Source organism: Acanthochromis polyacanthus, chromosome 3 (assembly GCF_021347895.1).
Source record: "Acanthochromis polyacanthus isolate Apoly-LR-REF ecotype Palm Island chromosome 3, KAUST_Apoly_ChrSc, whole genome shotgun sequence".
Lineage (NCBI taxonomy): Eukaryota > Metazoa > Chordata > Actinopteri > Pomacentridae > Acanthochromis > Acanthochromis polyacanthus.
This window is the reverse complement of record NC_067115.1, coordinates 424,317-552,659: the sequence shown is the minus strand read 5'-3', so window position 1 is coordinate 552,659 and position 128,343 is coordinate 424,317. Positions and strand designations below refer to the sequence as shown.

Below are 128,343 nucleotides of genomic sequence, written 5' to 3'. Positions count from 1 at the left end.
CTCTTTAACCACATCCATAAACCTCCTCTTTGGTCTTCCTCTAGGCCTCCTGCCTGGCAGTGGGAAACTCAGCATCCTTCTACCAATATATTCACTCTCTCTCCTCTGGACATGTCTGAACCATCTCAGTCTGGCCTCTCTGACTTTATCTCCAAAGCCTCTAACATGTGCTGTCCCTCTGATGTCCTCATTCCTGATCCTATCCATCCTGGTCACTCCCAAAGAGAACCTCAGCATCTTCAGTTCTGCTACCTCCAGCTCTGCCTCCTGTCTTTTCCTCAGGGACACTGTCTCCAGACCAAACAACATGGCTGGTCTCACCACAGTTTTGTAAACCTTTCCTTTCATTTTAGCTGAAACTCTTCTATAACACATCACACCTGACACTTTTCTCCAGCCGTTCCAGCCTGCCTGTACACGCTTCTTCACCTCTTTTCCACACTCTCCATTGCTCTGGACTGTTGACCCTAAGTACTTAAAATCCTCCACCTTCTTGATCTCTTCTCCCTGTAACCTCACTCTTCCACTTGGGTCCCTCTCATTCACACACAGATACTCCGTCTTGCTGCGGCTAACCTTCATTCCTCTCCTTTCCAGGACAAACCTCCACGCCTCTAGCTTCTCCTCCACCTGTTCCCTGCTCTCACTACAGATCACAATGTCATCTGCAAACATCATAGTCCATGGAGACTCCTGTCTAACCTCGTCTGTCATCCTGTCCATCACCATAGCAAACAAGAAGGGGCTCAGAGCTGATCCCTGATGTACTCCCACCTCCACCTTGAACTCCTCTGTTACTCCTACAGCACACCTCACCACTGTCTTACAGTCCTCATACATGTCCTGCACCACTCTAACATACTTCTCTGCCACTCCAGACTTCCTCATACAAAACCACAGTTCCTCTCTGGGCACCCTGTCAGAAGCTTTCTCCAGATCTACAAAGACACAATGCAGCTCCTTCTGACCTTCTCTGTACTTCTCTATCAACGTCCTCAAAGCAAATATTGCATCTGTTGTACTCTTTCTTGGCATGAAACCATACTGCTGCTCACAGATGTTCACCTCTGCCCTTAGTCTAGCTTCAACTACTCTTTCCCATAGCTTCATCGTGTGGCTCATCAGCTTTATTCCTCTGTAGTTGCCACAACTCTGCACATCTCCCTTGTTCTTAATTTGTTTCGCATGTTTGATTTGGCCAAAGTTTTACTTCTGATGCCCTTCCTGACACAACCCTCTGTATTTATCCGGGCTTGGGACCGGCACAATAAGACACTGGCTTGTGTCCCCTTGCGGCTACATTTCAAATGAATTCTAGATCATAGTTTAAAATCATTTTGAAACTTTTTAATTCACTTTGGAGTAGTTTGGAGTTATTTTGGACTATGTTTGAAAGGTTTTTAACATATTTAATGTTTCTGGGAGAGATTTTGTGTAATTTTGGGCAAATTCAACTAATTTTGGACAGCTTTTGAGATATTTTACACAATGCCAAATAATCATTAACTCATGTTAGACCAGTTCTCAGTGTTTTTTGGAAACATTTTGAGTCTTATTTGAGCTATTTTAAGTCATTTGGAACAGATTTAATGTCATTTTGGACAAATTCTGATGAATTTTGGACAACTTTTCAGTGATTTAACACAATTTCTAACTCATTCCGGATCAAGTTCATACAGTTCAAAGTCATTTTTGACAAATATCAACAAACACAATTGAAGCCATTTTGGGCAATTTTTGAATGGATTTTGGACAAATTTTGAGTAGCTTTGGGCACATTTCAAGTGACTGTGTACAAATTTGAAGTCATTATGAACAACTTTGAGACATACGTTTGACATATTTTATCTCATTTTACAGGTTCTTCTGGACAGCCTTGTAGGACCTTCAGCCATGATCTAAAGTCTGGTGGAACACTAGACTCCTGTGTTCCACCAAAGCTCCTGTGATGTCTTTGCTGGTTTAAAATGTGGATCAGGAAGAGAATATTTCTTGCTGTAGAAACTCTTGGACGTCAAGATCTTGGTTTGTCTCCAAGCTGTTGGTTGGTCTGTTTTTCTGCAGAGTGAAGGACTGCATCTGCACTTCCTGGATATCTGGAGGCAGCTAGACCCTTCCTGGATGAGAATCTGGATCTCCAGGTGTGTTTCCTGTCTTAGGTTCCTTGGTATTTTTGTCTCTGCAGAACTTTCAGGTGTGCTGGTTTTATTTAGACACGAAGCACGACCTTCATTAGTGGATCACTGGAACCAAAATGACCCAATACTCAAAGTTTCTGATGCATTTTTATGGAACCAATCAGTTTAAAGTTTTTAAATGAGGTTCTCAGTCATCCAGGTCCAAGTGATGGGAGGATCTTCAGGAGAAACTAACTGGAGGTTCTGGAAGACGTTTCTAGAAATGTCTTCCAGAACCTCCAGTTGGTTCCTCCTGAAGCTCTACCATCTCCTCATCCTGTAGATGTTTTTCTTTCGGGTGTTTAGTATGAAGATCTTAATACAGTATCTCAGTAATACGTGGATCTTCCCAAACCTTTTTTCTACCTCTGGACATTTTCTGGCTGCTATTATGTCCTTAGGGACGTTTGTAAAGACGACATGTGGTTTTGGCTTTTAGAGGTTTAATTTAATCATGGGATTGACAAAACACCTCAGTAAAACGTCTTCACATTTAACCCTGAGGCGACCAAGCTATTTCAGTGACTAAAATGACCGACTGGGCTCATTTATGACCCCACTATATTTTACACAGGAATACGTCTACTTTAGTGCCTCTTTTTGTGCTTTCTTACCTATTCCACTCCACTGTATTTTAAGATGGATATTCTAAAGTAACCTTCTGTAATTATTCATGGATTTTAATCATTTTTGACTCAGAGCTAAAGTAAAACCATATGAACAATATGATGCATTGTAAGAACACAATAACATTTATTTAGACACGCTTTGTCTGCCACTTCTTTTAAAACTTTATTCCTTTTGTTTCCTCAATAGTAAATCAAAAGTACATAAAAACAAAATCTACACAAACATCTTGTCTGTATGTGTGCGATGTAACATGCAGAGAAGTATTTAGATTAGGGGCGGCTGTGGCTCAGGGGGCAGAGCCGTTCGTCCAACGATTGAAGGGTTGGCGGTTCGATTTCCACTCTGTCCTAGTCATGTGCTGTTGTGTCCTTGGGCAAGACACTTTACCCACCTTACCTCCAATGCTGCCACTTACACTGGTGTATGAATGTGTATGCTGTGTAACATTGGTGCGTCAGTCTGCCCCAAGGCAGCTATAGTGCACTGCAAAACACTGAAATATAGCGATTAGAGGTAGAAATAAATAAAACCAAAGCCTACAAAAGTGAAAAACCTATACATCTTTCTGACAAGTTTCCATTATCCTTGTCACACCAGTTGGCCGATCTCTCCAAAAAACTATGAGCAGCTGTACAAGTAGATTGACAAATTCATGGCAGGAAACATTTTTTGGATAAAGGATATAAAAATGGCAAATATAATTATATGGCTGGGGTCGTAAATGACTACACTCGGTCCCTTGAGGGTTAAGAACTCAGATTCAGCTTCACAGAACTAAAACCACCGATGAGTTCATGGAATGAATCTAAAGTTAAATCAGTAACGTCAGTCTGGACTACACACAGTCATTAAAATGTAAAATAGAAACGTCTCATTTATCCAAAAAAAAGAGATTAAAGTCAGTGTTTATGTCCATAATAGATTAGAAAAACATATCAATCTGTTTGTTCCTGTGTTTTCCAGCTTCCATCCACCTGCTGTTCTTCATCAGAAGGTCCAGAAACACATCAGGGCTTCATCTCATTTTTATTTAATTTACTGAGACAAAAACAGAGAATCTGAGGAGATATTTGAAGGTTGTTGATCCAAGAAGTCATCTGGACCAAACAGCTGAACTCTGAACAGGTTCTGGTCCATTTTAAAGTCCTGCAGCTTTGTGGAACCAGAGCAGCATGAAGAAGGAGTGAGAACCCAGGAACCATCATGTCCACCATGCTTCTTCTCAGATGTTAAACTCTGGACTAATGTTGTCTCCTCAACTTCTGTGGAGGTTCTCAGATGCAGGTGATAGTAGGAGCTTCAGAAGAAACCAACTGGCGGGTCTGGAAGATGAAAGGTCTTCCTGGTTTTACTGGACCTGGTTAACCTGGATTGAGCAGATACTTTTGGAGTTTATTTTGTGATTTTGATAAAATATTTAAAGTCACATTTGGTTCTTCTTGGAACCACAGATAAATGGTGGAACTCTGGCGTCTTCTAAACCAGGCAGCAGATTTTGGGGTTCAGTGATGGATGTTTCAGCCAATCATATTCATCCATCAGAGTCTTTCACATTCGAAGTTGGCGTCGGAGGGGCGGGGCATGTCTATGTAGAACAATTCCTTGCTGACGGGTGGCGGCGTGCAGGGCTGGTCCAGGGGCGGAGACTGGTTCCCAGCAGAATACTTCTTCTCTGGCCGGTTGAGGGGCAGCTTGAGTTTGGCTCCGGCCCCCATTGCGGGGCGGCCGTCGGCTTGGGGCTTGAAGCGCTTCAGCTTGACAGCGTCTTTGGCGTCACCGGCACACGGCAGCAGGATCGCCACATCTTTACGGAACTTGGAGCTGAGGCCGAAGTAGATCAGAGGGTTGTAGAAACTGGCAGACTTGGCGAAGAGACGTGTGAAGATGCTGGTGAGATTTGGAACATGGAAGCCGAAGGCCGACCACATGGAGACCACCGCATAGGGGGACCAGGCCAGGATGAAGGCCGTGCAGATCACTATGGACACCTGGTGGAGACACAAGGACACATTCAACGTCCTGAAGGTAGCTGCTGAACTCTGGACCTGAGGAACCTGATGGATCTGATGAACCTGATGGAACCTGATGGACCTGATGGAACCTGATGGACCTGATGGAACCTGATGGAACCTGATGGACCTGATAGAACCTGATGGAACCTGATGGAACCTGATGGAACCTGATGGAACCTGATGGAACCTGATGCGACCTGATGCGACCTGATGCGACCTGATGGAACCTGATGAACCTGATGGAACCTGATGGAACCTGATGAACCTGATGGAACCTGATGGACCTGATGGAACCTGATGGACCTGATGGAACCTGATGGACCTGATGGACCTGATGAAACCTGATGGAACCTGATGGACCTGATGGAACCTGATGGACCTGATAGAACCTGATAGAACCTGATGGAACCTGATGAACCTGATGAACCTAATGGACCTGATGGAACCTGATGGAACCTGATGGACCTGATAGAACCTGATAGAACCTGATAGAACCTGATGGACCTGATGCGACCTGATAGAACCTGATGCGACCTGATGAACCTGATAGAACCTGATGAACCTGATGAAACCTGATGGAACCTGATTGAACCTGATGGAACCTGATGAACCTGATGGAACCTGATGGAACCTGATGGACCTGATGGACCTGATGGAACCTTATGGAACCTGATGTACCTGATGGACCTCATGGAACCTGATGGAACCTGATGCGACCTGATGCGATCTGATGGACCTGATGGACCTGATGAACCTGATGAACCTGATGGAACCTGATGGAACCTGATGAACCTGATGGAACCTGATGAACCTAATGGACCTGATGCGACCTGATGGACCTGATGAACCTGATGGAACTTGATGAACCTGATGGAACCTGATGAACCTAATGGACCTGATGCGACCTGATGGACCTGATGAACCTGATGGAACTTGATGAACCTGATGGAACCTGATGAACCTAATGGACCTGATGGAACTTGATGAACCTGATGAAACCTGATGGAACCTGATGAACCTAATGGACCTGATGCGACCTGATGGACCTGATGCGACCTGATGAACCTGATGGAACTTGATGAACCTGATGAAGCCTGATGGAACCTGATGAACCGAATGGACCTGATGCGACCTGATGGACCTGATGGAACTTGATGGAACTTGATGAACCTAATGGACCTGATGAACCTAATGGACCTGATACGACCTGATGGACCTGATGCGACCTGATGGAACCTGATGGAACCTGATGGAACCTGATGAACCTAATGGACCTGATGCGACCTGATGGACCTGATTAACCTGATGGAACCTGATGAACCTGATGGAACCTGATGGAACCTGATGGAACCTGATGGACCTAATAGACCTGATAAACCTAATGGACCTGATACGACCTGATGGACCTGATGAGACCAAATGGGACCTGATGGGACCTGATGGACCAGATAGAACCAGATAGGACCTGATTAGACACTCACGATGGTGACGTCCCTCTCGATCTTCCTCTGGCGGTCGGTCAGGTCGCCCTCTGCTGACAGAGCGTTGCCGCGTTTTACCGTGTTGATGATGGACACGTAGCAGAAGAGCATGATGAGAACCGGGACCAGGAAGCAGCAGACCAGGATGGACACGATGTAGGACCGGTAGACACCAGAGTAGCTGGCTTTGGCCCAGTCGATCTCACAGGTACCGTACCCTCGATCTGTGGTGGTCAGAGGCATTAAGAAGCCGACCCACAAGAATCTAAAATCTGCAGGAGCATGATGAGGTTCCGGTTCCAGAAACCTCATAGACTACAACACCAGACAGCTTTCTACAGCTCAGGACTGTGATTGAAAATAAAGTTTCACCTGTGTTTCACCTGTTTCTAAATAGAGTTTTACCTGTGTTGTAAATAAAGTTTTACCTGTATAGCCGCCCCAGCCCAGGAGCGGAGCTCCAGACCAGAACCCAGATGTGGTCCAGATGAGCAGCAGACACAGGAAGACGCTGCTGCTGCTGATGTGACGCGCTGCAGGGACATGAACACCTGGTGAGCAGGTGAGTTTACAGCAGGTCACCTGGTTACCTGTGGTTGCCACAGTTACTGACCTCTGCTGGGGTGGCAGCCTTTGATGTAGCGCGTGATGCTGATCACTGTCAGCGTGTGGATGCTGCTCAGACCGAACACCAACGTGAAGAAGCCGTCCACCTGACAGGTCCAGATGGAGGAGATGAGGAAGCCTCCATCCTGGAACACGTTGAAGATCTCGATGATCCCTCTGGAGTATCCGAACACGGAGATGCTGGCGTCAGACACGGCCAGGTTCAGGGTCAGGAAGTCTGTCGGCTGCAGAGACGTCCTCTGTCTGTAGAGGACGAACAACACAACGCTGTTCCCGAACCACGACAACCAGCCTGGAGACACACAACAGGATGACACAACTTTATCAGAGACACACAACATGACCACAGACACACACAACATGACCACAGACACACAACATGACTACAGACGCACACAACATGACTACAGACGCACACAACATGACTACAGACGCACACAACATGACTACAGACGCACACAACATGACCACAGACGCACACAACATGACCACAGACGCACACAACATGACCACAGACGCACACAACATGACCACAGACGCACACAACATGACCACAGACGCACACAACATGACCACAGACGCACACAACATGACCACAGACACACAACATGACTACAGACGCACACAACATGACTACAGATGCACAACATGACTACAGACACACACAACATGACTACAGACACACACAACATGACCACAGACGCACACAACATGACCACAGACGCACACAACATGACCACAGACGCACAACATGACCACAGACGCACACAACATGACCACAGACGCACACAACATGACCACAGACGCACACAACATGACCACAGACGCACACAACATGACCACAGACGCACACAACATGACTACAGACGCACACAACATGACCACAGACGCACACAACATGACCACAGACACACAACATGACCACAGACACACACAACATGACTACAGACACACACAACATGACCACAGACACACACAACATGACCACAGACACACACAACATGACTACAGACACACAACATGACCACAGACACACACAACATGACTACAGACGCACAACATGACTACAGACACACACAACATGACTACAGACACACACAACATGACCACAGACACACACAACATGACTACAGACGCACAACATGACTACAGACACACACAACATGACTACAGATGCACAATATGGCCAAAGACACACACAACATCCACTCAGTCGACTTGTTAATGTGATCATGATCTCGTCAGGACGTTGCTGTTTTGTGTTGTGTTGTCAGACGAGAGACCAACAACCATCCTGACATCACTCAGGTGTGTTCCTGCTCACCCAGCAGCAGCAGGTAGACCCCTATGATGGTCTCTCCCTGGTCGGACAGAGGAGGGTCTCCGCCTCCTCCCAGGGTGAAGCTGTGGTTCCTCCAGGGGGGGCCGCCGGCCGACATGTTGCGTGTCCGTTGCGTGTCTGTTGTGTAGTGGCCGTGTGATGCAACTCTGCTGCTAATCTGAGGTAAATATAGCAGCTGATCCTGGTGCAGCTTCAGGTAACACCTCTGATTGGCCGATCTCCCCATGATGTCATCAGTTCAGATTTCTGAGGGGGTTCATCCAGGTCCTGGAGAAGGTGGAGCTCCAGGAGGAGCTAGCTGGAGGTAAACGTCTTCCAAAACCTCCAGCTAGTTCCTCCTGGAGCTCCATCCTCGCGTTGTCCAGTAGATGGTTCTTTTACTGAGGACTTCCTGTTGAGATGACCTTAGATCACCTTTATGGAGGCTCAGTTAACGAGCTAACGGACTCCTCAGAGCTCCGGTGTCCTGCTGGCAGATGATCTCCATCTGATCAGCTGATGTTGTGGCATCAGGATTCAGAACCATGATCCTGGCTCAGACTGATTATCTTCTGACCAGCAGATTGGCGAGAACGTCAGCGTTCTACTCGGGTTCTACAGGTTTCAAACAAAAAGGTGTTTGAACAAACTAGATCCTATACAGCCAGAACCTCCTCCTGGTTCTGGTTCTCCAGCTGAGACCAGAACATCCAGAGAGGTCCAGGCTGAACTGCAGGCAGTGTTTCTGGGAGGAGAACCGATCTACTGGATGATGGATCCTGAAGGAGCCTCCAGGTTCTCCTTTAGGTTCCTAAAGTTCTGCAGAAGTTCTAGAGGAGGCTGTTCTGAGTTCTCTGCTCTGATTGGGTGCTGGACGAACACGAACCTGAGGCGCCGCCCAGTGGCCAGAAGGTAGACTGCAGTCAGCTGCTGATGATCAATAATCAATCCATGATCAATAATCAGTTCTTGTCAGCAGGTAGTGAGGGTATATACAGAACATTTGAATTCTTCCTCACCTGTCCTCCTCCTAAATGTCTGCACGTGCTGGCAGTGCTAGGGGCGTGCTCGTGCCGTTGACCATATAAGGAGCGGCTGTGCCATAAAAGGAAACGTGTGTCTTTATATGGAGGAAAGTAGATCCTCCGCTCGGCCCACAAACACGTATCAATGCGCACAACTTCCGTTACCGGACCCCATTTCCTTCACCGGGTGGTGAAAAACCTGTTAATATTCTGTTTCCGGTATAAATCCGCCGTTTCCGACTCCGGCTGTGGCCGCAGTGAGGTCATAAAGACGGACTATCTGTGCGGGCGGAGGGGTTTGTCGGGGCGCTGCTCGCCGTATCCTTATGTGGAGCGGAGTGATCTGGGGGGGCCGGGCCTCGCTGCTCAAACTTTCCAACTTTATTTTCTGATTTCTGATCGATTCTTTGGAAATAATGTTCCCAGGCTCCTGCACCCGTGTTCCCCGGCGGCTCCGCCTGAAGTCCCGCTGACTCCCGAAACCTCCCGGCGGTACCGTAGCTCTGCTTGTTGCCGTTAGCCGTTAGCTCCGCAGCTAGCGGGGCCGTTAGCTCGCTCTGTCCGTGCTGCGAGCTCCGAGCCCCGGCGGAGGGTCGTTGTTCTCGCCGCCGGAGTTTTGACACGCCGGGAGGAGGGAGCCTCCAGGCCGGGCCGGTGAGGGGGACGCTGCGGGGAATGCTGGCGGAGACCGGAATGGGCACCAGAAGTGGACCCGGGCCGGCGGGCAACAGAACCGGGCTCAGCAGCCTTCCCGTGAACACAACCGCCCCCGGTACCGACGGAGGCCAGTTCGAGGACCGGGAGTTCAGCTCCGAGGTGGTCTACAGCGGCTCCGACCAGGACTCCGACTCCGGGGAGGACGAGGACACGGCGGGTTCAGGCGGGGACCGGAGGGGCGTGAAGCGGGAGCGGAGCGACCCGGAGGTCGGGCGGCAGGCGGCGCAGAGCTCCGGAGGCCTGAGCGGGGGGTTCGGCGGGGTCGGTGCAGGGGTACCGGGGGTCAAACCCGGCAAGAAGACCAGAGGGAGGGTCAAGATCAAGATGGAGTTCATCGACAACAAGCTGAGGAGATACACGACGTTCAGCAAGAGGAAGACCGGCATCATGAAGAAGGTGAGGAGCCGATAATCAATCAGTTATTGATCAGCTGATCATCGATTAATCAGAGGTATGGAACCCAGAGGTTCTGTCAGTTGGGCAAGCCATTTGAGGAAACTTTTTCTTTTTTATTAGATTTTAGGATCAAACAGCTGATGGATTCATCCAGAAAATAACCAACAGTGGAAATATTGAATTCTGAATATTTTATGCAGCTGTGAACCTTCATCAAACCAGAAAGGTCCAGTTTAGACCCAGACGGTTCTGGTTCTGGATGAGTCCTGATGATTCTGGATCAGATCTGGTTCATGTCTCTGCAGGTCAACAGATGAAAACATGATCAGCTGATCGCAGCATTGATCAATAAGTTTATACCAGCAGCTAAATGAACTCTGGCATTAGATCTGCAGCTGGTATTGATCAGTGATCAGCTATTGATTCGTCTCCAACTGATTATCAGTCTGAGCAGCAGCTAATAAGATCTCTCTAAACGCTCTGATTAACGCAAACGTGAAGTTAAAATAAAAATCCTTTTATTTACAGTCTGCTGGAGAACCTCACTGTGGTTCCACCTTCAGTCCACAGGAACCGTACCTGATCCTGTGTGAGGGAAGAACTCACCTTTCCTCCCGTCCCCCTGTCCCCCTGCAGGCCTATGAGCTGTCCACGCTGACGGGGACGCAGGTCCTGCTGCTGGTGGCCAGTGAGACGGGTCACGTTTACACATTTGCAACCAGGAAGCTGCAGCCGATGATCACGTCTGAGACGGGGAAGGCTCTGATCCAGACCTGCCTCAACTCACCCGACTCACCGCCACGCTCCGACCCGTCGTCCGACCAGAGGATGAGCGCCACGGGCTTCGAGGAGACGGACCTCACCTACCAGGTCCCTGAGACAGACAGTTGCTTGGACGGTGGAAAGGTAGCAATGAACACCAACATCTAAACCTCTGTGAACACCTAGACCTCTGTGAACATATTTCTGACTCACCTGAGCTCCACCTGTCTGTCTGCAGGATGTGATCAAACCCACTTTCAGCCTTCCTGCCTCCACACCTTCATCCTCCTCCTCCTCCTCCAATGGGACAGTGCTGAAGACGTCGGCAGGTGTTGTGCTTCCTGGAGGCTTTACCTTGATGTCAGGTAGGTGGGCGGGGCTTTGTGTCACCTGTCAGTCACCTGCTTAGCATCTGTCCAATCATCTTCCTGCTGCTGCTTCATCAACACTCAGACTGAGTCTGCAGTTGATTAATACGATCAGTTCATCTACCGATCGATCGGTGGATCAATACGATCAGTTCATCTACCGATCGATCGGTGGATCAATACGATCAGTTCATCTACCGATCGATCGGTGGATCAATACGATCAGTTCATCTACCGATCGATCGGTGGATCAATACGATCAGTTCATCTACCGATCGATCGGTGGATCAATACGATCAGTTCATCTACCGATCGATCGGTGGATCAATACGATCAATTCATCTACCGATCGATCGGTGGATCAATACGATCAGTTCATCTACCGATCGATCAGGTTAAGCTGTCGTGGACCAATAGAACCACAGAAGTGTCAGCAGGTAATTAAATGCCACCATTTCATTCTGCAGCTCACCTTTCTCTGGCCCCGCCCCTCCCTCCACCTGTCCACAGGTGCGTCGTTCCCCCCTGGCACACACACCATCCCACTCAGCCAGCTGCAGGGCCCCACGGCCCCAGGCCCCACCCCCACACTGCAAGCTCCACCCACACAGCCGACCACACTGCTCCGCCTCCCTGCAACCGTGTCACTGTCAGGTCAGCAGCCGTAGCGTAGCCCTGACAACACCTGAGACTGTGTGTGTGTATAGTGTGTGTTATTTACAGCAGGTTGTGTGTTTTCAGGTCCTACAGTTTCTCAGCAGCTTCAGACCATCCAGGTTCAACCCAGCAGTCAGCAGACCTCCACCAATCAGAGCAGCCCTGACATCCACAGCCCCACCTCCTCCACAGGTAACAACACAGCCCCACCTCCTCCACAGGTGAGGTGTAGCTCCGCCTCCTCCAGCTGACGTCTCTCCTTTGTCTGCAGCCGTGTCCGTCGTCTCCTCGTCCTCCTCCTCGGTAACGGGTCACATGATGTACCCCGGTGGTCACACGGTGATGTACGCCACCCCCACGCCCTCATTGGGCGATGGCAGCCTGACCGTCCTCAACACCTTCCCCCCGACAGGCCACGCCCAGTCACATGATCCCGGTAAGTGGACAGGAGTTAACAAGTCAGCTGGTATATTAAAGACTAGTCATTAACTACTGTGTAAAGTGACCTGTTTATTTTCCAGCCGTCCCGCAGGTCTTCCTCACTTCGCTTCCTCCAGTCGCTGCTCAGATTCCAGTTTCTGCAGTGCAACTTCACCCGGTAAGACACACTACTACTAACTAGTACTAACTAATACACCACACTGAATACTAAGTAGGGCTGGCCCCAAATAGCAGTTTCTGGGCTCCAGATATTTGGCCCCTATTAATAACAAATATTCGGTCCAGTCCGGTCCGCAACGTCTGACAGAGGGGGGTGGGATATTCAGGTCCAGCCCTAATACTAAGTTCCACTAATCAGAGCTCCTAAAATGACTCCACAGACAGTGAACTACTTTCTCCATCCAACTGTAAAAACAGACATCAGCTTCTTCAGACTTGGTTCAGGGGTTCTCCATGGAAACTAGAGTTAGTGTGAAGCTCAAACAGTGTGAAGGAACCTTCAGAACATCAACCTCTATGGACGGAGGACCAGAACTAAACCTGGCTGCTGTTCAGAACTCAACTTTCAGATGAAAGTTTGCTGAAGAACATGAGAAGAAGCCTGATGGATGCTGGATAGGGCTGGACGATATGACCAACATTTTATATCCTGATACGATATACATCACGATATAGCATATTTTTGGTAAATTCAATGAATGAATGGGACCGGGCAGCGGCATACCTTACAAAGTACGGTAGTCTGATCCTTGTCGGTCTTTTTAAATCCAAACCACCGCCATATGACAGAAGTTCCCCCTCTTTTAGGTACAAGCTCGTTGGTTTGAGCTGGTTGTTAGTCGTCTTGTTTAGATTGTTCTTCCGAGTTGAGTCCACCGTTGAGAACCTGACCAGGACTACCACAGTGGATGCATGGTCCTGACAGTGAAGCACGGAGGTCCGAAATTAATCTGTGGAGCTTGAATTTAGACTGTGGAAGTAATAGATTAGTTTGGGTACTGTACTAACAGGTACTAACTGTGTATTACTGTGGTTCTCAGATGGTGATCAGTCAGCAGAGCAGCAGTAACCTGACGGAGCTGCAGGTGGTCAGTCTGGACGTCCACCAATCAAAAGAGGACTGAGAGTCACATGACCGTCTCACCTGGATTTGATGTGTTTTAGTTTTGATCAGACCAGGAGAACCAAACCTGACAGACTGATACCCAGGAGAATGTAGTGGTGTGTGTGTGTGTGTGTGTGTGTGTGTGTGTGTGTGTGTGTGTGTGTGTGTGTGTGTGTGTGTGTGTGTGTGTGTGTGTGTGTGTGTGTGTGTGTGTGTGTGTGTGTGTGTGTGTGTCTTTTGTATAAGATGAAAACTAAAAGTGCCAAAGTATGGTTCAAGCATTCCTGCTGCAGGTTTCTCTTAGTTTCTGAGGATCACTTTCAGGTTCCAGCAGGTCAGATGTTCTGCAGACTCCATGTTTGTAGTTCTATCTCCACTGGATCATCTTCTGGAGGAACCATCAGCTGTTTGAACAATGATAATGTGGGCCAGAGGTTCCTCTAATGTCCTGTCTGGGCTAGAGATCTTCAGTTTGTGTTTGTGTTGGAGCGTGGCTGTGATTGTTTCCTTTGAAATGATCAATAATCGATCAATAAAACACTTTTGGACCAAAGTTGTTTCTGGTTTGACTCCACAACTCAATCAATTTTTAAAAATCTGTACCTGGAGGTTCTGGACCCTGATCATCAGGATTTCTTAGTTAATTTTTAGGTTTTTAATTAATAAGTTGTCTTTTCTGGAGGTTTATTCTGTATTCTGCCTAGCAACCGGTAGAGGTCGCTGACGCACCTCTCAGCCGGATTTCCAACAGCCAATCACAGCAGAGGAAGCTGCGTCACATGCGCGACACGCGTGGCGCTCTTTCTGTGTTAGCATTTAGCCGAACAGCTACCGACGGTTCTACCGGATCTCCGAGAGTCTCACCGAACTAAAAGCTCTGAGGACGATGGCTGCCGCAGGGGCGCAGGGCAGGAAGAGGATCCTGAAGGAGGAGGACATGACCAAGGTGGAGTTCGAGACCAGCGAGGAGGTGGACGTGACCCCCACGTTCGACACTATGGGGCTACGAGAGGACTTGCTCCGCGGCATTTACGCCTACGGTAGGCCGGGGATCCGCGCGGCCTCCGGTGGGAGAGTTAGCTCGGGATGCTAAAGCTAACTGGCATTTCAAATGAGTCAAAATAAACGAACAGAGCAGAAACGGAGTTCTACCAGAGTGTTAGACCGTGTAAATAGCAGTGTTTTTGTTTACGCTTTAAAACGAGTAAATCCTATATTTAGTAGTGTTTTAATGTGTTAGCATTAGCCGCTAACGCTGCGCAGCTTCAGTTTAGGACGTAAATCCGACGGTGTGTTACCGGACTCTGTTGATCCGTTAATTCAGACGGTGTGTTACCGGACTGTTGATCCGTTAACCTGTAAATCGGACGGTGTGTTCATGGAAAGTGTTGAACCTGCTGAGCTCCAGCTGTCTGTTATTTTCTCTGAACCATCTCCTGGATCAGTCCATCAGCTGTGTGTCTCTTAAACTGGAAAATGTAGATCAGAGTTTCCTCAGACGTCCTGTTTAGTCCAGAGGTCTTCAGTCTACTGTCCCAGAGGAAAGAAACCAGAAAATATTGACTGAAGGAGCTGAAGTCCCAGAATTTAGTTAAAATAATTGTACAAAGTAATCAGTCAGCTCTCAGCTGGCTGTTGACTAGTTCAGTAGTTTTCTGATTATTTCATGTAGTTTTAGAGTCATTTAAAGATGCAGTAAACAGAAATGTTAACCTGGTTAATTCAAATTTATTAACTTCAACACAGAAGAATCAGTCTGAATAATCAGATCTGATCATCCATTATCCGCTGCTTATTGATCACGGATGGAAACAGTTCTTCTGAGTCTGGCTTCAGATTATCGGAAAAGATTAAACTGTAGCATTTCAACCTGGAACAGGAAACAATAATATTAGAGTGAATTCGGCAGCTGCTGCTGAGCTACTACATTAAACATTAAAGATCCTTCAGATGATCATCAGATATTCCACTGACAGGAACCTGGAGATCTTTGATCCACGTTCCAGAACCAATCAGTTGATCGATAGTGATGATGATGACGACGAAGGTGTTCTTGTGTTGCAGGGTTTGAGAAGCCGTCAGCCATCCAGCAGAGAGCTATCAAACAGATCATAAAAGGCAGAGACGTGATTGCTCAGTAAGACCCCACACACGTTCTCTGACGTTCTAGTGCTGTCCTGTGATGTTCTGATGTTCTGCTGCAGTTCTCCCATGTTCTATTGATGTTCTGCGAGTTCTCTAACAGCTGGTCTGTGGTGTGTTCAGGTCTCAGTCTGGAACAGGAAAAACAGCCACGTTCTGCGTGTCGGTTCTGCAGTGTTTGGACATCCAGGTGAGTGAAGCTTAATTCCCACAATGCTCTCTGCTGTACCAAACAGGATGACATCATGCTGTGATGCGTTTCCTGTCTGCAGGTGAGGGAGACCCAGGCCCTTATCCTCGCTCCAACCAGAGAGCTGGCAGGACAGATCCAGAAGGTAGCCCCGCCCCCTGACATAACGCTGGCCCGTTCCAGTCTCTGATTAGCTGTGACCCGTCCCGGTCTCTGATTGGCTCTGTCCTACTTGTGCAGGTGTTGCTGGCTCTGGGAGACTACATGAACGTCCAGTGTCATGCCTGCATCGGAGGAACCAACGTGGGAGAAGACATCCGGAAGCTGGACTATGGTCAGCACGTGGTCGCCGGGACACCGGGCCGCGTTTTCGGTGAGGCTGTGATTGGTCACCTTTAATTCATCCTGTCAGCTGGTTAGTTGTTGTCATGATGATGTCGGTGTGTTCGGGTCCCCACATTTGTTTGTTGCTACAGGTTTATAAACGGTCAAGAACATACATGTAGATTTTACCGTGATGTGAGACCACAGCAGTAGGGCCTTAACCTGTTAGCTCCTGTTAGCATCTGGAGGGACTAAATCTGTTACCTTCTGTTAGCTTCATTTGTTAGCTCTTGTTAGCATCTGTAGGAACTTAGTTTGTTAGCATCTGGAGGCACTTAATCTGTTAGCTTCATCTATTAACGCCTGTTAGCATCTGGAGGGACCTAATCTGTTAGTAGGGATAGGAATTTCGACTAATTTCCGAACCGACTAGTCGCTAATTTTATTAGTGACTAGTCAGTTTGGAAAACTTGCAATTTAACCCTTTAAGCGCCAAAGTCGCAATATTGCGACAAGCAACATTGCTGAACATAACAAGCCACAGCTTCAGATATACTGCCTCGTGTGCCTCATGTACTGTACACCAGGAGATGGCGGACATCTGGAACTTCAATCTGAGCATCAGTTGTGGGCGTGTTTTCATTCAAAGTTTTGGAGTTTACAGAGTTTGAAAACTGAGAAGAGGAGACTCGTCGTCGGAGCGTATCAGAGCACAAGACGGCACATTTTAGAGTGAGAAAACTCACCGTACCGAGAGGTCTGCTCAACGCTGACAAAGTACTTTGTAAAATAATGGCTTACTCATATTCTGAAGAGGAATATTCACCCTCTGATGAAGATGTTCAGTCGTCCACTGAGACAGAAAGTGCCGCTGCGTCTGTGCGTAACGGCAGCGGGTCGGTGCGCCATGACAGTCCACGAGCAGCACATAGTGGAGGCGATGCTTCGCTTCGGGGGGGCAGGAAGGGACGTGGTGGGTGTAGCTGGAGTGGTCAGAACACCGCTAATGGTGAGGGGGATAGCGGGGGTTGAATAAAAACGCGGAAATGGCAGCAGACACGGGAGGCTGCAGTGACGTTCACGGCCCCGTCGTAAATGACGATGATGATGATGGCTGGGTTTGATTGACAGATGAGGAAGAGTTTCACAAGTGGATCAGACATTTTGATAAGCCTGTTGGGTATCATTGAGAGAGCGATCAAAGGAACCGTAACTGATTTAATGAGCCATTCAGTTTCACTGTACCGGCCGTGTATGCTTAGACTTGCATGGCTTAATCTTTTGGACAAGCATATGCTACTGGCTGGATCAACCAGGTAGCCCAGACAGGGCGAGCGTGCGGCGCACGCCCGAGCGTAGAGCTGCATGGCAGCGCCCAGTCGGGACCGGGGGCCGCGAAGCGTGGCTGTGCCGGGGGGGCGCGAACGGACAGGTGCTGTAGGTTTGGAGAAATAAACATGTCATCCAGAGGTCGACCGCCCCCTGCTACGTGTGTGTGAGGGGAGGGAAGGAGGAGCAATTCTCTCCCTGTCTGCTCAGCCTGTTTACAAAGAAGCTGATGCAGAGGCGCGAAGAACAAGGAGCATGATGCTTAATGCAGCATTTAACCGACTAGTAAAATACTAAACGTTTAATAAATGAGTAGGCGGTTAAACACTTAAATGACTAGTCGCGCACATCCCTATCTGTTAGCATCTGTTAACTTCTGTTAGCATTCGTTAACTTCTCTTACCATGTATTAGCTTCTGTTAACTTTTGTTAGCATCTGTTAGCTTCTCTCCTGCTCTCTGTGCTCATTGAACTACAGCTATTCTCATGTCCAGATGTTTCTGATGTCAGGCAGCAGAACAACGATGCAACTGAAAATTTCATCCATGCTAACATGCTATCCAACGTTGGCTTGGTTTCCAGACTGATGTTAAAACTGCTAACATGCTAACCAATGTCAGCTCAATTTCCAGATTGATTTAGAACTGTTTAAAGCTGATTAAAGTCCACAGATCAGCAGGTCAGTTATCCTGAGTAGGAAGCTGTCATCTGATTGGCTGCTGACTCCAGGTGAACCATGTGACCTGCTGAGTGCTGATTGGTCGGCCTCTGACTCTGGTCTCTTCCTGCAGATATGATTCGCCGCCGGAGCCTGAGGACCAGAGCCATCAAGATGCTGGTTCTGGACGAAGCCGACGAGATGCTCAACAAGGGTGAGACTGAGCGTGTGCAAGTGTGATGTCACAGCGGAGGCGTGGCCAGAATAACATGAACAGGTGGACTGTTTCAGGTTTCAAGGAGCAGATCTATGACGTGTACCGCTACCTGCCCCCGGCCACCCAGGTGGTTCTGATCAGCGCCACGCTGCCCCACGAGATCCTGGAGATGACCAACAAGTTCATGACTGACCCCATCCGTATCCTGGTCAAACGGTCAGTGCTCAGAACGTTAGGAGAACATTAGGAGAACATGAGGAGACGCTGACAGATGTTTGTGTGTTCCTCAGTGATGAGCTGACTCTGGAGGGCATCAAACAGTTCTTTGTGGCCGTAGAGAGAGAGGAGTGGAAGTTCGACACTCTGTGTGATCTGTACGACACTCTGACCATCACCCAGGCTGTGATCTTCTGCAACACCAAGAGGAAGGTCAGACTCAGGAAGTAACAACACCCAGACAACCTTCTGAACACACACAAACATTAGGAAGCTGTAAGGAGCTTCATCCAGAAGCAGCCTGACTTAGTCTGAGTGTGTTTTTGTTTCAGGTGGACTGGCTGACGGAGAAGATGAGGGAGGCCAACTTCACCGTGTCCTCCATGCATGGAGACATGCCTCAGAAGGAGAGGGAGTCCATCATGAAGGAGTTCAGATCAGGAGCCAGGTGAGATGGAGGGACAGGTCGACGGACAAAATCACAATAAGCAGAATCTTGTTCTATGAACTGTTTATTTTGGAGTTAAAGTAGCTGTAAGATCAGGGTTGTTCATGGTTCTGATGTCATTGTTCTGATGTCACCATCCACCAGTGTCAGAGTTTGATCAGAACCTCTTGGTGTTTGTTTCAGTCGGGTTTTGATCTCCACGGATGTTTGGGCTCGAGGTTTAGACGTTCCTCAGGTTTCCCTCATCATCAACTACGACCTGCCCAACAACAGAGAGCTGTACATCCACAGGTATCTACACCCGTTACTACACTTTTTACTACACCGTGTCTCCAAACATTTGTCAGTGTCTGACCTCTGACCTCTCCTAGGATTGGTCGATCCGGTCGCTACGGCCGTAAAGGCGTGGCCATCAACTTCGTGAAGAACGACGACATCCGAATCCTGCGGGACATCGAGCAGTACTACTCCACCCAGATTGATGAGATGCCCATGAATGGTATGGCCAATCACAGAGCCGTTACCGCGGAAACCACAGGCCGCTGCACGTTAGCATAGCTTCTGTTAGCCTGATTCCACACTGACACGTCTGTTCTCTTTCCTCAGTGGCCGATCTGATCTAACCTGATGGCATCACAGCAGAGCCCTGCCCCTTTACCTCCTGGTGTTTGTTTTTTAATGCTTTGAACTTTTTGTTTTTAATTTGACTGTTGGTGATGACGTCTGTTTTTGTAAATAAACTTTTGGTTCCACGTCCGTTTGATCAGTTTTCATCTTAAAGTTTCCACAGAAACAAGTGAAGCTGGTTTTATTCAGGTTTTATTAAAGTTTAATCCAGGTTTATTCAACACCCAACCAATAAAATTATAAAGTGAGATTTAAACCGTAAATAAAGAGAAACACTGGAACAACTAGAAATATAAAAAAAACAAACTGTCTGAGCACAGAACATTCACAGGAAGTTAGAATGTGTAGATCAGATGTATTGTTTTTACAGAGGAGAACACAGTAGAACGATTAGAAGCTGTTTGGTCGATTTCACACCAAAACCATCAGGAAGTTCAGAAAGCGTATCTGTTTATTCCTCACAGCGCCCCTTGCTGGCCATCAGATGATCCTTCAGATTGAGTAATACCTGATTAATAATCATGTTGCCTAGCAACAGCGTTGACAGCAACACATTATTAATCAGTTAAAGGAAGCGGGTTCAGACTGCATCCACCAGTAGAGTCTGGTTCTGTTTTAATTTCAGACAAACATTCTGGAGCCGAATATTTTAAAAACTATTTCAGGAACGAGGAGGCTTCCTATTGGCTGAGGAGGAAAGACAAGACTCCAGTCTGCACATGCTCAGTGCTGCACAAACAGGCTCTAAACTTTCTGATTCAAAAACATGCTGATAATAAAACACTCATTTAAAGGAGCACTCAGCGTTTATTCACAGAGAGCACCTGGGCGGAGCCTCCATTCAGAACGCCTCTGTGAATGAACGTTGAGTTGCTGCATTGTTCTGTCCTTGCAGCAACATGACGAGCTAATGACTGTACAGCTAGCTGTTAGCATAAAGAGTGAACAGCTCAGACTGATAGATCAATCATTAACCAGATCTATCAGTTTCAGCCACTAAACTTAAAAGAAAAACTGACCAATCAGGCATCCCTCTGTCACACATCACAGCCAATCAGAAGGTGAGACAATAAGAGGGGTGGGGCTTAGTGTCACCTGATTAGCCAGAGCTGTGGGAACCATGAGAGTGGACAGAACTAAGCAGCCAATCAGAGCATGGTGGGAGGAGCCTACAGGTCGCGTCTGATGAACCAGATCTCGTTGCGGCGCCGCGGAACACCGGGATTCTCGTAGGCGGCGACGATGTAGCGGTCGCTATGCAGGTCGCCACGGAGACCGAGGATCTCCCACAGCAGGTGGATCTGATGACTCACCGTCTCCTCATTGGTCGTTCCGAAGAACGTCCTGACAGCCAATCAGAGAGCAGCACGTTAAGATCAGCAGCATTGATCAGAACCGGAGCTGTTACTGAGTGGAACCATGACTTCCTACCTGGCGAAGACTCTAATTGGCTCCCGGTAGACGATGGTGACATCAGAGTCCGAGGACTGCGGCGGGTTGTTCTGGAACTCGGCCGGCAGGTAGAATGCCGTCTCCACGTCCTTCTCGAACGAGTTTCCGTCGTCCAGCATGTGGACGTTGCTGATGACCGGAACCGTCATTCCCAGGAACCGACCTGGACGAGAACACACCTGGTTCAGGTTCCATTGAGGAGAACCGGGTCAGACAGTCCGGAAAGAACTGAAGAGCTACCATGGGGGCGTGCCTACAGGTGTGCTACATTATATGGGGGCGTGACTACGGGTGTGCATCGGTGGGCGGAGTCTAACCTGCAGAGTTCTCCTTGCAGATGAAGCGCATCAGCTTCATGAAGCCCATGGAGATGCTCTGCTCATACAGCTTCTCTCCTCGGGTCACACAGGCCCAGTGACCCGCCGGGTAGACCCGCTCCTCGAACAGAACCTCCCCCATCTGCACACAACACAGGACTGAGAACAACTGGTCTGGTCTGGTCCATTCTGGTCTGGTTCATTCAGGTTCAGTCCAGTCTAGTTCCGTCTAGTCCAATTCAGTCCAGTTTGGCGCAGTTCAGTTTAGTCCGGTTCAGTCTGGTTCCGTTTGGTCCAGTTGAGTCTGGTTCAGTCAATTCAGTCCGGTCCGGTCTGGTCTAGTTTGGTCCAGTCCAGTTACCTTCTCATGACAGGAGATGGTGGTGAAGGGGAGGGGCTCCCTCTGCGTGCTGTTGCGTGTCATTTCCTGTATGGGTCCAGTCATTTCTGCAACAGGAGGTTTCACAGTAAAAGACACACTACCAAAATAGCTGTTGGTTCACCTGCTGGCCCCGCCCCCTCACCTGCAGGAACTGACACCTGGTGGGCGCTGGCAACGGCCTGCCAGTGGCTCAGCAGCCGGTCTCCCTCCTCTTCATCCATTGGCTCGGGGTTGTCGGTGATGTCATCGTCCAGCTGCTCGTCGTCCAATCCCTCGAGGTCTTCCAGAGAGATCAGAGCCATGACGCTGGAGGGGGGGGAGTTGCAGAAAGGAAGTGAGGCGTCACGTGACCCTGGCTGTGTCCAAAATGGCATACTAACGTACTACTCATACTAAATGTGACGTCTAAATAAGTATGTAGTGCGTTCACATTAGATAGTATGAAAAGACTGAGTACGCGAGAAATACCCGGATGTATACTATATCCGGAAAATTTTTAAGTATGCACGGTGACCACACTAGTCATACTCAACCGCCCCATAATGCTTTGTGAGCTATCCACCGAAATGCAAGCCTCCGCGGGATCTGTGGCCGGACTGGGGCGATTTTTATTTTATTTTATGTGGTTAAGTAGTCATCCTCATCACCCCACAGATTTGAGAAATAGGCGTTTTCTGACCAACGTTTTAAATTTGTCAGACGCCTCACAGCGTGCTACTGAATGCTAGCAGCTAGTTATAGCAGCTCGCTTTGCATACAGAACAAGTAGCAGCTACCTCCAGTAGCCTGCAGTTACAATTGAAACGATTCGCATAATCTGGCTAATAACTGCATGAGGAGTGCCGGCTTGAAATTACCACATTAATTATGCGACTGTTTGTTAGTGTAAAATCGACCTGAAGCCGGCATTCAGCCGAGATATTTGATAGCCGTACTTCTGGTTTCTGTCGTTGGAGGTTTGAAATGCATTATGGGAAACGTAGTAGTATACTACAGTGTGAAGGGTCGGCATTCTAATCATACTTATAGTACGTAGTATACAGTATGTACTCATTGAGTATGTAGTATGTGGTACGTTAGTATGTAGTACGTTAGTATGTAGTACGTTAGTATGCCATTTTGGACACAGCCCCTGTCTGTCAGCGATGATTAGCTGTTGTCACTTATTGAACAGATACTGATTTAAGCATCAATTTTATGGATTTTGAGGAACAACAAATCCAGACTTCTGAGACAAAAAACAGGAAACTGGATGGAGCCAGACTGAACCGGACCAGAAGCTGCTGGAGGTTCTTTAGAATAAACGTTGATCATTATTCAACCATTAATTACTGTTTCTCTTTTCTACTTCTGCTGATCTGTTCACTGAACAACAAAACTGAAAACACCTGAAAACACCACAGAACCAGAACCAGGAATCAGAGACCCTCCGACTACTGAACCCAAAGATTCCATCTGAACCCACAAAACTCTACAGAGGAAACACAGGTTCTCAGGTGTCGACTGAGTCACATATAAACCGGGTCAGTTATAAACCGGGCCAACTACGAACCGAGTGGAGTGAAAGTAGGTCACAGCTGACCCGGTTTATAACTGACCCAATCCACTCAGCCCCGCTCCGGTTCTTCCCGTTCAGAACCACCAGCAGGACTAACAGACCGCATGTGAACCCGGTTCAGACTCCAGAACCGAACCAGGTGCAGTTAGCACGGCAAGGCTAACAGTTTGCCCTGCTAGACTGGTTAGCTTAGCTTAGCTTAGCACGGCTGTCTGGAGCGGGTACGGATCGGAACAGCGAAGAACACAGCAGGTCGTCTTACCGGGCTCTGGTCGCACCTGTTCGACAGGTGAGTGTAAAACGGTCCGTCAGTGAAAACAACAACAACAACAACAACAACAACAACAACAACTCCAGCGGCCGCTCGGCTTCTTCTTCTTCGTCTTCTACTACTACTTCCGGTCTGAGATCCTGTGACTTCATTTCCGCCCCCTGCTGGTGGACATCAGATCCTTCCGGTCCGATTATTTTTTTTTTTAGTGATTTTTTTAAACTTCATTTAACAAAAAAACACAGCAAACTCAAATGTATACACTAGTAGATCAAAAATTGAGAGCAAACACATGTCTTATTAAATTGAGATGCATAGAGAAAAAATAAAATAAAATCATAATACAGAATTATAATGTATAAGGGATAACTAATTAAATGCATAACAAAAGAATAAATAAATCAATAATGAATAAGGAAGGGGGATTATATTAACCAATACAAGGGGTTCAGGATAAATTAACTGTTGTAATCAGATTATACAATTTGACTGCAGAGGGGGTATTTATATGATTTAGACACTGTTGAAATAAGGAGATTTCATTTTTAAGGGCAGTCCATGAAGGGGGGGACTTAGCATAGCGACACTTGTGAATATAATATTTTGTGAGAATGATCAAATTATTCACTAAAAATTCATTTTTTAAATTATTGTTAAGAATTACAACAACTTGAATGTTTTGAAAAGACCAGAAATCTATGTTGATGGAGCTGGACGATATTACATCATGGAGAGACTTCCATATATCTTGAATGATCTCACATCCATAAAACAGGTGCTCTGTCGTTTCTACATTCGTTTTGCAAATATAACAGTTATCTATGGCTAATTTAAATCTTTTGTTGATGAATTCATTTGAGGGATAAATATTGTTGATGGTCTTAAAATGTATTTCTTTACATTTGGGAGGAACTGGGAATTTGAGGTATTTGGTATGAATAGCTGATATTTTAGATTTATCATAATCTTTGAGAGTAAGTGTGCTTTTGGCTGTGCATGGGTGTGAAGTGTTAACTAAGTACTGCCTTAAAAATTTATTGTTACATTTTTCATGATTTTAATTTTGTGTAGATTAGAAGTTGGTATGTTTAACATGTTCTTTATAGAATGAAGGAGGACTTTTGGGATATTTTGTGTGACTTTCTTGTAGATGTCAGTGGAGCAATTAGTGTTATATTTTGCATTAAAATCTTCCATTACCAGTATTTCTCCAGTCCCATCCATGAGATGATGTTTTACCATGAAAATAGAGCTCCTCCCACTCAGTATTGCTCTATTGTTTCACAGTGGGACATTATGGGGGCTGAAGTTATGTTTGAACATCATTTTCCATTGTAGTAAAACCTGCTGGTGAAATTTAGAAAGTTTCATGGGTAGTTTGGATTTTTCAAAATCACATACTAAAAGAAATTCAATGCCTCCAACTTTGTTGAAAATAAGATTGGGTAAGGAGAACCATATCTCTTCCAGTGGCGGCCCGTGACCAAAATTATCGAGGAAGCCAGTGTGAACAACAAATTAGATTTGGTGTTTGAACTGTTATTTTCATGTAAACAAATCAGCCTACTGTTACAGTACCTTTATTCTACCGACTTCTCATTCATTTCAGTGAAAAAAAAAGTTAAGTGCTCCAGGGGTTGTTCAGGGAGCCGGTAGACCGGTCAAATAGGAGACATGGACAGCAGAAAAGCCGGTTAAGCTTGGCACTTCCCGTTAGCCACTCGTTTCTGACATAGTGAGCTTCACAAAAAGAGCGAGCTTTTCCATTCGCTCGACACTTAGTTAGATTGAGCTTTGGAGTTGGCCTACCGTCCCTGTTGACTTGTAGTTGACATACTAACCTATGGCGTTTTTGTCCTTTTTTTTACGACATACTAAACTATGACGTTATTGTCACATTTTGGACGACATTCTAAACTATGACGTTTTTGTCACGTTTTGGACGACATACTAAACTATGACGTTTTTGTCACATTTTGGACGACATACTAAACTATGACGTTTTTGTCACATTTTGGACGACATACTAAAATATGACGTTTTTGTCACGTTTTGGACGACATACTAAACTATGACGTTATTGTCACATTTTGGACGACATACTAAACTATGACGTTATTGTCACATTTCGGACGACATACTAACCTATGGCGTTGTTGTCCTATTTTTTTACGACATACTAAACTATGATATTTTTGTCACATTTTGGTCGACATACTAAATTATGATATTTTTGTCACATTTTGGACGACATACTAAACTATGACGTTTTTGTCATATTTTGGACGACATACTAAACTATGTTTTCGTCCACATTTTGGACGACATTCTAAACTATGACGTTTTTGTCACATTTTGGTCGACATACTAAACTATGACATTATTGTCCACATTTTGGACGACATTCTAAACTATGACGTTTTTTTCACATTTTGGAGAACATACTAAACTATGATATTTTTGTCCTATTTTGGACGACATACGAAACTATGACGTTTTTGTCCTATTTTGGACGACATACTAACCTATGGCGTTGTTGTCCTATTTTTTTACGACAAACTAAACTATGACATTTTTGTCCTATTTTGGACAACATACTAAACTATGACGTTATTGTCACATTTTGGCCGACATACTAAACTATGACCTTTTTGTCCACATTTTGGACGACATACTAACCTATGGCGTTTTTGTCCTATTTTTTTACGACATACTAAACTATGACATTTTTGTCACATTTTGGTCGACATACTAAACTATGACATTTTTGTCACATTTTGGACGACATACTAAACTATGATATTTTTGTCACATTTTGGTCGACATACTAAACTATAACATTTTTGTCCTATTTTGGACGACATACTAAACTATGACGTTATTGTCACATTTTGGACGACATACTAAACTATGACATCTTTGTCCACATTTTGGACGACATACTAAACTATGACATTTTTGTCCTATTTTGGACGACATACTAAACTATGACATTTTTGTCACATTTTGGTCGACATACTAAACTATGACGTTTTTGTCCTGTTTTGGACGACATACTAAACTATGATATTTTTGTCACATTTTGGTCGACATACTAAACTATGACATTTTTGTCCTATTTTGGACGACCTACTAAACTATAACATTTTTGTCCTATTTTGGACGACATACTAAACTATGACATCTTTGTCCACATTTTGGACGACATTCTAAACTATGACATTTTTGTCCTATTTTGGACGACATACTAAACTATGATGTTATTGTCCACATTTTGGACGACATACTAAACTATGACATTTTTGTCACATTTTGGTCGACATACTAAACATTGACGTTTTTGTCACATTTTGGACGACATACTAAACTATGACATGTTTCTCATATTTTGGACGACATACTAAACTATGACATTTTTGTCACATTTTGGACGACATACTAAAATATGACGTTTTTGTCACATTTTGGACGACATACTAAACTATGACATGTTTGTCATATTTTGGACGACATACTAAACTATGACATTTTTGTCACATTTTGGACGACATACTAAACTATGACGTTTTTTTCCAAATTTTGGACGACATACGAAACTATGACGTTTTTGTCCTATTTTGGACGACGTACTAAACTATGACGTTTGTCATATTTTGGACGACATACTAAACTATGACGTTTTTGTCACATTTTGGACGACATACTAACCTATGACATTTTTGTCCTATTTTTTTTACGACATACTAAACTATGACGTTTTTGTCCACATTTTGGACGACATACTAACCTATGGCGTTTTTGTCCTATTTTTTTTACGACATACTAAACTATGACGTTATTGTCACATTTTGGACGACATACTAAACTATGACATTTTTGTCATATTTTGGACGACATACTAAGCTATGACATTTTTGTCACATTTTGGACGACATTCTAAACTATGACGTTTTTTTCACATTTTGGACGACATACTAAACTATGACATTATTGTCCACATTTTGGCCGACATACTAACCTATGGCATTTTTGTGCTATTTTTTTACGACATACTAAACTATGACATTTTTGTCACATTTTGGTCGACATACTAAACTATGTCGTTTTTGTCACATTTTGGACGACATACTAAACTATGACGTTTTTGTCACATTTTGGACGACATACTAACCTAAGACGTTTTTGTCCACATTTTGGACGACATACTAAACTATGACGTTTTTGTCCACATTTTGGATGACATACTTACCTATGACATTTTTGTCCACATTTTGGACGACATACTAAACTATGACGTTTTTGTCCTATTTTTTTTCGACATACTAAACTATGACGTTTTTGTCCACATTTTGGACGACATACTTACCTATGACATTTTTGTCCACATTTTGGACGACATACTAAACTATGACGTTTTTGTCCACATTTTGGACGACATACTAAACTATGACGTTTTTGTCCACATTTTGGACGACATACGAAACTATGACGTTTTTGTCCTATTTTTTTACGACATACTAAACTATGGCATTTTTGTCACATTTTGGACGACATACTAAACTATGACGTTTTTGTCCACATTTTGGACGACATACTAAACTATGACGTTTTTGTCCACATTTTGGACGACATACTAAACTATGACATTTTTGTCCACATTTTGGACGACATACTAACCTATGGCGTTTTTGTCCTATTTTTTTACGACATACTAAACTATGACATTTTTGTCACATTTTGGTCGACATACTAAACTATGACGTTTTTGTCCTGTTTTGGACGACATACTAAACTATGACGTTTTTGTCACATTTTGGACGACATACTAACCTATGGCGTTTTTGTCCTATTTTTTTTACGACATACTAAACTATGGCGTTTTTGTCACATTTTGGATGACATACTTACCTATGGCGTTTTTGTCCTATTTTTTTTTACGACATACTAAACTGTGACGTTTTTGTCCACATTTTGGACGACATACTAAACTATGACGTTTTTGTCCACATTTTGGACGACATACTAACCTATGGCGTTTTTGTCCTATTTTTTTACAACATACCAAACTATGACATTTTTGTCACATTTTGGTCGACATACTAAACTATGACATTTTTGTCCTATTTTGGACGACATACTAAACTATGATGTTATTGTCTTATTTTTTTTACGACATACTAAACTGTGATGTTTTTGTCCACATTTTGGACGACATACTAAACTATGATGTTTTTGTCCACATTTTGGACGACATACTAAACTATGACATTTTTGTCACATTTTGGATGACATACTAAACTATGACGTTTTTGTCATATTTTGGACGACATACTAAACTATGACATTTTTGTCACATTTTGGACGACATACTAACCTATGGCGTTTTTGTCGTATTTTTTTACGACATACTAAACTATGATGTTTTTGTCACATTTTGGTCGACATACTAAACTATGACGTTTTGGTCCTGTTTTGGACGACATACTAAACTATGACATTTTTGTCACATTTTGGACGACATACTAAACTATGACGTTATTGTCACATTTTGGACAACATACTAAACTATGACGTTTTTTTCCACATTTTGGACGACATACGAAACTATGACGTTTTTGTCCTATTTTGGACGACATACTAAACTATGACGTTTTTGTCCACATTTTGGACGACATACTAAACTATGACATTATTGTCCACATTTTGGCCGACATACTAACCTATGGCGTTTTTGTCCTATTTTTTTACGACATACTAAACTATGACATTTTTGTCACATTTTGGTCGACATACTAAACTATGACGTTTTTGTCCTATTTTGGACGACATACTAAACTATGACGTTTTTGTCCTGTTTTGGACGACATACTAACCTATGACATTTTTGTCCTATTTTTTTACGACATACTAAACTATGACGTTTTTGTCCACATTTTGGACGACATACTAACCTATGGCGTTTTTGTCCTATTTTTTTTACGACATACTAAACTATGACGTTATTGTCACATTTTGGACGACATACTAAACTATGACATTTTTGTCACATTTTGGACGACATACTAAGCTATGACATTTTTGTCACATTTTGGACGACATTCTAAACTATGACGTTTTTTTCACATTTTGGACGACATACTAAACTATGACATTATTGTCCACATTTTGGCCGACATACTAACCTATGGCGTTTTTGTCACATTTTGGACGACATACTAAACAATGACGTTTTTGTCACATTTTGGACGACATACTAACCTATGACATTTTTGTCCTATTTTTTTTACGACATACTAAACTATGACGTTTTTGTCCACATTTTGGACGACATACTAAACTATGACATTATTGTCCACATTTTGGCCGACATACTAAACTATGACATTTTTGTCCTATTTTGGACGACATACTAAACTATGACGTTTTTGTCCTGTTTTGGACGACATACTAACCTATGACATTTTTGTCCTATTTTTTTACGACATACTAAACTATGACGTTTTTGTCCACATTTTGGACGACATACTAACCTATGGCGTTTTTGTCCTATTTTTTTTACGACATACTAAACTATGACGTTATTGTCACATTTTGGACGACATACTAAACTATGACATTTTTGTCACATTTTGGACGACATACTAAGCTATGACATTTTTGTCACATTTTGGACGACATTCTAAACTATGACGTTTTTTTCACATTTTGGACGACATACTAAACTATGACATTATTGTCCACATTTTGGACGACATACTAAACAATGACGTTTTTGTCACATTTTGGACGACATACTAACCTATGACATTTTTGTCCTATTTTTTTTACGACATACTAAACTATGACGTTTTTGTCCACATTTTGGACGACATACTAAACTATGACATTATTGTCCACATTTTGGCCGACATACTAACATATGGCGTTTTTGTCCTATTTTTTTACGACATACTAAACTATGACATTTTTGTCACATTTTGGATGACATACTAAGCTATGACATTTTTGTCACATTTTGGACGACATTCTAAACTATGACGTTTTTTTCACATTTTGGACGACATACTAAACTATGACATTATTGTCCACATTTTGGCCGACATACTAACCTATGGCGTTTTTGTCCTATTTTTTTACGACATACTAAACTATGACATTTTTGTCACATTTTGGTCGACATACTAAACTATGACGTTTTTGTCACATTTTGGACGACATACTAACCTATGACATTTTTGTCCACATTTTGGACGACATACTAAACTATGACGTTTTTGTCCACATTTTGGACGACATACTAAACTATGACGTTTTTTTCCACATTTTGGACGACATACGAAACTATGACGTTTTTGTCCTATTTTGGACGACATACTAAACTATGGCATTTTTGTCACATTTTGGACGACATACTAAACTATGACGTTTTTGTCCACATTTTGGACGACATACTAAACTATGACGTTTTTGTCCACATTTTGGACGACATACTAAACTATGACGTTTTTGTCCACATTTTGGACGACATACTAACCTATGGCGTTTTTGTCCTATTTTTTTTACGACATACTAAACTATGACGTTATTGTCACATTTTGGACGACATACGAAACTATGACGTTTTTGTCCACATTTTGGACGACATACTAACCTATGACATTTTTGTCACATTTTGGTCGACATACTAAACTATGACGTTTTTGTCACATTTTGGACGACATACTAACCTTTGACATTTTTGTCCTATTTTTTTTACGACATACTAAACTATGACGTTTTTGTCCACATTTTGGACGACATACTAACCTTTGACATTTTTGTCCTATTTTTTCTACGACATACTAAACTGTGACGTTTTTGTCCACATTTTGGACGACATACTAAACTATGACATTTTTGTCCACATTTTGGACGACATACTAAACTATGACGTTTTTGTCCTATTTTTTTACGACATACTAAACTATGACATTTTTGTCACATTTTGGTCGACATACTAAACTATGACATTTTTGTCCTATTTTGGACGACATACTAAACTATGACGTTATTGTCTTATTTTTTTACGACATACTAAACTGTGATGTTTTTGTCCACATTTTGGACGACATACTAAACTATGATGTTTTTGTCCACATTTTGGACGACATACTAAACTATGACATTTTTGTCACATTTTGGACGACATACTAAACTATGACGTTTTTGTCATATTTTGGACGACATACTAAACTATGACATTTTTGTCACATTTTGGACGACATACTAACCTATGGCGTTTTTGTCGTATTTTTTTACGACATACTAAACTATGATGTTTTTGTCACATTTTGGTCGACATACTAAACTATGACGTTTTGGTCCTGTTTTGGACGACATACTAAACTATGACATTTTTGTCACATTTTGGACGACATACTAAACTATGACGTTATTGTCACATTTTGGACGACATACTAAACAATGACGTTTTTGTCACATTTTGGACGACATACTGACCTATGACATTTTTGTCCTATTTTTTTTACGACATACTAAACAATGACGTTTTTGTCACATTTTGGACGACATACTAAACTATGACGTTTTTGTCCACATTTTGGACGACATACTAAACTATGACATTATTGTCCACATTTTGGCCGACATACTAACCTATGGCGTTTTTGTCCTATTTTTTTACGACATACTAAACTATGACATTTTTGTCACATTTTGGTCGACATACTAAACTATGACGTTTTTGTCCTATTTTGGACGACATACTAAACTATGACGTTTTTGTCACATTTTGGACGACATACTAAACTATGACGTTTTTGTCACATTTTGGACGACATACTAACCTATGACATTTTTGTCCTATTTTTTTTTCGACATACTAAACTATGACGTTTTTGTCACATTTTGGACGACATACTAACCTATGACATTTTTGTCCTATTTTTTTTTCGACATACTAAACTATGACGTTTTTGTCACATTTTGGACGACATACTAACCTATGACATTTTTGTCCTATTTTTTTTTCGACATACTAAACTATGACATTTTTGTCCTATTTTGGACGACATACTAAACTATGACGTTATTGTCTTATTTTTTTACGACATACTAAACTATGACGTTTTTGTCCACATTTTGGACGACATACTAAACTATGACGTTTTTTTCCACATTTTGGACGACATACGAAACTATGACGTTTTTGTCCTATTTTGGACGACATACTAAACTATGACGTTTTTGTCCACATTTTGGACGACATACTAAACTATGGCGTTTTTGTCCTATTTTTTTTTACGACATACTAAACTATGACGTTATTGTCACATTTTGGACGACATACTAAACTATGACGTTTTTGTCCACATTTTGGACGACATACTAACCTATGGCGTTTTTGTCCTATTTTTTTTTACGACATACTAAACTATGACGTTATTGTCACATTTTGGACGACATACTAAACTATGACGTTTTTGTCATATTTTGGACGACATACTAAACTATTACATTTTTGTCACATTTTGGACGACATACTAACCTATGGCGTTTTTGTCGTATTTTTTTACGACATACTAAACTATGATGTTTTTGTCACATTTTGGTCGACATACTAAACTATGACGTTTTGTTCCTGTTTTGGACGACATACTAAACTATGACATTTTTGTCACATTTTGGACGACATACTAAACTATGACGTTATTGTCACATTTTGGACGACATACTAAACTATGACGTTTTGGTCCTGTTTTGGACGACATACTAAACTATGACGTTTTTGTCCACATTTTGGACGACATACTAAACTATGACGTTTTTGTCCACATTTTGGACGACATACTAACCTATGGCGTTTTTGTCCTATTTTTTTTTACGACATACTAAACTATGACGTTATTGTCACATTTTGGACGACATACTAAACTATGACGTTTTTTTCCACATTTTGGACGACATACGAAACTATGACGTTTTTGTCCTATTTTGGACGACATACTAAACTATGACGTTTTTGTCCACATTTTGGCCGACATACTAACCTATGGCGTTTTTGTCCTATTTTTTTTCGACATACTAAACTATGACATTTTTGTCCTATTTTGGACGACATACTAAACTATGACGTTATTGTCTCATTTTTTTACGACATACTAAACTATGACGTTTTTGTCCACATTTTGGACGACATACTAAACTATGACATTTTTGTCCACATTTTGGACGACATACTAAACTATGACGTTTTTGTCCACATTTTGGACGACATACTAAACTATGACGTTTTTTTCCACATTTTGGACGACATACTTACCTATGGCGTTTTTGTCCTATTTTTTTTTACGACATACTAAACTATGACGTTATTGTCACATTTTGGACGACATACGAAACTATGACGTTTTTGTCCACATTTTGGACGACATACTAAACTATGACGTTTTTGTCCACATTTTGGACGACATACTAAACTATGACATTTTTGTCACATTTTGGACGACATACGAAACTATGACGTTTTTGTCACATTTTGGACGACATACTAAACTATGACGTTTTGGTCCTGTTTTGGACGACATACTAAACTATGACGTTTTTGTCCACATTTTGGACGACATACTACCCTATGACGTTTTGGTCCTGTTTTGGACGACATACTAAACTATGACGTTTTTGTCCTATTTTTTTTTCGACATACTAAACTATGACATTTTTGTCCACATTTTGGACGACATACTTACCCATGGCGTTTTTGTCCTATTTTTTTTACGACATACTAAACTATGACGTTTTTGTCCACATTTTGGACGACATACTAAACTATGACATTTTTGTCCTATTTTGGACGACATACTAAACTATGACGTTATTGTCTCATTTTTTTACGACATACTAAACTATGACGTTTTTGTCCACATTTTGGACGACATACTAAACTATGACATTTTTGTCCACATTTTGGACGACATACTAAACTATGACGTTTTTGTCCACATTTTGGACGACATACTAAACTATGACGTTTTTTTCCACATTTTGGACGACATACTTACCTATGGCGTTTTTGTCCTATTTTTTTTTTTACGACATACTAAACTATGACGTTATTGTCACATTTTGGACGACATACGAAACTATGACGTTTTTGTCCACATTTTGGACGACATACTAAACTATGACGTTTTTGTCCACATTTTGGACGACATACTAAACTATGACGTTATTGTCACATTTTGGACGACATGCTAAACTATGACATTTTTGTCACATTTTGGACGACATACGAAACTATGACGTTTTTGTCACATTTTGGACGACATACTAAACTATGACGTTTTGGTCCTGTTTTGGACGACATACTAAACTATGACGTTTTTGTCCACATTTTGGACGACATACTACCCTATGACGTTTTGGTCCTGTTTTGGACGACATACTAAACTATGACGTTTTTGTCCACATTTTGGACGACATACTAAACTATGACGTTTTGGTCCTGTTTTCGACGACATACTAAACTATGACATTTTTGTCACATTTTGGACGACATACTAACCTATGGCGTTTTTGTCCTATTTTTTTTTAACGACATACTAAACTATGACATTTTTGTCACATTTTGGACGACATAATAAACTATGACGTTTTTGGCCATTTTATTACCGACATTTGAAAACAAATGGGTGTTAGAAACATTAAAGTAAATCAACAGAACTAAAAGTGAACCTCACATTGACATTGATGGACATTCCAACCAGGAACAAAGTTAAATATCGTCAATACAAAAAAAAACTTTTCATGTTCACCTCTTAAAACCCCAAAACACACCGAAGCAGCACCCTAATCTAAAATTACCAATGGGTTCCTGTTTTCAAAGGTCCCCCTCTATCTCCCCACACATCCACCAACACTGGAACACATCTCCAAAGTTCTGCTGAAGCTCAGCTTCCCCTCAGAAGAAGTGCTGCCAGATGAAGGAGCCTTTTGAGAGGCAGCTGGCATCATGATTGGACGGTACTTTTGTCTGATCCAATCCAGCTTCAGCTCCAGAGACGGCAGGCGGGACGAGTCAACGGAGGCCGGGTGGACGAAGGCATGAAGCTGAGAACAATCCAGAAAACAGAGGAGGAGAGCAGCGGCCCAGGGCCAGAACAAACAGAGTGTCATGGTATGTGTCTGAGAAAACATCATAGTATAGCCTTTGGGATGAAAAAATGCCATCATATACATTGTATATTGTACAAATAACCAGTCAAAGGAAAGAGACATCCATTGTAGAATTGTAGTAATTGTGGGCTGACTGATTTACTGATTATCAGTATTTTAGTTTTTACTGATTTCCGGTAATAAATCCATTTAAAATGCTGCTACTTTGGCTCTGAACCTTTATCTATCTGTGGTCGCTCTGTCTTCTGGAGTGATCTGATTGGTTATACGTCACCAATAAAACTCCTTTAACAAGCTGCAACAATTCACACATTATCAACGATCTTTGTGACTAAACTAAGATAAAAAGTGAAAAACTGTCTGATTCCTGCATCATGAATGTAAATCTTTTTGGTTTTTATCACAGTAAACTGAATATATTTGGGTTTGACATTTAATAAACCAAAACAAGAAATGAATTAGTGGAGAAAACAATCAACAGATTAATGGACAAAGAAAATGTGTTTTCCAACATATATGTCAGAATTCCTCCAACATGACAGGATACATACAATTTAAGTTCAGTTTTATTTATAGAACACCAATTACAGGTCAAATTGTCTCAAGACGCTTTAACCCTATCCACCAGTGAATTCTGCTTTACATCCATCAGTCGTTGAAATGTGTTCACTGATTCACACCGAACACAGAACTTGAGTTGCATGTACATGCACCCTGCAGATGTTCACTACTGGGCCTCCTGTGACATCACAGGTTCCTCTGCTCCTGGTGCTTCATCCACTGGTCAGAGCTCACATTCATCCACCAGTGATGTGTGGAGTCCAGCACACACTTCATCTGAGCTGCATTTCACCTTCAAATACTGGTGGGAAGTGAGGACAGTATGAGGGCAGAATATATTGGCCAAACACTGAGACTGTAAGCAAGGATGAGGCAGAAAATAAAGCCAGTCAACCTCTAATCATTCTGTTGTTTGTCTCTGTAGGAAAGGAAGAAAACTTCAGGATTTGTAAAGGTACAGTTAGGTAAACCTTCACAAATCCTTAAGTTTTCTTTGTTTTTTCCTTTAATAATGTGCATTTGTTAATGTTTCTTTGAGTGTTAGCAGTTTTATTTCCCAGAATGTATCATTATTGTCAGTTTTTGTAACATTTTGTTGTTGTTGTTGTTGTTGTTTTATTGTAAAATAGTTGTAAAATGTGTCCAGTTCTGGTAAACTTCAGTGACATCTAGTTTCAGATACATCTAGTTGCTTCCACTGGTGTGTCATCTCTCTTCTTTGTTGAGACTTTAATGGCATTAAATGTCATAATGTCAACAACAAATGTAAATCTGACCACATAATACAGACAGCATGTGGATGACTTTCGGTCCATTCCAACAATTACATCACCTATATTCTTTATTATAGTTCTACATTGGTAGTTGGAAGAAGAAGCAAGTTCTGAGTGTTTAAAGTCATTGAGAGAACTTGGAATTCAACACCTAAACACAAATTGCAATTATTATCCATTTGGTTCTGAGCGGGATTCAAACTCACGCCAGGGTTTTTTTCCCCCCTTTTATTCTTTCCCCCTTTTCCCCGTTCTTCCTCATCTTATACAGACAATTGTTCCCCGGCTTTGGATGTCAGAGTTTACTATACAGCTGTATCTAAACGCGGACGTCCACGCTGCATCGTGCATACGTAATACATGCACGATGCCGCGCCGACGTTCATCCGTGTTCCGCGCTCCGGTCGGAAGGGAATTTCTGTTGCATTGCGCGCTCACTTCTGCTTTTGATGACGTATCGCGCTCAGACGACTCGTCGTTTGGTGCAGTCCTATTTCAGACTAGAAAACGCTTTAAGACCTTTATCTGTTTTTGCTCTTTTTCATCGTTTTATCGTCTCTTATGTTTAATTTGATCTTCTAAAGTCTAACTGGTGTCTTTTCAAATGTTTTGTCTTTAGTTTGATTCTTCTTAAATCTTTAGTTTTGCTCTTTTCTCACCTTTTATTCTTTTCTAATGTCTGATTTGACTTTAAAATGTTTTGTCTTTTAATGTTTAATTGTTGTTTTTTCAAATGTTTTATCGACTTGTTTGAAAAATTTCCTTTTCTTTCCCAATGTTTAATTTTTAGATTAAATCTTTAAGGTTTTTCTTTTTAACGTTTTACCACCTTTTAATGTTTAATTTTATTTTTAAATGCTTCATTGTATTTTCTGTTAAATTCCTATTTAAAGTTTTATTGTCTTTAAGATTTAATTTTCTAATTAAACATTTAATTTTTAATCAAATATTTTGTATTTTTAATGTTTAATTATAAAAATATTTCATCTTTAATGTTTAATATTTGTTTAATTTCATAATTACATGTTTTGTACCTTCTGTTTAATTATCTAATTAAATATTTTCTGTTTAATATAATTTAATTGTTTTTAATGTCTGATTTTGTTTTTAAAAGTTTTATTGTATTAAATGTTTTTGTCCTTTGCTTTTTTAATTTGTAGTTTATTTCTTTAATCTTTTTTTCTGTCCACATTTTCACCCCAACCTTAAAAATGAAACAAACCCTTAAACCACAATAAAAATACTTCTGTTGTCACAATCATGAGTTAGTCACTTATTCAGTTTATCAGTTCAACTTTATTTGTTTAGAACCTTTCACACAGATGACAAAACTACACAAAGAGAAAAAACTGATTAAAACTCAAACATATTTTAAAAAGATTAATCATGGTAATAAAATGTGTTCAGGGGATGGAGGGAGTTTATTGAAGTCTTCTTGGGCTCACACAGTAAATCATTTAAAACAGAAACTTGATATTCAGTCTAAGGAAACTGCAGAGCGACAGAAGAACCAACAATATCTCCTGTTTTCTCCTTTAATGAGTCGACTCTTCTGGTGCTTTCAGACCAAACAACTACAGACTCTTCACAACCTGCTCAAACTCTTGGTACAGGACCTCACCACTCGGGTCAACAAGGTTTCCTTCTCATTTCTACTCTGAAGCTCACCTTCTCCTGCTCAAACTGCTGACAAATGTTTCTGCTGCTCTAAAGTCTGCTCTCCAGAACTTCCTAAAAACTCTCAAAGTCTCTTCTGCTGCAGGTTGCTTTGTAGAACTGTTCCAGAAAACCTCACTAAACCACATGGAGGGGCCTCAAGATAGTCGTCCAAATGAAACCGTACAAAAACCAAACTAGCACAACCCAAACGCTAAAGTCTCCTGCAGCCTACCAGAGAAGCTCTTTAAACAGAGAATCAGGACAGGAACTCTTACCTTCTGGACAACCAACGTTGGTTCACAAACAACCAACAACCTCTAAAGACTCACTACAGCCAAGATAAAGACACAACTCAGCTGCACCAAATCCACTAATCACTGCACACATTAGCACCATGTGCTAACTGTGGCTAAAGAACCACATTTACCAAGACAACTATCAGTACAAAGCCCTGAAACACACCAAGAAACACATTAAAGAGGATTTTACTGCTGGAAGCTGCAAGCCAACGCCTAAAGAACAAACTAAAGCAACGGAGCCAAACCCGGTTCAGTGAAGAGAAGCAGAGGAAATGTTTGACTGCAGACATAAAGCAGGAAGACACTGAGCTGCTCAGGTGTTCCTGATTACACCAAGCAGCCACCTGGACAGCCAATAGGAACACAGCTTACTGGAAGTCCAGAGGGCTGGCTTAGTGAAGGAAATTTAGTTTAAAGTTGAAGCAGAAAGTTAACAGAGAAAGTTGAAAACCACCTTCTGATCCCTGAAACCTCTGAGTTTTCACACAAAGAACACCTGAACATGTCAAACTGGTTCCATAGTGTATAAAAGAGTAAGTTTACAACAACACAACGTGAGCAGAAAAATCACAAAGTCTGTCTTTAGTTCAGATGAAAATATGAGTTTTTGTCTTTTTTATTGACCAAACTTTTCAGGAAGTAGATGAAGAATAACTAAAGCTCTCATGGAGAAGTCCAACTTCTTTTGGATCCTTGTAGAGTTTAATCTCAGAGTTTGTAAAGCTGTTGAGTTTTTAGAGTCACATGGATTGTTTTGACATTTAATAACCAAGTCCTGAAATAAAATTACAGTTGTGGATTTCTGTCATTTAGTCTGGACTAAAAAAATAACAGCATAAACCTCAAACATCTTCATGAGGAGTCTGGATTGAGGTTTCTCACTTGATAGTAATCAAAACATGAAATTTAGGTTGGTTTAAAGGAATATTCCACCTTAAATCTTTGAATGTTGACCTAAAAGGTTGGTTTCAGGAAGTATTTCACCTACAAGGTCCTCACACATCCACCTTAAAGGAACATTCCACTTTAAATCCCTGGACATGCACCTAAAATGTTGGTTTAACCGAGTATCCATTCTCTGTACACCGCTTTATCCTCACTATCCTCGCCAGTCTGTCACAGGGCTACATATACAGACACACAATCACACTCACATTCACACCTACGGACAATTTAGAGTAACCAATTAACCTCAGCATGTTTTTGGACTGTGGGAGGAAGCCGGAGTACCCGGAGAAAACCCACGCATGCACAGGGAGAACATGCAAACTCCATGCAGAAAGATCCCAGGACCAGACCGGGATTTGAACCGGGGATCTTCTTCTGAGCATACTAAAGTTAATCATGGAGTTCCTCAGGGTTCTGTCTTAGGACCGATACTTTTCACATTATACATGCTTCCTTTAGGCAATATTATTAGGAAGCATTGTATTAACTTCCATTGTTATGCAGATGACACACAATTGTATTTATCTATGAAGCCAGATGAAACTGATCAGTTAGCTAGACTGCAAGATTGTCTTAAGGACATTAAAACCTGGATGACTTTTAACTTCCTACTGATAAATTCAGACAAAACTGAAGTCATTGTATTTGGCCCCAAACATCTTAGAAACTCGCTTTCAAAGCAAATAGTTACTCTGGATGGCATCACATTGGCCTCCAGTACTACTGTGAGGAATCTTGGAGTTATTTTTGACCAGGACATGTCCTTTAACTCACACATAAAGCAAGTCTGTAGGACTTCCTTTTTTCACCTGCGTAATATTGTAAAAATCAGGAACATTCTGTCTCAGAGTGATGCAGAAAAGTTAGTTCATGCTTTTGTTACTTCCAGGCTTGACTATTGCAATTCCTTATTATCGGGTTGTCCAAATAGCTCTCAAACATCTACAGTTGATCCAAAACGCTGCTGCGAGAGTACTGACAGGAGTTAGCAAAAGAGATCATATTTCCCCTATACTTGCTTCTCTTCACTGGCTTCCTGTTAAATCCAGAATAGAATTTAAAATCCTTCTTCTGACATATAAAGCTCTTAATAACCAATCTCCATCATATCTTAAAGATCTGATAGTACCTTATTATCCTAGTAGAACTCTTCGCTCTCAAGCTGCAGGCTTACTTGTTGTTCCTAGAATTTCTAAAAGTAGAATGGGAGGCAGAGCCTTCAGTTATCAGCTCCTCTCCTGTGGAACCTGCTCCCAGTTTGGGTTCTGGAGGTAGACACCCTCTCTATTTTTAAGACCAGGCTTAAAACGTTCCTTTTTTACAAATCTTATAGTTGGGGCTGACTGGGTGACCCACAGGGGTTCGGCTTGTGTCTTCATTGCACAGCTGACTCCCTCTTGGACGTCCCTTCGTTCTGCCTCTAGTCATGCTGCTATAGGCCTATAGGCTGCTGGGGGACTTTTCTTGACGCACTGAGCCCTTCTCTATCTACCTTTACATTTAATATGTATACCGTTATTGCAGTACATTCACTCTGTTTCCCCCTGTGCTATTTCTCTGAGTGTCCCTGGTCCCAGAGCTGGATGCTTCAGATCTGTGGTTGATGTTCCACCAGCTGGTCCAGTCTCCACCATGTCCACTGTGGGATGCTGCTACTGACCTTCCACCAGCCCTCTGCTTCCAGCTCCCCTTTTCCACCAGTCAACTCTGCATTGCCTTCACTATACTGTTATGCTAACTTACATACTGTTTGAATTTTACTGCTAGCTATATATGGAGTATGTTTAATGTCAGAGCCGTACATCATCAGAGTAAACTATGAGTCAGTTTTCAATGTTAGCTTATACTTTGTCTGTGTCACATATCCTGTCATGCACGTATCCAAATGTGTGTTGTGTTTTCCTTGCTTTCCCACCCCTCCCTCTTCTCCCATCCCTCCCCCTTGCCCTCCTCTGTCCCTCTCAACCCCCCCGGCCAGCAGGCAGATGGGTCCCCCCTATATAGAGCCGGGTTCTGCTCCAGGTTTCTTCCCTGTTAAAAGGGTGTTTTCTTGCCACTGTCTCCTTTGGGCTTGCTCTGGGGGTCAGGCATATGGGTTCTGTAAAGCGTCTTGAGACGATTTGACTGTAATTGACGCTATATAAATAAAATTGAATTGCTGCAAGGCGAAAGTGCTAACCACTACACCACTGTGCAGCCCTTTACCCGAGTATTCCATCCAAAATCCTCACAGAGACCTGAGGGGCTGGTTAAAAGGAATATTCCACCTAAAACCTCCACTAGGGCAGTCTGTGTAGCAGCAACAGCAGAAAGAGGTCCTCTCTGGGTGGAAGAACGGCGTCTGAGTGGCAGCTCCCTTTCTGCTCTTACTTTACTCACTAAACTCAAGGTCCATGGAGGACTCCAGTAGTTGACATTTCCTGCTCCAACCTTCTCTTTTTCAGCTTTCTTCCACATCCGATCGCTCCTGACCCAGTTTTTGTTGATGGTTTTGATCCTTTTTCTGAGCTTTGACCGATCTGAGAACATGAAGTACATCATCGTCATCGGCGGCGTAACCGATGGAGGGAAAACCAGCCTCACCAACCGCCTGATCAAGAACCTGCCCAACTGCTGCTGGTCCATCAGGATGACTTCTTCAGGACCCAAGATCAGACTGAAGTTGGTGAAGATGGCTTTAAGCAGTACGATGTCATCACTGCTCTGGACATGGACCCATGATGAGGAGGATCTACGCGTGGCTGGAGAACCCGGTGAAGTTTGAGAAGTCTCATGGAGTTAATAACACCCTGGACACAGAGATGGTCCTGAAGGAGGAGGAGGAGACTCACATCCTCACTGTGGAGGACTTCCTGCTTCACACCTACAGGCCTTTGATGGACGTGTTAAACCAACGTTACTTTATTTCCATCCCATATGAAGAATGCAGAAAGAGGAGGAGCTCTAGGAAGTCCACGGTACCAGACCCCCCCGGCCTGTTCTATGTCCACGTCTGGACCATGGACCTGCAACACAGAACATCTGCTCACTGTGGAAGATCACTGAGAGCAGCTTTTAGTCATTTCTATGCAGAACACTGTGATGTTTGCTGAGCTGTGAACTATTAAATGACTTAAGAATATGGAGTATTGTTCCTGTTTATTATTGTTCTCAGGTTTATAATTAAATGTACAGAGTGCTACTTACTGTATTTTATTGTATTTAAAATTACTGCACAGAACATTTCAGATTATTTTAGCACAGATTGTTGTTGTTCACTGTGTATTGGGTAGAACTCATTTTGATTCAGACTGATTAGCACACAGAACCCTGTGATGTTTATGGTTTACAGCTGTGAACTGGCTGCTAAAAGTACAGAATATTATTCCTTATTTTAGGTGTGATAATTGTCAGTAAACATTCTAAGAAGTGGAAATTAACAGGGTTGTATATAGAGCTGTTCTTGTACAATATTTGTCTCTTAACTGCCCTCAGGATTCTGTGGTTGAGCTAACAGTTTTACAGAACAGGCAGATGCTGCAGCTGATGATGCTGGAATTCACAGAAACAAGGAAACAAGTCCATCAGAATTTAATGTTAACAGTCCAAAATGAAAAGCTCATTTACAGCTTTACTACTGGGTTAAAGAGACAAAAAACAAACATGAAAATATTTTGTAAAAGCGAGAGATTGGTAGCAGCTTTCATTTTTTCTTACAACGTTTAGTGCCCCCCCACTAAAATTAATGTGGATCTGCCCCTGCCGAGGATGCCCTTCTCTATCTACCTTTATACTTAATACAGTGGTATGAAAAGGTTTGGTTCACAGGTTCATCCCTGACAATTTTCAAGGTTTTCCTTTATAAATCACTGGTTGTTCGGATCAGCAATTTCAGTTAAATATATCATATAGCAGATGAACACAGTTATGTTTGAGAAGTGAAATGAAGTTTGCAGGATTTACAGAAGGTGTGCAATAATTATTTAAACAAAAGTAGACAGGTGCATACATTTGGGCACCCTTGTTGTTTTGTTGATTTGAATACCTTTAGCACTAATTATTGGAACATAAAATGTGTTTGGTGAGCTCATTGATCTTTGACCTGCATACACAGGTCGAGCCAATCATGAGAAAGGGTATTTAAGGTGGACTATTGCAGGTTGTTCTCCTCTTTGCGTCTTCTCTGAAGAGTGGAAACATGGGAGCCTCAAAACAACTGTCAAATGAGCTGAAAGCAAAGATTGTTCAGCATCATGGTTTAGAGGAAGGAAACAAAAAGCTAGCTCAGAGATTTCAGCTGTCAGTTTCCACTGTGAGGAACATAGTGAGGAAATGGAAGACCACAGGCTCAGTTCTAGTTTAGGCCTGGAGTGGCAGACCAAGAAAAACCTCAGCTAAGCAGAGATGAAGGATGTGAGAACAGTAAAACTCAGCCCACAGAGCAGCTCCAAAGACCTACAACATGATCTTGCTGCAGATGGTGTCACTGCATCGTTCAACTGTTCAGTGCATTTTGCACAAGGGGATGCTGTATGGGAGAGTAATGCGGAAGAAGCCTTTTCTGAACACATGCCACAAACAGAGTCACTTGAGGTTTGCTAAAGCACATTTGGAGAAGCCAGCTTCATTTTGGAATAAGGTGCTGTGGACTGATGAACCTAAAATGGAGTTATTTGGACATAAGGGGCGGTATGCATGGCGGATGAAGAACACAGCATTCCAAAACAAACACTTGCTGCCCACAGTAAAATGTGGTGGTGGGTCCATCATGCTGTGGGGCTGTGTGGCCACTGCAGGTACTGGTAATCTTGTTAAAGTTGAAGATCGCATGGATTCCAGTCAGTATCAGCAGATTCTTACCAACAATGTTCAAGAATCAGTGACAAAGTTGAAGTTGTAGTGGGGCTGGATGCTTCAACAAGACAATGACCCCAAACACTGCTCAGATTCTACTCAGGCATCCATGCAGAGGAACAAGTAGAACATTCTGGAATGACCATCTCAGTCCCCAGACCTGAAAATTACTGAAAATCTGTGGTGTGATTTAAAGCGGGCTGTCCATGCTCAGAAACCATCAAACCTGACTGAACTGGAGATGTTTTGTAAAGAAGAATGGTCAAAAATACCTTCAACCAGAATCCAGACCCTCATTGGAAGCTACAGGAAGCGTTTAGAGGCTGTTATTTCTGCAAAAGGAGGATCTACTGAATACTGATGTCATTTTTCTGTTGGGGTGCCCAAATTTATGCATCTGTCTACTTTTGTTTAAATAATTATTGCACACTTTCTGTAAATCCTATAAACTTCATTTCACTTCTCAAATATCACTGTGTTCGTCTGCTATATGATATATTTAACTGAAATTGCTGATCCGAACAACCAGTGATTTAGAAAGAAAAACCTTGAAAATTATCAGGGGTGCCCAAACTTTTGCATACTACTGTAAGTATACTGTTATTGCATTACACTCAATGTGTCTGTTTAGTCCAGATATAATGGATACAATTCAGTAAAACCAGCTGCAGGTCTTTTTGGTTCCTGAAGACGTTCCACCTTCATCGGTTCTGAGTCTCTGACCCGGTTGGAACCAAGGCTCAGGCCTGGAGGTGTGAATGCTGATGAAGCTTCCTGGGGACAGACCTGAGAACCTGAGAACCTCCTCTGTTCCAGTGGATCGGTGGTTCTAAAATAACAACAGGACCCAGTGGTTCCTTCCAGCTCAGTGGTAGAAACATGTTTATTCCCTTGTTTTTAAGAAGCGATCATCGTCATCACGTTGGTTTACATCTTCATCAACAATCAGAGACAAACAATATGAGGTCCAGCAGAACCACTACAGTACCTCTGTGGTTCTGCTGCAGTACCTGAGGGTTCCTGACACCTCTTCAGTCTGTAGAGAACCACGTTACCCAGAACCCTCCCTGTTCGGCGTGAGGTGATCAGGTCCCATCAGGTCCCAGCTCACAGATGACAGACACAAATGAAGAACTGACCACAAACACATGAAAGTTCTCAAAGGTTCTGAAAGTTCTGCAGCCGCTGGCCGCCTCAGAGTTTCATTAGAACGTCCTCATTGGTCCATCAGGAGATTCAGTCCATCGATTGGTTTGTTCTGATCCAATCAGCTGTAGTGTTAGCTCCGCCTCCTCCACAGGCTGTCCAATCAGCAGCCCCCTGAGGTTGTCCATCACAGTGCAGGGGGCGTGTCCAGCAGGGGGGCGTGGCCCATGGATTCCCTCTTGTAGGTCTTTGGGGGCAGTTTGGGGACGCCGTGACGGGGGGGCACCGGGGGGCCGTCCAGGGGTAGGAGGGGGAGGGGCGGGGAGGGCAGGGGGAGGGGCATCTTCCTGGAGGTCGGGGTGGGGGTGGCGGGGGTGGAGGGAGGGAGGGGCGGGGAGGAGGACAAGGTCGTGGGGGCGGGGCAGACAGAGGTGGAGGTGGTGGAGGGGAAGAAGGCCTGGGGCAGGAGGTCGCAGCGGGGGCGACCCTGGGGGGTGGCAGGAGGTGCAGGGGGGAGCTGAGGGGCTCCCGGGGGGGCAGCAAGGGGGGGCTGTCCGGGGGCGATGATGACGACAGCGATGACGAGTAGCGAGGTGGGAGGAGCTTACAGGTGGGCTGACGAGGTGGGACGGCAGGGGGGCTGTCCAGCTTCGACATCATCTGAGGGGGCGGATCAGGAAGTCACATGATCAGGTACATGCTCATGTTCTCATCATGTTCTAATGTTCTCATCATGTTCTAATGTTCTTGTCATGTTCTAATGTTGTAGTCGTTCTAATATTCTTGTCATATTCTAATGTTCTCATGTTCTAATGTTCTCATCATGTTCTAATGTTCTAGTCATGTTCTAATGTTCTCATCATGTTCTAATGTTCTAATGTTCTTGTCATATTCTAATGTTCTCATGTTCTAATGTTCTAGTCATGTTCTAATGTTCTCGTCATGTTCTAATGTTCTCATCATGTTCTAATGTTCTAGTCATGTTCTCATGTTCTAATGTTCTCATCATGTTCTAATGTTCTAGTCATGTTCTCATGTTCTAATGTTCTAGTCATGCATGTTCTAATGTTCTCATGTTCTAGTCATGGTCTAATGTTCTCATGTTCTAATGTTCTAGTCATGTTCTCATGTTCTAATGTTCTCATGTTCAATTGTTCTCGTCATGTTCTAATGTTCTTGTCATGTTCTAATGTTGTAGTCATGTTCTTGTCATGTTCTAATGTTCTCATGTTCTAATGTTCTAGTCATTTTTAATGTTCTCATCATGTTCTAATGTTCTCATGTTCTAATCATGTTCTCATGTTCTAATGTTCTAGTCATGTTCTAATGTTCTCGTCATGTTTTAATGTTCTAGTCATGTTCTCATGTTCTAGTCATGTTCTCATGTTCTAATGTTCTAGTCATGTTCTCATGTTTTAATGTTCTAGTCATGTTCTCATGTTTTAATGATCTAGTCATGTTCTCATGTTCTTGTCATGTTCTCATGTTCTTGTCATGTTCTCATGTTCTTGTCATGTTCTAATGTTTTAATGATCTAGTCAAGTTCTCATGTTCTCATGTTCTTGTCATGTTCTCATGTTCTTGTCATGTTCTCATGTTCTAATGTTCTAGTCATGTTCTCATGTTCATGTCATGTTCTAATGTTCTAGTCATGTTCTAATGTTCTAGTCATGTTCTAATGTTCTAGTCATGTTCTAATGTTCTAATGTTCAAGTCATGTTCTAATGTTCATGTCATGTTCTCATGTTCTCGTCACGTTCTAATGTTTCGTCACGTTCTAGCAGAAAGAGTAACGATATTGAGAACGGTACCTTGGAGGGGGAGGACTCTGCAGGAGCAGACTCTGGTCGTCTGCGAGGAGGAACCGGAGGAGGAACCGGAGCATCTTCAGAACCTCGACTAAAACTCACCATGGAGGAGACCGAGGAGGACCCTGAGAACCAGCGGGGCACAGAACACACAGGAGAACATCAGAGAACACACAGGAGAACATCACAGAACACACAGGAGAACCTGAAAACACAACAGATGTGATACACAGCAGCTGATTGGCTGGATGACTCTCAGGTGCCTCTGAACAGGTGACCTGTCAGCTGATGGTTTCCATGGAGACAAGCTGTTGCTATGAAAGTGAGGGATGCTCAGCTGATCCATCAATCGATTTTAGATCAACATCAGATCGATATCAGCTGTGATCAAAGTGATCAGGACAAAAACATGCAGGTCACATGACGGAAACTTGACCACAGGTGAGTCAGAGAGACAGGTGAGAGAGACAGGAGGCCATACTAACGTGGACCATGAGGCAGAGAGACCACAGCAAAGATGCTGTCGCAGGCTGCAGGAGGAGAAACACAGTAAGAGAAAATCTGAGAAGAGAGAAGGTAGGGTCTGTGGGCGGAGTTAGTGTCTGTGGGCGGGGTTAGTGTCTGTGGGCGGGGCTTACTGGAGTGGAAGGGGCTGCTGGGGCCCTGCGGTGAGTCGAACACGCTGCCTACGTCTGTGGAGCTGGACGCGGCCGAGGCAGGGGGCGGAGTCAGAGGCGTGCGGGGGGAGTTGGGGGCGGAGACTGCACCTCCCTCGGCCTCGCTGTCGGGGATCCGGCTGTAGCTGATCTTTCTTGGCTCGTTCTGCAGCGGTGTCGGGTGTCGCATGGTGCCGGGCCGGGCGGAGGTGGGGCGGATTCCTGGAGACTTCAGCGGACAGGTGTACTTCTTGACCTGGGAGGGAGGGAGAGACAAGTGTTCATTCTGTGCTGATGCTGAACGTGATGAGGTGTTGCCATGGCGACACTTACAAACCGCGGAAGCGAGCGAGCGTTTCTCGGCTCGATTTCCAGAGATTTGTTGAACAGGTGATCGGCGAAGTCCTTCTCAGACAGGTCCTCCATCGGGTTCAGGTTCTCGAAGAACTTCTGCTCCACAGACAGAACATCAGCATAAGTTAGAACACCTGAGGAACACCTGGCAGGCATCACACCTGTGTTTTCTAATTATTTAGGTAGATGAACACTGGACCGTCAGAGGTTATCGGACTAAAAGCTGATTTCTAAACTCCTTGTTCTACTAAACAGCCTCTGAGCACCAACGCTCGGAACATGTCCAGGTCTGAGGAGAACATCGGACGTTTGTTCCTGTACATGACGGGATGCAGCAGAATAAAGTGGACTGACCCGTATGTCAGCCTCGCCCCTCAGGCAGTACGGCTGGTTCTGGTACTGCTGGATCTCTCCCGTGATCTCGGCTACTTTCCGTCTCTTGCTGAAGTTGATCAGGTCTTTGCCGTGGCGCCGCAGGAAGTCGGGGTTTCCTTCCTCCGTCTTCAAGATGTTGGTCAGGTAGATTCCTGCACACAGACACAGGTGTTATTCCACTGTCGGTCTACCTGAACAGACAGGTGGGAGTCGGAGCGTACCAAAGAAGGGCACACAGGGGGGGTTGATGGAGCGCAGCTTGGCCAGGTACTTCTTGTAGTGGTCCTCGCTCAGCTCATGGGCCTCCTCCAGGATCTTCCTCTGGCGACTCGGAATTTGCTGCAAGCACAAAACAAACGAGTACCTTTACAGAACCGTCTATGCTGGGTATAGGTGAAGGAAGATGCTCACAGAAGGAGCAGTTTGAGTTTTGGGTTTGTTGTGATTGAAGATGAGCGTCTATTTGAGAATGTATGGAACCTAAACTGAGAAAACAAAGGTTCCTCACAGCGATGCCACAGAAGAACCTTCTTGTAAGATGTTCTTCAACAAACTTTTTCTTTATGCGGTTGTTTCAAGAACCCCAAAGAACCACCAAAATGACTCCTTTACGTACCAAAAATAGTGGTACAAATGCAGATTCTTTATGGAACCATTTTGAAGATAGTTCTGTCCAAGTCCTTTTGGACACACCTGGGGACTTCCTGGCTGTAGTCTGACTGCAGGACTTGACAGTAATTTAAACACAATATAAGAATTTCCAGCCTTTCTGGGTTCCTTCAATTAGGAGATATTTTACTATTGTGGGTTCCGTTGTACCGACAGAACATGTTCTAAGATTCCAGTTTGAGGTTTGTGAAACCGTGACTTTTTAGTTTTTTGCCATTTTTAAAATATTTTATCGACCGAATGGTTCATCCAGAATTAAATCATGATTAATGCTGATACCAAAGAACTGGAACCTTTAAAGAACTGTCCTTAACAGACGAGGTGATGCTGCTGGACCATCGTTGTTCTGGCAGGACTCAGGTGTTGCTGTTTGTACACAAGGGGGCGCCCTCACACCATTCAACAGGACAGATTCCGTCATTCTCAGGCTGTTGGAGATTTAAAACCCTCACAGGTTCTGAAATCATGCAGCAGCACCAGAAGAACCTCCAGATGTTCTTCTGTCTAATCAGAAACTCTCTGCTGGGTTAACGGAACCCAACACAGAACGGATGTTTTGTGTGAACAGGCTGATCAGGTACTAAAACATTTTACTATGTAACAAATACATCTGATCTGATGTTCCACTCCAACCTAAAGTCCTGTGTGGAACCAGAACATGAAGAGAGAGCACTCAGAGATGTCTTCTGGCAGTAGGACTCAGAACGATGGAAACCAGAGAAATAAAACACTTCTTTGATTATTTATTTTAAAAACTGTAAAAATATTAGAAATGTTCTTTCCAGGTTTTTGTCCTCCGACGTTACACTCTGAGCTGATGAGGTCTCCTCATCCTGGAGATGTTCTTCTATCTCCATGTCTCCAGATGTTTCCTCTCTACTCTGCTCATCAGCTGTAGAAAGATGTTCCACACAGCCTGCAATTCAACCTGAAACTCTCTGAATGTTCTGGTCTCAGCTGAGTCAGCCCTGTAGAACCAGAACCAGAAGGAGAAAGGTTCTGGCTTTTTGGTTTTGAAGCTAAGGCTACCTCCATATCTAGCATTAGTGTTAGCATGCTAAGCAACACAGCTAACAGGTCATTTATGGATTGATGATTTTTGCGCTGGTTTTTATTCCGCTTGTAGAGCTGCATTAGACATTGTTGCTCCTGTAAAACTCAGGCTATCTAAACCAAAGCCTGATCCCTGGTTGAACGACGCTACGCACTGCCAGACGTGAATACAGAAAGGCAGAAAGAAAATGGAAAAGGGACAAGCTACATGTGTCTTTTCAGAATCTGAGAGATGGTTGGCATTCCTATCAAAATACCGTCAAAGATGCAAAAAGTAGACACTTTTCTGACATCACTGTTTCCAACAGTAACAACCCATGTGTTCTGTTTGACACTATTAAAACAGTTCTTAGAGCTCCAGAACCCCACTGCTCTGAGGACCCATTGAAGAGGTGTGAGGACTTCTTGCAGTTTTTCATTCGCAAAGTGGAGAGCACTAGAGCCCTTATCAGTTGTCCTGCATATGACCCAGGCACTTCAGTAACTTATTCTGCTACTTTTAATCAATTTGAACTTGTCAGCCTGCATCTTTTGGAACAAGTTTTTCGTCAAATGAGAATTACAGGTTCCCCCACTGATGTGATCCCTCCTGACACTGGCACCTTATGTCCTAGATATTGTTAATGGCAGCGTGGCCAGTAGTGTTGTCCCTTCATGTTTTAAATATGCAGTGGTACAGCCTCTGCTAAACTTCTTTTATTTGCTTTTACAGTGCCTTGTGAAAGTATTCGGCCCCCTTGAACTTTTCAACCTTTCGCCACATTTCAGGCTTCAAACATAAAGATATAAAATTGTAATTTTTTGTCAAGAATCAACAACAATTGGGACACAATCGTGAAGTGGAACAAAATTTATGGGATATTTTAAACTTTTTTAACAAATAAAAACCTGAAAAGTGGGGCGTGCAATATTATTCGGCCCCCTTGCATTAATACTTTGTAGCGCCACCTTTTGCTGCAAGTCTCTTGGGGTATGTCTCTATCAGTTTTGCACATCCAGAGACTGAAATTCTTGCCCATTCTTCCTGCAAAACAGCTGGAGCTCAGTGAGGTTGGATGGAGAGCGTTTGTGAACAGCAGTCTTCAGCTCTGCCCACAGATTCTGGATTGGATTCAGGTCTGGACTTTGACTTGGCCATTCTAACACCTGGATACGTTTATTTGTGAACCATTCCATTGTAGATTTGGCTTTATGTTTTGGATCATTGTCCTGTTGGAAGATAAATCTCCGTCCCAGTCTCAGGTCTTTTGCAGACTCCAACAGGTTTTCTTCCAGAATGCTCCTGTATTTGGCTCCATTCATCTTCCCATCAGTTTTAACCATCTTCCCTGTCCCTGCTGAAGAAAAGCAGGCCCAAACCATGAGGCTGCCACCACCATGTTTGACAGTGGGGATGGTGTGTTCAGGGTGATGAGCTGTGTTGCTTTTACACCAAACATATCGTTTTGCATTGTGGCCAAAAAGTTTGATTTTGGTTTCATCTGACCAGAGCACCTTCTTCCACATGTTTGGTGTGTCTCCCAGGTGGCTTGTGGCAAACTTCAAACCAGACTTTTTATGGATATCTTTGAGAAATGGCTTTCTTCTTGCCACTCTTCCATAAAGGCCAGATTTGTACAGTGTACGGCTGATTGTTGTCCTATGGACAGACTCTCCCACCTCAGCTGTAGATCTCTGCAGTTCATCCAGAGTGATCATGGGCCTCTTGGCTGCATCTCTGATCAGTCTTCTCCTTGTTCCAGGTGAAAGTTTAGAGGGACGGCCGGGTCTTGGTAGATGTGCAGTGGTCTGATACTCCTTCCATTTCAATATGATTGCTTGCACAGTGCTCCTTGAGATGTTTAAAGCTTGGGAAATCTTTTTGTATCCAAATCCGGCTTTAAACTTCTCCACAACAGTATCTGGGACCTGCCTGGTGTGTTCCTTGGTCTTCATGATGCTCTCTGCACTTTAAACAGAACCCTGAGACTATCACAGAGCAGGTGCATTTATACGGAGACTTGATTACACACAGGTGGATTCTATTTATCATCATCAGTCATTTAGGACAACACTGGATCATTCAGAGATCCTCACTGAACTTCTGGAGTGAGTTTGCTGCACTGAAAGTAAAGGGGCCCAATAATATTGCACACCCCACTTTTCAGGTTTTTATTTGTTAAAAAAGTTTAAAATATCCAATAAATTCCGTTCCACTTCACGATTGTGTCCCAATTGTTGTTGATTCTTAACAAAAAATTAAAATTTATATCTTTATGTTTGAAGCCTGAAATGTGGCGAAAGGTTGAAAAGTTCAAGGGGGCCGAATACTTTCACAAGGAACTGTAAATGCCTTCATTTTAAATGCCTGTACCTGTGTGATCTGCTGGTTCTCTACATCCCATCTCGCTCACTGAAGTTGGCAGATCAAGCTCTACTGGCAGTGCCAAAGACCAAGAAGAAGCTGAGGGGTGATCGTGCTTTTTCTGTGGCTGCTCCTAAACTGTGGAATGAGCTCCCACAAAATATCAGACTGGCCGATTCTCTCCCTACTTTTAAAAACACATTTTTTTTTAACTTGGCCTACGGCTCAGCTTAGAGCTGACTGTTACTGTACAACCTGTGTCTTTGTCTTATTTTATACTTGCACTGTTTTATTTGCATTTTATTTATTTTATTTGTTTTAATGTGTACAGCACCTTGGTCAACAGCAGTGGCGTGCACAGATAGACACCAGGTGGTGCTACAGGCCCTTGCCCTCAGCATCAACCAGGTGCCCTCCTGTCTGAACTTTAAAAAAAAAAATTAAACACACCCACAGAGGCACGCACTCTCTGTTGTCTCTGTTGTGAAGTAGCCTGTCTCATGCAGCGCTAAACAACCGTGCCTAAATAAGCCAACTGCTCGTGTTAGAAAGCCCTCATATTTCGACTGGAGTGTTGTCCGGGTTGTGTTGTCTATGTGCATTTCCTCCTTTGCTGAGTTAATCGAATGTTAATGTTTTTTCCGTAATGTCCCTGAACGCACCTCTACCACCGTGTTTTTCTCTGTCGCTGCAGTTTGTTGACAAGTTTCTTCCGCACATGTTCGGACTGAATGCGTGTTGCATTTTTCCTTTACTTGCTGTGTGTAAATGACCAAAGGTGAGTGGTCTTGTGTTCCCCCAGTGCAGACCGTGATTATACACTGTTCTTTGTTACCTGTTGGTTGTTATTGATCCTTTATGTGACGGACATTAGCTTAGCTATTAGCCAATCACGTTGTCGATTGCCGTGTCTGGTTTCGTTGCTAATGTTATGTGAGTTAATGTGATTGAAATGCTAAGCCACACACATCATTTTACAGTTTATACTATTGTGTTTATGTGTGTTTTACGTTATTTCTCAGTATAATTATTATTATTTGTGGCTGTACTTATGTTACTTTATTATTCCTGTTTGTAATATTTCAGAACCACAGCTCTCTGTAGTACAGCAGCCTTTTGAGTTATCCACCAATAAATACCAATAAGCTGGAGAGTCTGGCTGCCTGTTCTCTAAGCAGAACACCTCATACTTTGTGACACTCTGAAACCACCCACCTGGAGACCCTCTCTCCTTTTTAGCCTACCTGCTTAACAAGCTCCACTACCCATAATAATAATCATTTATTGACATAATATGATGACCATGACCACACCACCAGTGTTATCTGGTGAATCAGTATCCTATAACTGAATATTTAGTGTGTGTAGGTTTATTATTAGCCTACATTAGGTAGAGGCAACACTTGCTGAGACTTATTTGCTAAATGACAAAAAGAAAAAGTAGCTTTTAAATGTCTTAATGGTCTTGGGCCCTCTTATTTATCTGACCTGCTTTTATCATATCAACCCTCGCGGGTCCTGAGGTCCTCCTGCACTGGACTTTTAATTATTCCTAGAGTGAATACAAAAACCCACGGGGAGGCTGCTTTCAGCCATTATGGCCCTCGACTATGGAATAGCCTGCCGGAGAGCATCAGGACTGCAGAGACTGTTGATGTTTTTAAAAGGAGGCTCAAGACTCCTTTCTTGACGCACTGAGCCCTTCTCTATCTACCTTTACATTTAATATGTATACCGTTATTGCAGTACATTCACTCTGTTTCCCCCTGTGCTATTTCTCTGAGTGTCCCTGGTCCCAGAGCTGGATGCTTCAGATCTGTGGTTGATGTTCCACCAGCTGGTCCAGTCTCCATCATGTCCACTGTGGGATGCTGCTGCTGACCTTCCTCCAGCCCTCTGCTTCCAACTCCCTTTTTCCACGAGTCAACTCTGCATCGCCTTCACTATACTGTTATGCTAACTTACATACTGTTTGAATTTTACTGCTAGCTATATATGGAGTATGTTTAATGTCAGAGCCGTACATCATCAGAGTAAACTATGAGTCAGTTTTCAATGTTAGCTTATACTTTGTCTGTGTCACATATCCTGTCATACATGTATCCAAATGTGTGTTGTGTTTTCCGTGCTTTCCCACCCCTCCCTCTTCTCCCATCCCTCCCCCTTGCCCTCCTCTGTCCCTCTCAACCCCCCCGGCCAGCAGGCAGATGGGTCCCCCCTATATAGAGCCGGGTTCTGCTCGAGGTTTCTTCCCTGTTAAAAGGGTGTTTTCTTGCCACTGTCTCCTTTGGGCTTGCTCTGGGGGTCAGGCATATGGGTTCTGTAAAGCGTCTTGAGACGATTTGACTGTAATTGACGCTATATAAATAAAATTGAATTGAAAAATTGAAGACTCACCTTTTTGGTTTGGCTTTTAACTAATTTCTTTTAAACTTTTAATTCTTCTATTATGTTATTTTTACTTCTTATAGCTCTTCTGCATTTTATCAGTATTATATCTTAAAACATTATTATTATTATTTATTATTTATTTATTTGTCTGTTTTATCTCTACATTTTTAACTTTCTTAAAGCTTTTAATTTTTATGCATTATACCTGCTTTTTTTTCTCGTTAGTCTTTTAGTTCTTAGCTTCAGTGTTTCCTCATGGGAGGCCTCCACACTGGGATGTATGCCCGGTCTGCCCGCGGGGGGCGTTGCCCTGGAGGCCTCCTGGGCCCGCGGGGCTGGGGCAGCTCTGCATTCAGTGCGGGGTCTGCCCCTGCCCATCGGTGTCTGGGTGGTCTCTGTGGCGGCGCTCTCTGTGGGCTGTGGAGCATCTCGGTGTGGAGGGCTCCCATAGGTGTTTCCCCACATGGTTCCTCAGTGCCCTGCCGTGTCTCAGCACCGTGTGTGTGTGTGTGTGAGCGCATGTGTATATACATTGTATATTGTGTGTATATGTGTGTATATATATATATATATATATATATATTGTTGGTTATACTATGTTTTTTAGTCTCTCTGTTGTTTTATTCTTTTATTTTGTGAAGCACTTTGTGTTGCATTTTAAATGGATTAAAGGTGCTATATAAATAAAGTTTGATTTGATTTGATTCTGCCTTGTTGTAGCCTAACGTCAGGAATCAGACTTGATGTTGTCGATCTCTGTTAATTTACCAACGGCAGCATGAAGGGAAAGGATCCAGAGAGACAAAGAAAGGGAGCTCCATGTCATTTACAGTGATACAATGTGTTATTGACCCTTTGTGTGTTATTAAGATGTTAAGGGCTGTTACAGAATTTTTTTTTTCAGATCTCACACTGTTAGTGGTTCTACACGCTGCACAAGGTGCCCTTTTTTCCACTGAGCACCTGCCCCCAAAACGTCTGTGCACGCCACTGGTCGACAGTGTTGCTTTTAAAGTGCTTTAGAAATAAAGTTGGATTGGACTGGAGAGAACATCACTGTTGAGAGGACGGAACATCAAAAGATCTGCATCGATAAACCAGCTGTGAATCTCAGGAACTCCTTCAGGTTTCATTAAACACAACGTACCAAGTCATGTTTTTGGGTTTAAAGCAGAGAGCATTGTGGGTGTTTAGCAGCAACGCGCACCATGACAAATACTTCTGTGGAGGTTCATGACCTGAAATGTTCCACCTTTTAATCGTAGGAGCTTCAGGAGGAACCAGTCGGAAGTCCAGCTGGTTCATCCTGAAGCTCCTAGATCTCCAGGACCTGGATGAATCTAGCAGCAACGGGCACCATGACAAAGACTCCTGGAGGTTCATGACCTCTAACCAAACTCAGGTGTTTAGGAGGAACTGGATCAACTAGAATGGAGCTCCTAGAACTTACTGATGGATAACGCTTAATGTGTGAGTGTGGTTTTTAAATTTTTGTCATACAGCCGTGATAAAAGATGAATTTCTGTTTGTACTTGGAACAGACAAAGTTATTCTATTCTACTATCGGTTAAGAATGTGAGGTGTGTGTCTCTGTGATCATCATGTGGTAACATCTATGGTGAACAGGTGAGTTACCTCAAAGGTGTGGTCCAGTCTGTAGACAGGTGAGGAGTTCATCGCGCTGACGACCTCCAGGACGCCGTTGAAGTTGTTGAGTTCCTGAAAGACCTGCAGGATCTCTATGATCCGAGAAACAACAGCAACTCGTTCTTCCAGGTTCTCCGTCTCTACAATACACCTGCGGAGAGAACGGCAGGTAGCGTCAAGCCGCTGCACACAGCACCTCTACCTGCATCTGGTGACATCAGAGTGATGTCACAGCGAAGGTCTTACTTCTCCAACCACAGTGTGAGGTTGGTGGTGTGTCGGATCATCCTCAGCAGGTTGGGAGAGTGGATCTCTTTGTCCTCTTTGGTCCAGACGCTGCCGACCAGCTCAGACGGTTGCACCGCCCTGCAGGGACAGCCCACAGGTGAGACAGGTGAGAGACAGGTGTGAGACAAGTGAGACAGGTCAGACAGGTGAGACAGGTTACCTGTAGAAGTCGGACTCCAGCAGGGTGAGCTGGCGTGCAATCTCGATGGGGTGCAGCGTCATGAGGTCGAACTGCTCAGTGTTCCCGGGTTTACAGATGTGCCACTCGATGGGGGGCGGGGAGTTCTGGAAGGTGATGCTGTGACTCGGAACACTCACCTGGACCTGCTTCTTCCTCTGGATGATCTTAGTGATCGACTCCACCCACTTCCTCATCGCCTTCCCTGGAACACACCACATCCTTTACCTGTAGCTGAGGATACACACACCTGGGCACCTGATTACCTGTCTGAACATCAGTACGACTATGCTCAGGTGTTCCTACAGGTGTTCACCTCTGACTGAAGCTATGAACTCCTCCAGTCGACTCAACAGGTGAGCGTCTCTCTCGAAGTCGTAGAAGTGATGTTCCACCCAGTGTCGACACACATTCAGCACCCTACAGGAGGAGAAGGAGCTCACAGGTAAACAGACGGGTGTGCGACAGGTGCGTCACAACCTGAGTTGTTCTGAGATCAGGGTTCAGGTGTGTCTCTACCTGAGCTGCACCGGCTGAACAAACTCTTTCCGAAAGCGTTTTAGTTCAGCGCTGAGCGGCTGCTCTCCTCCCTCCATCTGGTCAACATCAGTCGGCCTCGGCTCCGGGATCTCAAACCTGAAAGCACCACACACACCTGTAAACACACCTGTAAACACACCTGTAAACACAACACACCTGTAAACACCACACACACCTCTCCATACTACTGCCAGAACCAGAACTTTGATGGTTCCAGGGTCTGGATGAACTCTGAACCACATGACCTCACTGAGGCGTTCTGATTGGACGCTGAGGTCCGACAGGTGAGCTCACCTCTCCATGAGCAGATCCAGCAGCTCCTGAGGTTTACAGAACGACCGGTAGGTGGTCAGGAAGGTCCTCACGAAGTTTGGATCTGGAGGAGAGAACAGGGGGTCAGGACCAGGACTGGCACCAGGACCAGAACAATACTGAGCCTGGGCCTGGGACTGGGATTGGCACCAGGACCAGGACCTCAGACACTATATTTTCTGCTGTTTGGCTCTTCTTGGACCCCAGATCAGTTCCTACCAGAATACTGTCAGTGATCAATAATCGATAATCAGTATCACCTGGTCCCACCTGTGTGTGACATCACGCCTCACCTGCATACATGTGAAACGTGAGCCTCTCGATGAGCTTCAGGACCGTCCCTGCTTTGATGATGGGGATCCCGGACTTGGACTGGACGTTCTCCTCGAACACGACGTTCTCCTCAGAGTCGGGTTCTGCAAAGCGGTACAGCTCAGCCCCTGGCAGCCTCATCTGCTCCTCCTTTTCCTCCTGCAGCATGGCCGAGTCCAGCATGCGCTCCAGCGTGCTGCGGTACTGCAGCGAGATCAGCGCCGCCATCCAGCCATTCTTCTCTTCGGCGGACTTGGCGGCGAACACCACGCTATTGCCGTCCTTTAGGATGATCTCGAAGGCGTGCCGGTACTCGCCCTCCTTGTCATCCTTGTCATTGATCTGGACTTTGCGCATGAAGAACTTCTCCTTGAGGCGGTACTCTGCGGTGGATCCGGCCCCGGGAAGCCTCGGCGGGCCGTGGTTGGACTTGCAGCAGATCATCAGGCCATCGAACAGGAAGATGTGGCGCTCATGTTTGGCGCCGACGCGGGTCAGCGTACCCTCCATGATGAACTCGTTGCAGCACTGGCCAATGTCCTTCCCCTCCCAGCCGTCGATGTTCTTCTGGATCTCGTTCATCTTCTTGATGGCCAGGTGCTTCCCCTTCATCTGGTGGCTGTAGAAGCGACACGCTGACTCACTGCACACCACCGAAGAAGGGCAGAAGAAAAGACCAGAGTTAGTGAGGAGGACCAGAGGTTTCTGGTTCCACTAAACAGGGGTTAGTGCTATGAGATGGACCCTGATGCATGAGGAACGGTTCTCCATCAGGTCAATGACCTGCAGCTAACAGAACGACCTGAAGCTAAGAGAACGACCTGCGGCTAACAGAACGACCTGCGGCTAACAGAACGACCAGCGGCTAACAGAACGACCTGCGGCTAACAGAACGACCTGCGGCTAACAGAACGACCTGCGGCTAACAGAACGATCTGCGGCTAACAGAACGACCTGCAGTGAACACAACGACCTGCAATGAACACAACGATCTGAAGCTAACTGAACGACCTGAAGCTAAAAAACAACCAGCGGCTAACAGAACGACCAGCGGCTAACAGAACGACCTACAGTTAACAGAACGACCTGAAGCTAACAAAACGACCAGCGGCTAAAAAACGACGTGCAGCTAACAGAACGACCAGCGGCTAACAGAAAGACCTGAAGACAACAGAACAACCTGAAGCTAAAAGAACAACCTGCGGCTAACAGAACGACCTGAAGCGAAAAGAACGACCTGAAGCTAAAAGAACGACCTGAAGCTAAGAGAACGACCTGAAGCTAAGAGAACGACCTGAAGCTAGCAGAACGACCTGAAGCTAGCAGAACGACCTGAAGCTAACAGAACGACCAGCGGCTAACAGAACGACCAGCGGCTAACAGAATGACTTGAAGCTAACAGAACGACCTGTGGCTAACACAACGACCTGCAGTGAACACAACGACCTGCAGTGAACACAACGACCTGCAGTGAACACAACGATCTGAAGCTAACAGAACGACCAGCGGCTAACAGAATGACTTGAATAACAGAACGACCTGTGGCTAACACAACGACCTGCAGTGAACACAACGACCTGCAGTGAACACAACGACCTGCAGTGAACACAATGATCTGAAGCTAACAGAACGACCTGCGGCTAACAGAATGACCTGCGGCTAACAGAATGACTTGAAGCTAACAGAATGATTCTTGAATTGATTCTTTATCAGGTCTGAATCGCCACGTGATTGGACGTTAGTGGACCTATCAGACTACAGATCAGACCCCCCCCCCCCCCCATCAAGTGTTTCTTCACATTATCATTGGGACGTGTCTACATCATGTGACAGCTGGGTGAGTACTGATTGGATGGCGTCCTCGGCTCTGTACAAACCACTGAGGAAGCTGTGATGTCCAACAGGAAGTGAGGTCACAGTTGGGAGACCTCTGATTTCAATCTGCTGTGACAGAGACACAGTGACATCATCATAGCTGTGACATCGTCACATCAGCAGAATGAACGGACTGCTCCTTTAACTGAGTAAGTGGCTAATCCGCCAACACACTGCATAAACCCCTGAAGAATGCAGAAACAAAACAACTACACAACCTGGTCAACACCTACAAAACCTGGTCAACAACTACACAGCCTGTCAACATCTACACAACCTGTCAGCATCAACACAACCTGTAAGGATCAACACAACCTGGTCAAAAACTACACAGCCTGTCAACACTTACACAACCTCCCAGCATCAACACAACCTGTCAACATTAACACAACCTGTCAGCAACGACACAACCTGTCAACAACTACACAACCTGTCAACAACTACACAACCTCTCAACAACTACACAACCTGCCAACACCTACACAACCTGCCAACACCTACACAACCTGTCAACACAACCTGTCAACACCAACACAACCTGTCAACACCAACACAACCTCTCAACAACTACACAACCTGCCAACAACTACACAACCTGCCAACACCTACACAACCTGTCAACACAACCTGTCAACACAACCTGTCAACAACTCCTACACAACCTGTTAACAACTCCTACACAGCATGTCAACACCTACACAACCTGTCAACAACTCCTACACAACCTGTTAACAACTCCTACACAGCATGTCAACACCTACACAACCTGGTCAACACCTACGCAACCTGGTCAACTCCTACACAGCCTGTCAACAACTCCTACACAACCTGTCAACAACTCCTACACAACCTGTCAACAACTCCTACACAACCTGTCAACAACTCCTACACAACCTGTCAACAACTCCTACACAACCTGTCAACAACTCCTACACAACCTGTCAACACCTACACAACCTGTCAACAACTCCTACACAACCTGTCAACAACTCCTACACAGCATGTCAACACCTACACAACCTGGTCAACACCTACACAACCTGGTCAACACCTACGCAACCTGGTCAACACCTACGCAACCTGTCAACACCTACACAGCCGGTTAACAACTACAACTACACAACCTGTCAACACCTACACAACCTGGTCAGCACCTACACAACCTGTTAACAACTACAACTACACAACCTGTCAACACCTACACAACCTAGTCAGCACCTACACAACCTGTTAACAACTACAACTACACAACCTGTCAACACCTACACAACCTGGTCAGCACCTACACAACCTGTTAACAACTACAACTACACAACCTGTCAACACCTACACAACCTAGTCAGCACCTACGCAACCTGTTAACAACTACAACTACACAGCATGTCAACACCTACACAACCTGGTCAACACCTACACAACCTGTTAACAACTACAACTACACAACCTGTCAACACCTACACAACCTGGTCAGCACCTACACAACCTGTTAACAACTACAACTACACAACCTGTCAACACCTACACAACCTAGTCAGCACCTACGCAACCTGTTAACAACTACAACTACACAGCATGTCAACACCTACACAACCTGGTCAACACCTACACAACCTGTTAACAACTACAACTACACAACCTGTCAACACCTACACAACCTAGTCAGCACCTACGCAACCTGTTAACAACTACAACTACACAGCATGTCAACACCTACACAACCTGGTCAACACCTACACAACCTGTTAACAACTACAACTACACAACCTGTCAACACCAACACAACCTGCCAACACCTACACAACCTGCCCACACCTACACAACCTGCCAACACCTACACAACCTGTTAACAACTACACAACCTGTTAACAACTACACAACCTGCCCACACCTACACAACCTGCCAACACCTACACAACCTGCCAACACCTACACAACCTGTTAACAACTACAACTACATAACCTGTCAACAACTCCTACAAAACCTGTCAACTACACAACCTGTCAACAACAACTACACAACCTGTCAACACCTACACAAAATGTCAACACCTACACAACCTGTCAACACCTACACAACCTGTCAACAACTCCTACACAACCTGTCAACAACTCCTACACAACCTGTCAACACCTACACAACCTGTCAACAACTCCTACACAACCTGTCAACAACACCTACACAGCATGTCAACACCTACACAACCTGGTCAACACCTACGCAACCTGGTCAACACCTACGCAACCTGGTCAACACCTACGCAACCTGTCAACACCTACGCAATCTGTCAACACCTACACAGCCGGTTAACAACTACAACTACACAACCTGTCAACACCTACGCAACCTGGTCAACACCTACGCAACCTGTCAACACCTACGCAACCTGTCAACACCTACACAGCCGGTTAACAACTACAACTACACAACCTGTCAACACCTACACAACCTGGTCAGCACCTACACAACCTGTTAACAACTACAACTACACAACCTGTCAACACCTACACAACCTAGTCAGCACCTACGCAACCTGTTAACAACTACAACTACACAGCATGTCAACACCTACACAACCTGGTCAACACCTACACAACCTGTTAACAACTACAACTACACAACCTGTCAACACCTACACAACCTGGTCAGCACCTACGCAACCTGCCAACACCTACACAACCTGCCAACACCTTCACAACCTGTTAACAACTACAACTACACAACCTGTCAACACCAACACAACCTGCCAACACCTACACAACCTGCCCACACCTACACAACCTGCCAACACCTACACAACCTGTTAACAACTACACAACCTGTTAACAACTACACAACCTGCCCACACCTACACAACCTGCCCACACCTACACAACCTGCCAACACCTACACAACCTGCCAACACCTACACAACCTGTTAACAACTACAACTACATAACCTGTCAACAACTCCTACAAAACCTGTCAACTACACAACCTGTCAACAACAACTACACAACCTGTCAACACCTACACAAAATGTCAACACCTACACAACCTGTCAACACCTGCATTTCCATCTCCCTCCACCAGTCTTTCTCCACCCTTCTTCTATGTTCAGCAGCATTCATGGAGCCCTACTTTGCTACTTCAGCCAGGATCTTTCATCACCTGAGGATCAAACAACCTGGTGCAAAAACCCAAAGAAAGAGGAAAGAGACCTACATCCTCATGTCCAGCAGCTGGCCATCCACCCATCCGTCCTCCACTTCTGCTGCTGGTGGTCCAAGTAATCAGAGTAAAACCAGAGGAACAGAGTAAAGCAGCAGCAGAGCTTTTCCCTTCTAAGCCTCTGAGCTCTTTTCTTTCTCACAGAGAACAATAAGCAGCAGAGCAGCTCCACCCACATTCTGACGCCATGTCCTCCAGCCCAGTCCTCCACCTCCAGCTGCGACCCTGACGAACCCTCCATCCGGGTTTATTTTGGTCCAAAGGGAAACACACAGGATGGGAGGAGCCCCCAACTGTTTCTACTTACTGCACTGCTGTTATGAGAGTGTGTGTGTGTGTGTGTGTGTCTGTTTTAACCTATTGTTGTGTAACTGTTGCTGGCCTGGAGCAGTCTGTAGTTTTACTTCTGTCTGTTCAGGTAAACTCTGCTGCTGACAGTCATGTCCTCCACATCTGTGTATTACACATGTATATATACAGCTGTTCACACAGGTGTGTGTACAGGTGTTTATACAGGTGTGTGTACAGGTGTTTATACAGGTGTGTGTACAGGTGTTTATACAGGTGTGTGTATAGGTGTTTATACAGGTGTGTGTACAGGTGTTTATACAGGTGTGTGTATGGATGTGTGTACAGGTGTGTGTACAGGTGTTTATACAGGTGTGTGTATAGGTGTTTATACAGGTGTGTGTATGGATGTGTGTACAGGTGTGTGTATAGGTGTTTATACAGGTGTGTGTATAGGTGTTTATACAGGTGTGTGTACAGGTGTTTATACAGGTGTGTGTATAGGTGTTTATACAGGGGTGTGTACAGGTGTTTATACAGGTGTGTGTATAGGTGTTTATACAGGTGTGTGTATGGATGTGTGTACAGGTGTGTGTATAGGTGTTTATACAGGTGTGTGTACAGGTGTTTATACAGGTGTGTGTACAGGTGTTTATACAGGTGTGTGTATGGATGTGTGTACAGGTGTGTGTATAGGTGTTTATACAGGGGTGTGTACAGGTGTTTATACAGGTGTGTGTATAGGTGTTTATACAGGTGTGTGTACAGGTGTTTATACAGGTGTGTGTACAGGTGTTTATACAGGAGTGTGTACAGGTAGACCTACCTCAGCCTTCTCTTGGCGAGGCTCCTGGAGCAGATCCTCTCCATGCTGCTTTGCAGGTTGAGCAGAGCAGTGATGGCCTGTTTCAGACACTCTTTATCCTCCTCATCCTCACTTTTCTCCTCCAGTTGCTATGGAAACACAAGGGGTGGAGTCAGTCATCAGGAACACCTGTCCAGGTGCTCTGTCTTCAACAGACTGTATTTCACCTGAGAGGTAACATCACGAGCAGGTGGACAGACCAGTACTTATAGGGACAGAACAAGAGCTGCTGACCAGGACCAGAACCAGGACCAGGATCAGGACCAGAACCAGAACTAGGACCAGGACCAGGACCAGGACCAGAACCAGGACCAGGATCAGGACCAGAACCAGAACCAGAACCAGGACCAGAACCAGGACCAGGACCAGGACCAGAACCAGGATCAGGAACATAACCAGAACTAGGACCAGGATCAGAACCAGAACTAGGACCGGGACCAGGACCAGGACCAGAACCAGAACCAGGATCACTAACAGAACCAGGATCAGGACCAGAACCAGAACTAGGACCAGGACCAGGACCAGAACCAGGACCAGAACCAGGACCAGAACTAGGACCAGGACCAGGACCAGAACCAGAACCAGGACCAGGACCAGGACCAGGACCAGAACCAGGACCAGGATCAGGACCAGAACCAGAACTAGGACCAGGACCAGGACCAGGACCAGAACCAGGATCAGGAACATAACCAGAACTAGGACCAGGATCAGGACCAGAACCAGAACTAGGACCGGGACCAGGACCAGGACCAGAACCAGAACCAGAACCAGGACCAGGATCACTAACAGAACCAGGATCAGGACCAGAACCAGAACCAGGACCAGGACCAGGATCAGGACCAGAACCAGAACCAAGATCAGGACCAGGACCAAGACCAGAACCAGGACCAGGATCACTAACAGAACCAGGATCAGGACCAGGACCAGAATCAGGACCAGGACTAGTACCAGGAACAGAACCAAGACCAAGACCAGAACTAGGACCAAGACCAGGACCAGAATCAGGACCAGGACTAGTACCAGGAACAGAACCAGGACCAAGACCAGAATCAGGACCGGAACCAGAAACAGAACTGGAGCCAGAACCAGAATCAGACACAGAGCCAGGACCAGGACTGGAACCAGAACCAAGACCAGGACTGGAACCAGGACCAGAACCAGAACCAGAACCAGAACCAGAGCCGGAACCAGAGCCAGAACCAGGACCAGGACCAGAACCAAGACCAGAACGGGAACCAGAGCCAGAACCAGGATTGGAACCAGAAACAGAACCGGAACCAGAGCCAGAACCAGGATTGTAACCAGAAACAGAACCGGAACCAGAGCCAGAACCAGGATTGGAACCAGACTTTGCTACGGCTGAAGACCGTGCTGTCGGTCCAGAAACAGACCCAGATCAGGATAAACCTCCAGCCCCCTCCCTGTGACCCCGTCAGCTGGGAAATAATCTGCAGAACATGACTGGAGGTATTTCAGAGATTTAACCTCAGCGGACAAAGAGGCTTACAGCAGTGGAAAGTCCCAGACCAGGACCACAGGGTCCACAGGGACCACAGGGTCCACAGGGACCACAGGGTCCACAGGGACCACAGGGACCACAGGGACCACAGGGACCACAGGGACCACAGGGACCACAGGGTCCACAGGGTCCACAGGGTCCACAGGGACCACAGGGACCACAGGGACCACAGGGTCCACAGGGTCCACAGGGTCCACAGGGACCACAGGGACCACAGGGACCACAGGGACCACAGGGAGCAGGTCTGACCAGGACCTGTTCCTGCGTACTACATGGTGCTGTAGGGTAATGAGGTAATCATGCGACCTGGTGGTTGGCAGGTTTGGACAGATGTGGACAGGTGTGGACAGGTGTGGACAGGTGTGGACAGGTGTGGACAGGTGTGGACAGGTGCCTCACCTTGAGGATCTCGAACAGGTGCAGGCAGTGGTAAACAGGAGTGAGCAGCAGTCTGGGCAGAACGTACTGAACAGCCTCTTTGAAGCCTTCACAGATAGACTGAAGACACAGACACATTATCAATAACATCATCATCAATACTAATATTTAGGGCTGGCCCGAATAGTGGTTTCTGGCCTCCGAATATTCGGGCCCTATTAAAGACGAACATCTGGATATTCATTCCGCCCCCTAACGTCCGGGGTGGGGGGGATGCGGCGGCGCGGAGATGGCCCGAATAGTCGGATCCGTTTATCTGGTCTCCCGGGTCCACATTTTGCCCTCGTTTAGTCTTTGGTTAAACTAAAGAATTCCCAAACACCATTCTTCAGCATCTTGTCTTCTGTTTATGCAACAAAGTGAAGCGTGACGTCAGAGTCGGCAGCCACCCGGCCATTAGGGTGGTGTTTACAAACACGAACGGAGGAGCCGAAATGAACCGAAGAACACGGTGGGATGAGCCGAAATGGGCCGAAGGCGCAGGGAAGAGACGAGCTCCGAATATTTTCGTCTGGGGGGAGGAGGGGGTGATCACATAGACATATGTGTATATGTTTATGTGATCACAGGACGAGATGAGCCGATGTGGGCCGAAGGCGGAGGGAAGACAGTAAGGCTGAATATTCTTTCCGCCCTGTGACGTCCGACGGCGGGGCGGCGGAGGTGAATATTCGGATACCAAAATTAATATCCGGATAGTGCCGTAGCGAACGAATATTCAGATATTCGGGTCCAGCCCTACTAATATTACCATCATCATGATCCTGACCCCAAGCTTTTCCCTCCATTATTAGACTTCCAGTAATTTATATTATTGAGTTATTTTTATGTTGTATTGTATCGTACTATGCTGTACTGAAATTATTGTATTATGCTCTATTATACTATATTATGTTTAGACCTGTCTAAACATGTTCTTGCAGCACATAAGTGCTATGATGTCACAGATCAGGGGGCGGGGCTTACCTGCAGGTGGAAGGCAGCTCCTGGTTTGGAGACCTGACTCAGGAAGTATTCATGGAAACCTGATCGCAGGATGTCCTGAGCGTACGTCTCATAGGGGTCAAAGGCCAACTCCTGATGGTCAAACAACACATTACACAGAACCAATCAACCTATCAATCAATCAATCAATCAGTCTCATCATTCGAAGGGCTTCTTCCCACAAGCTGTGAGGACTCTAAATAAAGTACCTTGATTCTAATACGTTTTTTTTTAAAAATTTTCTTAAGAACTTTTTATTGGATCTCAGTACTTTATTCTTCAGTATTTTATGTAGCATTTGTGTGTTCTCTGTTCCTTTTACTGTCCTATTTTCTCCTGTATTTGTTGTTTTTAGATGTTGACAGTGCACTTTGAGCTTCTTGCACTGAACTGAACTGAACCAACCACACAGCTGTACTGACCTCAGCCAGGTCCTCGAAGCAGCTCCCCACCAGAGGGTGAGGACTTCCTTCATCAGTCATCTCCACCGTGTCCTCAATCAGACCCAGGAGCTTCACCGTCACCTCATGGATGTCCACGATCCGGCTGAAGATACTGTCCACATCCTGCAGACCAATCACCGATCAATCACACTGATCAATCATTGACTAGTCACCGATCAATCACTGGTCAATCTTTCTGGTGTGTACTGATCAGTCTGATGTGCACTGATCAGATGAGTGTGTCTAATCAGACAGGTGATTGATTACGTACGTGCTGGGAAAAGAGCATGTGGCTGGAGTTGAAGGGCTCCCTGAACACCTTGATGAGCAGGTTCAGCTGCCTCAGGTACTGTCGACCGTCCGCCATGAAGCTCCGCACCAGCTCGTAGTAACTCTGCTCCTCATTGGCTGACGGCTCCTCGTCCATCAGAGGGAACCCGCTGATGTCCTCCTCGTCCTGGTGGAACATGTCCATCAACACCTGCAGACACACACAGGTGAGACACACAGGTAGAGCTGTGTTACTGAGTATTGTTACAGCGTTGTGTTACAGTGTTGTTACGGTGTTGTGTTACCTTATCTGCACACATGGCCACAGTGATGTCCTGCTTGGAGATCTCGTAGTGTCGGATGTTCCTCACGTAGTTTCCTGCCAGCTTCAAGATGTCAGCTGAGATGTACTCCAACACAGCCACCATGTAGACCGACACCTGGTGGTCGATCTTATAGCCCAGCACTTCCTGCAAGGCATCATGGGAAACAGTCAGAGCAGGGCATCATGGGAAACAGTCAGAGCAGGGCATCATGGGAAACAGGAATGATGATATGCACCTTGAGCAGGGGGTGGATCTTGTCGACAGGTAGAGCCAGCGGGTTCCTCCTCTTCCTCTTCTCGATAGCAGCCTGAGCGTCAGCAATCGCCCACTTATCGATGGGGTGAGGAAAACTCTTCTGGACGCGCTCCTGAGGACAGGGGAGGACGGGTGAGAACAGGACCCAGACTAAACATCTGTATTCAGCTGGTCTCAGCATCTGGACCTTAACTGGTCTAAACATCTGGACCTTGATAGGTCTCAACACCAGGGGCCTCATTTATAAAGCTTGCTTACGCACAAAACAGGGCTAGAAAGTTACGTTTCTATGCAAAGGTTGTGATTTCTAAAAACAAACTTGGCGTGAGAATGTGCACACCGGTGCTCCAACTTTGATGCTTGCTTAAGCACATTTTGGAGACAGAGGGAACGGCAGTGATGGAGGACGAAGTGGTGAATTGAAACCAGATTGATCTCAAACCTTTATTGTTATCACATATTAGACTTGTAGAGCCGGATAATCATAAACCCTCATTGTTGTAGATGTTCATATAGTGCGTCATTCGGCCGACGACTGTATTTGCAGAACTATGTTCATATATCAAACTTCCATCTTCAAATGATACAGAGCGGTGAGTGGCACTGATTGATTACTGATTTGGAAAAGGCCTGTGACAATCAGTCCAGTCGCTGATCAAGTGGATAAATAGCGGGTGACAGCCGTGTGTAATGTGGCACAATGGATGAGCTGGCGTTGCTGGAAGATCATGTTAAGAATGGAGAGAGATTTTAGGGATAACGGGGATTTGTCCATGACGATGACTGGCTAATAAGCCGATTCAGATTCCCTAGAGCAGTACTCTTGGATCTATGTGCTGAACTGGGCCGTCTCAGACCGACCCCCCCGCCCAAACCATCTCGGTACAGACACAGGAGCTGACGACTCGGGGTTTCTGGTGACACCGGCTCCTTCCAGCGTTAAGTGGCCGACAGGTCTGTGTTTTATATGAAGAATATATGAGGTTACATTTGTTGTCTAAATCCTATCTGGGTCTGATAAACAGTTAAATGATGTCCTTTAGGTCTGGATATCACAACCATCCCTCAGCGCAATAATGCCAGCTGTTTGGATGACATTATAAACATGACCAGTCAGTACATCAGGTTTCCTTACACTGTGGGTGAACAGGCCAACATTAAACGGCAATTTGCAGCAATGTCCGGTTTCCCAAATGTAATCGGTGTAACTGACTGCACTCATGTTGCTGTAAGGGCTCCGAGTGAAGATGAATTTGTCTGTGTGAAAAAATGCACATTCAATCAGTGTACAAATTATTTGTACATCGGACATGATCATAAATTTAGTGGCAGGGTGGCCTGGATCAACACATGATTCATTCATTCTGATGCACAGCAGTGAAAAGACTGCAGGGGGCGCTGCGTGAAATGCCGTGGATCAGCAGCTTATTTATATACAGATACATTCATGAGTTACTTTGCATTGACCATTCATGGTAAAATGTGGGTGTGTTGTGGGCGGAATGTGAGGTGGATCCACCTGTGCAATCTTCCAGCTGCTGTGTGATTATAAAGAAATTGCGTGCAGCTGTGCTTACACACAGTTTTATAAATCGGGGGTGAAGGGCATACGCCCATTTCAGATTTTCGGTGTATACAAACTTTTAGTATGGATCCTACACAATGTTTTATAAATGAGGCCCCTGGTCTTTAGCTGGTCGAAACATCAAGACTTTAACTGGTCTAAACATCTGGACTGATGTGGTCTAAATGAAACAGTGAACACAGCAGAGGGTTAGGATCACAGGTGTCATTGATCACACTGCAGGACACACCTGTCCTCTGTTCTGATTGGACAGTTATGGACAGTGTGCTCTGATTGGCTACAGGTGACAGACTCTAACCAGCTCTGATTGGCTGGATACCGCAGGTTGTTGTCCCAGTGTGATCAGCTGACTCAACACATGACCAAACAAGAACACAGCATGACCTGGGGGGTCAAACATCAGAGGAGGGGGGTCAAAGGTCAGGGGTCACAGGGGGGTCAGAGGGGGCAGGGTTAAAACACCAGCACATTGTGGTGTTTTTCCAAACAGCACCTCATTGTCACTGTAGCCTCCATCAGCTGGAAACAAGAAGCAAACCAGACCAATCACACTCCAGCCTCACTGTGATGTCATCATCAGGGACATAGCTCATTGGTTCTTCAGCCGCCTTAAAGTAACTTCATTCATTATCTGTGGTGTCAATTAGTGTGTCTGTATGTGTGTGCAGTGTAGTGATGTGTGTCTGTTGTGTACCTCCACGTCCTGCACACTGCGAGGCTGAGCCTGACATAACATGCTGAGCAGCAGCAGGATCAGCTCCTCGATGTACTGCAGCGCCTCCTGCTGGGAGACCAGGTTAGGATGCACCTGGTTCAGTACCTGCACCACACACATAGACAGACAGACAGAACTGTGATTGGTTGTTTAAATCACTGGGACAGAAACACATTGGGGATCAATAATCAATAGATAACCTGATCATAATCTGGTATTGATCATGCAGCTGTCTGTCAGGAGCACCATTCCCAGCATGCACTGCTGCCCAGCAGGCTGCAGAGAGTCTCTACTGCCACCAGGTGGACCAGAGCAGCAACACACCTGAAGCTGCACGACCCAATCAGCTGTCAGTTTACTGTCATAGAAACCAGAATGTTTTCACACAGAATCTAACCTGAGCTGCTGCTGGCCACGCCCCCTTCAGGAAGAAGACTCTGTCTGTCTGACAGGTAAATCAGAATTTCTATCTTCTCACATTTTCCACTATATCTGTGTGAATGTTTTCAACTTATTTTATATTTTTTATTTATTGTTTTCTATAGTTATCTCATGACTCTGTTATTCTTGATTCATGATGGACACCAACAGCCAAAAGCTAATTCTCTGCATGTGGTTACGTATTTGGCCAAAGTTGATTCTGATTTAATGGAGCTAACGTTGGCTAGCATGTTAGCAAGTGGTATGGTTGAGTTTCTCTGTGTCATCCTCGTTCTGCTGTCTGACAACAGAAACATTTGGAAATGAGAGCAGCTGTATTGTAGTTCAGCTGGATTTAAATGTAGCTTAATGAGCACAGAGAGCAGGAGAGAAGCTAACAGATGATAACATGCAAGCACAGTAATCCACCCAGTTCTGGTATACAGTTTAAATTAACAGTAATGCTAGCCACATTAGCCTACAGCATGCTAACACTGAGGATTGTCATATTGTTGTGGCTATAGCTAATGCTAGCTCCATTAGCCTACAGCATGCTAACACTGAGGATTCTCATATTGTTGTGGCTATAGCTAATGCTAGCTCCATTAGCCTACAGCATGCTAACACTGAGGATTCTCATATTGTTGTGGCTATAGCTAATGCTAGCTCCATTAGCCTACAGCATGCTAACACTGAGGATTCTCATATTGTTGTGGCTATAGCTAATGCTAGCTCCATTAGCCTACAGCATGCTAACACTGAGGATTGTCATATTGTTGTGGCTATAGCTAATGCTAGCTCCATTAGCCTACAGCATGCTAACACTGAGGATTCTCATATTGTTGTGGCTATAGCTAATGCTAGCTCCATTAGCCTACAGCATGCTAACACTGAGGATTCTCATATTGTTGTGGCTATAGCTAATGCTAGCTCCATTAGCCTACAGCATGCTAACACTGAGGATTCTCATATTGTTGTGGCTATAGCTAATGCTAGCTCCATTAGCCTACAGCATGCTAACACTGAGGATTCTCATATTGTTGTGGCTATAGCTAATGCTAGCTCCATTAGCCTACAGCATGCTAACACTGAGGATTCTCATATTGTTGTGGCTATAGCTAATGCCAGCCACATTAGCCTACAGCATAATAACACTGAGGGTTCTCCTATAGGGGAGGTCCTGTGCATACAAACGTGTTCTTATGTGTATTTCTAACTCAGTAAAAGAGATTTTTACTTCTGGAGCTTCAGCAAGACAGAGATGACCGATCACATCACACCAGGATGCTGATGTCACAGACCGTTTACTGCAACACAACATCACACACTCCTGCAGGTGTGTGTGGTTTGTAGTGAACACACACTCCTGCAGGTCTCTGTTGGACCAACAAACTGCTGCTCCTTTCCATGATCATCATCAGAACCTTCCTGTTCACACACTGGATCAATATTCTGATTTATTGATCATTTGACCTGATCAGGTCCAATCAGACCCCCTGATTACCACAGACTGGATCCCATTGGTCCCAACAGACTGGACCTGCAGGGGTGTGAGTTTTACATATGTGTTGTGTGTCTGTTGTGTGTCTGGATGTTGTGAGTCTGTTGTGTACCTTTTCCAGGGAAGGCACCAGCAGGCCTCTCCACTTCGGTGTGTTGTCCTCACTGAAGAAGTCGTACAGCAGCTGGGCCGCCTGCATGGCTGCTGCTGCCGCGGGGTCTGAGCGCCGCAGCCGGACACACACGCTCGGTTCCCCGGTTTACATGAACGCTGAGACGGACTGTCCGGGTCCAGCGGGGCGGGCGGAGCCGAGAGCCTCAGAACATCCAGGGCGATCCTCCAGAGCAGCCGCTGTCGCTGCGACCATCCTCGGCCGCTACACGGAGAGCTAGCCGCGGCCGGACGCTCCACAGCTAACCGTTAGCTCGGCGGCTAGCAGCGGACTGTTGGGTGTAGCTCACCGGGAGGAGAGCATAGTGGCCGGGACCCGCTCCGGACCTCCAGCACCGGGACGCTGTTAGCCTGTTAGCAACGGTCAGCCTCCATCAGCGAAGGGTCGGTTAACAGGCTGACCGGGTAGCAGCTGCTGGTTCCTGGCAGGCTGAGCGCCGGCGGACGGTTACCGTGGATCGGTGCAGATCAGCGGGCAGCTCGGTGCTCTCCGCCCCGCTCCTCTGCGAACATCCCACCGACACGCAGGCTCTCTGATGAAGCTGCTGCTCGGGGGTGTCGGCTCCTCCCGCTCCGTCCTCCGGACTGCCTCACTCAGCTGCTGCGGCCCCAGGCCCCTGACAGTCGGTCAGCCACCGAGCTAACGGCGGACGGTTGTTGTGGCTCCGGTGTGCGGTACCGTATGAGGTGGAGCGGTTGGGCATGCGCAGTGGGCTGGTCCTGACGTACATGGGCGGGGCTTCTGGTGGGCGTGCGTCCTTCTTTGCGCATGTCAGGGTGGTGTCTTCTGCCCCTGGCGGCAACGGTGGTACTGCACTTTATTATTATTATCATTATTAATATTATTTATTCTTATTATTGTATCACTGCCCTGTTATTGCTTCATGTTTGTCATTCAGTCTTAAATTTCCAGTCTTTCCTTTAACTCTGATTTTAGTTCATGTCTTATGGAATATAAAAGTTCTTCAAATGTGTCTAGACATCCATCCATTCTCTATAGACAGGTCACCAGTCTGTCACAGGGCTACATATACAGACACACAATCACACTCACATTCACACCTTCGGGCAATTTAGAGTCATCAATTAACCTCAGCATATTTTTGGACTGTGGGAGGAAGCCAGAGTACCCGGAGAAAACCCACGCATGCACAGGGAGAACATGCAAACTCCATGCAGAAAGATCCCAGGCCCAGGCCGGGATTTGAACCGGGGATCTTCTTGCTGCAAGGCCAAAGTGCTAACCACTATACCACTGTGCAGCCCTGTGTCTAGACATGTTGATTGTAAATAGGAGATGTCGGTGGTTTTAATGAATCAACAGCCTCACTTTGTTTTTACAAACCTAAAAATAATTCTAAAATAATGTGTGTTTGGATTTTCTTTAACTGATCTGTTTTCTACTGGGCTTCAGGAGAAACCAACCAGCCTTCTCTTCAAGGTTCTTAAAGACGTTTCAGAATGAACTCCATCGGTCAGTCCAACTGCTTTCTACTGGAGCTCTGAGGATCTACAGAGATCTAAACATTTTCCTGATGTTCCTAAGTTCTCTACAGAACAGGATCCTCTCATCGTTAAACTGAACAGAACCCAGGATGCTTTCAGTTCTTCAGCTCATCGTATCTTCTACTGGTGGATCGTTCAGCATTTCTGGATGTTTAGTTTGGATCCACAAGTTAGTTGAAGGTTCCAGGTTCCAGGTTCTCCTCATGGTAAAAACACCATTTCTGCTGCCGGAAGGATCTGGTGGTCCTTTAAGGAGCCTTTGGGTTTTCTTTAAAGGACCATTTGAAGAAATGTTTTTTTAAAGAACCTTTTTGCTGAAAGGTTCTATGTGGAACTGAAATGGTTTCTCCATGGCACCACTGCAAAGAACCTTCTTCTGAGTGTGTCTGCTTGATGTTCTTTGGTGAAATGATCCTCAGTCGCTGCTGGAGCTTCCTGATGGATCCACAACCAGTCAGATTTATGTCTCAGATGGTTCCCCTGATGTTTCTGGAACGTTCTTCATGCTTCATCAGCCTGCTGACTGACAGTTTTTATGTTTTCAGAGCTGGTTTGGCCATTCTAAGAACAATTTGTTAAACATTATTAAGAATTCAATAAAACACGTCAGAATGACCTTATATCTTCTGTCATTTCACCCAGTGAATGTAACGGAACCAGAACCTAGGAGCTGACGGAGAGGACACAGAACACAGGTTGGTTTCATTGATCAGATCTTAGAGGAGCTTTCAGACACTAATCTGAATATACAGTGAGTATGGAAAGTATTCAGACCCCTTGAAATTTTTCACTCTCTGTGTCATTGAAGCCATTTGCCAAAATCAAAAAAGTTCATTTTATTTCTCATTAATGTACACTCAGCACCCCATCTTGACAGAAGAAAAAACAGAAATGTAGAAATTTTTGCAAATGTATTAAAAAATAAAAACTGAAATATGACATGGTCAGAAGTATTCAGAGCCTGTGCTCAGTATTGAGTAGAAGCTCCTTTTCAGCTCGTACAGCCATGAGTCTTCTTGGGAATGACACAACAAGTTTTTCACACCTGGATTTGGGGATCCTCTGCATTCTTCCTGGCAGATCCTCTCCAGTTCTGTCAGGTTGGATGGTGAACGTTGGTGGACAGACATTCTGAGGTCTCTCCAGAGATGCTCCATTGGGTTTAGGTCAGGGCTCTGGCTGGGCCAGTCAAGAACGGTCACAGAGTTGTTTTGAAGCCACTCCTTTGTTATTGTAGCTGTGTGCTTAGGGTCATTGTCCTGTTGAAAGGTGAACCTTCAGCCCAGTCTGAGGTCCTGAGCGCTCTGGAAGAGGTTTTCCTCCAGGATATCTCTGTACTTGGCCGCATTCATCCTTCCTTCAGTTGCAACCAGTCGTCCTGTCCCTGCAGCTGAAAAACACCCCCCCCCCAACATGATGCTCCCACCACCATGTTTCACTGTAGGGATTCTATTGGGCAGGTGATGAGCAGTGCCTGCTCCCATCCCTCCCCCTTGCCCTCCTCTGTCCTTCTCAACCCCCCCGGCCAGCAGGCAGATGGGTCCCCCCTATATAGAGCCGGGTTCTACTCGAGGTTTCTTCCCTGTTAAAAGGGTGTTTTCCTGCCACTGTCTCCTTTGGGCTTGCTCTGGGGGTCAGGCATATGGGTTCTGTAAAGCGTCTTGAGACGATTTGACTGTAATTGACGGTATATAAATAAAATTGAATTGAATTGAATTGAATTGAATTTTCTCCACACATACCGCTTAGAATTAACACCAGAAAGTTCAATCTTGGTCTCATCAGACCAGAGAATCTTATTTCTCATAGTCTGGGAGTCCTTCATGTGTTTTTTCAAACTCTATGCTTTCATGTGTCTTGCACTGAGGAGAGGCTTCCGTCGGGCCACTCTGCCATAAAGCCCCGACTGGTGGAGGGCTGCAGTGATAGTTGACTTTGTGGAACTTTCTCCTATCTCCTGACTGCATCTCTGGAGCTCAGCCACAGTGATCTTTGGGTTCTTCTTTACCTCTCTCACCAAGGCTCTTCTCCCACCATTGCTCAGTTTGGCTGGACGGCCAGGTCTAGGAAGAGTTGTGGTCGTCCCAAACTTCTTCCATTTGAGGATTATGGAGGCCACTGTGCTCTGAGGAACCTTGAGTGCTGCAGAAATTCTTTTATAACCTTGTCCAGATCTGTGCTTTGCCACAATTCTGTCTCTGAGCTCCTTGGGCAGTTCCTTCCACCTCATGATTCTCATTTGCTCTGACATGCACTGTGAGCTGTAAGGTCTTATATAGACAGGTGTGTGCCTTTCCTAATCAAGTCCAATCAGTTTAATTAAACACAGCTGGACTCCAATAAAGAAGCAGAACCATCTGGAGGAGGATCAGAAGAAATGGACAGCATGTGAGTTAAATATGAATGTCGCTGCAAAGGCTCTGAATACTTCTGACCATGTGATATTTCAGTTTTTCTTTTTTAATACATTTGCAAACATTTCTACATTTCTGTTTTTTTCTGTCAGGATGGGGTGCTGAGTGTACATTAATGAGAAATAAAATGAACTTTTTGATTTTGCCAAATGGCTGCAATGACACAGAGTGAAACATTTCAAAGGGTCTGAATACTTTCTGTACCAGCTGTATGTGGAACCTCGCTTGTTTGAATGTCTGCTAGTTCTGCTGTGTAGAAAACAGTAAAAACAGATGGAACTACTAATGGTGAAGAAGAACAAAGTGAGTGTTGGAACAACAGCGGCTTCATGTCAGAGTCCTGGTCCAACAAACATTTAATACTCTGTTATAAATGCAGATTAATGTGGAAATGAGAACTGAGGCTGCAGTCAGGTTTATACTGTTTATTTACAGCTCAACATCAGGATCCCAACACAAACCACACAGAATGTCCAGCAGGGGGCAGCAGAGGACAGGGAGGATGTTTCAGACAGAATAGGGGAGTATAATAGGATGTCGTTTCCTCATCAGGGTCTGGAGGTTTACTGGAATTAAACTTCAGGATCTCCAGACAAACAAACCTCCACCAGCAGAGGTCAGCAGACTCTGGTTCAGACTCCAGATCAGTTTAGTTTGCTAAGTTTAGAATCACTGTCTGTTGCTACATTCTCTACATGTTCCACTATGTTCTCTACATGTTCCAAAGCTCCACTTGGTCCAACTTATTTTAGATCTTCAACACGACCACCTAAGACCACCTTTTCCACCCTAAGGAGGTCTCCTTAGGGTGGAAAAGGTGGTCTTGGGAGGGTAAAGGAGAGGGTACGACAGGGTATGGGGGTAGACAGTGAAGAGGATTATGGGTAACAGCATGTATATGATGCGGTACAAACCATGGAGGAGTATTCATTGGTATCAGGAAATAGGAGGGGCAAATGGGGCATCAAAGGGCATCACATGTTACAAGAAAGGTATGGGAGTGTGATATATTACAGAGCATTAAGACCAGAGGAGGGGTATTATGGGGTATCATAGGCAACAGAAAGAATGAGGGGCATCTGGGAGGGCAACAGCAGGAGAATAGGAGGGCATCATGGTTAGAGGGTAGAACAGAGGTAGCAACAAATATATCAGGAATCTGAAGACACTGGAGGTATTATGGTGATCACAGATTGTACTAAAAGGGTATGATGGGTACTAGAGGGGTATGATGGGTATTTTTAAAGGGTGTGGTGGGTTTCAGAGGGGAAAATGTTGTAACAAATGATCTCAAATGCCCCAGAGGGGTTTCTGGAGGAATTAGGGAATTTTAGGGAGAACTTAGCATATAGCGAGTGGACTGGTAGGGATCAGAGAGTATGTTGGGGCATCAGAGGGCATCAAAGGTTCAGTGAGGGGTATGTTGTGTGGCAGAGCCTATTGCAGGGTTTGAGTGAGTGATGGAACCAGTATGATGGGTATGGTGGGGTATCAGGCATTACAGAAGGCATCAGGGGGTATTTAAGGAAAATGAGGTATCAAAACAGGGCATCTGAGAAAATATGGGGTATCAGAGAATATGAAAGGCAATTAGGATATTAACAGATCAATCTGGGGTATCAGGAGGAGGGGCTTCAGAAGGCATCTAGGGATCTGATGAGGAGTACTGGATAGATGCTGATCATTTATACCTGATTGGACGTCAACATTATCTCAGACATACCCTGTTAATAGCGAAGAAACAGTCACTGCACTCAGCCCGCACAGTCAGAGGGTAAAGAGATGGGGTATCAGGGGTATCAGGGGGCGTTAGAAAGACACTGATTATTAGAGAGCCCTCAGACCTGGCTGAATGTTGACTCCTTCATTTTATGAGGAACAAAGCACCAAGCAGCAGGTGTCACAGAACGCATCAGTACCTGGTCACCTGGCCACACCTGAGCAGGTGGAGGAGACGGTGGTTCTCCTCCAGAGCAACACAGGGTTCTGATGTTCCACAGGTGCCTGCTGAGTCGGCTGTTTGAAGAGTAAAGGGACTCGTTTGGTTCCGTTGTAAAGGTTCCACGTGTTCTCCTCAGTCAGCGTGGTTAAACAGTTCAGTCTGTGGCTCAGCTCGCAGCTGACGTCTGAAAGTATGAAACTAACATAACACTGCTTCAGATAAAAACACTTCTATGTACACGTCTGTCTGAGAGGAGGAATGCTGATTCAACCCTGCAGTAAGAGGTCTGCTTCAGTCCTGATCAGTCTGCCTTATTCACACTGGGCTGATGTTTGGGTTCTGGGTTCTACTGTTCTCCTACTGTCTCTGTGATTTTTACTTGGAGAGAACTTTAGGCATTCTAACTAGGAATGTCCCGATTCAGTTTGTTTGCCATCAGTCTGATTCAAGTCATTCAATATTCAGTCTGATCTAATTCCATTTTCCTGTTAATACACAATACAATTAGATTACAGTAAAGCAAGTCAGTCCACTGTATCTGCTGAACAACTGGATGTCTCTGCAATGCATGAATACAAGAACACTGTCCGAATGTAGTACTAGAGGATAACTGTAGTACTAGAGACGGCATGGCTCAGTGGGTAGAGTGGCCGTCTCACAACCGGAAGGTTGCAGTTCGATCTTCGGCCCGTCGTGCTCATATCGAGGTGTTCCTGAGTGAGACCCCTAACCCCTAACTGCTCCTGGTGGGTCGTGGTTAGCGCCTTGCATGGCAGCTTCCGCCATCAGTGTGTGAATGGGTGAATGTGATGTATCATCATGTAAAGCGCGAAATAAATACAACCATTTACCATTTAGAGAGTACTAGAGGATAACTGTAGTACTAGATGGTAGGATGTACTGCAGTAAACCAGTTTTCTCTCCATGATGTCATAGATGTAGCTATAGATCAGCTGCAGGTCCTGGTTGTTCCACCAGGTGGAGCCTCTTCCTGTTTGTCACTGAGATTACAGTTCATGGTAAATCAGAGAGCATTGTGGGAGTTTAGCAGAAACCGGCACCATGACCAAGACTAATGAGGATTTAGTCTGTTTGGGTCTGAACATATGGATTAAATCTGATCTGAGGATGTTTGTTTAGAAGCTGAGAAACAGACTTTATCCTGCCGCTATGAAACGTCTCTGATGGGCCCAGAAATCAACATTAGACTCCAACAACCTGCAGGGCTGGATCAGCAGCGCCCCCTATATGTGGATGTGTGTTCATGTTGTGAATTATGTTAATGTGTGTATGTTGTGTGTATGCGCATAGATAGAGATACTTTATTAATCTGCGGGGAAATTGAAGTTGGTTCTGTTCTTTCTGCTTTCTCTGTCTTCACTGCTCTGTGTGTATGTGGTGTGTATGTTGCGTGTTCAGGTTAACATGTGACTAAAGCCACGTGTCCCCTAGATGTGATTTTCCAACACGGTAACGCACCACATCTGAACATCGCAAGGCCGGCTGTCGGTCACTAGCGGGTCGCTACACTTCAGTGAAAAATATTTCTGAAAGCATTTGAGGAGAGAAATAATCTGCAGCAGCAGAATCTGTCCTGGTTTTAGTTCACCAACAGCTGGTTTAGAAGTTTGAGGACAGTTTCAGGATGTGTGGAATCTCCTCACGCCACATTAAATTTGCATAAAGTAGAAGTCCAGTCTACTTTATGCAAATGAGCTGCAGGTAAACACACTGCAACCGGACCAGAATGCCACATGCTCTGTGTTTATCCGACTCATGTGCTGGACTGTCCAGCTGAAAGCTCGGTCATGTGACCACGTAGTGACCTGCTGTTGGTCCAGCGCTGTCATGTGACCATGCTGTCGTCCACTAGTGACCGTCCGTTGTCTGTGGGATTTTCAGATGTGGTGCGTTACCATGTGGGAAAATCGCATCTAGTCAACACGTGGCTTAAACATCAACAATCTACTGCTGAGAATAAAAACACAGCGTGTGTCCTGATTGGACGAGCTCTCTGAAGACAGACACTGATTTGTCCATCAGCAGGTCAGCTGACCTTGTTTACACTGGAGGGGCTTCCTGATTGGATGCTGCCTCAGGTGTTGCTCAGTACAGGCCAGTTCCTGCTTTCTGCATCTACAAAGGTTGACGTGATGGAAGTCCACCAAATCCTCAGAAGGTCTGTGTGAATGTTGTTCCTCACTGATAGATCTCCATCACCTTCGTGTTCCTCACTAGAGCTGTAGTTGGAGGAGCTTTGATCTTCCATCTTCCCATCCACAGAGCCTGGAGAACAATCCCAAACACAGAGATGCAGTCTGATCTGGACTAGCTGCTGAATCAGACACATTCTGTGATCCACATGAGGCAATCTCTGCTGGAGTTAGAACATTGTCTCTGTGAAGATGTAGAAAGTATGATCCTGAAGGGATGGAGCCACCAACAGCTGCAGAAACAGGTCCGGAGCTTCACAACCTGATCCAAAACCACAGGAGGACCTGGCCCAGCTGTGGAGGACCTTGAGAACAGCAGATGTGGTCTGGCTCATGACTGATTGTGGTTTTAAAAGTTCTGGACGAGGTGCTGGTCCTGGTGTCAGGTGAGCAGGTCCTCCTACAGGTGTGTAAATATCCTGCCCAGTCTGGGGGTGTCACTGATCAAACAATAAAGTGGAGTGAAGATGGTCACCTGGACTCACCTGGACTCGCCTGGACTCACCTGGACTCGCCTGGACTCACCTGGACTCGCCTGGACTCACCTGGACTCGCCTGGACTCCATACATCAGCTGGTCAATGACCTGACAGTTTGTGGATGAGCCACTGATCAGGAGAACTTCCTGCCTGATAATCAATGAACCCAATCAGTGATGTCAACAGTGGCCACGCCCACCTGAGCAGGTGAGCATGAACCAGGTTAACAGGGGTCCAGATGGAGATACTGTGGAGGCCTGGACTGGGTTTCTTCACGTCCACATCAGAACCAGCCAGAAGGAGGCGCTGTTGTTCAAACAGGTAGCAGCTCCAGCTGGAGTCTGTCTAGAACCTAAGAGAACCTGCAGCAGGTCCAGGTGTGTTCCAGGTGAGTCCGGTCTCCTGAGCAGCTCAGACGGAGGACTCGCGGGCGGTTTTGGACCGCAGCGCTCCGGCTCTGCTCAGGAAGGGGAAGGTGGTTCCAAGGCAGCCGGAGGCCACTGTCAGACCCAGACTGGCCCAGGCGCAGCAGATGGACCAACCATAGCCGTGGTCCACGTCTGCTGGAAGACCATAGATGAAGGGAGGGTTCCTGGACAGGTCGTAGGTCACACTGGCTGCATAGGTGCACAGAGAGATGGTGCAGAAGATCCCTGACCATGGAGAACAGAGAACACACCACAGAACACGTCAGAGAACACGTCAGAGAACATGTCAGAGAACACCCTGGAGAAAAGCGAACAGGCTCTAAATGAAGTTCTATAATAATCACTGGAACATCAGAGGAACATGGAACAGGTTCTTCAGAAAGAACAAAGTGGTGTTCTGCCTGCATGTTCCTCCCACACAGAGAACCTGATGTTCTCCTGATATTCACGGATGATGTCAAAGCAGAGAACACCCATGTTCCTGCAGTGAACGTCACACATGTTGAAAGCGTCACACTCTAATTAGATCATATGGATCCAGGATTAGATCTGACTACCAGCAGGGGGAGCCAGAGGCCTGCAGGTAGACCAGGTGTGTTCTCACCTGCCATGAGGAACAGCAGCCCAGAGACGTGTTGAGTCAGACTCTCCTCCCAGAAGAACCCGACTGACGCCACGATGCTGCCGCACAGCAGGACGGCAGCCGCCATGCCGAGGAACCCGGCCGTGATCCGCCGCAGGTCTGCACACGGAACATACACATGTGTGTTACTTCTGTGTTTAGGAGAACATGTACACACATGATACTTGTATGTTCAATAGAGTTACACACACAATAATTATGTGCTTAATATGTTATTTAAATGTGACATGCACGTTATATACATGTTACATACATGTTGTATACATGTTCTATGCATGTTGTTTATGTGTTATTTACATGTTACATAGATGCTCTATACACATGACATAAATGTTATTTAGATGTTATATAACATTCTGTTAACTTTTTTATGTTACATAAATGTGAGAAACAGGTTAAATATGTTATATTTAGATTACATACATGTTATTTATATGTTACACAGACTTTACTTCCACATTCTGACACATTAATAATATGATAAATAAACATGAAATAAAGGTTCCATATGGGTGTGTGTGCTACATGCAGTACATTTACATGTTATATACACATTACATGCATGTTATTTATAAGTTACATACACATTAAACACAGGTAAATTCTATGGTACATACATGTTACACAGATTATGGACATATGAATACTCATGTTATAAACATGAGATATACACAGAAACACCACACAGATAAAATGTTATAAACATGTTACAAGCATGATACAAACACGCTACATACACACAGATGAACATGTTACAAACATATTACATAGACACAGATAAACATGTTAAAAACATACTACATACATGTAGATAAACATGGTATTAACATACTACATACATCAGAAAAACATGGTATTAATATGCAGCATGCATGCAGATAAACATGTTATAAACATACTACATACATGTAGATAAACATGGTATTAACATCCAACATACATGCAGATAAACATGTTATAAATATCCAACATACATGCAGATAAACATGTTATAAATATCCAACATACATGCAGAAAAACATGTTATAAATATCCAACATACATGCAGATAAACATGTTATAAACATCCAACATACATGCAGATAAACTGAACATGCGGCTCCCAGTAATGAATGTGTTAAATGATGAAACAGGGTGTTGCCGTGGTAACTGTCTCCCGCTCTCCCCCCCACTGTTGCTCTGTGCTGTTACATAAAACTGTCATGGCAGGTTTCCATGGCAATCAGCGACATGTGAGTTCATGTCAAATCAGAAGAGGCAAAAAGGAAGAACGATCCATAATCAATAATCTGAAGTCACTACAGTGTGATGTGAACAGCCAATAGGAGGACGAGGCTTTGAGTGATGTAAGAGGGTCAAGATCCTGCACTGTGATTGGTCAAGAGGCTGTTTAGAGCCTCTGTTCTGGCTGCAGGTAACCCTCACACCTAAATCTGATGGAAACATGGAGACAGAAAAAAATCTCCAGGATGAAGAGATGGGAGGATCTTCAGGAGGAACCAGCTGGAGGTTCTACTATCTCCAGGACCTGGAAGACTGAGAACCTCCACAAAATGATGAGAAGACAACATTAGTCCCGAGTTTAACGTCTGAGGAGACATGATGGACATGATGGTTCCTGGATTTCACGTTGTTCAAACTAAATACTTAAATTTGCATCGTCCAAACAGAAGACATCTCTGAGTTCTCTTCTCCCTCATGTAGTTCTGGTTCCACATTAGATTTTCCTGACAGATCCACAGATCTGAGATGAATCACTGCAGTGTTGGTTTCTCAGGAGATCAGAGGGAAGGAGCCTCATGTTTACAGGGTCAGGAATCTGAATTCATCTCCATGGAAACACTCGAGGTGTTGAGTCCTGTCTAGAAGCTTTTAATCTTCCATGAGATGAAGACGATGTTTCCTGTTTCTGTCCGATGATAGTCACACAACTAACGCAACTAACAAAACTAACACAACTAACACTACTAATACAACGAATGCAATTAACAATTAACACAGCTAAAGCACCTAACACAACTAATGCAACTAATACAACTAATGCAATTAACAATTAACTCAACTAAAGCAGCAAACACAACTAAGGCAACTAATGTAATTAACATAACAAACACAACTAATGCAACTAACACAATGAACACAATGAACACAACTAATACAACTAATGCAACTAATGCAACTAACAATTAACTCAACTAATGCAACTAACACAACAAACACAACTAACGTAACTAACACAATTAACTCAACGAACACAACTAATGCAACTAACACAACTAACACAACTAACTCAACGAACACAACTAACGCAACTAATGCAACTAACACAACTAACAGAACTAACTCAACTGATACAACTAATGCAACTAACAATTAACTCAACTAACGCAACTAACGCAACAAACACAACTAACTCAACTAACACAACTAATACAAGTAATGCAACTAATGCAACTAATGCAACTAACAATTAACTCAACTAACGCAACTAACAATTAACACAACTTACGCAACTAATGCAACTAACGCAACTAACACAACTAACGCAACTAACGCAACTAATACAACGAATACAAATAATGCAACTAACGCAACTAACAATTAACACAACTTACGCAACTAATGCAACTAACGCAACTAACGCAACTAACGCAACTAACACAACTAATACAACTAATACAAATAATGCAACTAACGCAACTAACAATTAACACAACTTACGGAACTAACGCAACTAACGCAACTAACACAACTAACACAACTAATACAACGAATGCAACGAATGCAACGAATGCAACTAACAATTAACACAACTTACGCAACTAACGCAACTAACGCAACTAACACAACTAACACAACGAACACAACTAATACAACTAATGCAACTAACAATTAACTCAACTAATGCAACTAACACAACTAACACAACTAACGTAACTAACACAATTAACTCAACGAACACAACTAACGCAACTAATGCAACTAACACAAGTAACACAACTAACTCAACGAACACAATTGACTCAACTAATGCAACTAACACAACTAACTCAACTAACACAACTAACGCAAGTAACGCAACTGACACAACTAACTCAACTAACACAACTAATGCAACTAATACAACTAATGCAACTAACAATTAACTAAACTAACGCAACTAACGCAACTAACACAATTAACGCAACTAACGCAACTAATACAACTAATGCAACTAATACAAATAATGCAACTAATGCAACTAACAATTAACTCAACTAACGCAACTAACACAACTAACACAACTAATACAACTAATGCAACTAATGCAACTAACAATTAACTCAACTAACGCAACTAACACAACTAACACAACTAACGCAACTAACACAACTAGCACAACTAACACAAGTAATGCAACTAACACAATTAACACAACTAATGCAACTAATGCAACTAACAATTAACTCAACTAAAGCAACTAACACAACTAACGCAACTAATACAACTAACGTAACTAACACAACTAACTCAACTAACACAACTAATACAACTAATACAAATAATGCAACTAACACAACTAACACAACTAATACAACTAATGCAACTAACGCAACTAACGCAACTAACACCACTAACGCAACTAACACAACTAACACAACTAACACAACTAATACAATTAACGCAACTAATGCAACTAATGCAACTAACAATTAACGGAACTAACACAAAGAACACAAATAACATAACTAACTCAAATAACACAACTAACGCAAATAACAAAAATAAAACAAATAATGCAACTAACACAAATACAAATAACACAACTAATACAACTAATGCAACTAACACAACTAATAAAATGCAACTAATGCAACTCATACAACAAATACAACTAATGCAACTAATGCAACTAATGCAATTAATGCAACTAACGCAACTAACACAACTAATACAACTAATACAAATAATGCAACTAACACAACTAATACAACTAATGCAACTAACACAACTAACGCAACTAACGCAACTAACACAACTAACGTAACTAACACAACTAATGCAACTAACGCAACTAACACCACTAACACAACTAACACAACTAACACAACTAATACAATTAACGCAACTAATGCAACTAATGCAACTAACAATTAACGGAACTAACACAAAGAACACAAATAACATAACTAACACAAATAACACAACTAACGCAACTAATAAAATAAAACAAATAATGCAACTAACAAATACAAATAACACAACTAATACAACTAATGCAACTAACACAACTAATACAATACAACGAATGCAACGAATGCAACTCATACAACTAATGCAACTAACACAACTAACACAACTAATATAACTAATGCAATTAATGCAACTAATGCAACTAACACAACAAACAGAACTAACAGAACTAACGCAACTAACACAACTAATACAAATAATGCAACTAACACAACTAATACAACTAACACAACTAACGCAACTAACGCAACTAACACCACTAACGCAACTAACACAACTAACACAACTAATACAATTAATGCAACTAATGCAACTAATGCAACTAACAATTAACGGAACTAACACAAAGAACACAAATAACATAACTAACACAAATAACACAACTAACGCAACTAACAAAAATAAAACAAATAATGCAACTAACACAAATACAAATAACACAACTAATACAACTAATGCAACTAACACAACTAATACAATACAACTAATGCAACTAATGCAACTCATACAACAAATACAACTAATGCAACTAATGCAACTAACACAACTAATACAACTAATGCAACTAATGCAATTAATGCAACTAATGCAACTAACACAACTAACACAACTAATACAACTAATGCAATTAATGCAACTAATGCAACTAACACAACTAACAGAACTAACAGAACTAACGCAACTAAAGCAAATAATGCAACTAACAATTAACACAAATAACACAACTAACACAACTAACACAACTAATGCAACTAACAATTAACACAAATAACACAACTAACACAAATAACACAAATAACACAAATAACACAACTAATACAATTAACGCAATTAGCGCAACTAACACAACTAACACAATTAACTTAACTAATACAACTAACACAACTAACACAATTAACTTAACTAACACAACTAACGCAACTAGCGCAAGTAACGCAACTAACACAACTAATACAACTAATACAACTAATGCAACTAATACAACTAATACAACCAGCGCAACTAACACAACTAATACAACTAACACAAATAACACAACTAACACAACTAATACAACTAATGCAACTAATACAACTAATACAACTAACGCAACTAACACAACTAATACAACTAACAAAACTGACACAACTAATACAACTAACACAACTAATAAAACTAATGCAACTAACACAACTAATACAACTAATGCAACTGACACAACTAACACAAATAACACAACTAACACAAATAACACAACTAACAAAACTAACACAATCAATGCAACTACACAACTAACACAAATAACACAACTAATACAACTAATGCAGCGAACACAACTAATACAATTAACGCAATTAGCACAACTAACACAACTAACACAACTAACACAATTAACTCAACTAATACAACTAACACAACTAATGCAACTAGCGCAAGTAACGCAACTGGCGCAACTAACACAACTAACACAACTAATACAACTAATACAACTAACACAACTAATACAACTAATGCAACTAATACAACTAACACAACTAATACAACTCATGCAACTAATACAACTAATACAACTAACACAACTTACACAACTAATACAACTAACAAAACTAATACAACTAATGCAACTAACACAACTAATACAATACAACTAATGCAACTAATGCAACTCATACAACTAATACAACTAATGCAATTAATGCAACTAATGCAACTAACACAACTAACAGAACTAACAGAACTAACGCAACTAAAGCAAATAATGCAACTAACAATTAACACAAATAACACAACTAACACAACTAATGCAACTAACAATTAACACAAATAACACAACTAACACAAATAACACAACTAATGCAGCGAACACAACTAATACAATTAACGCAATTAGCGCAACTAACACAACTAACACAACTAACACAATTAACTTAACTAATACAACTAACACAACTAACGCAACTAGCGCAAGTAACGCAACTAGCGCAACTAACACAACTAACACAACTAATACAACTAATACAACTAACGCAACTAACACAACTAATACAACTAACACAAATAACACAACCAACACAACTAATACAACTAATGCAACTAATACAACTAATACAACTAACGCAACTAACGCAACTAATACAACTAACAAAACTGACACAACTAATACAACTAACACAACTAATAAAACTAATGCAACTAACACAACTAATACAACTAATGCAACTAATACAACTAATGCAACTGACACAACTAACACAAATAACACAACTAACAAAACTAACACAATCAATGCAACTAACACAACTAACACAAATAACACAACTAATACAACTGATGCAGCGAATACAACTAATACAATTAACGCAATTAGCGCAACTAACACAACTAACACAACTAACACAATTAACTCAACTAATACAACTAACACAACTAATGCAACTAGCGCAAGTAACGCAACTGGCGCAACTAACACAACTAACACAACTAATACAACTAATACAACTAACACAACTAATACAACTAATGCAACTAATACAACTAACACAACTAATACAACTAACAAAACTGACACAACTAACACAACTAATACAACTAACACAACTAACACAACTAATACAACTAACACAACTAATACAACTAACAAAACTGACACAACTAACACAACTAACACAACTAATACAACTAACACAACTTACACAACTAACACAAATAACACAACTAACACAACTAATTCAACTAACACAACTTACATAAATAACACAACTAATACAACTAATACAACTAACAACTAACACAAATAACACAACTGTTTTTGTGTGTTGTGTGTCTGTTGTGTGTCTGTTGTGTACTCACGCAGCAGGTGCCACTCGTCCTGCTGGATGGTCCTGGTCAGGTTCAGGGGGATGTTCCGGAGTCTGATTGGTTGAGAGAAGTGATATTTGACGGCAGTGCAGCGATCTGCGATACCTGTAGAGTCACACAGGTGAGACACCTTAATGACATCACTGATGACATCAACACAACTGTAGTCAAAGGATCAGGTTCCATCCACGGTTCTACTCAGAGTGGACAGGAGAAGAAGAACCTCCACACTGAACCAACGAGCAGATCTACTAGAAGAACACCATGGAGACATCAGGACTACCAGGACCAGGACTACTAGGACCAGGATGACCAGGACCAGGACTACCAGGACCAGGACTACCAGGACCAGGACTACCAGAACCAGGACGACCAGGACCAGGACTACCAGGACCAGAATGACCAGGACCAGAATGACCAGGACCAGGACTACCAGGACCAGGACTACCAGGACCAGAACTACCAGGACCAGAACTACCAGGACCAGAACGGCCAGGACCAGAACTACCAGAACCACAACGACTAGGACCAGAATGACCAGGACCAGGACTACCAGAACCAGGATAACCAGGACCGAGACTACCAGGACCAGGACTACCAGGACCAGGACTACCAGGACCAGAACGACCAGGACCAGAATGACCAGGACCAGGACTACCAGGACCAGGAATACCAGGACCAAGACTACCAAGACCAGGCCTACCAGAACCAGAAGGACCAGGACTACCAGGACCAGAACTACCACGACCAAGACTAGCGGGACCAGGACTACTAGGACTACCAGGACCAAGACTACCAGGACCAGGACTACCAGGACCAGAATGACTAGGACCAGAACTACTAGGACCAGGACTACCAGGACCAGAACAACTAGGACCAGAATGACCAGGACCTGGACTACCAGAACCAGGATGACCAGGACCAAGACGACCAGGACCAGGACTACCAGGACCAGGACAACCAGGACCAAGACTACCAGGACCAGGACTACCAGGACCAAGACTACCAGGACCAGGACTACCAGGACCAGAATGACTGGGACCAGAAGGACCAGGACCTGGACTACCAGAACCAGGATGACCAGGACCAAGACTACCAGGACCAGGACTACCAGGACCAGAACAACTAGGACCAGAATGACCAGGACCTGGACTACCAGAACCAGGATGACCAGGACCAAGACGACCAGGACCAGGACTACCAGGACCAGAACAACCAGGACCAAGACTACCAGGACCAGGACTACCAGGACCAAGACTACCAGGACCAGGACTACCAGGACCAGAATGACTGGGACCAGAAGGACCAGGACCTGGACTACCAGAACCAGGATGACCAGGACCAAGACTAACAGGACCAGGACTACCAGGACCAGAACGACCAGGACCAGGACTACCAGAACCAGGACGACCAGGACCAGAATGACCAGGACCAAGACTACCAGGACCAGGACTACCAGGACCAGAATGACCAGGACCAGAAGGACCAGGACCAGGACCAGGACTACCAGGAGCAAGACTACCAGGACCAGAATGACCAGGACCAGGACTACAAGGACCAGGACTACCAGGACCAGAATGACCAGGACTACCAGGACCAGGACTACCAAGACCAGAACTACCAGGACCAGAATGACCAGGACCAGAACTACCAGGACAAAGACTACCAGGACCAGAATGACCAGGACCAGGATGACCAGGACCAGGACTACCAGGACCACAATGACCAGGACCACAATGACCAGGACCAGGACTACCAGGACCAAGTCTACCAGAACCAGGACGACCAGGACCAGGACGACCAGGACCAGGACTACCAGGACCAGAACGACCGGGACCAGAAGAACCAGGACTACCAGGACCAAGGCTACAAGGACCAGAACGACCAGGACCAGGACTACCACGACCAGAACTACCAGGACCAAGACTACCAGGACCAGGACTACCAGGACCAGAATGACCAGGACCAGAATGACGAGGACCAGGACTACCAGGACCAGGACGACCAGGACCAAGACTACCAGGACCACGACTACCAGGACCAGAACGACCGGGACCAGAAGGACCAGGACTACCAGGACTTGAACTACCAGGACCAGGACTAGCAGGACTAGCCAGAACTCCCCAGGAGTACCCAGGACTAACCAGAACCAGGACTACCCAGGACCAGAACTAACCGGGACCAGGACAACCCAGGACCAGGACTTACCAGACCTAAAAAGTCTGTGTTGTGGGAAATGGATTCTGTGAGCTGCTGTAGTGAAGACAACAGAGCTGGACTGAAGGAGGTCTCTGAGGCTTCCAGAGACAAACCACTGCTGAACTGATCATGGAGGCTGTTTGTTTGTTTGTTGGAAGATAAACAGGAAGTTGCTGCTGAGCTGATCATGGAGGTTGTTTGTTTGTTTTAAGATAAACAGGAAGTTGCTGCTGATCCTCCCCTCAGGGATCGATTGGTTTAATCTGATCTGAGCTCAGCTCCAGTCTAATGCAGTGTAATGATCTGAAACATGATGTTAGCTAATGTGATTGTAGCTCCGTAATCTGATGTGTGGTCTGAGTGTTGTCGGGTTCTGCTGCTCTCCAAAGCTCTGACCTTCACCTTTAACTGGCAGCCGGCCAAAACCCGGCGAGACAGAACCTGCTGAGACAGAACCTGCTGAGATAGAACCTGCTGAGACAGAACCTCCTGAGACAGAACATGTCGAGATAGAACCTGCTGAGACAGAACCTGCTGAGATAGAACCTGCTGAGACAGAACCTCCTGAGACAGAACATGTCAAGATAGAACTTGCTGAGACAGAACCTGCTGAGATAGAACATGTCGAAAAAGAACCTGCTGAGACAGAACCTGCTGAGATAGAACATGTCGAGATAGAACCTGCTGAGATAGAACATGTCGAGATAGAACCTGCTGAGATAGAACATGTCGAGATAGAACCTGCTGAGATAGAACATGTCGAAATAGAACCTGCTGAGACAGAACCTGCTGAGATAGAACCTGCTGAGACAGAACATGTCGAGATAGAACTTGCTGAGACAGAACCTGCTGAGATAGAACCTGCTGAGACAGAACATGTCGAGATAGAACTTGCTGAGACAGAACCTGCTGAGATAGAACATGTCGAAATAGAACCTGCTGAGACAGAACCTGCTGAGATAGAACCTGCTGAGACAGAACATGTCGAGATAGAACTTGCTGAGACAGAACCTGCTGAGACAGAACATGTCGAAATAGAACCTGCTGAGACAGAACCTGCTGAGATAGAACCTGCTGAGATAGAACATGTCGAGATAGAACCTGCTGAGATAGAACATGTCGAAATAGAATCTGCTGAGATAGAACCGATCACAGTCTAAAACCAGTCTGAAACCAGTGTGAAACCAGTCTAGAACCAGTCTAGAACCAGTCTGAAACCAGTCAGTTTACTGGTCAGACTGGTTGGTCGTGTTCTGTGATCATTTATGAAAACTGTTGCATAAAAACACAAAATTCAGATCTATGAACAAGCTCCACTGGTTATAGTATATATTTATATATGTATGTGTGTCCATTAATGCTTTAATAATGTTGCATATGCATATATGTGTGTTTATTTACACATACATGTCCTTTATCATATTATATTATATTATATTAATGTATGCAATGTACCTGTAAATAAACTATACATAAAGTGACCCTGGTCCAATAATACATGATTAATACTGTATATTTATACATATAATATTTAATAAACTGTGTACTACTGTGCATGTATATTATATTACTGTGTACTACTGTGTATTTATATACACCTTACCTCGGTCTATGAGCTTGTCGATGTCCGGGTCCAGGCCCTTGAAGTAGCACTTCCTCCAGAGGCCGGAATGCGTGGAGAACAGCGGCCTGCCGCACTCCGTCTCCAGGATGCCCATCCCCAGGATGGCCCTCCAGTTCTCCAGCAGCTCCTCCTCTCTGCTGCCCACATGAACGGGCTTCATGAGCGCTACGTCCCGCTGCCGGGCGCCGCCGCTGCCGGTGTCCACCAGCGGCAGGTGATAGATGGGCATCTCCCGGTTCTTCTGGTCGTTGGAGTCGGATCCGTGGCGGTCGCAGTTGTCCTTGTGGCGGCGGGTGTCGGTCTGGTACCAGTGGTCGGTGGAGATGGCGGTGACCAGCAGCAGCAGCGACAGCACGCTGAGCGCCAGGCTCACCGCGGACACCGTCACCGTGGCCGGTCGGGCTCTTTCCATGGCCGGCACATGGACCGAGCCGCTCCCGGTGCCGCTGCCGGAGCACGTACCGCCTCCCCCGTCGCCGCTCGCTCGGTTCCCGCCGCTGCTTCCGTTACTGGGCATCTTTTGCTGCCATCCTCGCGCCCATCAGCCGTTCCAGGTTTGCCCTCGAGAGCGCGTTGTCATGCCGACTGACGGTCCGTCAGAGCTGCGTCAAGGTGGAGGCAGGTACCGGTACCAGGGGGCGGGAGGAGGGCTGCCTTCACAATAAACACGGAGGGAGGGAAGAGCAAACAACAACAACAACAATAACAGTAGTAACAACAATTGCCATTATTACTACAGTAACAACAATAACAATAGTATCATTATTATGATTATTACTATTATTATTATTCTGACAGTAAAAACAGCAAAAATGGTAATAATAATAACAGCTTTATTAGTGTGACACATTTCATGCTTTACATGAAAACATTAAAAACATTGGAAACATTCAGACAAGCATAAAAATCACAATTAAAGTGACAAATATAATAAAACATCGAAAACAAAGGGATAATGAAAATATAAAAACAAAACAAAACTACAATTTGCATTAAAAACAAGTTAAAATAAGCTATAATAGGAAAGCAGCAGCAGACAGAAAAGCCTTGTGCTGTGATTTGAAGAAGTGAGAGTTGGAGCAGATCTTTGTTCCACATGTGTGGAGCATAAAGAGCAAACGCTGCTTCTCCATGTTTAGTTCTAACTCTGATCAGCTAGAAACCATCCAGGGCTTTAAAAACCATCAGCAGGACTTCAAACCTACTGGAAGACAGGAAGCCAGCAGAGATCTAAGAACTGGAGTGATGGGATCACATGAACATATGATGAGCACATGAACACGTGATGAACACGTGAACATGTGATGAACACATGAACACACGATGAACACATGAACACACGATGAACACGTGAACACGCGATGAACACGTGAACACGCGATGAACACGTGAACACACGATGAACACATGAACACGTGATGAACACGTGAACATATGATGAGCACATGAACACATGTTGAACAGGTGATGAACAAATTCATGAAGAGGTGAAACACACTGAGCTTTATTTTGAAATCTGACTGAAAGCCTGGTGTGACATCACTGCAGGTGAGCTGACAACATCTCACTGATCTGCTTCTGACTGTACTATCACTGATTAATAATCACTGATCAATCATCAATAGTCACTGATCAATAATCTTCCGTGTTGTTCTTACATAACTGTGATCACAGTGAAGTCCTGCAGTCCAGGAAGTTTTAGAGTCGTGTTCTAAAGGTTCAATCCTCAGATCTCATTGTAGCCCTTTAAGCTTCAGTCAATTCCAGCCGTTTTCAGTACAAAAAATCCCTAATATTTTATTTGTCAATAAAAACATGACGAGAAATACAGGGAATATTGGACACGCATTGCGAGGTGCATTTCCTCGAAAACGACCTATTCGTGGATTTTATACCGACTTCAAGACATGTTTTGGACAAAATATTTTACTGGCTTGTGTCGTCTGGATGTCCAAGGTTGGATTATGGCCGTTTTTTGTGGAATATTTTGTTCTGTGTGTAATAATGAACCCGGAAATGTGAGTCGCGCTGTGTGCGTTGAAGCCGTGTATAGAGAACGGATGGATGGATATTCGTTGTTTGTCTGACAAATGTGTTTTTCTCACCCGCTGTGGTAATCACATCTGAAAGTGGTTTATACCGGCGGATTCATGAGAATCTAAGCTTTCCATCGGCGTATAGTGTTTGTATAATCGTGTTTGCAGCTTCAGGCATTTAAGGAAATGCTTATGCAGATCTCAAAGTGTTCCGTGGGCGGGACGGTGAAGCTTAACGGGATAACAAAGGAGCTCAACAAAGATCTGATGGAGAACTTACGGACCAGGACCAGTCAGAACTCATGGAATAGAACCAGTCAGAACTCATGGAAAAGAACCAGTCAGAACTAATGGGTTAGAACCAGTCAGAACTAATGGACTAGAACCAGTCAGAACTCATAGACTAGAACCAGTCAGAACTCATGGACTAGAACCAGTCAGAACTAATGGGTTAGAACCAGTCAGAACTAATGGACTAGAACCAGTCAGAACTAATGGACTAGAACCAGTCAGAACTCATGGACTAGAACCAGTCAGAACTAATGGGTTAGAACCAGTCAGAACTAATGGGTTAGAACCAGTCAGAACTAATGGAAAAGAACCAGTCAGAACTAATGGACTAGAACCAGTCAGAACTAATGGACTAGAACCAGTCAGAACTCATAGACCAGAACCAGTCAGAACTAATGGGTTAGAACCAGTCAGAACTAATGGGTTAGAACCAGTCAGAACTAATGGACTAGAACCAGTCAGAACTAATGGACTAGAACCAGTCAGAACTCATGGACTAGAACCAGTCAGAACTAATGGGTTAGAACCAGTCAGAACTAATGGGTTAGAACCAGTCAGAACTAATGGACTAGAACCAGTCAGAACTAATGGACTAGAACCAGTCAGAACTAATGGACTAGAACCAGTCAGAACTCATAGACCAGAACCAGTCAGAACTCATGGACTAGAACCAGTCAGAACTCATGGAAAAGAACCAGTCAGAACTAATGGATTAGAACCAGTCAGAACTCGTAGACCAGAACCAGTCAGAACTCATGGACTAGAAACAGTCAGAACTCATGGAAAAGAACCAGTCAGAACTAATGGATTAGAACCAGTCAGAACTCATAGACCAGAACCAGTCAGAACTCATGGACTAGAAACAGTCAGAACTCATGGAAAAGAACCAGTCAGAACTAATGGATTAGAACCAGTCAGAACTAATGGAATAGAACCAGTCAGAACTCATGGAAAAGAACCAGTCAGAACTCATAGACTAGAACCAGTCAGAACTCATGGACTAGAACCAGTCAGAACTCATGGAAAAGAACCAGTCAGAACTAATGGATTAGAACCAGTCAGAACTCATGGACTAGAACCAGTCAGAACTAATGGAATAGAACCAGTCAGAACTCATGGAAAAGAACCAGTCAGAACTAATGGGTTAGAACCAGTCAGAACTAATGGGTTAGAACCAGTCAGAACTCATGGACGAGAACCAGTCAGAACTAATGGAATTGAACCAGTCAGAACTCATGGAAAAGAACCAGTCAGAACTAATGGGTTAGAACCAGTCAGAACTCATGGGTTAGAACCAGTCAGAACTAATGGACAAGAACCAGTCAGAACTCATGGACTAGAACCAGTCAGAACTCATGGAAAAGAACCCGTCAGAACTCATGGAATAGAACCAGTCAGAACTCATAGACTAGAACCAGTCAGAACTCATGGACTAGAACCAGTCAGAACTCATGGAAAAGAACCAGTCAGAACTAATGGATTAGAACCAGTCAGAACTCATGGACTAGAACCAGGCAGAACAAATGGACTAGAACCAGTCAGAACTAATGGACTAGAACCAGTCAGAACTCATAGACTAGAACCAGTCAGAACTCATGGACTAGAACCAGTCAGAACTAATGGGTTAGAACCAGTCAGAACTCATAGACTAGAACCAGTCAGAACTCATGGACTAGAACCAGTCAGAACTAATGGACTAGAACCAGTCAGAACTAATGGACTAGAACCAGTCAGAACTCATAGACCAGAACCAGTCAGAACTCATGGACTAGAACCAGTCAGAACTCATGGAAAAGAACCAGTCAGAACTAATGGATTAGAACCAGTCAGAACTCGTAGACCAGAACCAGTCAGAACTCATGGACTAGAAACAGTCAGAACTCATGGAAAAGAACCAGTCAGAACTAATGGATTAGAACCAGTCAGAACTCATAGACCAGAACCAGTCAGAACTCATGGACTAGAAACAGTCAGAACTCATGGAAAAGAACCAGTCAGAACTAATGGATTAGAACCAGTCAGAACTAATGGAATAGAACCAGTCAGAACTCATGGAAAAGAACCAGTCAGAACTCATAGACTAGAACCAGTCAGAACTCATGGACTAGAACCAGTCAGAACTCATGGAAAAGAACCAGTCAGAACTAATGGATTAGAACCAGTCAGAACTCATGGACTAGAACCAGTCAGAACTAATGGAATAGAACCAGTCAGAACTCATGGAAAAGAACCAGTCAGAACTAATGGGTTAGAACCAGTCAGAACTAATGGGTTAGAACCAGTCAGAACTCATGGACGAGAACCAGTCAGAACTAATGGAATTGAACCAGTCAGAACTCATGGAAAAGAACCAGTCAGAACTAATGGGTTAGAACCAGTCAGAACTCATGGGTTAGAACCAGTCAGAACTAATGGACAAGAACCAGTCAGAACTCATGGACTAGAACCAGTCAGAACTCATGGAAAAGAACCCGTCAGAACTCATGGAATAGAACCAGTCAGAACTCATAGACTAGAACCAGTCAGAACTCATGGACTAGAACCAGTCAGAACTCATGGAAAAGAACCAGTCAGAACTAATGGATTAGAACCAGTCAGAACTCATGGACTAGAACCAGGCAGAACAAATGGACTAGAACCAGTCAGAACTAATTGGTTAGAACCAGTCAGAACTAATGGGTTAGAACCAGTCAGAACTCATGGACTAGAACCAGTCAGAACTCATGGACTAGAACCAGTCAGAACTAATGGAATAGAACCAGTCAGAACTCATGGAAAAGAACCAGTCAGAACTAATGGAATAGAACCAGTCAGAACTCATGGACCAGAACCAGTCAGAATTAATGGACTAGAACCAGTCAGAACTCATGGAATAGAACCAGTCAGAACTCATGGACTAGAACCAGTCAGAACTCATGGACCAGAACCAGTCAGAACTAATGGAATAGAACCAGTCAGAACTCATGGGTTAGAACCAGTCAGAATTAATGGAATAGAACCTGTCAGAAGTAATGGACTAGAACCAGTCAGAACTCATAGACTAGAACCAGTCAGAACTCATGGACCAGAACCAGTCAGAACTAATTGAATAGAACCAGTCAGAAGTAATGGACTAGAACCAGTCAGAACTCATAGACTAGAACCAGTCAGAACTCATAGACCAGAACCAGTCAGAACTCATGGACCAGAACCAGTCAGAACTAATTGAATAGAACCTGTCAGAAGTAATGGACTAGAACCAGTCAGAACTCATAGACTAGAACCAGTCAGAACTCATAGACCAGAACCAGTCAGAACTCATGGACCAGAACCAGTCAGAACTAATTGAATAGAACCAGTCAGAACTCATAGACCAGAACCAGTCAGAACTAATTGAATAGAACCAGTCAGAACTCATGGATTAGAACCAGTCAGAACTCATGGACTAGAACCAGTCAGAACTAATTGAATAGAACCAGTCAGAACTCATGGACCAGAACCAGTCAGAACTCATGGACCAGAACCAGTCAGAACTAATTGAATAGAACCAGTCAGAACTCATAGACCAGAAACAGTCAGAACTTATTGAATAGAACCAGTCAGAACTCATGGATTAGAACCAGTCAGAACTCATAGACCAGAAACAGTCAGAACCAATGGAAAAGAACCAGTCAGAATGTCACCTGGAGTCCTCCGAAAGCAGCTTCAGGTCCAGAATCATCTTCAGGGTCCAGTTGTGTTCCTGCCAGCATCAGGTGAACGTTTTTAGGAGTAGCTGAGGTTTGGTTCTGGTCATGATTTTCCACTGGTTTAGGTTTAAGATTGTACTGATTTTGGAACGTTTCAGGACTGGTTCTTGAACCCCAAGAACACCAAACCTACCATCAATCATGCTCTGTGGAACTGGAGCTTTACACAAAGTAAATGGAATAACGAAGAAGGAGGATCACCTCCACGTTCTTCAGGAGAACCTAAAACCAACAGTAGAAGGTTGAAACCAGAAGCATTGACGAGAAAACATGAATTTAACTAAATGTTCACATTTCTGTTTGTAAATTTATGATCCAGAAGATTCCGTCATATTTCCAGAAGATCTTTGTTACAGATTGTCCCATAAAGATTCCACCATAAATCTTTTAATAATAAATAATAGCAATAACAACAACAACAACAACAACAATAATAATCTCTGCACACTCCTCGGGAATCAGCCATGTTGACAGTGTGTGTGTCACAATTGATTGATCAGTAAGGATTAATCAGTATTGATCAGTATCAGTCTTTTCTCAGATTAACAGATTCACTGAAAAAAATTCACATTTCAACCTTAATATTCAAAAATTCTACTTCACTGTAATATTATAGATATATGAGCATTTAGAGAGTTTGTGTCAGGTTTTTTTTCATTTTTTCGGGTGTTTTAGGGTTTGGAGGGTTTGGAAAGTCTGGTGTGTCAGCCTCAGGTTGCATTCAGTTGATGAGGACTCAGCGGTGACTTTAAACGTCTGGACTCGTCTGCGTTTGCTCGGCCAACTCGCTCCGTCTTCATGGCGGTCAGGATGAGGTTTGTCATGTCTCCTTGGCGACCTGCGACTGATGCTTCATGGGAATCTCAGGTGACTGCAGCTGTCGTATTCACAGAGTCAAAATTCAACGTGACACAGAAAAAATGAAAGCTTGTCCATTAAGTTGATCAATAATTCATCAGCGTCCCTGCTGGGCTCTGCTGCTTCCTGTAACACGACTCCCCCTCCCCTGCCGTGACTTTGACGTCTCTGATTGGCCAAAGGACGGAGCTGCAAACGACCCTCGCTGTCATATCAATCAGCTCGATCGATCGGTCAAAGATCACTTCAGAGGCTTAAACACACTGCAGCCAGAAATAAATCACTGATCAAAGATTAAAATCATCTTTTTATTGATCATTTCAGAGTCAGGAAGTTCAAGAATGAAACTGTGGTTCTCCGCTAGAACATCAGTAATCGGATGTCAGGTTATATTGACTTTTATTTAAAAAGTTTGTTGATCTGCAGCTGCACATTAGCATTAACATTAGCAGCAACATGAACAGCATTAGCAGCATGAACAGAAACATTAGCAGCAACAATAGCAGCAACATCAGCAGAAACATGAACAACAACATGAGAAACACTAGCACCAACATTAGCACCAACATTTGCAACATTAGCAGCTACATTAGCAGCAGTGTGTGATGCTATAATGGCTTCATTTAGTGGTTTTAATAACGTTCAGATCAGCAGGTTGGAGATCTAGCTCCTCAGCATCAGTTACCATGGAGATCTAGTTCCACAGCATCAGTTACCATGGAGATCTAGTTCCACAGCATCAGTTACCATGGAGATCTAGTTCCACAGCATCAGTTACCATGGAGATCTAGCTCCACAGCATCAGTTACCATGGAGATCTAGTTCCACAGCATCAGTTACCATGGAGATCTAGTTCCACAGCATCAGTTACCATGGAGATCTAGCTCCACAGCATCAGTTACCATGGAGATCTAGCTCCACAGCATCAGTTACCATGGGGATCTAGTTCCACAGCATCAGTTACCATGGAGATCTAGTTCCACAGCATCAGTTACCATGGAGATCTAGTTCCACAGCATCAGTTACCATGGAGATCTAGCTCCACAGCATCAGTTACCATGGAGATCTAGTTCCACAGCATCAGTTACCATGGAGATTGAGCAGGTTAAAAGAGAGACCTTCAGTGACACTGGAGGCTTTAAAGCCAACACACCTGCTGCTCCTGAATCTGACTTCAGCCTCTGGATGTCCTGCTACTTTCTGTTTTAGGTGGAACCTGATCAATCAAGTGATTGATCATTCTGATTGGCTGTGGCACAGCTGTGTACATGACAAAACGCACAAACATAAACACAAATAGAAATATAAACACATACCTAAACATAAGGAAACATAAAGAAATGCAAATTAATGAGTATAAAAAGTCTCCTGAGCTCAGCTCCAGGAGGAGGATCATCAGGGGGAACACTTTCAACACTCATCTGATCAATCAGTAGTTGATCATTCATTAACCTCAGTGAAATACAGTCAATAACTTTCCACCTGTTTGTTCTTACCCAGACCAGTTGTATTAGTTTAGCCACCATGTAGAAGGAACATGATCTTAGAACACAATTCCTCTGTACTACAAGAGCTGGAGCTGATTAACCTCCTCAGAAGTGTTTGTCATGGTGCCGTTACTGCTAAACTCCCACAATGCTCTCTGTTGTAATCTGAGTGACGCCTCCTCTGGTCACTACAGGATCAAACAGGAAGAGGCTCCACCTGATGGAACAACCAGGAACTACAGCTGATCTACATCTATGACATCACATCCCTCACCTACCGCCTCATTGGCCGAGATGTTTTTAATCAGTTAAATTGTGGATCAATCATTAACATCCTTGGTGTGAGATGGAAACGTTCCCAAACGGAGCTGCTTCCTGCAGCTCCAGGAGGTGGACCAGAGTCTTAGCAGGTTCCTCTCAGGTCCGGTTCTACAGCTGGTCCGGGTCTACAGCTGGTCCGGGTCTACAGCTGGTCCGGGTCTACAGCTGGTCCGGGTCTACGGTCCAGATCAGAGTCCAGCAGAGGTCGCTGGTTGGAATCCCTCATAGGTGATCAATATCTGGGGGCTGTTTCCCACGATCCTCTGCTGTGTGTGTGTGTGTGTGTGTGTGTGTGTGTGTGTGTGTGTGTGTGTGTGTGTGTGTGTGTGTGTGTGTGTGTGTGTGTGTGTGTGTGTGTCGTCAGTATTGTGAGCATCCCCCCCCATCAGAGGTTATTGATCGTCCTCCTGAAGCTCTATCAGCTCATATCGACCAGGAGGACGGATGCTGCAGCTTTACCCTCCACAAGGTTGAGGGAGGAGGAGGAGGAGGTCAGGGGGGTGGGGTGGAGGTGTCGGGTGGAGGAGGAGGTGGGGGGTGTAGGGCGATGATCAGGAGCTGAGTTTTAATTAACACTCTGTCTGCTGCGCTGCTCTCTCTCTGAGGCGTGAACAGAACCGCTGAGCTGAATGCTGAAGCTGCGAGATGATGGAGGTCAGGGTGGAGGGGGCATTGATCTGCTGCCTGTCTTCTATCAGGTCCTCAGATCCCTGCAGACAGGTCCAGCATCACCTGCTGTTTCCCGACAGAGGCAGCAGATAAAAGCCAGCTGGTTCCTGCCTGCAGCTGATAATTAATAATCAGTTTGATTCTCTAAGGGATCATTTCTAATCAGATCAATAAAACATGTCTGAAATGAAGCTGTAGATGAAGGCCTGATTCAGACACGAGTCCTACATGTGTGCACTGAGCTGTATTTATTTCCGACCTGTGGAGGGAAACCTGTTGGTGATTTAATGATCCTCCTCTAATTGATAATCATGTCATTGATCAGTTCTGACAGCGTTGGACCAACACTCCGGCTGTAAGCCGGTCGATGCTGCTGCTGCTTTGGTTCACGACTCAGGATCAAGTTCAAAGAATCTGCATTAGCATGAAGCTGCATCTTCAGAGGCTGCCGTCATTAGTGGCAGCAGCAGCAGCAGCGCATGATGATGAAATAACGATGTGTTTGACAGGCAAAGAGCGTCGACGCCGGAGAGCCGGCTGCCATCAAGGTCATCAGACCGGAGCCCCACAGCTACCACTGCAGCACTGCATTCAGAGGAGCAGGAGCCACTGCTATGTATTCACTGGATTATAATCACTGCACGAAAATTAGGACATGATAGTCACTGTATTCGAGTCAAAGCACTGTGTTCACTGCATATACTCACTGCATTAAAACTACCATATTATAGTCCCTGCACTGTATCCACTGCACTAAAAACTCATTACATTTACTGGATTATAATCACTGCATTAAAGGGAGCTACAGTCACTGTATTCTATCCACTGCACTGAAAACTCATTACATTTACTGGATTATAATCACTGCATTAAAACTACCACATTACAGTCATTGTATTCTATCTGCTCCATTACAGTCACTGCATAATAAGCACAGCACTAAGAAACACATTACAATCACTGGATTGTAATCACTGCATTAAAGGTACCACATTATAGTCACTGCATTGGATCCACTGCTCTAAAACCCCTACATCACAGTCACTGCATTACTTCCCTGCACCACAGTCACAGCAACGTTGTCACTGCAATTAGTAACGACATCATATTCACTGCATTACATCACTATATTACTGTAACTGTATCCTGCATTACAGCCATGGCAGTCAAGTCAGTACATTGTAGTCACTGAAATGTGATTATAATGGAGAAGACGAACAAATAGACCCGATGTGTCTCGTTGTGGTTGTTTTGTGTCTCTGTGGTTGTTTTGTGTCTCTGTGGTTGTTTTGTGTCTCTGTGGTTGTTTTGTGTGTCTTTGTAGTTGTTTTGTGTCTTTTTCTGGTTGTTTTGTGTCTCTGTGGTTGTTTTGTGTCTCTGTGGTTGTTTTGTGTGTCTTTGTAGTTGTTTTGTGTCTTTTTCTGGTTGTTTTGTGTCTCTTTGTGGTTGTTTTGTGTCTCTGTGGTTGTTTTGTGTCTCTGTGGTTGTTTTGTGTCTCTTTGTGATTGTTTTGTGTGTCTTTGTGGTTGTTTTGTCTCTTTGTGGTTGTTTTGTGTCTCTGTGGTTGTTTTGTGTCTCTTTGTGGTTGTTTTGTGTCTCTGTGGTTGTTTTGTGTGTCTTTGTAGTTGTTTTGTGTCTTTTTCTGGTTGTTTTGTGTCTCTTTGTGGCTGTTTTGTGTCTTTGTAATTGTTTTGCCTCTTTGTGGTTGTTTTGTGTCTTTGTGATTGTTTTGTGTCTCTCTGTGGTTGTTTTGTGTCTCTTTGTGGTTGTTTTGTGTCTCTGTGGTTGTTTTGTGTGTCTTTGTAGTTGTTTTGTGTCTTTTTCTGGTTGTTTTGTGTCTCATTGTGGCTGTTTTGTGTCTTTGTAATTGTTTTGTCTCTTTGTGGTTGTTTTGTGTGTCTTTGTGGTCGTTTTGTGTCTCTGTGGTTGTTTCGTGTCTCTTTGTGGTCGTTTTGTGTCTCTGTGGTTGTTTCGTGTCTCTTTGTGGCTGTTTTGTGTCTCTGTGGTTGTTTTGTGTCTCTTTGTGGTTGTTTTGTGTCTCTGTGGTTGTTTTGTGTCTCTTTGTGGTTGTTTTGTGTCTCTGTGGTTGTTTTGTGTCTCTTTGTGGTTGTTTTGTGTCTCTTTGTAGTTGTTTTGTGTCTTTGTGGTTGTTTTGTGTCTCTGTGGTTGTTTTGTGTCTCTTTGTGGTTGTTTTGTGTGTCTGTGGTTGTTTTGTGTCTCTGTGGTTGTTTTGTGTCTCTTTGTAGTTGTTTTGTGTCTTTTTCTGGTTGTTTTGTGTCTCTTTGTGGTTGTTTTGTGTCTCTGTGGTTGTTTTGTGTGTCTTTGTGGCTGTTTTGTGTCTTTGTAATTGTTTTGCCTCTTTGTGGGTGTTTTGTGTCTCTGTGGTTGTTTTGTGTCTCTTTGTGGTTGTTTTGTGTCTCTTTGTGGTTGTTTTGTGTCTCTGTGGGTGTTTTGTGTCTCTGTGGTTGTTTTGTGTCTCTTTGTAGTTGTTTTGTGTCTTTGTGGTTGTTTTGTGTATCTGTGGTTGTTTTGTGTCTCTGTGGTTGTTTTGTGTCTCTGTGGTTGTTTTGTGTCTCTTTGTGGTTGTTTTGTGTCTCTGTGGTTGTTTTGTGTCTCTGTGGTTGTTTTGTGTCTCTTTGTGGTTGTTTTGTGTCTCTGTGGTTGTTTTGTGTCTCTGTGGTTGTTTTGTGTCTCTTTGTAGTTGTTTTGTGTATCTTTGCTTTGAGTTCAGCGCCACAGAAGACACAGTAAACGTGTCAGTAAATGTTTACATGCGTGGAGATGAATTACAAACTTCCCTTCTGAAAAATGTCCTTTTTTCCGTCAGAAGTCGTTTGTAGTTTGACCTCAGTGAATAAACAGACTCTCAGCTGTTTGGAGGAAAAGGTTTTTCTGAAACTGATTTGGTGTTTCGGCAGCAGAGTGAGACCTCCCTCCTCCTCCCTTCTCCTCCCTCCTCCCTCTGCTGGTTGCACAGCTTCCATTTTAATGAGACGTTACATAAATGGTCCATAGATATTCTGATCAGCTGGAGGAGGATGGACGGATCTTTAATGAGGCCTGAAGACTCCAGCAGCTCAGATCCACAACAAAGACTCTTTGTTCTCAGTGATTATTGTCAGCTTGTTCATCCACCGCCTAAATAACACAAACTCCTCAACATGGTCTGTATGCAGAACAGGTAGCAGGTGGTAGCTTACCTTCATCATCACCTTTATCATCATCATCATCATCATAAACATCTTCCAGAACCTCCAGTTAGTTTCTATGATCTCCTCCTCCTGTGGATGTTTTTCTGTCTCCACGTCTCCTCTCTACTCTGATCATCATCTGTAGATATTTCAGCATTCTGGATGGATCTCCAACAACTGTCTCTGTCTGTTCTCTGCATTTATTTCTGGATCATTTTTAACGACACATCATGAACTAAATGATGATCTTAAACATCATTCTTCTAATTTTCCAGATGGAACTTATAGGAGGGCCTCAGAGCTGGAAGTTTGGATTCTTTTGGATGCAGTTTGACTTGTAGTTGGGTGTTAACGTGACTTTAGCTGAAAATTAGATTTCCGTCCAACAGAACCCTGCACAGACCACAAGCTTCTTCTTCTCTGAGACTTAAAAGGCCATTTTAAGATGTGTTCAGTGATCCAGTCAGGTTCCAGACTTTAACAAACAGTAAACTTTCTGCAGCTCTGACCTCAGCCCAGTAATGAGAACCTTCGGTCTCCATCTTTAAAGTCTCCCTGTCGCTGTGGTAACGCCCACGCTGCCTTCATCTCCTTCGTTAGGCCGCCGTTCCTCCAGCCGGGGGAGTCGCTGGCGTCGGCAGTAATGAGGTGAAGCTCTGGACTCTCATTAGACCCCCTCTGAAGCCCCGCCCCCACAGAGGAGACACAACTCCCTGCAGACAGATAACGAGGTTTAGACTGTTCTACTGCAGATAGACTCAGAAAGACACACCACTGATTAATACAAGATCGATACAAGATCGATACAAGATTAATACAAGATCAATACAAGATCAATATCTATCTATCTATCTATCTATCATCACCATAGAAACAGTGATGTAATATAAATTCCTCCAATCACAGAGCTGCTGAATTATTCATAGCACCGACCAGGTGCTGTTAATGTGAACACATCCACTGTTCTGTTTGAACATTCTAGCAGCAACATTTACAGAACAGAACCAGAACTGAAGCTGCTGGAAGGTAAAGTTCTGGTTCTGTTCAAAGGTTTAGAACGGGTTCCCGTCCAAACAGCACCAGAACGTGCCGTCACTGAAGAACTGAACATCTGAGGAACATCTGCTCAGGTTCCTTTCATCATTTTCTAAAAGTCGCTCTGACCAAGAACCCAAAGAAAAGACCTGCTGCAGGAAGGAACGAAAACAACAAGAACATGAAGGTCCGACTGAAGCACCAGAACCACAGAGAACGCTGAATGAAAGAACAATGGAACCACCTGATCAGATAAACACGTCCTGAACTGAAGATCTGATCAAACGCTGTGGAGACCCTGGTGATCTGAGCAGCAGAAAGTAGCTGCACTTTGGAGAACTCAAAAGAACCCAAAAGAACCTAACAGAAGCTAAAAGAACCCAAAAGAATCTAAAAGAAACCAAAAGAATCCAAAAAGAACCCAAAAGAACCTCAAAGAACCCAACAGAACAGTCCAGGTCCAGAGGTTCCTGCAGATGTGTCTGTTACGGTAACGTTTGGGGAAACAGTCTGATGTTGGGTTTGTGTGAACAGAACTCTGATAATAAACTGATTATTGATTATTGATTATGTTGCTGCTCTTTGATCTCATTTAATGTTGAAAACCACCGTTTTGTTCTGATGCTGAAGCAAGCAGCAACATGACGTGTTTGTGCAGCGCCCCCTACCTGCATGCAGCCTCAGAAACACGTCTCCTGTAGAGTTTCTGTGAACTGCAGCTCATCTGACTGAACTCATGGAGGTTTTCCAGGTCGGATGCTGCTTCTCTGAGGATCAGACAGTTGAGGAGTGTTTCTGGTTATTCTCTGTGTTCAGTCTCTCAGTGGAGCTGTAACTTATTCAGCTTCATGCTATCAGAAGCTAGTATTCGGAGACACACGGGGCCTCTGGTGAAGACGAGGGCCACAAATGCTTCGTCGTATTTTCTTATTGTTGTTTTACTTGTTGTGAGGTTTGGTGTAGATTCGTCTGCTCCTGTTTAGCAGGCCGTCCCCGCCAGGCTCTGCTAGCTCGTTGGTTTATGTTTAGCCTCATTAGGGTTGCCAGGTCTGTGTTTTTCCAGCAGAATCTAAAATGTTGCTGCCGGATGATTTAGTTTGGGTGGAGCTCTTTTGTGTGCAAATTGTATCAATAATATAAATAAATACACATCCATAGTTGAAGTGAGATCATTTATTTTTACCTAATACCAAACTCCAGATCAGTACATACAGTGCCTATCATAAGTATTCACCCCCTTTGATGTTTAACCCTTTTATTGCTTTCATAAATCAATCATGGTCAATAAAATATAGCTTTTTTAACAAAAAAATGTATTGGAAAAAAACCCTTTAAAGGGGCACCGAGGAAGATTTTAGCGGAAATGTAGCGTTGCCTACATTTCCTTTGAGCCTCGGCGCGCACTGTCACAAACCGTCGTAAACGAGTGAGCGAGCCTCAGGAAAGCCGGCGGAGTTGAAATCATCGTTGAACAATAACGTGTGTAAATGACTCCGCGGTCTAATGTTGTAAAACCGAGTTGTCAAAGCTGCTCCGAGCTAACGTTACATTAGCCAATACCCACACTGTGTTTTTGCCACAAAGTTAGTCAACTAAACCAGTCACAGTCAAATGAATCCCATAGTCTACTAACCACACATCGCAAGCAACACACACAAAAGACAAAAGAATTGTATCAAACTTACAAAGAGCTAAAGTTACGTACCTGTCTAGGAGAAGCACAGCCAGCTCGGCATCTGTTTTGATTCCTTTTTGCTCCCGGAATTCTCTCCACCTCTGAAATGCCTGTCCAAGATGAACTTGTCTTTTGCTTCGTTGTCGATCTGACAACCTTTTTGCTCCGTTCTCTTCCTTTTGCGCTCCATGTGTGCCGTCTTCTCAACCAACTCTCCGCTCTGCTACTGCTAAAAACAACTAGCTCCGCTCTGCTACGCTCCGTCAGCGCACGCGCTCCGTATTTGCTGTAAATCGCTCCGTCTCTTGCAGGAAACTCTAGATGAGTCGACAAAAAATTAATAAAATACAAATATTTACAAAACCAAACTGATTCATGAATCGAAAATGGGGACATTAATAAGTGTAAATAACAAAGATTCATCCACATTAATATGAGACTTTGTTACGAGCATAAAAATCTTCCTCGGTGCCCCTTTAATGTCAAAGTGAAAACAGATTTCTATAAAGTAATGTTAATGAAAGAAAATTATATAAATAAAAATAGTTGTTAAAATGAAGACAGAAGAACACTCTAAGCAACTCAGGGAAAGGGTTATTGAGAAGTACAATTCAGGGGATGGTTACAAAAAAATTTCCAAGGCGCTGAACATCCCCGGAGTTCAGTGAAATCAATTATCAAGAAATGGAAGGAATATGGCACTTGTGTGAATCTGCCTAGATCAGGCCGCCCTCGTAAACTGAGTGACCTACAAGTAGGAGACTAGTGAGAGAAGCCACCAAGACCCTACAACTACTCTGAAGGAGTTACAAGCTTCAGCTGCTGAGATGGGAGAGACTGTGCATGTAGCAACTGCTGCCCGGGTTCTTCACCGCTCAAAGCTTTATGGGAGAGTGGCAATGAGAAAGACACTGTTGAAGAAAAGTCATATTAGATCTGGACTAGAGTTTGCCAAAAAGCACGTGGAAGACTCCATGGTCAAGTGGAAGAAGATTCTTTGGTCTGATGAGACCAAAATTGAGCTTTTTGGCCATCAGGCAAGACGTCATGTTTGGAGGAAACCAAACACTGCACATCACCAAAAACACACCATCCCCACTGTGAAGCATGGTGGTGGCAGCATCATGCTGTGGGGATGTTTCTCAGCAACTGGACCTGGAAGGCTTGTAAAGATAGAGGGCAGAATGAATGCTGCAAAATACACTGAAATCCTGGGGGACAATCTTTTTCAGTCTGCAAGAGAACTACGTCTTGGGAGAAGATTTATTTTCCAGCAAGACAATGACCCAAAACATACTGCAAAAGCTACACAGGAATGGTTAAAAAGAACCAGGTAAATGTTCTGGAGTGGCCGAGTCAAAGCCCAGACCTCAATCCTACAGAGAATTTGTGGCTGGACTTGAAAAGGGCTGTTCATGCCCGATACCCGCGCAACCTGACAGAGCTTGAGCAGTTTTGCAAAGAAGAATGGAGCAAAATTGCAGTGGGCAGATGTTCAGACTGACTGAGACCTATCCACACAGACTCACTGCTGTGATTGCAGCCAAAGGTGATCTACTAAATACTGACTTGAAGGGGGGGAATAATTATGCAAACAATTATTTTTATTTATATAATTTTCTTTCATTAACATTACTTTATAGAAATCTGTTTTCACTTTGACATGAAAGAGTTTTTTCCAATAAATTTTTTTGTTAAAAAAGCTAAATTTTGTTGACCATGATTGATTTATGAAAGCAATAAAAGGGTAAAACATCAAAGGGGGTGAATACTTATGATAGGCACTGTATCTACTTACAGACCCGGCCTTCCTGTCACTGAGACCCCTGTGATAACTCCCCGACCCCCAGGGGGCGCACTCCAGTCTGAGAACCACTGATACTAAAAATAACTAATTATTTCTGACTCACAATGACTAGATCTGCTTTATGTGTGGAGGAGAGAACAACCAGTTACTGAGAGGACCTCAACACTTCCTCTAGACTTTATCTGAACCTCCGAGAATCTTTTTATATCTCTGGCTCCAAAAATCCAAGATGGCAACCAGGAAGTAGCAAAATCCTGAAACCAATGCGTGATATGATGGTAGCTCCGCCCATCCTCATTATCCAATCAGTGGAGGCAAAGATTATTAAACTGTTTCATTTGATCAATGTAAAAATAATCAAGAATATCAGATAATGTGATGATGTCAGATGCTAGTTTGTGTCATGTCACAGATCAGCAGACTAACCGCTGCTGGTTTCAGTAACGTTCCAGAAGCTAAAACAGCTGCAGCTGATTAATACGCCAATGATCCTCGGCAGCAGCAGAACGCTGAGATCTGCAGAGTTTCTCCTCCAGAGTCGACCTCAGCTCCGACTGAATAATTCATCACGGCTCTCAGGGGGAACAGCGGCGGCGCTGCTGTGATGAAAATTTAAAGATGCTGCATCTGAGCACTTTGCAATATCTGCTAACAGAGAAGAAAATCCAGAGCCAGAGGTTTAAAATGGACGGCTGACATTTCCACTGATTGTCCCGAGTGCAGGTCACCGCCGCCACGTTTCCTCCTCTGCTCTCTGAACGAGTCAAACAACACCTGAGTTGAGCTTTACCTGCCCACTGGAACCACAGACAGCAGTAGGCAGTGAGGTCATCAGCAGTGAGGTCATCAGCAGTGAGGTCATCAGCAGTGAGGTCATCAGACGGGGGCAGCTCTCTGGGTCTTAGGAAGGTTCTGCTGAGGTGGCCTGACTCAGCTCTAATAACGTGTTCATGTGTCGCCTCAGTGAGCCCCTGCTGTACAAACAACACATTATTTTTTATTTAATGACATTATTTCTGTAAAAGCAGCACTGAGGAGTCACAGCGATGGACTGCAGGACCCCAGCATGGGAGCTCTGACATTCCTGTTAGTTTATACTTGAAGCTCCGCCTCCAAACACTCACCTGCCCTGATGCTGAGGCTGCAGGGCTCTGAGCTTCTGGAGGAAACTTCTTCCATCACCATGGTAACTGATGCTGAACACCTGAGCAGCTCCAGATAACAGAAGAACTCGTAATAAACTCCGCCCTCTGGCCAATCAGCTCCCTTCCTGTGGATGCTGTGCAGGTCAGATAGCGACAGCTGATGATGGAAACGTCTTGTAGAGTCCAAACCTTTTTCTTTCAGATCTGAGACACACGGATTCTCAGTGGAGGAACTCAAGTCTTCTTCATCTCAAGTTTTCTTGTTGACTCCAAACATTTTAAAGTCGTTATTCTGTCAACTGTTGCAGCACTGTAACCCTAAATCAGAGAACGTTGTTCTTGTTGATGTCGGATCTGCAGTGAGTCTACTGATCCCATGAATGATGTCTGAATATTTATTCTTTAACCCCAGCCAGTGGAACATTTACCGCACATACATGTGGATCTGATAGTCTGTGAAGTTCATATCGAAGCAGCAGATTATATCTTAAACTTTGTTCCTCTTCTAAGGAACGTTCAGCTAACGACTCGTGGTCCAGGACCTTCCATGTCTGAAGACACGTAAGCAGGTGGTTCACCTGCAGACCAGAAACATCAGGGCCTGATGAGAAGTCTATGGAAACACCTGATAGACCAACAGGTGCAGCTTCACAGCATCGTCCGTTAAACTCCTAAAAACATGAAAATATTCGATCCCTTAAAATGTCTAACATGGAACTCAGGTGTGTTCAGGTGAGTGCTGCAGGTCATGCAGCACAGGCGAGACTCGAGGCTAATGTGAGGAACAGTCACAGGATGTTCTCCTTGCAGGTGTCCTGAGACCCACCTTGATGCTGCAGGTGAAGATCAGAGGAGATGATGGTGACTAACCAGGTGCAGATCACTTTGATGATGGCAGCGTGACGTCTCCACACCTGTCCACCTGTGTGGGCGTGTCCAGAGCTTTTGATTGACAGCTACCTGTAGCTCCACCCCCTCAGAATGAGGGTCACCATGGCGACCAGAGGTTTCCTTCCTGCCAGAAGCTCAAACATCAGACTTTAATCCCAGAATTTCCCCATTTTAGACTTTTTTCACACTGAACAGAAACACCGAGTTCTGCCGAGTCACTGCATCAAACCCCGATTCTGAGAGTTAATATTCAGATCATTGATATTTTAGTGTGGGGCATTTTGCATGTTCTCCCTGTGCATGTGTGGGTTTTCTCCGGGTACTCCGGCTTCCTCCCACAGTCCAAAAACATGCTGAGGTTAATTGGTTACTCTAAATTGTCCGTAGGTGTGAATGTGAGTGTGATTGTGTGTCTGTATATGTAGCCCTGTGACAGACTGGTGACCTGTCCAGGGTGTCCCCTGCCTTCACCAGAGTCAGCTGGGATAGACTCCAGCACCCCCCATGACCCTAGTGAGGATAAAGCGGTGGATAGAGGATGGATGGATGTTTTAGTGTGTTAATATTCAGATTATTTATTATTTAGTGAGTTAATATTTGAGTTATTGACATTTTTGGAAATAGGTGAACCTGTCTTCTTTAACCACACAGTTGTTCAGTGTTTTTTTTAACTGAAGGTAAACTAATTATTAATATTATTACTATTATTAAGGTCTGAGGAGAGGACGTGATATAAACGTATTTATGCATGGATCAGTTATGAGTTTTGACTGTGGTCAACAAAAAAACATTAAATTGGAAGTTTTTCCTCAAACACTGGAGACCTGGATGCTGGACGTTTATCTGCTGGAACAGGAGACGGATGATGTCAGGTAAATGGACACTGATGGATTGTCTCTGCAGCCTGCAGCGCCTCCTGGTGTCCACCTCTGGAAAGACAAGAAGGACTTGAAGCATCAGCAGGTCAGGGACACTCCCAGCTCTGAGCTCCAACACAAGGGATAAACCTTACACCTGTACAGGTAATCAGATTACAGAGGGTTAGGTAATCAGATTACAGATCTGAGTCTGCCTGTTCAGGATGCTGGCAGGTGGAAAATTTTGTATTTTTGATTTACTGAAAAGAAAGAAGTGACTCTGGAGATTAGAGCAGACAGATAGATCGATAGACAGACAGGTAGATAGATACAGTGCCTATCATAAGTATTCACCCCCTTTGATGTTTTACCCTTTTATTGCTTTCATAAATCAATCATGGTCAACAAAATTTAGCTTTTTTTAACAAAAAAACTTATTGGAAAAATGCATTTTTTTGTTAAAAAAAGCTAAATTTTATTGACCATGATTGATTTATGAAAGCAATAAAAGGGTAAAACATCAAAGGGGGTGAATACTTATGATAGGCACTGTAGATCTCAGCTGACAGCAGTGGTCATGTCTCTATCAGAAACCTGCCCACTCCTACAGCAGACTCATCCTGAAGTCCATGGGAGTCCTCAGCACACCCTCTGTAACCTTGCCAGCAAGTTGATTTCTCGCGATATTTGTGAGTTCACAAATCTCTCAAGAAACCATCTTGCTCCGCTCCCGCATTCACTGTTCGTACAGAACCAAGTTGGTTCGGGCCAATCACGCAGCAGTATTCGTGTGTGGGGCGGGATATCCGGGTGTGAAGACGACACCAAGCGTCAGTAGATCAAAACAAACACGGCAACGGAGGACAACGATCGTGTAGATGCTGCTATTAAGTCAGTTTTAGCTGAATCTCGTATCGCTTCTTTGAAGGAAGAACAACGAGAGGCGCTTTGCGCATTTCTGGATGGTAAAGATGTTTGTGCTTTTTTACCTACGGGTTTTGGTCAGAGTTTAATCTACCAATTGGCTCCGCTCGTTGTGAAGATCCCGCGATTGGCTAAAAACAAACCTGTCAGAGGCGGGACATACTGCTGCATTGTCCAATCCGTGCCTCTTTCCTCCGAACGGATTTACATGGAGCGGTCCCAGATTGATATTGTGGAGTACTATCAAGTACTACACAATTATTAATCTGGATATTGCCAGGTTACACCCTCTGGAGCCACTCCAGCTTTAACAGTTTTAACAGCTGTCCACTGAAGATTCACTCTGCTGCTTCCTGGAGGAACCTCCAGAGGTACCCTGACCTCCATGACCTCTGACCCAGTGCTAACCCTAACCCTATAAAGTTTTTCTTGAGGTGAACAGAATATCCTTTATGAATGTGAAGCAGTGGTGGCATCATCATGTTATGAAGACCTTTGACCAGTTTTATGAAACAGAAAGCAGATGTTCAGGGAGATAGAAACCTCTGGAATCACTGACTTTAGGTTTTATATTTTTAATGAAGAGTATTTTTTATTATAATCTTTTGTCCAAAATAAACGGATCACAGCTGAACACTGAACAGCGATAAAAGGATCAAACTTCAGGAGGACGAAGACATTCAAAGATCCTCCAGATTGTGACTGGGTTTAGATCAGGATCTGACGTTTGGAGCTGAGGAAGGAATTTACTCTGAACCTGAACCACATAGAGCAGGGGAGGCACAGAACCCAGCAGGTAAACACAGACTTTAAACCATCAGGTGATAGCACACCTGTCCTACCCGATAACCTGTACCTGTAGGTGTTAGAGAGAAACATCTGGAAAATCAATCAACGTGATCAGAAGCTTTGATTCAGGTTTGATTTTATCAAAGATTCATTATTGATTTATTACCAGAAGACAAACTGTTCAAAATCTCTCATTTTCCATCCGGATCAGTCTCTGGACGCGGTCCAGGATGATCTGGTTGGAGCTGCAGCAGTCCTCCGGTCCATAGGGGGCAGTGATCGTCAGGACCTTTGCCACCCTCAGCTTGTCCCCCTCCTCCTCCACAGGGACCCGGTTCTTCTCCAACCAGCACTGGACGTCCCCCTTCCTGGTTCTCAGCTCCTGGGGGTCCAGACTGGGCGTCTTCGGGAGAACGAACGCGGATCTGAGACGTTGGACCGTCTCTGCATCTGCGTCTTGCAGGACCTCCACCTCCTCCACGGCGTGACCCATCACGACCCGGACTGACGTCCCCGCCTCGCTGAAGTCCACCAGGACCACACTGCCAGGGAGCAGGACCAGAACCACACTCAGACCAGAACCAGAACCACACTCAGACCAGAATCACACTCAGACCAGAACCAGAACCACACTCAGACCAGAATCACACTCAGACCAGAACCAGAACCACACTCAGACCAGAACCACACTCAGACCAGAATCACACTCAGACCAGAACCAGAACCACACTCAGACCAGAATCACACTCAGACCAGAACCAGAACCACACTCAGACCAGAATCACACTCAGACCAGAACCAGGTCAGTATTGGATCACTGTCACAGTCTAAGGCACCAAAACCAGCAGACCTGGAAGTTCTAATGGGAGCCTCAAACAAACATCTGGACCCCAAATAAACATCTGGACACGAACATCTGGACCAGGAGTCTCTGAGGATCCAGATGTTTGAGGATCCCATTAGAACATTCGAGCTTGCTGTTTCTGGTTGTAGATTAGCTGCTATCTTCTACGTTGTGCATCAGATCCAGATGTAAACAGCTGGAATAACAGCTGAGAAGTTGATCTCTGTTCTCAAACTGATCTTCTGATTTCCAACCAGATATTTCCAGTCTGCAGCAGAACTACAGGAACTGGTCTCACCGGTCCTGTTCCAGGGGAGTGTGCACCTGTCTGTGTGTTACCTGTCTGTCTCTGTGTACCTGTCTGCCTGTGTGTTACCTGGCGGACACCGGGTCCACGGTGAGCATCCAGCCGCGGTGCTCCTCGTGTTTTCCCACCTTCAGCTTCACCTGTTTGTCGGTGTAGCGGATCCACTGCAGCGGACCTAACAGAGGCCAGCGGCACTGCATCATGGTCCTGGTAGGTCAGACAGATAGAAAATATAATAATCAGTAATGATCGATACTGATGCAGCAGACCTCTTCTGTACGATCTTTAAATCACTCCGGAGGAAACAGCACACAAACAAAGGTTCCGCTTTATGTTTCCGCTGTCCACCGGACAGGAAGCGGTGTTACAGCCGCGGAGCATGTTAGCAGCTAAGCTAACTCCGGGCACAGTGAGCGGACCCTGCGCAGCTGCTGACCAGCCGCCAGGATGTCCAGATACGGAGGAGGTAACCATAGATATGTTTTTTTTAATTTAACACAAAGAGGTTATACAGGGTGTTAACTGAGAATGATCACCATAGATATGTATAGAAGCATAGATATATACAAACACTAGATGGCTCATGAGCGCTGTCAGCCTATGGAGAGCGACGTCGCCACATGGCGGCCATCTTGGGACAGGGCTGCTCGATCACTCATAACATTAAAGTCAATGGAGCATGGATTTTAAAATCACTGTAGATTGATCAATTTTCAACCGATTTTACAACAGCTTGGTTTGTTATAAACGTCAGAGATGTACTTCTTTTACTGCTTACTTAAGAATAATTAAAACCATTGAATTCATATAAAACTTACATTAAGTAGATAGGTAATAAAGAAATAGCTATACACAGATATTATACTGTCAATCTTTAATATTTACAATATTCAAATAGACAAAATAAATAAATGATGAACAAATAAGAAAAAAGAAATGCTAAAATGAAAAAATAATGACATTTGAACAAAAAGAAAGAAAGAAAGAAAACTAATAACAGGGTTCCCACTCTTCAATAAATCATTTTCCGGGATTTTTGCAGTGTCCCATAACCAACTGAAGTTACAACAATGGAGAGGGCAATTTTTAAGTTAATCTCGCCTTCTTAAAAAAACAAGATTAAAGGTTGATGACCAACATCTCTAACTAGCTGCACAGTATCATGTTAAGCTTTTTAATGTATTTATTTCTAAATCTCAGGCATGAAAATTGTCTGCTAGCTGTCTTTTTAGTCAAAGGTTATTTAGTGTCTTACTATTCTTAATTTATGGTTTATACTTATATTGTAATCTTCAGAATTTTATCCTGCTGGTTTGAGGACTGCAGAGGACCTTCCACTTCTCTAAACTTCAGGCTGCCACTGCAAAAAAATAAAAAATGAACACAGATATCATCTTTTTTCAGCATAAATGGATGTAAATGTAATTTTATTATTTAGCATTGCACTTCTTTATTACTATCAGTTTTCTAATGCACAGATAAAAACAAAGCTCAACCAAAATCAATGCACAACAAACAGAGATGTTGTCTTTTCTTTTCATGAACCCGGTGCCTACATTACCCACAATGCATTTCGGCTGCAGGCTAACTAATCCAGGCATAGATGTATACAAACAATAAGTCTAAGGTCTCAATCAGAGTCTCTTAACAAGCAAATAAATACAACCACAACCACAAAGAATGTAATTTCGCCTAAAGATTCGGTTCTAAAAAAACGTTGGTCTCAGGAAAACCTAAGAATTGAAAATCAGATTGTGTCCTCAGGCAGAAAAGACACACAACTATGCCGCATTTTTCAAAACGAAAAGCTGCGATTTCGGAATCGAGCCCAAATCATAGCCACGTTAATAAAGTTTGTAATAAACTAAACCGTTTGTAAATCAATCAAGAATTGAGCGAGTTATGAGTGTTAAAGTGAGGAAATCATCCACCTTACCATTGACTACAGTACAGTGCGCCAGAGCAGTCCCCTGTCCTAAGATGGCCGCCAAGTGACGACGCCGCCGACTCCGTCTTGAGACATCAAGTGTTTGTAAATATCTATGTATAGAAGGGTAGATAGGCTACGCCCCTCAGAGTGGCGTGCCTACGGAGACACTAAGCTAGTGGGGGCAAAGTTTCAGTGTTTTCCATTGATGTGTACGGCACGAAAACTAAAACAAGAAGAATGCCGGCTCACTGTGCTGCATACAATTACAAACTACGTCGGACGATCAAGACAAGGAAACTTGGATAACTTTCCACAAGTAAGAATAGTTTTTGGCTCTTTTTTCTTTAGTAAATGTTGTTGAGAGCTTTAAGTCTATGAGAGCTAACTAGTTAGCCACTAGCAAAACACTAACATGAGCTAACAGCTGGACAACCAAATACCAGACGGTTAATAGTAGCTGTAGTATAGCTGTACAAGCAGTAGTAGTAATAGTAAAAGTACAAGCAGCAGCAGTAGTAGTATAAGTAGCTGTTAGAGTCGTAGAAGTAGTATTAGCATTTGTAATAGTACTACAAGTTGTAGTAGCAGTGACAGTATCGGCAGCAGTAGTTGGTGTATTACCACTACTACGAGAAGTAGTCACATTGCTATTAATACCACCAATAGAGTCTGTGCATGATAAAACTCTTTCTTCCGGGTTTGCGCCGGAAGGGTGAGCCTCGACTTCCGGTTGCCTTTTTCTACCGCGGAAACAATGGAGTCTCATAAGAAAAGCACAGGAGTTATGTCAAATAAAACATTTAAATTTAGTTTAAGAGCTAGTGGGAGCAACTGCAACTGCTGTGTACCACTTTGTCCAGCGTTTTTAACACCTGGTCAAAATGTTTCAGATCTCATCGTTGGATTCTAAACAGTTCCTTTGAAGGTCTTAAAGGTTGTAGAACGTCGTTAGCCTGAAGTACCGACGACTTCTAGAACAACGCTTCTGTCAGGTCTCAATCAATGCCATCATCCTTAGAAAGCTTCTAGATCTACTACACCCGGTCCAAACAGGCCTGACTGCAAAAGGTGTCTTTCATCCGCATCCATTCCTGTTTTACTGTGTTCTAACGTGTATTGAGGCTGATTAAACCTGGCTCTGTGTTTTCTGCAGGTCGATGGGTTGCTCTGGATCTCCTGCTGGAAGGTGAGTCTGCTGCTGCTACTGACTGAACTTTCTATTTCTGAATTTTTGTAAAAACGCACTTTATTCTGAAACATCACACTTCCTCATGATTTTTTATTATTGATTATTAATCGTTGGTTATTGATTATTGGTCCTTACCAGAGTGTCTGTCTGCAGCTGATCAAATAAAGGTTTATACAGGAACACACCTGTCTGACAGCAGCTTTACCTGCTCAACACCTGTTCACCATCAGGGTTAACCTGTTTACCACAGGGCTATACCTGTTACACCTGGTTACACCTGGATAACAGCTGCTTCTCATGGACATTTAGGACAGAAATAAGATGAAAGTTAGAAAGTTCTGAACAAGTTTAAACATTATGGTTGAGATGTTACTGTTCATGAGATAAACGTACCAGCTGATTTATTATTCCTGTTCAGGTGTTACTAATTATTTAAACGAACCTGTCTGGACCCACAGTTAATAATTAACCTGCTGAAGCAGACTGGTTATTAATAACTGTTCAGATTAACCAGTAAAACGTCTCCATGAACACAAATGGTTAAACAGACCCACGGGAGGACACGCCCCCTCACACCCAGCCCCGCCCACACCAGTGACGTCACCGTGCAGCAGCAGCAGGTCTTCAGTCTGAGGAGGAACCTGCAGCAGGACGAGCAGAACATGGCCGACTCCACCAGCAGCAGGCCTGACTCTTCATCCTCCTCCTCATTCAGAGACCTCACATGCTCAGGTAGGACTCAGCTGACAAGTTCATGATCTGGAGCTCCAGAAACTCCAGATCAGCAGCTTCATCTCCTCACAGCAGGCAGAACTCCTCAGTCTTCAGGCACGCTTGGTCTTTGTTCAGCAGCTGTGTGGTTGCCATGGAAACGGACAGTGTTGAGGTGACTTCCAGAGTCTGATGGAGCTGACTGATTAGATGATCGACCAGCTGTCAGTCCTCTGTTTGAAGGTGCTGTAGAACATCAGAACCTCCAGCTGGAGGAGCTGCTAATCAGCTGTGGTGAAGGAGACAAGGCGCTATTGTTGCTGCTGGTCCAGCGATCAGCTGACTGTTATTCAGGTCAGAGTGTTTCAGCTGATGAAGGGATTAACTAGTTATTGATCACATAACCAGCTTCTAGAAACGTCTTCCAGAACCTCCAGCTGGTTTCTACCATCTCCTCATCCTCTGGATGTTCTTCTGTCTCCATGTTTTCTCTCTACTCTGCTCATCAGCTACAGATGTTTCACCATGCTGGATGGATCTCCAACAACCAGCTTTAGGTCTAGTTTTTGTCATGTTGTGTCTCGTTTGTGTCCTTTTCTGTGTCTTTTTGACAATTAATTCCACGTAAACATTAACTCTGCTCCTCTGTTCACTGTTTCTGAGTTATGCCACGTTTATTTCATCGTGGTTTTTTACTTTTTTGTGTCTTTGTGGTGGTTTTATCGCTTCATCCTGTAGATGTTTTTCTATCTTCATGTCTCCTCTCCACTCTGCTCATCATCTGTAGATGTTTCAGGATGCTGGATGGATCTCCAACTTCTGTCTCCTCTGTTCTCTGTTTCTGAGAGATGAAATGGGTCAGAACCAGAGTCTGTTGAGGTGATCAAGTCTGGACTCAGTGCTGCTGTTAGATCCAGAATCAGGTCTCTGGAATGCAGCTGAGCTCCGTTAATCAAACCCACATGACTTCTGATCTCTGGATGCTGAAGCAGGATTACAGCCTCAACTTAATTTAAACAAATGAGCCCTCGTTCTTCACAGATGGAAGAACCAGAGTTCAAACCGATAAAAGCATTTTAGCTGTAGAACCTCATGGATCTGGACACAATCTGAGGAAGAACCAAGCTTCACGTGTGGTTCCTGAGGGTTTAGAACAGCGTTCGTCTGTCACCATGTTCAGAACGTTCATACATGTGGAGACAGCAGCTAGTGACACACAAACATCCACTTTATAGAAGAATCTAGTCTGTAATGCAGAGATGAAAGGATGAAATACTGATTCACAGCAGCTGCATGTTTATCCCATCATGCTCTGCCCTGTGGGCGTGTCCTCTGAACTCCTGCTTCTCTGCAGCCTTACAGCTCATCCACTGGAGGGAACCCAAGAAGTCGGCGATGGCGTTTGGCTTGTCGCTGCTTGTTCTGGTCTCCGTGGCAACGCTGTCTGTCATCAGCGTGGTGTCCTACCTCATGCTGGCCTGCCTCTGTGTCACCATCACTTTCAGGTGGGTGGGGCTGTGATGTAACAGAGAGTCACGCTAAATGATGTCATCATGACCACTGTGTGCTTCCTGTCTGTAGAGTTTATAAATCTGTGATCCAGGCAGTTCAGAAGTCTGAGGAAGGTCACCCATTCAGGTAACACAAAACAACACACTGCAACACACTGTAACATAGTGTAACAGACTGTGTGTGTCAGTGTGTGTTCCAGTGTGTGTTCCAATGTGTTCCAGTGTGTATCAGTGTGTGTTCCAGTATCAGTCCTGTCCTCTCAGGTCTCTGCTGGAGAAGGACATCTCGGTGTCCTCAGAGTCGGTCCGGCAGCTGGCTGATCAGTTTCTGATCCACCTGAACTGGTTCAGCAGCCAGACCAGGAGGCTGCTGCTGGTCCAGGACCTGGTGGACTCTCTTAAGGTGGGTTAGCATGGTGGCTAATGTTAGCTTTTTAGTTTTAGGTCTCATCTCTAAGTTAGCATGGTGGCTAATGTTAGCTCTATGCTATTCTGTCTCATCTCAAGGTGAGTTAGCATGGTGACTAGTGATAGCTTTATGCTACTCGGTCTCATCTCAGGGTTAGCATGGTGGCTAAAGTTCTGATGTCCCATATGATCATATGGGACATGATCGTCATGTTTCAGCTGATTGCCTTCATGTTTCAGCTGATTGCCTTCATGTTTCAGCTCATTGTGGTCATGTTTCAGCTCATTGTGGTCATGTTTCAGCTCATTGTGGTCATGTTTCAGGTCATTGTCGTCATGTTTCAGGTTATTGTGGTCATGTTTCAGCTGATTGCCGTCATGTTTCAGCTCAGTGTCGTCATGTTTCAGCTGGCTGCAGCCATGTGGGTGATGACGTATGTTGGAGCTGTGTTTAATGGAGTCACCATCCTGATTCTTGGTGAGTTTCTAATTCAAGCAGCTTTTAAATCTTGTAGATTTCTGACCTCAGTGGGACTCTGTCTTTCTCTATGTGTGTGTGTGTGTGTGTCCAGCTGACATCATCTTCTTCACCACCCCACTGATCTACAAGAAGAAGAAGGTTGGTGTTCATGAAGAGGAATGAAGGTCAGAGTTTGATCCTGAAATTAAAACCTGCAGTGACCTGTGTGTGTGTGTGTGTGTGTGTGTGTGTGTGTGCAGACTCAGATTGATCGGCAGATTGAGTTGGTTCGATCCAGACTGGAGGAAACTCTTCAGAAGTGAGTTCAATGAAAGATCAGAGATCCATCCATCCATCCATCCATCCATCCATCCGTCATCCATCCATCATCCGTGCATCCATCCATGCATCCATCCATCCATCATCCATCCACCATCCATCCATCATCCATCTCTCCATCATCCATCCATCCACCATCCATCTTCCATCCATCCATCCATCATCAATCCATTCATCATCCATCAGCATCCATCCATCATCCGTCTATCATCCATCCATTCATCATCTATTCATCCATCCATTCATCATCCGTCCATCATCCCATCCATCCATTCTTCCATCACCATCCATCCATTCATCCATCCATTCATCCATCCATCCATCCATCCATCATCAATCCATTCATCAATTTATCATCCATCCATACGTCCATCATCATTCATCCATTCATCTATACATCCATTCATCCATTCATCTGTCCATCCATCTACATCAGCCATCCATCATCCATCATTCATCTATTCATTCATCATTCGTCCATCCATCATCCATCCATCATCCATCCATCATCCATCTTTCATCCATCATCCATCTGTACATCATCTATACATCATCTGTCCATCATCCATCCATCCATCTATGCATCATCCATCCATCTATTCATCCATCATCCATCCATCATCTGTCCATCCATCTATACATCATCCATCCATCATCATCCATCATCCATCTATACATCATCCATCCATTCATCATCCATGTATCCATCCATCCATCCATTATCCGCTCATCATCCATCCATTCATCATCCATCCATCCATTCATCATCTATTCATCCATCCATCATCCATCTATCCATCATCCATCTATACATTATCCATCTATCATCATCCATCATCCATCTATAAATCATCCATCCATCATCCATCATTCATCATCTATTCATCCATCATCCATCCATCTATCCATAATCTTTTCATCCATCATCCATCATCCATCCATCTACACATCCATCCATCATCTATCATCCATCCATCCATCCATCATCTATCCATCCATCCATCCATGCATCCATCCATCATCCATCCATCTATTCATCCATCATCCATCCATCATCTGTCCATCATCCATCCATGCGTCATCCATCCATCCATCATTCATCTATTCATTCATCATTCGTCCATCCATCGTCCATCAATCATCCATCCATCATCCATCTGTACATCATCTATACATCATCTGTCCATCATCCATCCATCCATCTATGCATCATCCATCCATCTATTCATCCATCATCCATCCATCATCTGTCCATCCATCTATACATCATCCATCCATCATCATTCATCATCCATCTATACATCATCCATCCATTCATCATTCATCCTTTCGTCATCCATGTATCCATCCATCCATCCATTATCCGTTCATCATCCATCCATTCATCATCCATCCATCCATTCATCATCTGTTCATCCATCCATCATCCATCTGTCCATCATCCATCTATACATTATCCATCCATCATCATCCATCATCCATCTATAAATCATCCATCCATCATCCATCATTCATCATCTATTCATCCATCCATCTATCCATAATCTTTTCATCCATCATCCATCATCCATCCATCTACACATCCATCCATCATCTATCATCCATCCATCCATCCATCATCTATCCATCCATCCATCCATGCATCCATCCATCATCCATCCATCTATTCATCCATCATCTGTCCATCATCCATCCATGCGTCATCCATCCATCCATCATTCATCTATTCATTCATCATTCGTCCATCCATCGTCCATCAATCATCCATCCATCATCCATCTGTACATCATCTATACATCATCTGTCCATCATCCATCCATCCATCTATGCATCATCCATCCATCTATTCATCCATCATCCATCCATCATCTGTCCATCCATCTATACATCATCCATCCATTCATCATTCATCCATTCGTCATCCATGTATCCATCCATCCATCCATTATCCGTTCATCATCCATCCATTCATCATCCATCCATCCATTCATCATCTATTCATCCATCCATCCATTCATCATCTGTTCATCCATCCATCATCCATCTGTCCATCATCCATCTATACATTATCCATCCATCATCATCCATCATCCATCTATAAATCATCCATCCATCATCCATCATTCATCATCTATTCATCCATCATCCATCCATCTATCCATAATCTTTTCATCCATCCATCCATCATCCATCCATCTACACATCCATCCATCATCTATCATCCATCCATCCATCCATGCATCCATCCATCATCTATCCATCCATCCATGCATCCATCCATCATCCATCCATCTATTCATCGATCATTCATCCATCATCTGTCCATCATCCATCCATGTGTCATCCATCCATCCATTCATCATCTATTCATCCATCCATCATCCATCTATACATCATCCCTCCATCATCATTCATCATCCATCATCCATTTATCCATCCATCCGTCCATTATCCATTCATCATCCATCCATCCATTCATCATCTATTCATCCATCCATCATCCATCATCCATCTATACATCATCCATCCATCATCATTCATCCATCCATCATCCATCCATCATTCATCATCTATTCATCCATCATGTTTAGTTTAGTTTAGTTTAATTTAGTTTTATTCACACATCAAAAAAATACAATACATGGTGTATACAACACATATTTTTGTTTCCAATATTTTAAACAGTTTCCAATATTTTACACACTCTTAAGTGTCCATCATCTTTTCATCCATCCATCCATCGATCCATCATCCATCCATTTATACATTCATCCATCATCTATCATCCATCCATCCATCCATGCATCCATCCATCATCTATCTATCATCCATCCATCCATGCATCCATCCATCATCCATCATCTATCATCCATCCATCCATCATCCATCCATCATCTATGCATCCATCCATCCATCATCCATCCATTATCCATTCATCATCTGTCCATCCATTATCCATCAATCATCCATCATCCATCCATTATCCATTCATCATCCATCCATTCATCATCCATCCATCCATACATCATCCATAATCCATCTATACATCATCCATCCATCCATCATCCATCTATACATCATCCATTCATCCATCCATCATCCATCTATGCATCATCCATCTATACATCATCCATACATACATACATCATCCATCCATCATCCATCTATACATCATCCATCCATTCAGCCATCTATACCTCATCCATCCATCCATCATCCATCTATACATCATCCATTCATCCATCCATCATCCATCTATACATCATCCATCCATCCATCATCCATCTATACATCATCCATTCATCCATCCATCATCCATCTATACATCATCCATCCATTCAGCCATCTATACCTCATCCATCCATCCATCATCCATCTATACATCGTCCATTCATTCATCATCCATTCATCCATACGTCATCTATTCATCCATCCATCCATATTTAATTTTTGATCATATTTAGACAGTTTTTCATCATTGTTAGTCACAGGTGAGCAGGTTTCCGTGGTAACAGTGCAGGTTACCAGGCGAAAGAGGTGTTCAGGATGTCTGTCTGTGTCTCCAGGCTGCAGGACCATCTACCTGGAGCTGTGAAGAGAACCAAAGCTGAGTGACACCTGAGCACCTGTGACTCCGCCCCCTCCTCTGATTGGTCCATTAGATTCTGAAGTCTTTTAATAAAATCAGACAAAGTGAAGCTGTCCTCTGTCTTTATTCTGTCTCAGATAATCACTAACAGGTAAACAAACAAGCAAAATAGTAAATAAATAAGCAAACACACAGGCAAATAAACAATCAGGAAAATAAACAAACTGGTATATAAACAGGTGAATAAACAATCAGGTAAATAAACAGATGAATAAATAGGTAAATAAGCAGGTGAATAAACAAACAGGTAAATAACAAACAACCGGGTAATAGACTGAGGCAGAGCAGCAGAAACATCCTAAAGTTGAAGTTCCTGTTTTAGAAGATGAATCACCTGCTAATGTTGCTGCTAATGTTGCTAGGATTAGGGTCAGGGAGGAAACATATTTAGCCTGATTAGATTAAACCTTTATTGATTATCAGCATATCGTTTCTGATTACTGTTGCTCCAGTTCAGCCAACCAATCACATGCTAGATTCTTCAGGACTCCTGGTTACCATGGTAACCCAGAAAATCAAGGAGAAGCTTCAGATGCTAACCGCTACCAGAAACTAAATGTCAGATAGCCATAAAAACCAGCTCAGATCTAAAGCTGAACTCACTGCAACTGGATCAGAAACAAGAATAATCAATAATCAATCATTAGCATCATTTTTTTCTGAGCATGCTCAGTAGCGAGTAGAGAAACCGTGGATCTCCAGTTTGGAAATGTCTCCCTCATTGGAGAAGACAGTTCGGT

At 43.9% G+C, this 128,343-nt stretch overlaps 8 protein-coding genes and 3 long non-coding RNA genes across 27 annotated transcripts; 5 read left to right on the top strand and 6 right to left on the bottom strand.

Annotated features, from left to right (window-relative positions):
- Positions 1 to 2,603: 2,603 nt before the first annotated feature.
- On the bottom strand, positions 2,604 to 9,419 carry LOC110969834 (opsin-5-like). The gene is made up of 5 exons (XM_022220012.2): positions 8,252 to 9,419; positions 6,914 to 7,219; positions 6,729 to 6,833; positions 6,301 to 6,524; positions 2,604 to 4,795 (listed from the first exon to the last, which is right to left on the bottom strand). The coding sequence occupies exons 1-5, from the start codon at positions 8,493 to 8,495 to the stop codon at positions 4,346 to 4,348; spliced, it is 1,329 nt and encodes a 442-aa protein (XP_022075704.2). The 5' UTR covers positions 8,496 to 9,419; the 3' UTR covers positions 2,604 to 4,345.
- A 172-nt stretch (positions 9,420 to 9,591) lies between these two features.
- On the top strand, positions 9,592 to 14,272 carry LOC110969833 (serum response factor-like). Of its 4 annotated transcripts, none has more exons than XM_051946381.1 (8): positions 9,592 to 10,386; positions 10,915 to 11,292; positions 11,387 to 11,513; positions 12,027 to 12,170; positions 12,258 to 12,365; positions 12,445 to 12,609; positions 12,695 to 12,771; positions 13,655 to 14,272. In XM_051946381.1, the coding sequence occupies exons 1-8, from the start codon at positions 9,949 to 9,951 to the stop codon at positions 13,736 to 13,738; spliced, it is 1,521 nt and encodes a 506-aa protein (XP_051802341.1). In that variant the 5' UTR covers positions 9,592 to 9,948; the 3' UTR covers positions 13,739 to 14,272. The 4 variants fall into 4 exon arrangements, with proteins under 4 accessions (XP_051802341.1, XP_051802343.1, XP_051802342.1 ...); XM_051946382.1 differs by having other exon boundaries at positions 9,600 to 10,386; positions 11,023 to 11,292; XM_051946383.1 differs by lacking the exon at positions 12,027 to 12,170.
- Positions 14,273 to 14,501: 229 nt separating this feature from the next.
- eif4a3 (eukaryotic translation initiation factor 4A3) lies at positions 14,502 to 19,995 on the top strand. Its single transcript, XM_022220003.2, has 12 exons — positions 14,502 to 14,759; positions 15,784 to 15,856; positions 15,985 to 16,051; positions 16,134 to 16,196; positions 16,292 to 16,424; positions 18,496 to 18,576; positions 18,654 to 18,795; positions 18,870 to 19,008; positions 19,128 to 19,243; positions 19,427 to 19,534; positions 19,615 to 19,742; positions 19,850 to 19,995. The coding sequence occupies exons 1-12, from the start codon at positions 14,606 to 14,608 to the stop codon at positions 19,864 to 19,866; spliced, it is 1,221 nt and encodes a 406-aa protein (XP_022075695.1). The 5' UTR covers positions 14,502 to 14,605; the 3' UTR covers positions 19,867 to 19,995.
- A 51-nt stretch (positions 19,996 to 20,046) lies between these two features.
- Positions 20,047 to 24,001, bottom strand: soul4 (heme-binding protein soul4). The gene is made up of 6 exons (XM_022220005.2): positions 23,842 to 24,001; positions 22,164 to 22,327; positions 22,001 to 22,086; positions 21,640 to 21,781; positions 21,302 to 21,485; positions 20,047 to 21,214 (listed from the first exon to the last, which is right to left on the bottom strand). The coding sequence occupies exons 2-6, from the start codon at positions 22,321 to 22,323 to the stop codon at positions 21,040 to 21,042; spliced, it is 747 nt and encodes a 248-aa protein (XP_022075697.1). The 5' UTR covers positions 22,324 to 22,327; positions 23,842 to 24,001; the 3' UTR covers positions 20,047 to 21,039.
- Positions 24,002 to 45,951: 21,950 nt separating this feature from the next.
- LOC110968516 (son of sevenless homolog 1) lies at positions 45,952 to 74,717 on the bottom strand. The gene is given in 24 exon segments (XM_051945159.1): positions 45,952 to 46,732; positions 46,735 to 46,903; positions 48,055 to 48,176; positions 48,537 to 48,581; positions 48,690 to 48,963; positions 49,041 to 49,157; positions 49,416 to 49,588; positions 49,658 to 49,775; positions 57,529 to 57,691; positions 57,787 to 57,906; positions 57,989 to 58,211; positions 58,323 to 58,426; positions 58,526 to 58,642; positions 58,841 to 58,922; positions 59,152 to 59,813; positions 65,368 to 65,495; positions 67,325 to 67,423; positions 68,330 to 68,440; positions 68,770 to 68,913; positions 69,062 to 69,271; positions 69,366 to 69,530; positions 69,622 to 69,753; positions 71,921 to 72,046; positions 73,975 to 74,717. Coding segments are annotated over 24 exon segments (3,993 nt in total). The 5' UTR covers positions 74,062 to 74,717; the 3' UTR covers positions 45,952 to 46,430.
- On the bottom strand, positions 59,821 to 64,237 carry LOC127533073 (uncharacterized). 9 transcript variants are annotated; one of them, XR_007940639.1, is made up of 3 exons: positions 63,440 to 64,237; positions 61,874 to 63,318; positions 59,821 to 61,770 (listed from the first exon to the last, which is right to left on the bottom strand). It is a non-coding gene; the product is annotated as an uncharacterized LOC127533073 (long non-coding RNA). The 9 variants fall into 9 exon arrangements; XR_007940641.1 differs by having other exon boundaries at positions 59,821 to 62,252; positions 62,317 to 63,318; XR_007940640.1 differs by having other exon boundaries at positions 59,821 to 62,391; positions 62,456 to 63,318.
- LOC127533074 (uncharacterized) lies at positions 64,982 to 65,356 on the top strand. Its single transcript, XR_007940645.1, has 3 exons — positions 64,982 to 65,009; positions 65,082 to 65,105; positions 65,226 to 65,356. It is a non-coding gene; the product is annotated as an uncharacterized LOC127533074 (long non-coding RNA).
- A 7-nt stretch (positions 74,718 to 74,724) lies between the features above and the next one.
- LOC110968517 (uncharacterized) lies at positions 74,725 to 77,255 on the top strand. Its single transcript, XR_002596886.2, has 2 exons — positions 74,725 to 74,841; positions 75,448 to 77,255. It is a non-coding gene; the product is annotated as an uncharacterized LOC110968517 (long non-coding RNA).
- A 1,108-nt stretch (positions 77,256 to 78,363) lies between these two features.
- tmem178a (transmembrane protein 178a) lies at positions 78,364 to 95,185 on the bottom strand. The gene is made up of 4 exons (XM_022218425.2): positions 94,531 to 95,185; positions 90,720 to 90,833; positions 83,619 to 83,756; positions 78,364 to 83,239 (listed from the first exon to the last, which is right to left on the bottom strand). Exons 1-4 carry the CDS (start codon positions 95,066 to 95,068, stop codon positions 82,998 to 83,000), a joined length of 1,032 nt encoding a protein of 343 aa, XP_022074117.1. The 5' UTR covers positions 95,069 to 95,185; the 3' UTR covers positions 78,364 to 82,997.
- A 21,189-nt stretch (positions 95,186 to 116,374) lies between these two features.
- LOC127533355 (gem-associated protein 6-like) lies at positions 116,375 to 117,619 on the bottom strand. The gene is made up of 2 exons (XM_051946144.1): positions 117,476 to 117,619; positions 116,375 to 116,797 (listed from the first exon to the last, which is right to left on the bottom strand). The coding sequence occupies exons 1-2, from the start codon at positions 117,607 to 117,609 to the stop codon at positions 116,437 to 116,439; spliced, it is 495 nt and encodes a 164-aa protein (XP_051802104.1). The 5' UTR covers positions 117,610 to 117,619; the 3' UTR covers positions 116,375 to 116,436.
- LOC127533354 (reticulon-3-B-like) lies at positions 117,476 to 127,652 on the top strand. Of its 6 annotated transcripts, none has more exons than XM_051946139.1 (11): positions 117,476 to 117,616; positions 117,762 to 117,872; positions 120,490 to 120,522; positions 121,074 to 121,257; positions 122,591 to 122,741; positions 122,818 to 122,874; positions 123,012 to 123,150; positions 123,564 to 123,633; positions 123,728 to 123,774; positions 123,876 to 123,934; positions 127,521 to 127,652. In XM_051946139.1, the coding sequence occupies exons 1-11, from the start codon at positions 117,608 to 117,610 to the stop codon at positions 127,567 to 127,569; spliced, it is 909 nt and encodes a 302-aa protein (XP_051802099.1). In that variant the 5' UTR covers positions 117,476 to 117,607; the 3' UTR covers positions 127,570 to 127,652. The 6 variants fall into 6 exon arrangements, 5 of the variants coding, with proteins under 5 accessions (XP_051802099.1, XP_051802101.1, XP_051802103.1 ...); XM_051946143.1 differs by lacking the exon at positions 117,476 to 117,616 and adding an exon at positions 120,227 to 120,404 and having other exon boundaries at positions 117,761 to 117,872; XM_051946142.1 differs by lacking the exon at positions 117,476 to 117,616 and adding an exon at positions 120,227 to 120,404 and having other exon boundaries at positions 117,763 to 119,652.
- Positions 127,653 to 128,343: the final 691 nt, after the last annotated feature.

Bases quoted from the DNA above. Each gene is read 5' to 3' on its own strand.
- LOC110969834 (XM_022220012.2), bottom strand. From the start codon at position 8,495: ATGGGGAGATCGGCCAATCAGAGGTGTTACCTGAAGCTGCACCAGGAT. The intron at 6,834-6,913 runs GTCAGTAACTGT...ATGTCCCTGCAG, and splicing joins AGGCTGCCACCCCAGCAGAG to CGCGTCACATCAGCAGCAGC. The intron at 6,525-6,728 runs GTAAAACTTTAT...TGACCACCACAG, and splicing joins GGGCTGGGGCGGCTATACAG to ATCGAGGGTACGGTACCTGT.
- LOC110969833 (XM_051946381.1), top strand. From the start codon at position 9,949: ATGCTGGCGGAGACCGGAATGGGCACCAGAAGTGGACCCGGGCCGGCG. The intron at 10,387-10,914 runs GTGAGGAGCCGA...TTTTATTTACAG, and splicing joins AGACCGGCATCATGAAGAAG to TCTGCTGGAGAACCTCACTG. The intron at 11,293-11,386 runs GTAGCAATGAAC...GTCTGTCTGCAG, and splicing joins GTTGCTTGGACGGTGGAAAG to GATGTGATCAAACCCACTTT.
- eif4a3 (XM_022220003.2), top strand. From the start codon at position 14,606: ATGGCTGCCGCAGGGGCGCAGGGCAGGAAGAGGATCCTGAAGGAGGAG. The intron at 16,052-16,133 runs GTGAGTGAAGCT...TCCTGTCTGCAG, and splicing joins TGCAGTGTTTGGACATCCAG to GTGAGGGAGACCCAGGCCCT. The intron at 18,796-18,869 runs GTCAGTGCTCAG...TGTGTTCCTCAG, and splicing joins ATCCGTATCCTGGTCAAACG to TGATGAGCTGACTCTGGAGG.
- soul4 (XM_022220005.2), bottom strand. From the start codon at position 22,323: ATGGCTCTGATCTCTCTGGAAGACCTCGAGGGATTGGACGACGAGCAG. The intron at 22,087-22,163 runs GTGAGGGGGCGG...CTCCTGTTGCAG, and splicing joins CCAGGTGTCAGTTCCTGCAG to AAATGACTGGACCCATACAG. The intron at 21,782-22,000 runs GTAACTGGACTG...TGTTGTGTGCAG, and splicing joins CCATCTCCTGTCATGAGAAG to ATGGGGGAGGTTCTGTTCGA.
- tmem178a (XM_022218425.2), bottom strand. From the start codon at position 95,068: ATGCCCAGTAACGGAAGCAGCGGCGGGAACCGAGCGAGCGGCGACGGG. The intron at 90,834-94,530 runs GTAAGGTGTATA...GTGACTCTACAG, and splicing joins CGACAAGCTCATAGACCGAG to GTATCGCAGATCGCTGCACT. The intron at 83,240-83,618 runs GTGAGAACACAC...CTCCATGGTCAG, and splicing joins GCTGCTGTTCCTCATGGCAG to GGATCTTCTGCACCATCTCT.
- LOC127533355 (XM_051946144.1), bottom strand. From the start codon at position 117,609: ATGATGCAGTGCCGCTGGCCTCTGTTAGGTCCGCTGCAGTGGATCCGC. The intron at 116,798-117,475 runs GTAACACACAGG...GCTCCCTGGCAG, and splicing joins GTGGACCCGGTGTCCGCCAG to TGTGGTCCTGGTGGACTTCA.
- LOC127533354 (XM_051946138.1), top strand. From the start codon at position 119,449: ATGTATAGAAGGGTAGATAGGCTACGCCCCTCAGAGTGGCGTGCCTAC. The intron at 120,523-121,073 runs GTGAGTCTGCTG...ATGGTTAAACAG, and splicing joins TCTGGATCTCCTGCTGGAAG to ACCCACGGGAGGACACGCCC. The intron at 123,775-123,875 runs GTTGGTGTTCAT...GTGTGTGTGCAG, and splicing joins TGATCTACAAGAAGAAGAAG to ACTCAGATTGATCGGCAGAT.